The 144,179-nt window shown below is 39.1% G+C and overlaps 1 protein-coding gene across 3 annotated transcripts; it reads left to right on the forward strand.

Annotated features, from left to right (window-relative positions):
- Positions 1 to 32,137: 32,137 nt before the first annotated feature.
- On the forward strand, positions 32,138 to 86,757 carry LOC306883717 (protocadherin-19-like; the record flags this gene model as incomplete). Of its 3 annotated transcripts, XM_079439131.1 has the most annotated exons (6): positions 32,138 to 34,284; positions 36,194 to 36,229; positions 37,517 to 37,844; positions 59,442 to 59,500; positions 62,063 to 62,235; positions 86,198 to 86,757. In XM_079439131.1, 6 exons carry the CDS (start codon positions 32,138 to 32,140, stop codon positions 86,755 to 86,757), a joined length of 3,303 nt encoding a protein of 1,100 aa, XP_079295257.1. The 3 variants fall into 3 exon arrangements, with proteins under 3 accessions (XP_079295257.1, XP_079295258.1, XP_079295259.1); XM_079439132.1 differs by lacking the exon at positions 36,194 to 36,229 and having other exon boundaries at positions 37,499 to 37,844; XM_079439133.1 differs by lacking the exon at positions 36,194 to 36,229.
- Positions 86,758 to 144,179: the final 57,422 nt, after the last annotated feature.

Below are 144,179 nucleotides of genomic sequence, written 5' to 3' on the forward strand. Positions count from 1 at the left end.
TATTTGTTGCTCTGTCCTGCTGCTCAAATGCTGTTGACAGCAAGCAAGCTTTAATCCAAGAGAGTAAATCCCCTTCTATTCCCCATTCATGCTCCTTCACACATGGGTGACTGGCAGCTGCTTTTGTAAATAATTATAAAGTTCCTGGCAGAAAGCGATCATGTGTTGGAGGCATATCTGTTTGTCCATGCCCATGTATTATACCCTCCCCTTTACCCAGCAGACCCTTCATCAACAGGTCTCTAAGAGCACTGCGGCTTTCAATGTGTAATAAATGCTTGTGAAACAGCTTTTGAATAATGACAAAAAAGGCTCACTGTACAACTGCCCTGGATAAAGGGAAATAGTGAAAAAAAAACCATGAATATGCATGATGTTCACTGTGAGGTTCGCCTCAATGTCTCTAGCTGAAAACTAAATTATTTACAACAGCGATCTCTTGACATAGCACTAAACGACATGCATGGAAAAAAATGTCGACATGAGCACAGACAAAATGTCCTAAAAGCAACAGCTGATATGTCATAATATGTGCATCAGTGGGGTAAATGGATTTAATAAATGATTAAATAAAGAATTAATGTAGCTGCATGACCTGCTCTGCATAAGTTAATATTTGCGAGATGCCATTAATGTCACTTTTTTGTTTTAAAAACATGGAGAGTAGAATCAGACATTATACACTACAAGAAGAAAAAAACATTTCTTGCATGGAGTCACAGATTAATGCTGTCACACCTGTTACGGTTGTGGTATGCTAGTCACAACAACTGTCACTCTCCCGTGAGACATCCATGAGTGTCACGATATCATGACAAGTACTTGTCAACAAAATCCAAAATCTCTCTTTCCATCTCCCTCACTCTCCATCCAGCAAAACAATATATATTTAACGGCATAGCTCACCAAAAATTGAATACCGTGTTGCTATTTACTCAGCCTCATGTTCCAAACCTGAGCGAGTTTCACAAGTATAACACAAAAAGAGATGTTTAACAGAACATTCATGCTGTTCTTTTCAATACAATATGGAAGTTAATGGTGACCCAGAGCCGTCGAGTTCAAAACATAACAAAATGCAGAATAAAAGCAGTCAATATCACAAAAATCAACCCATGCAAAAGTACTATGTGAGAAAATGCCCAAAAATAAGTTATATACCGTCTGACTGCTCTAGCACAGCTATCAAATCTCATTCAAGTTAAATTCAAATATGACATTCATTTTTCTAATGCCATGTTTGACGTCAATGATGAAAACATCATTGGTCCTCATGTGTCTTGTAACCGATGTGATGTGCCAAATTTAAATATGCACATATTCAAATCACACAAACGAGATTTGAGAGCTATAGCAATGGGGGAGAGTGAATAATGACTTTGCGTCAGTCTGTTTGTCACGCAAAGCTTAGTATTCTTTGGAGCTTAACAGGTCCCCTGGTCACCGTTAGCTTTCATTGTATGGCTTTTCTCAATTCCTTTTGTGTTCAGCAGAAGAAAGAAGTTTGTACGAGTTAAGTAAATAATGACAAAATGTAAATTTCTGGGTGAAGAATCTCTTGAAATCTCACTCTTTAAATGCATTTTTAAATGTAGGCTGCATATTTCTGTTTAAACATTTCACACCTCACCTTCTCTGCAAAGAACAAACTCTGCCAGCTTCCAGCAGCTACACAGGAACCACATTCAGATTCCAGCGAGACAAAGCACATGCTTCCTCTCATCGGAACCGCAGCACACACCTGTGCGTCTTGTTGTGCACAACCACGAGAGAGAGAGAGAAAGCAGCTATCTTCAGGCAGTCTCAGTTCACCTGACGCCTCGCCGGAATTAAATTACCGCTTGGCCAAGGAGTCGGAGCCGAACAGTAATGAACTGTACTCGAGCCATATGTACCAGTTATGAAGTCAAGATTAGCCGGACGAAAACAGGGGCCGCAGTGATTCGCGGCAGAATTAATAAGCAGAGCCCTAATAGCCCAGCAGTAACAACATCTGAGCCGTGACTGGCTCTGACAGGCCTCCCCGTGTCGCTTCATAGATGTGTACCCCTGTTTCGCTGCAGAGCAGATCTCATTTAGAACGCATTTGAAGAAGCCAGCTTTAAAAAGACGTGACATGTGAATTGCATTTCAATTCACATCTGTGGACGACGCTATCTGGTATCTGGGTTTATTTCATTCTCACCCTTGAAAAATAAAGGAGCTATCTCTGCAAATACAAGCAGAAGTATTTTTCACATGGGAAATTGGGAGTACATTACTGCAGAAATGTGTCAAATCCAAATATGGTTAAATTGGAACATTTACATGTTCTCATCCAGGACACAAGCAGATGGTCAATAATTTGTGTGGGTAAAAATATACTGACCTTTAGGAATGCATCGTACGCCTTTCTGACCAACGCTGAATCTAATGATGTCTCAGTTAAAATGCTGTCTTGAGGTTTAGTGCTGATCTTGAAGTATTTTAATATTTTTGGACTATTTGATTATGGTTTTATTTATGCACATAAGCACTGGAGGAGACATTATAATAACTGGGACGCTGTAACTTTTCTGCACAACACATACATCATATCTGTTATGAGTCATGATGTGTTATTAAACTTTGCAAAGAGTAACTTTTAGCACAAACACAGAACTTGACAACTTGAACGTTTGACACCGTAGCATCCTACCGTCTACTCCATTGTGCCAAATCAACAGCATGCTGAGAGATTTCTGCTACACTCAGTGCGCTGTTCCTGTGTTACTTTAATAAATCTTTCAGAAATCTGCAGGGTCTATAGCTTTATTTAACAGAAGCTGATCAAAAAAAAAGAAAGCATTCCATTGACTTAAACTCTGTCTACAAACTTCTTAAAAGTGTTTCCCTATACACAAACTTAATTTTAAGTGCTTGTTACGTATCTGGGTTGTAAGTCTCCTTCAAAGTCTTTCAAGCTTCATATGTAACATTTGTCTCATTCTGCTCCCTACTTTCATATGTTGTGAATCAGCCTAATGCGAAGTTGATTTTTAATATACCTGTATACACATACACTATCACTTAAGATGTTAAGGTTAGTAAGAAGTTTTTTATTACTTTTATTCAGTTGATTTGCATTTCATATTTGCATTTCTGTTTTAATCTCCTTCTAAGAATGTTAATATATATAAATTTTCAGCTTTTCATGCACATTAGGGATCAAAGAAACTAAATCTCATTTAAAGACCAAAAATAAGAATGTCTTCATATATTTACACGTTCATCCTCTGATGATTAGAGAGACTTAAGAAAACAACAACATTTAATATAAGTCGATATAATGAGCTGCCTATGCTCACTGATTGCATTTGTTAGGAGTCACACAGAAACCCAACATCTAACCTAGCAACAAATGTGAATATACACTCTAAAAAAATACTGGGTTCATCCTGTTGGGTCATTATATTGGGTTGTTTTTAATATCTTTACACAGGTGCTGGGAAGTTTTTCAGGTTCAGTTTTTTGTTGGGTTATTTTAAATATTTTTTACCCAGGTGCTGACAATTTTGCCTCTAATTTGTTCTTCTTGCTGTGCTAAACTTTTCTCTATTGGGTGGACATTTCAGCCACCTGAGCAAAAACATTCTTTATACCATACCTGTACAGTGCGCATGCAAAAAATTGTGTGACTTTTAACTTTAATGTGCTATTTATATTTGATTTGACCCTTGACTAAATGATGTACATTTTAGGTTACCTGAGAAATTTTTTTTTCTTTACAGTATAATACACTGCCATTCAAAAGTTTGGGATCAGTGAAGTTTCTTATGCTCATCAAGGCTGTATCTTTTTGATAAAAAATACTGAATATTATTTCACAAAATAATATTGTGAAATTATGACGGTGTTTTAGTGCCTCTTTAAAAAAAAAAAGATCTAAGATTACGAGAATGGCTCAGTGGTAGAGCATTGCGTTAGCAGCACAAAAGGTCATGGTTCAATTCCCAGGGAACATACATACTAATAATAAAAAAAAAAAAAAGTATAACCTGAATGCACTTGTAATATTTCGACTTTATTCTCGTAGTATTTCGACTTTATTCTCGTAGTATTTCGACTTTATTCTCGTAGTATTTCGACTTTATTCTCGTAGTATTTCGACTTTATTCTCGTAATATTTCAACTTTATTCTCATAGTATTTCGACTTTATTCTCATAGTATTTCGACTTTATTCTCGTAGTATTTCGACTTTATTCTCGTAATATTTCAACTTTATTCTCATAGTATTTCGACTTTATTCTCATAGTATTTCGACTTTATTCTCATAGTATTTCAACTTTATTCTCGTAGTATTTCGACTTTATTCTCGTAGTATTTCGACTTTATTCTCGTAATATTTCAACTTTATTCTCATAGTATTTCGACTTTATTCTCGTAGTATTTCGACTTTATTCTCGTAATATTTCAACTTTATTCTCATAGTATTTCGACTTTATTCTCGTAGTATTTCGACTTTATTCTCGTAATATTTCAACTTTATTCTCATAGTATTTCGACTTTATTCTCATAATATTTCAACTTTATTCTCATAGTATTTCAACTTTATTCTCGTAGTATTTCGACTTTATTCTCGTAGTATTTCGACTTTATTCTCGTAATATTTCAACTTTATTCTCATAGTATTTCGACTTTATTCTCGTAGTATTTCGACTTTATTCTCGTAATATTTCAACTTTATTCTCGTAGTATTTCGACTTTATTCTCGTAATATTTCGACTTTATTCTCGTAGTATTTCGACTTTATTCTCGTAATATTTCGACTTTATTCTCGTAATATTTCAACTTTATTCTCGTAATATTTCAACTTTATTCTCATAGTATTTCGACTTTATTCTTGTAGTATTTCCACTTTATTCTCGTAATATTTCAACTTTATTCTCGTAGTATTTCGACTTTATTCTCGTAATATTTCAACTTTATTCTTATAGTATTTCGACGCTATTCTTGTAGTATTTCGACTTTATTCTCGTAATATTTCTACTTTATTCTCATAGTATTTCGACTTTATTCTCGTAATATTCACGAAAACAAAAAACTACGGCACGACACTCCTGATTTTGCAATCCTAGACCAAACTATTGTTAGCAAACAGCCGGCTACATTTCACCTGAAAATTGTTAGTAAACTGTTGCTGTAGACTCATAAAGCAGCTGCTCTCTCTAAACCATAACATATGGGTGGCTGTTAATGGACCTCAGGAAACTGACAGTGGAAACAGACAGACTAGTATCCAAATTCAGCATTAAAACTGACTCCATCTCTGATTAGCTAAATAACTGGATTGAGGATTCAATGGAGGCGTGACAACCATAATTATTTGTATGTGGCCTTAGAGGCCACCATGACCTTCTCATCCTTTGGTAGACGAACAAGATGGGTTGCCTTCTCTTTCCAATCTATTCTTTCCCTGTGACTATTAGGTAGACATTGTGACTCCAAATGGACCCAGTGAATTAGGAAGACCAGAATTAACTGCATATATCTACATCAATATGTTCTTCTGATAGTGCAGCAGAGACAGTTATGAGTTGTACTGTCTGTCATGCCATAGGTCTATTAAATAAACTATTTATAGCTTAGTGGGCTCTGGGGACAAGACATTAGGAAAAACTGCTTTATAAACTGTCTCTGTAAACTGACTTATTTTATAATAGACAAAAATATGTTGCCATGCCATTTAATAGACCAACACATGAACAGTGTGCATGACATTTCCAGTAAGAGGCTACCCCAGCTGTCATAGTACCTACACTTGTGTTTACCTTTTGTTGTACTGTTTTTATTACACCGCATTTATTATTTGATAAGTGTAAATTAGCTTGCTATGAGCACAAGAGACTTAGCAAACAAATGTTCAACCAAATGATATTCAAATTCAGTCTTTAAACATTTCAAATAACTCTCAAGCCGGCATTAAAAAAAAATCATAATTGATTGTCATGTTTGTATTCAACAAATTCATCAACTAGAACTTACAATTTTATTGTCTGAAAACAAGTAAACATTTGTCTAAACACATGTTCTGGATGATACTAATGGATTGCAAGAGCATTTGAGTCTATTTCCCCAGCATTAATATTGAGTGTCTTTGTTTGCAAAGTCGCATGACACAGTGCATCATTTAGCACTGCTCAAGTGCAAGTAATTTCTGTCAAATATATCAAATTATATGTTAATAACATTGCATAACATCCATGCTCAAAAGACTAGCATTGCTCTTTTGGATGCTGGTGCTCTGGATCTGGACAAGACTTAGCTTCATTTTAAGGACTGTTGGTTGAAGCTTTGCTAGCAATAACTATATGCACTCATAACAACTTTATAATAATTCATAGAACATAAATCATGATTAGGTTTAGGGTTTGGGTAAGAAATTAACATTACTTTTACATTTTTAAAATAAGTCTCTCATGCTCATCAAGGCTGCATTTATTTGATCAAAAAGTAAAGACAGTAATATTGTGAAATATCTGTTTTCAATGTAGTTTATTCCTGTGATGGCAAAGCTAAATTTTTAGCAGTCATTACTCCATTTTTCACTGTCACATGATCCTTAATATGCTGATTTGGTGCTCAAGAAGCATTTCTCACTACTTTCAATGTAGAAAATGACTGTTCAGCTTAATATTTTTGTGGAAACTATGATTTTTTGTTCTTTAATAGACCAGCTTTAGCATGGAAATCCATGGCCTTTTCAGGAGGTACACTAAACATATATCCGTCCAATTATAACACTTGGGTTAGGCAGCACACATATATATATATATATATATATATATATATATATATATAGATAGGTGTAACAGATGGTGGAATACGTTAATTATAAAATGGGGAAAGCTGATGTGCTTTACAAAAAAAAAGAAAAAAAAAGAAATTGTCTTTAAAAAGGTCTGTGCCCTCCTTTTGAATGGTAATCAGATGTGCAAGTGTGATAGAAATGTTCAAGCCCCATGTAAAATCAGGGCAGGCTTAAATTATTCCACTTGAGCATATTTAAGAATAAAAGCTTGTATTAGCTTAGATGTGAGCTGGAAAGACATGTTTGGAAACCAGCACACCACCTGATACCTATAACAGGACTCCAAGCCAACACAGCGCATCCCCTCAGCATGAGGAATATAAAGACATCATTACAGAGCGAGAGAGATAGAGAGACAGATGCAGCCTTCATCCATTCCCTTTCGAATCAAAGCCAATTTCTATTCCTCCTTCACAGTGGCTTGTTACAGAGTGGGCCGTTACTCCAGGAAAAGATGTGCAACACCTCCATATATCGCACTGTCACTCTCTTCTGGCATAAAAACAGTCCTAGGCCTGACAACTGCCTCTCTACTAAGTTACAGCGGCGTGTTTATACACTGTTTCGGGTTGCAGTTGTCACTTGAAATGCAATATTCAATTTGATCCAACCTATCTGAGTACCTGACAACTGTCTGCCTTCACTTTAACTTAAAGCTCTATTTAGCTATTGATTTATCATCCTTTTAATGGGCCCCAGTTGGGCCCTTAGCATTGATTAATGCTGCAAACGCCGCAGGTGAAAATGTAAACTTTGTGCAGTGTGAAATAGGATATTTGATGTACGCTTTGGGACAAATTAACTCGAACAAACGAACAAAAATGTTATCTGCTGAAATATTTTAAGGTTACAATTTATTGCAAGATTTACTCCAAAGCGCCACTAAAGATGAAGGAGCGCACCGTGAGTTTGACTGATGACCGTCTATGATTCAGTGGAGTGGGAAAAAGTGACAGCGAGGCTTCACAGTAACTGGGCAAGAAGTAACAGACCTTACCTGATGATAATCCATTATCAGAGACATCACAGCACTGACTGGCAGAGGAAAGTCTCTCTCTCGCTCTCTTTCTAGGAGAAGGTTCTGGAGGGGAAGGATGCAGTGATACAGCATTACTAAGTGAGCTCTCTGAGGCAGGCAATGATTGGATCTTTAAGTGACTCTGTGGTTGAGAGTGTGCTCACAGTCAAAATTACCCGCTATCCTATTTGAAATGCCACGGAGGATATTGCAAGAGGGTGCAGGCCTGCCAAAATTTGAGAGAGGAACGTGATGACGCTTAATTATCGTTTTGTTCCCATGCAACGACAATGACTAAAATACACACATTTGCACATGCATTCACAGGCTTTTCAGCTAAACTGTGACAGTAATGCAATGCAACGCTTTCATGCTGGCAAATATTCTTAAGTATTTCATGACTAATCATCACGGTAAATGAAATCGTACTCCTCTTTGATCATCTCCGAGCAAAATACAACTTCCTACGTGCATTACTTTCGAGCCGCGAGAATGAATCACAAGAAGGCTATATTTTGAGCGAACCTCCCCTTTTTTTTTTTTTGTAGGAGTCAGTCGGCTTTGGGCTGACATTCACAGTTTTGGATTTTGATGCAAGTGAGTGTGCTTTCAAACACAGTCAGGGAGAGGAAAGGAATACTCCATTACAAATGGGTTGATTAAGTGCCCTCTGCAGAGCGGCGTAAGTGGCCTTGTGCTAATACAGATCCTAAAGCTCCATCTCTCTCTCCCTCCGCCACCCATTCTGTGAATGCTCCCAAAGACATTTGTCTCTACTCTCATTTTCTGAGGAGAAATGATTTCTTTCTCTCACTCTCTCTGTCCTTTATTCGTATCTCGGGCCGTTAAGTAGTGAAGCTGCTGGAATTTAGAAGCCATTTTGTATTCACTCTGACTGGCTCATGTTCAGCTGAATGCAGATCTCTGCCTTCACTTCTCAAAGTCGGATACATTCATATTCTTAATAGAAATGATTACGGATTCAGCATGAATTGGGGTTGTTTGAATAGACCGAGCTGTAGGCCGATTTTGCCGTCTAAGAGAACAGAGGAGATCAGGCTTTATTGTCAAGACTGACAAGATTAAGCCATCTCAAAAAGCTGATGAAGCCCAGGCTGGCTCAGCGGGCTGCAGGCCGCATGGAGAATCGAAAGCATAAACAAGAAACTGACATTGATGAGGACAGACTGTTTAGGGGGGGAAAGGTGGGTTACATCAAATGCATCAAAATAATCATTATTGCATTCATAGGGATGGGCTATTCCAGTCTAGTCTTTACATTTACTCACCACCAAAAAAGGCAAAAAATAATAACTTATACCGTTTTAGTGGCCAATATTGCATGCATGGCTACAAAACTACAAAAACAAGGGATACATATTATTGGAATAGTTTTTTGCAAATTCCTAAACTGGCAGCAAAAGTATAAAACAGCTGAAATTATTGAAAATAGTAATTATTTTCAAAACAATTAAAAAATTGCACTGACAAATGCGCACCATTGTTAACTGTATTATTTATTTATCAGTTTTCTTTGAAATTGCGAATTAACAACAGCAAAACAAACAATACATAACACCATTCAAAGGTTTGGGGCTTATAATAATAAAAAAAATTTTTTTGCTCATCAAGGCTGCATTTATTTGATCACAAATACAGTGAATAGTGAAATATTTTTACAATTTATAATTGAAAACGTATTCATTCTGATTCGATTCTCAAGTAACATTTACAACTTTTTCAGTATCCTTTAAATGAATAGAAAATTTAAAATTCGAATTTAATTAGTAAAAACATCACAGTCTGACTTTGATGTCATCAGGAGACATCAGTCTGACTTTGATGTCAACAGTCTGACTTTGATGTCATCAGGTAAATGTATACTGTTCTTAGCATTAAACATACACATATGTAAATAAATTATTATTTAGTCAGTAATTATTAAAATTACCTGGTCAACTATAGAAACATAATCAAAGTTCTGTTGATTATAATCGGAGAGATCTAGTTCTGTAGCACCACACCAGGCTCTCGATTGTCATCACAATCAGTGGGCCTCTTGATTCCTGCCTGCTGTATACAATATGTTTGTTTCTAATTGTATTAATTTATGAGAAATTATTCACAGTCCAGATAGAACCAATCAGGGGGACTGGATCTAGACTGCATTAAGCTCACTGGTGACCTTTCACTTTTAATGCTGAGATGACTAAATGGCCCAATTTACCTGAATTCTCGTTATTGTCATTAACATGTGCTTATTAAACAGGCCCTTTTTTCATCACGAAATATGAGCTGAACAAAAAAACAAACAAACAAACAAAAAAAAACACTCTAAATGTAAATTGTCAGAAAGAGGTCCATTATATTTTGACCATTTTGAAATACAGATCAATCTATTCATTTCCAAAATGAGCTGTCAATCGAGACCCGTCTCACCCTGGACATGACCAGTTTGTGCTTCTCCCCTCAGGCAGACGCTACAGATCTCTGTGCACTAGAACATCTAGGCATAAAAACTGTTTTTTCCCCCATGCCATCTCCAGCCTAAACAACAAACACAGTAATTATTACCTGTGTCCTGTAAGTCATGCCTATAATTCATTCCCCATCTGTAATTATTGACTCTCTCCCTAGTACTTTGTAAATATACGTATATGCATATTTTTTCTAAACAGCTGTATATATAATAGAGTAAATGAGGCACAAATCTGTACATAAATCTTCTGTTCCAGATTCTTACACATTATTATTATTGTTAAGTCTTATTTAAATGTTTCTGTTCTCATGTCAGATATGTATGTATGTATGTATGCATGTATGTACCAGAGCTTCTTAAAAACCACATCAAATTCCTTGTGTGTTTGCGCACACTTGGCGAATAAAGCTGATTCTGATTCAGATTCAGAGTTGAAGTCCATGCTTACATTGTTATGACTGAAATAGTCCATATTCTTTGCCGACAGTTCACTTGTAAACACAAAGATTTTTGTGAGTATATTATATCAAGAGAGCAGATATTTACAAGCTGCAGTTGTTTTAGATCCAGTGAGCACCCTCACTTAATTTCAGCACTGCACTGTGAGATTTCCACCAAAAAGAAAAACTCTCATTTCGGTCCTAGAGCTTAGTTGCTCTGTTAATAGCTGTCACTTTTAAATTAATGTGGATATTAGTGCAACAGCTGTGAGGCTGCAGCAGAATGGAAGTCGGAATTACAACAGAGCTAGACAATGACCTAATAAACAGCTTCACCAAAAAGTCCCCCAATAAAATCCCCTCCAATCCCAAAGTGTTTATATCAGGCTTCAACGGCCCCCTTCCCCCTTGTGTTTGTGCGTTCTTTTGATGAAAGCCAAGACACAGACTATGACATTAGTCGAGAATCTCTTGTGCAGTCACATATATTACGTTTTAACGATCCAGCCATGAATCTTGTTCAACATATTCATCTCCAATGCAAATACAGCTCAGTGATCGTTCATCAGGCGAGCGTCTCCAAATGCTTACTGCTCCCGTCCGCAAGCATTAATATTTCATCTCGTGAACAAGTCTCGCTTATGAGGCAACACATTTTCATTCTGCTAGTTATCTCACACTGTGCTGGAATCAGGACAAACGCTCCCTCCATCAAATACACAGCTCTTTAAACTATAGACCTGAATTGCGTTCTTTATTCATTTGGCAAGTCAAAGCTATTTTGCAATAAACCACACTTCACTTTTTAACGGTTGCGTTATATTAAGGAGGATTGGGCAGAAATACGTGGTTAGATTTCTTCACACTGCAGGTCTTCATATTCCTGCAGGCATTTGCATTTAAAATGGTTCAAAACTTTTTTGAAACTGATAGATAGAAAGTGTAAAACTCAAACTAACTGTTTACTGTAGGTGTATCGTGTTTACAGCGGAGTCCAAAAATATGATACCGCTATGAAAATCTGGGATTCAAAGATTAAATATTTCGGTAACACTTTAGAATAGGGAACACTTATTCACTATTAACTATGACTTTTCCCTAAATAAATTCCAAATTTGCTACCTAGTTAGTAAGGTAGTTGTTAAGTTTAGGTATTGGGTATGATTAGGGATGTAGAATAAGGTCATGTAGAATAAGGCATTAATGTGTGCTTAATTACTATTAATAAGTGAAGTGAAGTGAAGTGACATACTGCCAAGTATAGTAACCCATACTCGGAATTCGTGCTCTGCATTTAACCCATCCATAGTGCACACACACAGCAGTGAACACACACACAGCAGTGAACACACACACACCCGGAGCAGTGGGCAGCCATTTATGCTGCGGCGTCCGAGGAGCAGTTGGGGGTTCGGTGCCTTGCTCACGACTTCCCCTAATAGTCTAATAAATGGCTATATATTCTAGTAATATGCATGCTAATAAGCAACTAGTTAAGAGACCCTAAAATAAAGTGTTACCCAAATTTCTCACTTCTCTTTATCACAAAATGAACCCCTCCAGTGTAAAAAAATGGAAATACAGTGGAAATAAACACATGGAAATTTTGATTTGAGTTCAAATATCTCATATTAACCTGCAACTAAGGTTGTGGGTTCGAGTCTTGCGCTGGCAGGGATTGTAGGTGGGGGGAGTGAATTTACAGTGCTCTCTCCACCCTCAATACCATGACTGATGTGCCGAAGTGAGGTGCTTGAGCAAGGCACCGAACCCCCAGCATAAAATGGCTGCCCACTGCTCCGGGTGTGTGTTCACGGTGTGTGTGTGTGTTAACTGCTGTGTGTGTGCACTTTGGATGGGTTAATTGCAGAGCACAAATTCCGAGTACGGGTCACCATACTTGGCCACGTCACTTCACTTTCTTTCACTTTCACATGAAGTATATACAGCTTTGCTATGGATGATGACAAATATTAGGTAACATCTGACCGCTGAATGCCACATTTGACCAATCAGAATCAAGCATTCCAGAGAGCATATTTGACTAATAATGCCATAATCTTGCTTAATGTTATCATATAAAAGCCATATCAAAATCATGTGAACTCATCTACAAGATAAAAAAAAGATATATTTTTTTTTAAATGAAGGTCATGTCATCTTGAATACTTTAAATACCAAATCTTAAGAAATTCATATTTGTTTTTCAGTTCAAAAAGAGTAATCACATTTTCATGTTCGAAATACTTTATACTCATCAGCATGATTTAAAAAGCCAAAATAATACCTGTAAGAACAAACACCAAAAGACATACTATTGCACATTTGCATTGTGCTGTCTCAGACAAGTACCTCAGTATAATGAATGAAAGGTAATTAAATTCCTGCTCTTAATCTTGAAGTGCCAAACACTCTCTGGAGGGTTTACCATTGCTTGTAAAGAACCGTGGAGTAATTGAATGCACCTGCTTTTATTGACAGGCTACACCATTACCATCTGATCATCTTAAAGCGACGGAGCTTCAGCTACAATAACGCTTGCAACCTCTCGCAGAATTTACATGAGTCCTGACCCGAGAGACATCTTCTGTTATTTAGCGTGTTACACCCAGACATGGTTTCGGCGGGCTGTCATCACACTGATCGGCGTGGTATTACTGGCCCTGCGTTAACACAGTGTAGAAACTGCCAATGGCGCACTTTGTCGACCCCCCCCTTAGGGCCCCATAACTCACTTAGCAAGTTGGCTGACAATTCGCTAAGAAGCCAAGCACAGTGGAGACAGGATAGCCTATGAATGAAAGTGAATTAAAACATCAAAAGGACATCTGATCAATGGAAATGACAGGGTATTTTGTATTGAATTCATGTAGGCTGGATTTTCACAGCACTTGAGTGCATACGATTTAGTATGACTGCTTCTTCTTCTATTTTTTTCCCCTCCAGCCAAAAGCCAACAGTAGAAGTAGAAGCCTTACAATACATTCCTGTATACAGAGTAAAGAGAATCTGAAAATGAATGGTACTGCCTAACTCTCTTTCTAGGGAACCCAGAGTCAATGAGCTCCCTTCAGAATGCAGACACCTGGCCCAGTAATGAACCGCAGCCCAGAAGGGATGAGCTTAACTGGAGCAGAGACTTACAGTGGAGCCTAGCGAGGAACTGTGTCATCCATTGTGTTACTATAGTGAAGAAGCACTATTATATCTGTATCTATGTCTGTATTTCAAGTGCTACTCACTGGGAAGCCTTTTTCTCCTCTCTTGATAATTCTCTGAGTGAATAATCACTAATCAGCCAGTAAAAACGGTCAGAGTGGTATTGCATTTCAGCAATGCATGAAGTTTGACGGTCAACTAAATATTCAAATGACATGTCTTTTAATTCACCACATCTAATCTGATAATGGAACTCCAATTGTGATTTCACAGCACCGCTGCATTATATCTATTCGCCAGAATCTATTAACGAAGCAGAATAAGCCACGTTATTTCATACATATCATGCATACGAATCCACACAGATTTAAACTCATTACAATTCACCGGCACTTATGTATTATCTCACATACATATTCGGGACCGTCCAACGGTGGGTTGTTTAATGTACCAGAACCTAACGTTACACTCCCGCTAATTATGAAACAGTCCAAGGTGACACGGGGGATTTGGTTGGAAAGGATGGGGGTGTCAATTCCTCATTTGAGCTGCAATTAATTAGGATGTCACATACTACAAGTGTCCTCAGTCTCATTCCTCTTAATTGATGATTGATAAGGAATTTTGAGAGGAAGCAGATCCTCTTTAATGAAGACTGGCAGCTGTTATTTCAGGGATATAAGTGATCCCTGCGGCCTTCCCGAAGGTCACGCTGCTCTCATATGTGGTAATTAGGGGAGGTGACATAAGGTCAACGCCTCAAGCCAGGATCTTTAACTTCTAAAGAACGCCCCACAGGGGTAAAGCGACTATCACCTTTATGTAATTTCTCAAGTCTCTGGCTTTATAGCCGCTACTATAATGACGCCTATGTCAAGCAACAGGCTTTGAACTGTGGGTTAAGCTAATCAGTGCTGCAGTGGCTTGTTTGAGTGCGCCTGATCTCCAGTCTTGGTATCAAAAGGCTAAGGTGAAGACAAAGATTAAGTGTTCTATGCAGTGCCAATGAGAGTTTGGAACAATCGTTATCGAGCACACACATGCGCAAATCCGCATAAATACAAAACACACACATGTTCGCTCCACTGTAAATATTCCAGCAGCCAGACGTAAAACCCTACTAAACTCCTAATGACAGTCTCCAAGCAGATTAAAGCTCACACACCCAAACTCAGCGAGGTGCTGTCAGCAGACAGAGGGTGTTAATCAAGGCCAGGCCGAGGATTGCTCTCATCAATTTTTATTCTAGAGAGGGTGGTCAAGTCGGCATCGGCCTAAACCAAGAGCGGGATCAACGGAGGAGACAAAGAATAATAATTTTCTTGCGCTGGATTGGCTAGCTTGCAAGGGTTAAACATGAGTGGATTAGACAGCCAGCACACATCCATTTCCATACTGTAATCCTCTTAGTGCCCACTCCTAATGTGTTTTTATATCATTCCTATCTCTCACAGAGGTGAAATATCAGATTAGTTGCCCAGCTTTGAGTATATCACATTACATTCTTATCTAACAGCGAATGAACCTGAGGGAGACGAGCGAAAAGAAAAAGCAAGAGGAGATCATGCCACCTTTAAGAAATACCTGCAAACGAGCCCCTCCCACTCATCGCCCTCTTTTTTTCAGATGGTTATGGGAGTTAATCTCTAAAATAAGTGATTTACTTATGATCCTCAGATTTACTGGCGGATTAGGCTCCCCTGCTCCTTTGTTTACCAGCGCTGGCAAAGATCACCCCTGAATTCAGAGAAGTGGCAGCATGCAAAACTCTGGGATTGTTTGTGTATCTATCTGTACATGTGCATGTGCAGACATTTCTCTGATGTTCTCCATAGGAAAAGCTGTGAGAGGCAATTCGGCCCTCCTCTCTTGTCCTGGGAGCCCACCCCGAGGGCAGAGAAAATCAGACAGCCTGGAATATGCGCATGCAGCACGATTACTGCAGCTCAAAGCCAGATTTAAAATGCTACGGTATCTCTTTTTCAGTCACATCTATCACAAGCGCCACCGTTTCAGTAAACAATGGTGAACGATGTTGGCCTTTCGCACCCACAATTTATCTCTTCTGATGGGGAGCAACTACCGTTCTGGCCTTTTTGATCAAAAACTGAAATCTCTTTGGTCTCAGTGAGGAAGTATGACTGAATAGAAACAGCCGCAGTTGATGTTAAAACAAAGACTCTGGCACATGTTACTCAGAACGCTAACACTTAAAATGATGTGTCCCTGAGCGCGCTTGTGTGATTTTAGCTGTGAAAAGGAACAAGTACTGTATATAGCGTGCGTGAATGCATACGACATTTGGTCGCCTTGAACTTCAAGGTTTCTGGAAACCGAATTCATCTTCTCTGCATATTTGTGCACACGCCCACACATATTTTCATACAAGAGTACAGGTCACCTGTTCAACTGCCTCTCCCCTTCCAACTCAAACTAAGGTTTGAGAGGTGATCCTGTTGACTCATAAACTTCCTAATAGGTAAATGCACAAACATGCAAATAAAACTACTATTCACATCTAAGATGCATGCCATAAATTATTATTTACAAGTGGACAAACATCAGCCATAGCTAACAACACACCTTCTCATCATTTCAAGTTTATTTTCACAATACTGTTTCAAAGCAGGGGCCTCATTTATAAAGCGTGCGTACGCACAGATTTGATCTTAGAGTGTGCGTATGCTTAAATCCATGCCAGCGCTCATATTTATAAAGATGGTCTTTGACGTGGAAAAGTGCATAGCGTCACATCAGGTTCTGAGCAGACGTACACACTTTTTATTGTCAGAGTATTGCAGGTTTTTTCGAAAGTAAGCTGTTCTTGCAGCTCGCTGTTCTAAAATATGATGATTAATGATATTTTATATGTTAATGACATTAATTAGGAGTCGTTTACAAGCAGAGAGCTGAAACCATTCAATTGCGTGCAAATTCAAGATAATTTTCGATTCATACGTGTCTCTTTCAGATGTGAAATCTAAGTGCGTTTTCTGTTCGTACGTTCATTCATTCTATGAATCAAACGTACGCATATTCGAGATATGATCGTAAGATCAAATTTAGCATGGTTTCTGCGCAACATTTTATAAATGAGGCCCCAGCCGTGCAGAAAAAGCCAACCTGGTCTCATGGCATAAACGTACCTGGGTGCATTTTTTAGCGAGACCGTTTTTACGTACCTTACTGCACGTTTCGCCGCAGTTTCAAAGAGAAATGTCCACTGAGTGGCGCTAAAACACGGGTTCAATACGTAAACCCTGGCACGCTTTTATTACGTTGATATAGGTACATATTGCTGTGTTTTTATTACATTGCTTCAGGTATTGCAACGGTTCAGAATTCAAATATCCGGGGACCGTCACTAAAAATGAATGCTCTATTGTGTTGGAAATATGCTTTACACCAAACCCAAACTTAAACCTACCCGATAGTGCTGACTAATGCAAAACTAATATAAAAACGCATTTGTTGATGCTACCATGCTACTTTAACTTCCTTATATGCAGATTTGAACTGTTTTGTGGAACCGTAGTTACACGGGATTTGAACCAGAGCTCCTCACCTCTCAAGTGCGTCTCTGTGCTCAGTGAGCTACCGAACAAACCTATGAAAACCCATAGATATGAAGCTAGATATGTGTGATCATGCTAACGTTCAAAAGTATCAGTTTTACAATCTCCCAACATATTAATATTGTTATGAAGTCATAACATTATATTCTTCAAGTAATTGTGCGAAAATTACGCCTTATTAATCAAAACTCTGTAAATTTGTGTGAAAAGGACTAAAAGGCATCAGAGTTTTACAGTCTCTAGTGTTCATTTCTTTTGGAAACTGCAGTGATGTGTACTTATTGGTACGTATTTCGCGTCTCGCTAAAAAGTGCACTCAGGTACGTTTATGCCATGAGACCAGGTAGGAAAAAGCTTGTGTCAGTGTTTATCCAAAGTTGGCATCATCTGGAGTCTTCGCAAGTACTGGTGTCATCTGAAATTATCACAAAGGCTGGATACAAGCTGGAGCTGGTAGAAACAGGAAAGCAAAAGGTGAATCACACCTGTTGTTCAAAAGAACAGCCCTTTTAACTTCTATTACAGTTTTTTTTACAATCATTTTTGCACTAATAACAGAACCTTCATGTCATTTTTCAAAACACTAGACACAAAACAATCATTATTTGTAACACTATCCAGTGTTCAAAACTTTGCATATTGCATTCATATCTTTAAAGAAGCCTTGCATTTGCAGAAGCATTGGTTCCAAATACTAATTTATTATGAAGTATCATAGGAACATTACTTTAGATCACCCACACAGAAGATACCCATAGTTTCACTGTTTAGTTATTAGTACAATCATTAAATATAGTTGTTCAAAACACATGATGCAGCTTTCATTGTGGTTCTACACATTCATACATCATTGAAATATACTAGAGAGAAAAGTACAGACACTGGAATCATTAAACGAACTTTGAAAATTACTGTATTGATGAAATAATCACAACAGGTTGTTCAATAAACTTTAAATAAGAAAAAATAGATAAGAAAACGATAAGAAAAAACTACATTAGGCCTAGAGTAAAATGTCAGCTGGAGTGTTCCTCACTGCTCTTCTATGCTTTTATCAACCCTGTCTTGTGGATTTGGCCACAGGTTCTCATCCACATCATAATGGATGTTTTCATTAGTTAAACATCTTGGAAAAAAAATCTTCTGGCATGGCAAATACAGGCCTGACATTGGTCATTGCAGGCATCATCTATGGCCTGGAGAAGCGTGACTTGTTTGTGAGAGTGTCTATTGTGAACCCTCCACCTCCATGTGGAGAAAAATTCTTCAGTCCGGTTACAATAAGGAAAGGGTAGTACGGGGGTAAATACAAGGTGATAAACTGTGGATGGATGTGAAACCATGATTGCACCCAAGAATTCTGGGCCCTTTGCACTGATTTTGCTATGGGCCCCTCAAAATCACATTCAGTGGGGGGTAGTCAGGCCCCCCAGAGAACATCGTTCTAGGCCGCTCTCAAAAAGTTTTGAAAAATTTGTATTTTGATCATCGGTTGGTAATTATGTGTCTAGAGTTTTGAAAAATGACATGAAGCTTCTGTTATTAGTGCAAAAATTATTGTAAAAAACTGTAATAATCGTTATTGATGTCAGAGAACAGGGAGGCAGAGCTTAGCTTGTTTTTAGCATCACATTATTTAAGAAAACATTCTACATGAGTACTCTGTGGTACTGTTTTATAAAGAAAATGCTTAAAAGGAGTTATCCGTGTGTCTGTGAGTTCTTAGAAAGTATTATGTAGCAAAATATCATAGCGACACAGACATCAACCTTACAAAATGTCACTACAATAATTATATCAAATCAAGGATTCCCGGGGTGTTCTGTCTCTTGAAGGATATAAAAACAGCAGGGGAATGTCTTTGTAACCTCCAGTGATGCCAAGTTTAACAAAATATCTCATATATTTGGAGTATATTCTAGGATGAAACCGTTGACAAAAAAGACACATAAAAGATTTTGAACTGTCTTTCTTACTGCATCCGTTCACAATGGGCTATAAATAACTTTTTTCGTCGGGTAATATGTTCTGAACTATTCTGTTGCTGTCAAAAAAAATTACACTGTTTGGAAAGACAGCCGAAATGTCTCTCCTTTTTATATTTTCTTTGTGTATGTGTGCGTGTGTATTCCATTAGACTCTAGGTTTGGGAAAATTACATATGAACAAAACAAATGTTGACACTGAGGGAATTGTATTTGTCTGTACAGCCCACACGTTGGGACCCGAGGGTCTCGAAACCCTGTGATCCTCCCTTGTCCCTGAGGGATGAGTAAACATTGGCTGCCACTGATAGTGAAGGAATTCCCATAACCCGAGGCCATCCCATCCTCCCGTGCGTGCTAATGCCTGTTACCTGCAAAGCCAGATAATGAAGCCAGCAGCCATCTCCGCCACAATTACCTCGCGAGAGCCAATGTTTACGAATGCACTTCGCCCCGAGGATATGCCTGGGTGGGGTGGACCACCTCAGATAAAAAGCAGGGAATAAAAATAGACAGATCAATCTAGTAAAGCCAACCCACGACCACACTTTGATCCATTCTTAGTGCACATATGCACAATGGGACTTCCTACCCTCTTAAGGAGCAAATATATTCATGCATACTGTATCTGCTTGCATTATCAAGTCAAGCCATAAGCTAGTCTTGCTTGCATACCTTCTACTGATCAAAGCTTAACAAAAATCTCATACAGAGAGTTTGCAGACTAGAGGAAAAGAACGAAAAAGAGAGGGTAGAGAGAAAATGGAAAATACGTACAAAAACCACAATCTGTTCAGAACAGACTTTTCAATACTGGATGTGCAATTAGCGCACACTAAACAGCATGCCATGCTTCTCAAACGCTATTTCCTTAATCCGTACAGCGGGGAGGAGAATGATCCTCCCAAGAAATGAAATCTCTATATCCCTCCGTTTGCAGTACAGCAGCTATCTGCACTGGAAACTGCCACCTTCTCATTGGCCCTTAAAGCACCTTAAAAGCTTGAGGCATTATACGGTCTAATTTCCATATTAATTTCTTTGTTCTCCGCCTTCCCCTTTAATTCTCGCCCTGGCGTGAGCTTCGTCCAATGGCAGAAGGGCAAATTGCATTGCGGAGTACATGTGTGAAATCTAAAAAGTCAGCCGAGACACCTTTGAGAACAACGCTCACGTAAACAACACAGAAGCCATTTATAACTCTCTTTTGGGTAGAGGGAATTGGATTGACAGTAGTCCCGGCGGACAGCTACCTTTATTGATATCACAATCCAGATAGAAAAAAACTGCAATTCTTTGTCACATCGTCTGGACGGGGGAGTCTTGCGGGGCCTGGTTGGCAAAACCTCCCCGGTTACAGCACACTACACAGAGCTCCTTTCTGGCAATGTTTGTCTGAGCTCTCTCATGGGTTTGTTGTAAGCTGTTGTAGACAGAAAACATTATGAGATGTGGAGGAAAAATATGAAAAAAGGGAAAATTGATATATGTGGTGGAGTGTGTAATACACCTATATCACCTTTCCAATATTCTGCAACATCAATATTTGCTGCTATGACAGGGGCCGGCCCGATTGTTGCATTTAATACATTTTTAATGGCCTCTTTCCAGAAATGTATTTTTTTTTTTTACATTGTAAGTATGTGATTGGGGAGAGAGGGTGGGGGAAAATCACTAAAATTGCCAAAGTTTTCTAGGTTGGTAGCAATAAATCTTTGAAATACGAGTTTTGTTTCAAGCAATAAGTAACAAATAAACTAGATACTACTTTGTTTATTTCTGTGAAGTAGTTTAGTGGCTGGCAGACCAACACTGCTGTGTAGTTATCGGAATGATTTTTTTATTGCAGTCTATTATTGTGGTATTTAATATTTAAGATTGCTCTTAACCTTTTTAACGGAACAGTTTACTGAAACTTTACACACAAACAGCAGATTTACATAGGGCATATAAATATCAGTTGTCACTTCTAATAATGTTGAAAAAAATATTATATTTAAAGGCTTAGTTTTATCAAAGCTCTGTAGTTTTAATTGTGGGGGACAAAATATATAATGCAATAAATACAATGACTGAGCGATGTGCTAATAACCGTTAAGCATAGGACTGTTGTACCATATTTGATTTCACGAGGTCACACTTACGTATAATAAACTGAGTAAAGGTTATGCATATTTGGCGTGCTTTCCGGGGAGAGGGCTCCGAGCTCGGTAAAGACTCATTAAATGCCTTAGGAACTCATGTATCAAATATGACACAGTAGGCTTTATAGTGTAAAAACACGACTTTACAAGACGTAATGCTTCGAATCGTGACAATGCAAATGTGATGTGACTCTACAAAACATGCTCAATCAGAACAGTTTCTGTCTATTTGTGCGCTCACCTTCTCATTTCATGACTTCTGCGATGCTACAAGGCTTACTCCACCCCAAAATGAAAATTTTGCGTCACACGGATATGGTGTTTTCGTTCAACTCAAAGTGTAAACGACATAAACAGCGTATCTGTGTGACGCAGCTAACACAGTAAAGTTGTGGTTGAACCCCTGATGTCACATGGATTATTTTACCAATCTCCTTGCTACGTTTCTGGACGTTGATCGTGTTGATTACTTTGCTGTCTATGAGAGGGTCAGAGAGCTGTCAGAATGCATCAAAAATATCTTAATTTGTGTTCCGAAGACGAACAAAGCTTTTATGGGTTTGGAACGACATGGAGATAAGTGATTAATGACAAAATTTTCATTTTGGGGTGGAGTAACCCTTTCACCAGACAGCACGCTTATGTTTTTTTTTTTTTCTTCTGTGACTATATGGATCTGTCATATAATATCCAATTAAACTTGCACAATCAGCCTCATCCATCCATGTTTGCTAATTAATATACATGAGGAGTGGTAGGTCCAATGAGCTTTTGATGTGGGCGTGGCTACGCAGAATTTGGAAAAAAAAAAGTGTCATCAAGCTTGTGTAGCCGCTCTGGAGAAGCTGCACAGAAAGAGCCAGCCAATTGCTCTCAAATCGCTCTAGCAGTACATTTATGGCATACATCACAGTGACATGCCGTTGGTGGCGTCTCAAGTTGGATGAAATTTCTAACCAGAATGCACTGCTTCAAGTCAGATTGCAATTGGATTGTCGCATGAAGTAGAAACACACCTGATATGCAGCATTGCATGGTTAGGGCAAGTACACTGTAACATTGCTCGGATGGCTTGTTATTTTATCACTGCATATCTTGTTAGAACATGACATAAACTGCTTGCGGAAACAATACAGAATGTGTTTTCCAAAAATTTCATATGATCTTGTTTAAGTGGGTGGTTTTTGGCAACAATAAATTGAAAAGTAGACAAGGCTTTATGATGATCGTAAGACTAGGTTTATATAACAGGTGCTGTTTGACCCTGGTGTTCAAAACATGGCAGCATGCATTCAAAAAGAACTTTGTGTGATTAAATAGGCTGATTATATAAAGCACTCAAATCTAACACCATCCCTGAGCATAGCGTTTTAATTTATCAAACAATTTCTCCTGACCTGTAAGAGCACATAAACACGCTTCCATTCAGAGCGATGACTAGCACTCTACCCAATGCATGTTTTTTTTTTTTTTCTGTGGATTTAGCTAACAATTGACTGAAGAGACTGAAGAAGATTTGCAGTAATATGAGGGATAAAGCTGGCCCAGCTACTCAAAAATATATATTTAGATATTAGATTAGACAGCCAGATTTAGAGAAGGAAAATAAACAGTAGCAATATGTCATTCGCTGGTAAGCCCTTGTGAATAAATACACTTGATGTCACATATGTTCTCTACACATACTGTCAAGCTGTGCCAAAGACCAATTCAAGTCTGTGCCCTGTTTTCGATTATACTTTCCCCACCCACTGGCTTTCATTTACCTGAAATGATCTAAACAGAACACAAAGACACACAAATCTCCTTTACGAACACACAGAAAATGTCTGAAGTGCCCTAATGGCTTACACTTCGCTAATTTGTCTTGACTAGAGAACAGCTGTAAACACACACCCAGAGGGATGAGGGCTGATAAGCTCTCCATCCTGCTGATGCTATCAGATAAAGGGCTGCCCCACCCAGTGCTGCACATTTGCAGGTGTTTTAGCCTACATGTTCTGACATCAATCAGACCCTGGGCTAAAAAAGGATGAAAAATGATCATTGTAAGGTAATATGTAATTTAAAGGGAAACAGTTTAATTTAGCTCAAAGGGAATCATTTATGATTTTATAGGGAATTTGAACAGACTCACTGTTTCACGGCTGATCACTGAGTCGGCAGCGATTCACTGAACGAGCCGTATACCATCAACTCTGCACTGGATATTAAAATCCAAAATATAGTGAAAACGCTATTTAATAGCACAATAACAAGATCGGCAGATTAAGACATTAACTAAGCACAAAACACAAAATACTTCTCTTTTCAATATAAATAAGGCTTTATTTGATAAATCTTAGACATGTAAACTAATCTAACACATGAACACACACATTCACACATTGCAGAAAGAGAGAGGAAAGGATGAGTTGAAGAGAATGAAAATGTGATATCCCAAGTTTACAGCAATATGTGCTATTGCATAGACCTGAACAACCATCAATCACTTAATTAAGTTTCTCAATGAGGCTAAAATGTTTATTAAATGCACCAGCTCAGCAAAAATCTGGAAGTTACTTGCTTGCGTTGCCTTTGTGTTAAGGGATTCCCTTTTGTCATCATTGATGCAGAAAGGGGGTTTCCCGAGGTTACTGATTGGCTGACAGTTCAGTGGTCATTTGTAGTAGTGTCTTTGGAAGTCAATGGGCGTTGGCTGAAGATGGTTTCGGAGTCCGTTGATAGTTGAAGTTTGGTGCAGTCGGAGCTGGACTTTGCGGCAAACTTAACTTTTGAACACGAAACTCAGCGGAAAGAAAAGGAACTAAAGTAAAAGAATAAAATGAGGTAACAAGACTAGGTGGTTTTTCTTCTCATCGTGGTATTAAGTAGCAGCTGGCATGTAGGCCAGAGCACGCTCAAAGAGTGATAAAAATCAGCGTCAAAACGCAGTGGCAAAAGCAAACAGAGAAGAGAGAGAATTGATGGTGTCCTGAGTTTTTAAACTCGGCTTTTGGACCCCTCCCAACTGGTGTGTTGACCAATTAGACCTTATCTTAGCTAGGGGTGTTGCTCTGTTTCTCCCAATAAATCATGTATCAGTCACATGGTCCGAATTTTACCCACTCTTGCAAAGTATATTTTTGGATGTGATTTCTATAACCAGAATATGATACATTTGACAAAGAATTAATTGGAAGAAACGTTTTAAGCAAGAAGATTCAAACATACACATTTTAAACATGAATATGAACTCTTAGGCCATTCAATTAAAAAGACATACACAATGTGTGATAAAAACATGATAGTCTAATGTGTGGGTTACATACATCAAATGGAGTTATGCATAGAAATCATTAGTTGCTCATAAGTCCTTTTAAGATTATTTTAGGTGCATATTGAAAAGACAGTCTCTGTGAAGTTCTGTGTAAACATAGGGACATGTTCTGTGAACAAAGGAATTTCAGTCTGGTCTGTGTTTTCTATGTGGGGGAAAAGTCAATCTAAGGGAGCTTGTGATTTCTGTTGTGGAACACATGTGATGGCCATCTCTTTGACCATCAGTCTTGGTAACTTGCCCCAAATTTGACAGTCTCCTTCCTGCATTGGACTTGTGAATAAGTATTCTTTTGTCTTAATGTTGCAAGCTGTTCTGCGAAAGAGGCTTGCTTTTTAGGCTTTCTTCAGACGGGCTGAAGCTAGGGATCCGATTTATGATGTCCTGTTGCCCTGGGGCCTCTCTGGAAGTTCGGCTCCTCATGTTTCGATGTTCGGATCGAATCTTAAATTTGTCTGACTCGTTCTGATATCCTACATCATCGAATCATACTAACTGACCATAAAACAGGTGATTTCAAAGGCAATGAGAATGAACTGTGCCATGCGACAGTACATTTGAGTGGTTATGATTGTGTGAGGTGGTCTTTGCACTTGTGCTGACTGCTAAACAAAGGCCACTGATTTCTACATATAGGACTAATCAGGGTTGGAATTTCAGCCTCTCATGGTGTATTGAACACATGATTATGCTCATTGTCTGGGTGGTGTGAGGTGAGAAAAGAATGCTAAACAGAACACAAATGAAAAATTAGGAACTGTAGAAACTGGGCCTTTCAGAGTCCTTATCATTTGATCTTGGAAGCCAGTGAACTTCCAAAAACTGTGTCTGTTCTGGAAGTGACTAATGTTTGAAATCAAAATGTGATTTTCGTGGCTTCTATGCTGCAAGTAAGATGTTGGATATTCCAAACTGTTTTTGCTAACTATTGTTTGGAATGCTCAGACGATGGTGTATAAGGAAATAAAATGGCACGGCAATGCTTGTTTTGCAGGTGTTTGATTGTTTCATTCTCAGTACTCAAAGCAACCTAATTGTGTAGAATACAGTGCTATGCATGGCTTACGTTTGCTTTACAGATGTACAATTAGGACTCATTTACAATGATCTCTGCAAACAGATTTAGAAGTATACAGTGCACGAACTTTGACTTTTGCAATTTATTAGCTTAAAACATAAAGGTTTATCCATTGTACATAATTATAACCTAGTAATGTTGTAGCCTAAATTATTTGATTGGATCTTAAAGTACAGGTTTCCCCAAATTAAACATTCTGTTTTGTACAAAAAAAAAAACAACTTCTTTTGTGTTCCACAGAAGAATGAAATGCATACAGGTTTGATGATGATATCATCCAAGGAACTGTTCCTTTAAGAACATTTTGGCAGAATTCAAAGTCTCCATTGTTATTAAATTATTTCAGCTGTCAAAACTCATAACATCAAGAGATAGGTATTAAAAGCCATTACAGCAATTAGAGAGACATGAGTCTTACAGGGATTAAATTTACCATAAAGATGGCAGAACTACATGTATTAATTGCTATCTAAATGCTGAAATATTCAAATTAATCTTGCATAAACAGAGCACAGTGCTCTTAAACACGTCACACTAAAAGCAAATGGGATGTTGGGTTACTAATTATTAGTCTCAATTGCAGCAGTCATAAATTCCACAATGAAGTGTGAATACAGCTCAATCTTGTTTGGGCCTAGAGTGGAGTGAAATCTAATTGGTTGCAGCTGTGCCGAGTGCCAGTTACAGTGATGAATCCTACGACGTGAGTGACACCACTGTGTACATTTCATCCCTTGAGTATTCCCTCTCCAACGCGTGCTGATAGCAAGTCTTTGATATTACGGGGCCAAGATGGCCATATTATTTAAATAATTTAAAATGACTAATTGCTAATTTAGCGTTAATCTAATAGCAGAGTACAAGTTGCCTCTGCAAACACATTTATGATTTATTTTTCAAAAGCCCTTCAATTTTACACATGCAATTCACAATAAAAAATTAGATATCTTCAAAGTACAACATCTGTAAAAACATGACACAATATATGCTGTCGGAAAATGATGACTAAAGCAAATGGTTTTCTGGTATTGTGCCAGTCTTTACTCAGGCTGTGTAAACAGTTGCCAACAACAGTTAACAGCAGTTTAATTTCACACTATAAACATTTTTTTCTTCCTAATGAAATCTTAAATACAGCCATCGCTAAAACCCCTCAACGCCTTATAATAGCTTTCAGGGGTTCCAGTGGAAACAGTTGTTGTATTTAATGCAACATATTGATATCATGTATCAAATATTCCTTCATCCACTTGCACAACCTGGCTGTGGCAAAATGGAAAAAGAAGGCTAAGCCTGAGAATTATTCCTGTGTACTTTTACTGTCAATAAAACATTTAAGGATGCGCTTCAAGGTCCTTATCAGCAATGCAGGGTAGTTTGGCTCAATAGACCAAATCTTTTATCAGCTTAGCAGTTTGTACCAGACACAGCGAGGGGCAGGAAATGCTAATAGTGCTCAGTGAGTCTCTGGAAACAAAACTCAATCTCCTAATAAATATACGCATACAAAACAAAAGTAAAGGATTTAGATACAAACGCAAACAATGTGCTAAAAATGAATCGTCTGTAATTCAAATATCTTCCCAGAGTAAATAAAACGACTGCCCTTTGCCACTCAATTCTACCAAGAGACAAACAACGAGCATTTCAATATCGAGAGCTCCATCACTGATGCAACAGTGCCCTCCCAGCTTAGCAGGGGGGCTCAGATGGAGAGAGAATGCTTTAACACAATGTATCAAGACACAGATACCAGGGCAAGGCAACACTGACGATGGGCCTGTCAGTCATCTTGCTGCCTGCTTCCAGCCATGATCATTAGAGGAAATCAAACGCGCCGAAATACACTAAGATGAAGACCATAATGGAGTTGTCCTCTTTGTAGCCACATCCAACCAAAGAAAGAGCCGCCTCCTTGTCTGAATTTGAATAAATCACACACTCTCTCTCTCTTCCAATGGATACCTGTAGGTCTGAGTCTCACTGAGCGCCCTGCTATTCACTGCAGCACACTAAGGGTAATAAGGCAGCAACATATTCCTTTCAAAGTGAGCAGAAGGGACTAGCTATAGAAGTGTGCCATGCTTTAGCAGCAAAATATAGCATCAAATCAGTTATTCTCTATGTACTGTGGAAAGTGTTGGCTCAAGGCTTGGAGCAAAAAAGTGTCTTAAAGAAGTTCAAAACGACTGAGTGGCTCCCACTGCACAAAGTAGCTTGGGCTGCAGCCTGTGAGCACCTTTGAGCTGCTTTACTTAGCAATTCACACAAAGAGTCCTAACAGTTAGAGGGGTATTTGGCTGAGAACAATACAGCAACAGTGCTAAGAAAGTATTGTTCATATGAAAAGATATCTGGACAGCCAGATAGCAAGAAAGACAGATTCCCTTCCTCCTCTTGTTTTTTTTTCTCCACCTTATATTTTACTTCATTTCCAAGAACTTCAAAGCATTGGTTTGCTATGCAATGTTATTATTTATTTGAGAGCTACCGCAGCTTTTTTGATGCAGGGTCCATTTTACACTGGGCTGAATCCACTTTGATGGTCATTTCTGTTCCATTACAACGAATGAAACACAGCAAGATTAAAACCACTATCCATATGCATCATTTACTATTCCAGAATCAAAACCGCCAAATGCCGTCGTCATGTCACAAAGGATTCTAACAACGAAGGAAATCAGAAAGAAAAGGCTTTTAAGTGCTAGAAGAATGTTGCACAAAAATAATCAACAAATTCTTAATTTGAGCGTATTTGTAACAGCAGTGCATGCAAGAAAACTCAATTTGAAGCGTAATGCATTCTGGTGTGTGTTGACATTGCCAAAACAGCTAAATCTATTAACCTTGATGTCAGAATGAAGGTGTGTGTCAAAACCTGTGAGCTCACATGATGAAAAACAACTTGTCAAGCAGGAGTCCATTGCACACATACAACCGAATTTTATTGATGAAACATGCCAGAGCTAAGGCTAGTGGAAAAACAACAATTATCCTCTTTCTACACCATTAAGAATTTATTAGGAGGATAAAACTAGCTGTGAAAATACACCTTCAGTATCTTGATTTGCCTTGGAAGCTTGGCAAGTTTCAACAGTCAACAGAGCAATAAGTTGACAGCTGTCCCTAAAGCATTGCAAGCTGGAAACAAACATGAACGGGAATATTTAAAGATGATGATATCTGTGCTTGCTCATGAATATGACTGCTTGAGAACTTGCACGGCTATATGGCAAACAAAGAAGCAATGTCTCTGTGGTTAGTCAACCTCATATGACGTATTCAGGCATTTCAAGTGAAATGACACAAGAAAGAAGTAAAATCTTATGGATGCCACTCCTCAAGAATATACAGCACTGATTACTTGTATTAGTATTTTTTTTCTTTCTCACTAACAACTAACTTACTAACTAACTAAGATATAGGACCATGCTAATATGCAATCTTGTTGTTAAAACATTTGTTACATAAACTTATATATAATATTTAGGAAGCAATATATGTTTGCACATTTATATTTTTAATTTTCCAATATTTATGTCTAAGCAAAAACAAATAAATAAACATTATGTCTAAGCAAAAACAAATAAATAAACAAAAAACTGATAACCTACTGTCTTCGTACATGAGGTGAATGTGGTGTCAGCCGCTAGGTGTCAGCCTTGTGACTTTAAACACGATTTACCCTCAGCATGCTGTCATGTGTGACTCCTGACTCTTTGTGCATGTTCATAAACCAGATACTGAGGAATTTAAAAGGATAAACACTAGCAGTATAACCTATGCTATAGACTGTAACAAAATTATTCAGTAACAAAAAAAGCAAAATAAACAACTAAAAACAAAGTTAACTAATAATACTAATAATATTTTCATTGTTATTTATAATATTATTATTACCTAAAGCTCAGCATTTCATATCATGTTACGTCCGAGCGCGCCTTTATGTCTCTGTGTGATTGTGTGTCAAAGGAGAGAGAGAGAGAGAGAGAGAGAGAGAGAGAGAGAGAGAGAGAGAGAGAGATGCTGTGGTCGTCATCTGTGAGGTAAAGGAAAGGCAGCTCCCTGAAAGATTCGCAATTAGCGCATGATCCAAACGCAAACAGTAGTGTTTATATAGTGCTCCCATTCTTAGGCATGTAATTAATATTTCTTAACACGGCTACTACCATATTTAATCACTACAACTAGCGCAACACGTGAACAACCTTTAATATCTTATTAAACAAGCCAATAAATACGTACTTGCCGTAAGTAAACGTGTTAGGCGTATTATGACGTGGATAATAGGCTACTCAGATGTGACGGATCTAAAATTAGGCAGCAACATTAATATTTTTACTATCAAAGGATAGGTTACAATTGATAGGCTACTCTGTGTGCGGAAGGGTCATTTCTGTCAGCCAATTAAATAGGCTAGCTGCACCCAGCCGTCAAGAAAATATCAACTTAATTCGTTTTGAATATATTGATTATAAATCATTAAACCCATCATTATCATTACCATATTCTAAATTAGGGTCAATTTAAATCTAAACCAAATTAGGTTATGTCAAGAACAAAAAAGTTTATGGAGGAAACCATGGCAACAGCAAACCACTGGACAGCCTATTGTCGGACGAAACATTAAACAGAACAAACTAAAAAAAAATTAATAGCCTATATCAAATAAGATTTTTTATTATTTTTTTTTAGATCGGGAAAATTATATAGCCTAACAAGAACTTGTAGTTTTATTTAAAAAGGCAATATCTGTGCTGTGTGAACCTCAACTAATTGCGCCCCCAGCATTTTTCTTTACGGAAATTCCTATTAAAATGTTACCCTCCCAAAAGTCAGTATATGTATTGACAAACTGTATGTCCAGACATCACTAGAACGGATAACACACACTGTGCGTTGAGCTAGCTGGCCGAGTTCATAGCTGTAGTTTGCCCCACCCACCAGCAAATCCAGCTCTCCAGTGTAACCTCTGATTGGCTGTGTGGGGATTGCGGGTCCTGAGACTGAGCGCGAGACACTGAGCTGTGCATTCGACAGTATGCGCTGAAGATGCGCGCCGTGCGTGTACCTCAGTGAACCGCATTTAAAAACTATACCAAGAACTATTTCTTTTCATCCAGAGGCTGGACATTTCAGATCGGACGCTTTTATTACGGCGAGAAGAGCCCAGCTTCACTTGCAAATGTTTGATTTTTCTACACTGATCTTTTCTCAGTGTTTTATACGGATTTAGTTTCTTTCTTTCTGGACTAAGGCCAGCTGAAATACCTTCATACAAGAAATGTACGCTTGTTGAGAGAAATCTTCAGTGGACAAGGCACCCACCTCTTGCTCGACTGGGAATATCAGTGAATTGTGGACTGGACTGATATTTAATTAATATTGGTTTGCCATATTGTTCCAGTTTCAGAGTCTGGACTGTTCTCTTTTTTTCTGAAATAGGAATCTCTGTTGTTTCAGTTGGATATGTGCATGGACATAAATGCGGATCAAGGAGGAGACATCCTAACTTCACATTGTTATATGGATTGATTTGGCATGAGCGATGTTTTAAACTCAATTTCAGTCTAAGTGGTCGTCACGAATCATGATACCAAGAGAAAATATTTTTGAATTGGATCCTTCCCTTCATTCATTCGCAAGATGAGGACCTTCCAGCGGACATTTAGCCAACATTTTTACTGAATTTTTTTTTTTTTCTTCACTGGCTCAAAATGGTCGGTTTACATCTCGCTTACCCTGAATTACGCAAATGTTCATGTTGAAGCCATGTTTTTCATTCACAATGTTTTCACATTCTCTATATGAAGAATTATTCACCAGTTTTCTTCGTATTTTTTTCCCCCAAAACATAATACAAGACATGGGCGGCCTGATAAGATTTCGATAAAGTAAATGGAAGTTATCAACTGCGTAATCAGTAAGTCAGATGAATTTCATCGCAAATATAAACATTTTCGTTCATTTTAAAGGATGTCGACGAGACTGTGATTTTATTCCTTTGACTTATTGGGAGTTTTCTGTACGTCTGACTGAACGTGCATAAGTTTAAATGTTAATAAAAAATCATGCAAATGAGCGTGCGAAGGCAGACATCAACAGGTATAATGCATTCCAAGGACATGGATTTCGTCCAAATGTTTTTCTGCTTTCTCTTGTGCTGGACTGGAGTCGATGCCGTTTACAATTTGAAATACACCGTGGAAGAAGAGCTGCGTGCAGGCACAAAGATAGCCAACGTGACGGCGGACGCAAAAAATGCGGGTTTTGCACTGGGAAACCGACAGCCTTATTTGCGGGTTATCTCCAATTCCGAGCCGCGATGGGTTAATTTGAGCCCCGCCGGACTGCTCATCACAAAGCAAAAAATTGATCGGGACTCTGTTTGCCGACAGACACAGAAGTGTTTTATTTCGTTGGAGGTGATGTCGAACTCGATGGAGATCTGCGTGATTAAAATTGAGATTATCGACATAAACGACAATGCGCCCCGCTTCCCCACCAACCACATTGACATAGAAATCTCGGAAAACGCCGCTCCCGGTACCAGATTTCCCCTAGAGGGGGCAAGCGATCCGGACTCCGGGAGCAACGGCATTCAGACGTACACAATTACCCCTAATGATATTTTCGGTCTTGAGATTAAGACGAGGGGGGACGGGTCCAAAATCGCAGAACTTGTGGTGGAAAAGACTTTAGACAGAGAGACGCAGTCTCGTTACGCGTTTGAACTCACCGCGGAGGATGGTGGAGACCCCCCAAAGTCTGGGACCGTGCAACTTAACATCAGAGTCATTGACTCGAACGACAACAACCCCGTTTTCGATGAGCCAGTATACACTGTAAACGTGCTGGAGAATTTTCCCATTAACACCTTAGTCATAGACTTGAACGCCACGGACCCAGACGAAGGAACCAATGGCGAGGTGGTCTACTCATTCATAAACTTCGTGTCCAACCTGACCAAACAGATGTTTAAAATCGACCCCAAAACAGGCGTGATAACAGTGAATGGCGTTTTGGACCACGAGGAATTGCCCGTCCACGAAATTGACGTACAAGCCAAAGACCTGGGTCCAAATTCAATCCCTGCCCACTGCAAAGTGATTGTTAACGTAATCGACATCAACGACAACGCGCCAGAAATCAAACTGTTGTCAGAAAACAGCGAGATGGTAGAGGTGAGCGAAAACGCTCCTCTCGGATATGTAATAGCCCTGGTGAGAGTCTCAGACAATGATTCGGGAGCGAATGGAAAAGTGCAGTGCAGACTGCAGGGCAATGTGCCTTTTAGACTCAACGAGTTTGAGAGCTTCTCCACCTTACTTGTTGATGGCCGTCTGGATAGGGAGCAAAGAGACACGTACAATTTGACCATTCTAGCCGAGGACAGCGGGTACCCCCCGCTCAGAAGCTCGAAATCTTTTGCAGTGAAAGTAACGGATGAAAACGACAATCCCCCGTACTTCATCAAGCCACACTATCAAGCCATGGTCCTCGAAAATAACGTCCCAGGTGCGTTTCTGCTGGCGGTGTCCGCCAGGGACCCTGACCTGGGCATGAACGGCACCGTGTCCTACGAGATCATCAAATCGGAGGTGCGGGGCATGTCTGTGGAATCTTACGTTACCGTGAACTCAAACGGCGAAATATACGGCGTTAGGGCTTTTAATCACGAAGATACGCGGACCTTTGAGTTTAAAGTCTCCGCGAAGGATGGGGGAGATCCACCTTTGACCAGCAACGCCACCGTGCGCATTGTTGTACTGGATGTAAATGACAACACACCTGTGATGACAACCCCGCCCCTGGTGAACGGCACCGCGGAGGTGTCCATTCCTAAAAATGCTGGAGTTGGTTATTTGGTTACACAAATAAAAGCTGATGATTACGATGAGGGGGAAAACGGAAGGTTAGCGTATTCAATTTCAGAAGGAGACATGGCATACTTTGAAATAGACCAGATAAACGGCGAGGTGCGAACCACAAAGACATTTGGGGAGAATGCGAAACCATCCTATCAAATAACCGTGGTGGCGCACGACCACGGCCAAACCTCTCTCTCTGCCTCTGCATATATTGTCATATACCTCTCTCCTGATCTCAATGCACAGGAGCAAATCGGACCCGTCAACCTGTCTCTCATTTTCATCATTGCCCTGGGCTCTATTGCAGTCATCCTGTTTGTCACAATGATATTTGTGGCAGTCAAGTGCAAAAGGGATAACAAGGAAATCCGAACATACAACTGCAGGTACCCAAAGCATCTGTTTAAAGTGAAACACAGCTAGTTCAGTGTGCGAATTATTCAGACGGTTAACCACAAAAACGAACTAGAATCAACAAAAGGCCTAACCATAAAAGTCGTATTGCGCTAAAAACTTGCTCTCGAGCAGAAATTGCGTTCTCCTGAGGTGGTAACCATAGCAACAGTACGTTACATACATAAGTAGGCCTACTGTTTGTTGTATCACATTTAACATTAATAACTTTAACATATATATGATTAATAACATATTATTTACATATAATAAAACAACAACAAAGTTGTTTATTTCAGTTATTTTGAGTAACTGACAGTTGGCTAGTTAAGGGCACCAAAGAACAATTTTTGTTGTGAGACAGACTAACCTCCAATAATTGTGGCTCAAACCCCCAACAGTTACAGACAGAAATTCTCCAACATTGTTTGAGAAAATATAAAAATGTGGCTAAATGTAAAAATGCATAGGCCTAAACATATTTACTTGTGGACATTCAGGCATTACTTATTGGGTCAGACCTCACCAACCCTTCCATAATTCGCACCCTGGTCTAGTTATCAAGCATATGATTATATTTCTACCGGAAATGAATCAATTGTCAGCATATGATTATTAAGATATAAAGAGAGTGCATGTTTGATGTGTATCTTGGCTGTGCACGCGCTGTGTCTTCAACTGTGCATGTGCTTCTGGCCTTGCTCTGCTGGTGCCATTGCTGATAACAGAAGGAAGCATTACAGGAGATCATTATACTTGTTCATTGTGATTATTATGTATACACTATTGTAAATATTACCAAAAAATTACATATTCATCATTTATGATGATATATATGAGGCTTAAAATAAATATATGATACTAATTAATAAAAATCAGATATACTGTAATAGCAAAACAAAACAAATATTTTACACCACAAAAAATGTCACAATAATTTGACATTTTTATTTGATTTAGAGCTCTCAAAGTTTCAGTTTAGCTGTCTTTATCATAAACCAAATGAAAGTGGCAGAGGAAAAATACATTTAGCTTAAATTTAATTGATTTTGATTTATTTATTATTATTATTATTATTTATTTTTACTGCAATATTGCCATTACGATATTTTTGAAAAATTACACAAGAAAAAAAATAAAGCTAAATGATAGAGTAATCTAAAATAAGTTAAATTAACCATTGCTTGATGACTGAAGGGTAAGCATAGGCCTTTCCTCATACACACTATCTGCGTCGAGACTGGTGTTTGCATAAATTATTGGTGTAATTTTATGACCTTTAGGTCCTCTCTCAAAATTTGTGCTAATCAAAATATTGACTTGTTGCTCAAATTTGGAGATTTCATTTATGATTTGGCAACATTTTATGGTTGTGATCGTAGAGGTCACTAAATCAAAATACAATAGCAAGGCCATGGCAATCAAATGTTACTGTCAACGATCACACTGTCATAAAAATAATTACACTCGTAAAGGGTAAGTTATGCAAATGTATAGCACAGTAATAGTCTTTGACACATGGTGTGTAGGGGAGAATATTATTTTGTTAATCTACTGTAGTATGAATACTTATCAATCTGTAACATTGGCCACTGTGTTGAATTCCCTCTGCTACATTACCACTCAACATTTCCATATAAATTGCTTTTGCAAATTTAACCTGAAACCATTACCATATTTTTACCTCAAATTGTTGTTGACGTTTCTGTCTTGTAATGCAACAGCATACAGTAAATGATCCATCTTAACAGAGACGTATGCAAGTAAACGTTTTCAAGAAGGTTACTTCGTGATCATGATGGTTAGGCACGCAGAGTATCTACCTTGCCGTGATCGGAAGATGGTTAGAGATGGCCGGTGTTTAGATTGCTATCGTTAACATTTATTTTCCTCTCCAGATAGAAACTTGATGGAGGCTTTCAGCTCTCCCAACAGGGGGTTAGTGAGAGTGCTTGATACGGTTTTCTTCAGCTGTGCTCACTGACTCTCCTTTCTGGCTCATCTCAGATTCTTTGGATTGTCTTCACTGTGACGAGAGCCAAACACATATGACCAAACAGACCATAGAGACGTGTTTATTAACACAGTTAAATAAAAGACTCTGGTGCTGTTGCAGTTTACAGAAGAAAAACAAATGGTTTTAATAAAACAAGACAGACAACAACATCCAATACTATTCATTATGATAATTAACATCATACTGTATATATATATAGAGCCTTATTAAGTCTCTTCTCACATATTTGCAATCTGCTTTGTCACTAATTATTTAATGAAAGAAACAAGCTCACTATTCCTTCAGTGTCATAATAGTACATTTTTTCAACCAGCTATTAAGCATGTCTTGCCTAACTTTTTAGAGAAAAAAAAGCTTTTAGATGCCTCCTGAAAAGATAAGGTCCTGCACCGTTATAATTTTTCTGAGTCAGAAAAAAGTAAGGAGCAGAGAGACAGCCTGAATCCAAATGAAAAGCACAGAAAGAGGAGCTTTGTGTTGTGCAGGTAGAGCGAGCGTACCATTAAGCCCAAGCCGTACGTTAGGGCAAATGTGTGCCCTTCAGAGGACATAAAAAGAAATAAGTGTAAGATTGTTTCAGGCTATAAGATCTAAAGATCCTCATAGGAAAAAGCGAGAGGGGTCAGTGGGGAATAGCTAAGACAAAGATTGTTTACAACACCGACTCTCCTTATGAGTGCTCAAGTTTAAGTTTAAATTGCAACCCAAGCATCCTTTGGGGCAAGATCTCAAAGTTTCTCATTTACTGTGATTAGAATCAAAACCCTCAAATCAAGTTAGCTGTAGCCACAGAGCGTAGCTCAGAGAATTGAGATTCACAACCCACCTGCCAGCGGGCTTGTTTGTAACACAAGAGAAAAAAAGCAGAAAAATGCAGGCCTAATTTTGAATATTATTACTTACACTCACAATGACACTTGGTATCATTTGTCGCTGTGTGTGCTTCTGTGGTTTGGCATGTTTGCATTGTGTATGTGTGTTTGTGACAAGTCGAGCCGCCGAGCATGGAAATACAAACAAATGAGGGATGTCGGCTCCATTAGCGGCCAGAGGTCGCTCGAATGTGGCCGCTCTCTCTTGCGCCGCCATTGAATATGGGTCTGGCACCTCAGCCGGAGCCAGGCCAGGACCTGGCTCCAGCTGTGCATGCAGTGAGGAACGCAGAGCACTGCTTTATTGAGTCTGTTCAGTTTCTTGTACCTGCGCAGGGTGGCGGAGTATTCCTACGGCAACCAGAAGAAGTCCAGCAAGAAGAAGAAGCTGAGCAAGAACGACATCCGGCTGGTGCCGCGGGACGTGGAGGAGACGGACAAGATGAATGTGGTGAGTTGCTCGTCTCTCACCTCTTCGCTCAACTACTTCGACTACCACCAGCAGACTCTGCCGCTGGGCTGCAGGCGCTCCGAGAGCACCTTCCTCAACGTGGAGAACCAGAACTCCAGGAATGCTGCACCCAACCATGGCTACCACCATACCTTCACAGGGCAGGGCCCTCAGCAGCCTGACCTCATCATCAACGGCATGCCGCTGCCTGAGGTGAGATTTGCTCCAGTCTGCTCCATCCTTCAGCCTGCCACGGCTACCAGCGGCAAGGGAGGGTGGGGTCGAGGGAAATTCGTCGCAGGGCCGCTAACCCAACCTGATAGTTAGCTATTACTCTTACTGGAATTTGGGTGATTTGTGGTTGCTGTCTTTTTAACTGCAAGATAGGAAAGCGGAAATACTGTATGGTTTCTTTTAACTAAGCCTTCAAAGGTGCTTACATATCCATGCTTACATGCATTATTTGCCAATGTTGGACACCTAGGAATAGGTGTATTAAAAAAGTGAGAAGTTGGCAACCTCTGTTTCTGCTCTCTCTTTTTCATGCTTTTTCAAAAGAGTTGTAGCCTGAACATCTGCCTAATGACCTGGCTAATCGGTAACGCTGCATGTAATTTTAGGTGCAACCATTAAGAACAATCATTGCCGAAACAATGATTTGCACCTAAGTTCTCAAACTCCATAGGTTGCATGCAGCGGCTTGTGATGGATTTCTGAAATGTAAGTGTAAAGTTACATCTGTTTACAATAGAGTTACACACAGGCTTTATCGCGATGTCAGGGTAATCAGCAGTGACATAATCAACCAATCAGGTTGCTTTAAGACTGCAGTGGCAATGCAATGACATAGTAGGCATTATGTAAATTTTTTATAATGCATCTTATTTTTTAATGATAAACATTTTTCAGATTCTGCAAGAGAATGATTTATCATTTAGAAAAATAAGATGGATCATGGAAATTTTGTATTTTGTTTATTTATTTAGCACTGCCCTGATTAAGCTCTCAAAATACAGATATTATTTGCTCATATTTCAAAGTTTAAGACAGTTTATGAATAAATAAAACCAAATTTACACAATGCATTCTTAGTTCTTATGACAGTGCAGCTTCCTCAATGAGGTGGAAATGACTGTTGAAAATTATGATTGGTTTCACTTTTGGAAAATAAAATAAATGTGTACTTTGAATGCAGTGCAAGTCACTTTGAATAAAAGCACCTGCCAAATGTATAAATGTAAATGTGTAAACATCTTACACAAATTATGAAGGGCAATACTAAATAATTAAGACCTTATGTTTATATATATTGCAAGGAGTATGCAAACTTATGCTATCAACTGTAGTGAGTGGTATGGCTGCTTGAATTGACAGGTGGTACACAAACAGACTGAGCACACATAAGGAGTTTCACTGTTGGCAAAATGAGATGTTAAATTTGCACCGATCCATTGATTGGCTGATCCAGCACTCGGTTGTTTGCAAAGCCTGTGGAAATCAATGAAACACAGTTAATATAGCACTAATATATTGCAGTCACCAGATGCTCAAAGTTGTATAGGAGATATTTAAAATCCAACTAGGTAATGGAGGAATATTCAGACAGAAATCCTCAACTAGTAGGTCAGACTATACAGAGGTTAACACAAGACTTAAAGCTGCACGCTGACTGGACAAAGGAATTACGGTGTGTAACAGCAAATGTAGTAGCTTGGCATGGTAGCGTAATCCTTTAATAAAACTACCTAAGCAGCAGGATTAAAGAACATCTATTTTTCTCAATTGATGAAAAGACAAAGAATTAACGGAGGGGGATGGCGTGGGCTGAATAAGCCTGCAGATTGAGTGTGATAGTACAATGAACTCTAATGCAAAGCTTTGTTGTTTCACTGCAGCAAGAGGGAGAGAGAGAGAGAGCGAGACGGTGTATACATGCATCTTAATGTCTGATGTCTGGGCACAGCACATTTTCCAATTTCATATAGGCCAGTGATTGGCCTGATAAAGGTGTGGGTTTATTTGTATGCTGGCTTCATCATGCGTGGCGCTCCACCTGACATTGACAAACATCTCTTTGACCACATTTCTGCATATTTCTCCACCAGAGGCCAAAGACGGGCTGACTACAGTCGGCCATATCCTTTTCCCCTTTGGTGTGACATTTACAAAATTCAGTGGCTTCCCATTCAACATGCTGTATATGAAAAATGTTGTCAGTATAATTACGCATCCATTTATGTGGGGCACAATCAAATATTGCAGCTGTTAAATGACCGATAATAGCTTTGTCATGCATTACGAGTCTGGACTTGGAAGCGTTTGACTCTACAAGCCAGAGCTTCCCAGCGGTCTGCCGAGGACACACTGGTTGGTACACAGTTGTGATTAACCGTGCATCTCCTTGCCCTGAAATATCAAGGTCTGAGGGCTGTTTTCCAGCGTTTTTGTGATTCAGACATGATTTTGAAATGTGCTTGTTTGTTTACTTTATAGTCCCAGTTGGAGCTTATACTCGGAAAATGTATGTTTGGAAGAGTGCTGTGCCAATTTTTCCGGCAGGAGAAGAAATATTGCATAGTTTTAATTACAATTACACACTGCCGTCTTATTAATAATGAAACTAATCTGATAATCTAGATAGCAAAGACACAGCTTTTCATCCTACTGATGCTTTTGAAAAGCACCTAGTGTACTTTTTCATGAACAGCACAACTGCAGTGGAAGATACACCTTTTATCTACAGCCACCAGTGAACCAGACACATAATAAGGCTGATAACTATTGTCCGAGATTAATATTTATTAATTTAGCAGACATTGATTTACAAATAATACAGATTCCTATCATATGAGAAATTATGCAGTACATAGAATTCCTACAAAAATAAACAGGGTAAAAGATAAAAGATGAGTAGTTTAGGTGAAAGTATACTTTTTTAAAATTAATTTATTATTGTAGATGTGCTACAAAATAGTTTAGGTCAGAAATAACATGTTCAGCATAAAATATGCAACATTTACAATTCATTGACTCATCCTCCAATACTCGACTAATGGATTTAAAATGTTTCAGAGACACCAGATTATGTAGTTTATTAATGCTAATGTAAAGTCATTTATTAATGCTAATGTGCTACAAAACATGCAAGATAGAGGATGAAAGATGTTTAAACAATAACTAATAAAAATATATAAAGTTATAACAGTAATTTGTATTTCAAGGCTCCAGGTAAACTCTGTGTTTATGAAACTGACTGTCTAGAGATGGTTCTGTGGTGCCAGTCTCTAAGGAGTCAGACACATTTTTTTCAGAAAGCCATGTGGTTAACCTGCCTTTGGTTGTCTCCAAAATAAGGTCCAGGCCGTAATAGAGATGTGGCTCCCTAGCCGATTATACAAGATCAGTAGTGATTTTTGCAGCATAAGCATAGGCCTACATGGCAGCCTGCTTAAACTAAAATGAGCTTCGCTCCACCTGTGACTTTGATAATAAGCTAAAATTTCACCAACTATCGATCTGCTTGGAGAAAGCGTCCTGCTACTTTATGCACTGAATGTGTTAAGGAGAATGTGAAAAAGAAAACCTAGTTATTTTACTATTTGTATTTTCTGTCAGAGAAAACCCCTCTCCAGTTTTGGAACAATAATTTAAGCACTGCTCATCCAGATGCTAGCATTCTGTTACCGAAGAATAAATCCCACTGCTAGCATATGGTACTCAGATACAGTTTAATATTTGAGATCAGCCTGTCAATAAGGATCTGTATATTTGTTTAGATGAATCTCTTATGTACCACAGTGATACAGACATATATACATGAGAATTGTATTTTCATTATATTGAAGCATTGATGTTATGTTAGCCCTGTTCTCCAGGGTGTCAAACTAATCTGTAGCATATCCATCATGCACTTACAGATTCACAATAAGGCTTCTCTGCACGAGACACATTTTCATGTCACTTTGTGTGTACAAAGCAAAGTCATGCCACATAAACATAATACACATTCGTTTCATATGCTGCCAATCATTTCAGCCACTTAGGACTATGTCTAATGTTTAGACTCCATTTCTAAAAAGTGACTGTTGAATACATTAGCCCGCATTAATGTAATTAAACCTTTGTTGAAGAACTTCTTGTTTACCAAACCCTCAGATTTACCAGAGCTACATTATCTGTTGTTTGCATACCACTAATTGCAATTACCATTTTTTCCCCCATGTTTGCATGTTTACAATAGCCCCGCGGTCCTAAAACGTCACACAGGAATTTATCATTTCTTCTCCATCATTCTTTGTTTTGTAGCACAAAATGGCTTTTTAAAAAGCATTTGTTTCCCGTTTCAGGTCAGGGTTTTGAAAATGTTTTGACTTAACTGAACCGCTGGGGTTTTGTGTTTCTCTGACTTTCGTCAGACTAAGCCAATTAATCATACTAAATCCCATACACGATAAGGTAAAGGCCACAGCATGCTGCCTCCCTGAAGGGCTTTCAGAAAGCCTCACTGAACTGGGCTTGCTCTGATGAAGAATTTGGATTTAGCCACTTTCAATTAGGTGGGGAATTAATAAACAGAAAGAAAGAAAAGAAAAAGAAGTGCAGAAAAACAACACAGACTGCCAACTACACCTAAACCTGAAATAATTTTTTATCAACTTGAGCTTTCCCGTTCTTTTTTTTATGTTATGTGCCAAAGAGCAAAATAGACAGTACGAGAGATAGAGCAGGAAGAAAAAGGATAAGGAAGTGAGAGATACGCCTTATCTCAAGTACCTTGAGATGCGTTCTGATTGGATTCTGGCAGATGAAGATGGGAGTTTTCAAAGAAGGTTATATTTGTAAGCCACAGACTCTGCTGGCATTCTGCCTTCAAGAGTCGCCTACTAACAGGAACATTTCTGGATCTAATAAAAGGGCCACAGTTCCATTATAGTACGAATGTTCAATCGTTTGCTGAACTCTGACGTTCAAGTGAGACATTTTTAGAGCAATATAGTCGAGCAAACTCATTCTCTTTAAACTGTTTTACTGTTTTCCTGGAATGAGAAAAACCCCTAATGCTATCTTTGTGGCTCCAGTCATGACCTGACATAAGCACGTCAAAATGGCCAGCTTTCATTTAACGTCTGCTCTCAATCATTTAGGACAAAAACTGACAACGTATTTACCCCAGCTGGGGAGAGAGGAAGGAGAACAGAAAAAAATAGAGCCGTAATAAGAAAGCATTTCTTCTTTTTTCTCTTTTTTATTAAATAATGTTACGCGTTTTTGTATATACTGGTTCAGTAAAACCTTCTAAACCAAATTTTAGGTTTGGGCATCTCTATTAAATATTTGTTTTTTATTGTACCTGAAAATATTATGTTATAATAAGTTATTTCTTCAAGTTTAGATTAGTTAAAATCCTTAAAAAAACATATATGAATGAATGAAAGTGAGCGAGCGAGAGAGTACATTCAAAAAAAAAAAAAAAAGAAGTATATGGACATCATGCATGTAACATAAGCTACACATCTTCACTTGGATTGATTATCTGGAATGGTTATAAAAGCATCTTTTATTGTTTTTTTTTTCAGTGTTCCTCGAACAATTCTATTCAGTCTTTGTGCATGACTGAATGGTTATTATATATATTAAGATCTGCACACATTCATGTTTGGACTTTTGAAATTATCTTTGCAGGTTTACTTTGGAAAAAAAAAACAGTTGGAGAAGAACAGATTTTTTTCACACTCTTGCAAAGTAACACATAATGTGTGATATCGCTTGGATCAGGGCGACAAGATGGAACCTGTGAAAAAGGACTTCTGATGGAAAAGTAGCTGGCCAGATACAGATACAGTTGAGACCCACAAGAGAGGAAAATAACTTTATAAATGATTTTCTCTCTCTTAGCCTCATCTCTCATTAACACAGATTTAGCTGCCAGCAATGAAAATGCCTGTGGTTAAATTAATAGGATGGAAAGGTCGGCCTACATTCTCTAACACAAGGCATTGCCACAGGGAATGATGAACAGACAACTTTCTACATGGTTTATCAGAAGTGTATTTGTTAAATTTTATAGAGATGATAATGGACAAGGCTCACCATTGTTTGCTTATTTTAACCACCAGACTAATGTGCAATATTCACAGTTACATGTGTAGTACAATGAACTGTGATAAACCATGTAGAAAGTTGTATGTATGAGGACTGTCATAAGCAAATAAAGAAAAGAAAATACGAAAACATCCTAGTGGGTGAAATTCAAACTGGTGGGTTGTAAGTGTATGTGCAAAACTATCAGTTTTGTGTGAGCAGATGTCCTTCCAAATATTTGTATACCTACTTGCCAATTAAACTATCAGGGGATCTGCACATGGATAGACCTTTTAGGGAAATTGAATATCTTTTTAACTCTGTTTTTTCACGTTCAGTAATTTGCATTACAGTGTAAACTATGATGTCTGAATCATTTTAAAGTGGGAGGCTATAAATATGCCCAAGTACAGAGGTGGTGCTTTTATAGAACATGTTCCTTAGTTAAACACAACATGTAGTGTATTCATTTGTAGTTCACCATCAGTTGATGGCCAGTTACTCTGGATGTTAACGGGATGTTCCCTAACCCCAGTGGTAAAGCATTCAGAAGGTATAGGAAGTTCATGTGCCATTATGACAACAAAAGAAAAGAACAGCCATTATAAATACTGTTTTCCAAGATAAAATCTCAGAAGAAGACAGAGTGACCGTTTGAAGTGGCCAGACTGAATTAGTTTTTCTGCTTTTCTTTTCACATTAAATCGTTCTTTTAGTGCCAGGGACTGCATGCATTATCATAAATTGGATATATGAAAGATACAAGTTATAAATGAAAGTTTACCATAACAGCGCCTAGCTCTTTTATCTCCAAAGTTATACATTACAAAAGCCTGGTGCAGTTTGTTAGAATGTGTGATATTGCTTTTTCGGTTGGTTTTCACTCCTTTATTTTCACAGATTAATATCAGAACATGTAATTGTTTATGTATTGATCTGCGCTTGCCTCACTTTTCAGCGTCTAATACAAACTTCTGATGTATCGAGTCAATTACATATCAAGAACTCCTCCTGATTACTTGCCTCTGCTTTTCTTCTATTTATGAAAGGAAAAAAGTCTTTCTTGAGAGAAAGCGAACGAGAAATTGCATCATATATCTGCTGAGATTAATTTCTGCATTCACTGGGTTTACAAGAGCAAGAATAACCAGCCCCTTTGTGAGTCTATTGGCAACTGGGTTATTTGTCTAGGTAGGCAGGGTGTGCTGAGTGTGTGGTGAGGTGGCTTAATGAACAGCGAGATTGTTGGCAGGCAGGCCGCTGTATAGCTGTAGCGCTGAGAAAACAGCAGGCCAACATAATTGTGCATTGTTCAGCCATAGAACAGGAGGCAGAGCATGTAATGAGCTGTAGCACCCGCTCACGTCTTTCCTAATGGGCTATGACCAGGATCATACTTCCAGGGGCCTTAGCCACTCCAATCATTGCTATCGTCCATTCCCCCTCGACTTTCTTTCAAAGACCCCAATATCCCCCTCTTCCTCCCTCTCACTTCTGGCAGTTCTTTGTTTGTCTTAAAGGCACAGTTCATCTGAAAAGGAAAATTCGGTCATCGCTGCATGACCTCTTTTCTTCAAAGAAAGAAACTTATTCAGGTTTGGAACGACATGAGAGCGAGTAAATAAAAGCATTGACACAGGCCAACAAGAATCTTGGAAACAAAGTTCAAGTTTAGTAAGAAATATGTTGATGTTATTTGCAAGATGCTGTGAGAATTTTCCTCTGGCTTGTTTTTTTTCATAGGGGTTGGGCAGGTTTGATCCTGTTTTGCATTTTGATTGCTCAAGCCTCCTGCAAAAATGGGATTCCAGTAGGCCTACTTCACCGATTTGTTGTTTCTTGATGTTTTTTTTTTTTTTTTTCGTTTTACCTGAAAGCCGGAGACACGCAGAGCCAAAAGCGCTTGAAAACCCAACAGACCAAAATAAACATCAGCTAGTGAAAAGCCCCTGAAATTGAATGTCTATAATGCAACACAAAATGCAAAAAGATTTTAAGCCACCCTTTTTTCGGAGACCACTCCGCAAGACACAATGGAAGTTTGCTTTGACTCTCTCGTCACGTCCAGCGTTTGATGTCCTGCAGCCAGAGAGCCAAAGTTAATGAATGAGATCGGTGTGTTCTGATTTGCTGCTCTGTTTCTGGGCACTGTGTTCTCAGCAGGGTCCGCAGCCTCTCTAACCACATTCTGACAAGACAGCTGCTCTGAAAGAGAGAACGATGAAGAATATGAGCAAACGAGAGACTGGAATCGTACAGTCTTGCTCCACGACTGTAATGATATGGATTTAATTTGTTCTTGGGTGTGCAGGTCACTCCAAAGACGTGCGTTTGGCGGCCCAAACTTTTGAGACATCGTTAGCCTAAAGCAAACCGACAGAGCCCGTTATAGCAAGAAAAACCCACAAAAAACACACCCCTGAATGCACGAGTTGATCTGTCACAAATATCGCCGTAGGGGGTGGTGTGCGGAGGGGTGTTATTCTCTGTTGGTCTCTTGTTTATTATGTCTTGGGTGTTTCATATAATAAATGGAGAGAGACAGTTTTCTCTCAGGGGTTCTTAGCTTCTCCCCACAGAGCGTGATTAATTGTTATTGTGGTCTATTTTTATGTCGCGTCCTGAAATACGATGGTGCAAGAGAGGTAGCTTGACAATGTAGCTTGGGGCTCTCGCTGACAGTGTTTGCTTTATGGTATTTTCATATTTTATGGCCCTTGCTGATTTAGTTACTTCAAAACATCGCTTGCCATTAGATAGAACACAGGTACTGGCGAGCCCTTCCTGCCATCGATAGCCCTGTGGTCCTGCGCATGTTTTATAGACGCGCTAATGCACCGCCGAAAAGCAAGGGGGTTCGGGGACACCCCGAATGATTAGGGGACATCGGAGAGACTCTCAGGACCGTGTCTTAATAATGATTACTCTACAGACTTAAGACCAGATTTAACCTTGTTGTGCCTGAGACAACTCACCCTGGTTCACAAGGTTTAGCTGCTAGAACAACCAGGCTGCCAGGATGGAGAATTTGAGACCGTGGGCAGGCAACCGCTCACAGATAGTAGAGCGATGTTACCTGGGTGCTGTTTACTGGGCTGGATAGGGAAAGAAAGAGAGACAGGGAGTGTTTCTAATTATAACGATCCAGTCACAGTGCTGTGGTGGGCTGTAGCTTGCATGAGCAACCGCAGAAAGATGACTTTTGGTTTAATTTGGAAGACTAGCAATAATCCAGACTAAATCTCTTAAAGCTGCAGCTTCCCCTCTGTCGGATTAAGGGGCAGTCTTAAAAGGATAAGAGCTGTTTATCACTGCTTCCCTCAACACATCCTAGTGACTTCCAAAAAAGTGTATATATGAAACTGGTTCCAGTCAGATAATGTGGCCATTTATTAGCGATTATGTGTCACCTAGAATACGCAGATATGCAAGCAGAAACTACTGAGATCATGTAATGTTGGAGTGAATGAGTAAAACAAGCAGTAGCAAGCTATTAATTCCTAAGGAGGGAAAGCACAGTATGTTAGGGAGCTTAAAGCTGTTTTCGCTTTAACAACGTTCTCTAAATTTCCTCTAAACATAAATCCGTTTTCATTGGTCACTTATAATCTAGCCTCTTGCAAATCAGTAGGACATGTTTTATCTCTGTGTTACTATTTAGACATTAACATTTGACTATTTCTAATTCTTAAAGGGATAACCTTTTTTAGTTTACTTTCACGTTGTTCCTTCTTCTCTCTTTCTTCTCTGAAACAAAAACATCTGTCACACTTTTGGCACATTTAAAAACAAAAACTGTTGACCAAAATTCTGTACAATTATTCAAATAATACTTCACTAGTATAGTTTCAAAAGCTGCATCTACAACAACTAAGTTTTAAGAAGTCATTTAAAAACCTCTAAAAAATAATAAAAAAATGTTGTCCCTGCAAACAAAGTCAGTGGACCCATTGACGTCTATTTTATGGACCAAAAACATTTTTTCAAAATATCTTCTTTTACGTGCCAAAATAAAGTCAAACGGGTCCCTTTAACTAACTCTTAAGAATAAAAGAAAAGGGGAAAAAAAAGTCTGTTTATTTTACTATAGGCATACTTTAATCTCAATTTTCATTAAACCCACATTTAATTTCTAAATACTAAGGCACCACAATAAAACCCTGAAAGGTGTGTTTTGGAATACAGAAGTTTTGTGAAATCATGCTTTTCATAATCCCAGACACAGCTGTTTTATTTATTATTTATTTATTTATTATTTATTTTATTCCAGGGAACGGACTGACAAGTGAATTGACAGGAATGCATATGTACACCAGCTCAGTTTTCACTTTGAAAACAATTCTCATTTGGAATGATGACAAGATGGCTGGAAGTTTTATTTACTTGCTTGATGTAACACCGCAAAACAAACATTTGTAAAATGGATAACTCTTAGATCTGGAAGGAAGTTGGTGAACAAAGGCTGCGGTTGTCATTACTTGAATTATTTATCATCTTTTCTTTTTCTTTTTATATTTCACAGCAGTGTGGCACAGAGCAAAATGAATGCATCCAAATTGAGCCTGTTTGTTTAAAGCGGCGTTAATGAAGTGTTCCTTTTTTCTGTTTTGTTTTTGCCTGTCTTACTGTCAGGGCTGCTAGGGGAACAAGCACTAATCCAGCACGTCATGATACGTGTTGTTTGAAATTGCATGAAAGCGAGAGGCTGCCATGTGTCTCACGGGGGTAAAGAGCGAGAAAAATAGGACTCCGCAGGGGCAGAGGCAGAGAGAGCACAACCTTTTTGGTCTAGAAAGCGAGTATCCAGTGGGGAGAGAATCATTCAGGGAGCAATGCAAAAATAGAGGTGCGCGTGTGTAGATTCTTGTTTACAAGGTGACACCTTTTTAACCTCCTATTAACTGCATGCTCCTGAGAGCATCTGTTCTCTACTGGGAGAGGGACGTCACTTGATTCTTTCCCTCTAAATTCACCTTAAAGTTACTTTCTGGGTGTTAATGAACGAAGAATCCAGCCATGCTAACCAATCTGTACAGGTTTTCATGAGAAAACCTAACAATGTTCAAGAAATCCATATGGTCAGAAATCACTACGTATTGGTTTTTGCACGAACAAAAGGAGAGATAAATGTTCTCTCTCTCTCTTTTTAGACCCGATAGTCTCGCTGTATTGTTTAGGCTGACCTCGGCTCTAACTAATAATCTCTATAAAAGCGGGCCTGTTAATCAGGACAGTAATTATGTCGCATTTATCTGAGGGGCTGTTTGCCAGTCTTGGCAGGTTTGTCAAGCCACACTCTCAGTATGGGAACTATAAATGTAGACAGTTGATTGCGATAATTATAATGAGACCAATAGAGAGAATAACAAGGATTATACTCATTAAAAAGCAAAAATCAGCTTCACTTAGCATATTATTACAGTATGTTGGCATATATGGACAAAACTGAAAGGGAAATGTGGAGTGTCTTCAATTAAGAAAAGGAATTTGAAGACAAATACAGTCAAAGAAAGAAACAGCATATTTTGTGTCGATAATTACCTGAGCGTAAACTACTAAAATCTCCATCAAATTCCCCATATAGATGTTACAACCCCATTTTAAAGACTCATTTTCCCAAAAAATGTCTTAAATTGCTTATTAACCTACAGCCTGGGACCCCAGGTGTCAGATCTCCTCTGTTTCTGCTAATCAGGGGAAGTGCTATTTTTCAGAGCTCGAACTGAACAAAATTGGAGCTGTTGGAGAACTCTTAGGTTGGCATTATTCTCGTGTAATGAGTGTAAGAGAGCCCAATTATTCCACTTGCCATCAAAACAGAGGAAGATTAACTCTTCTCCACTTTGACACTCTCCAGCAGTACTATCTTTTTATAGATGTTCGCACTCTTGATCTGTCTATGCTGTGCTGATATTATTATTATTTTTTTCTCGATGCAACCGCTGCATGTGTGCATGTGTGTGGCTTTCCTATGCTTTTTTAGTGCATGATAGCTTCATCAACATGCCTGCCACCTGAATAAAAGCACAAAGAGAACCCTGCAGCTCCTCATGCAGAATGGCTATGACTTGTCATCCTTCTCTGGAGAGTGGAATCAAAACGCTAAATTAGAGATACAGCAGCGCTGCGCATATAGGGGGAACCATTTTCGCCCAAGCTTAGCTTGAATCCCAGTTAAGTGTTGGGTTTTGAAGCTTAAATTGTCACACTGTAGAGGGATTTCACCACTTTGCTTTTGAAAAACATCTTGTAGATTAAATGGAAAGGCCACAGTTGGAGCCCTCTGAATAAATAAAAAGAGTCCAGCTTTATTGGATATCGCATTTTTTATCAGCCTGCAAGAAATGGAATTGGTTGCTAATCAGGAGGAGCCGAATAACAAGAGATGAATAAAAATGATTCACCACAAACACAAACTCACACAATCTGAATCTGAACAGACACACAGTCAAGATATGTTGGGTTTCGAAAAACACATAGCACACCCACGTACACCTAGACGGCTTTGATAAGAGACAATTACCACGCATTGTTTACAGTGGAAGCCAAATTATTTCAGCTCTTTATTTCAAAAAAGTCATGGTGATGATAGTTTAACTACCAAATGCTCAATGCCCAAATACAAAAGTGATCTTTATCTCTTTATCAGCAGGAATGCAGATGTTTAAAGCACATAGGGGGCCGTGCACTGGGCCGTATGCTGTTGTTTTTTTGTCCACGACCCCTTTGCCATCCTCCCCCTAAACCTGTTTGGGTCTAAAGACGGACTAATACAAATTAAATTAAAGAAAGTCTGCACAGATTATCCTGGTGTGTTTCAGCTGCTGTGGCGGCGTGGGGTCAAGCCCACAGCATCTGGCCCTCCTCGCCACAGCAAGCCCACAAGCTGCTCCGCTCTCTCTGGGAGCCGGAGCAGAGCAGCACCCCAAGTGGCCCACTTAGGAGTGTGTGTGTGCACATGTGGTCGGGCCCAGGATGTGGGAATGTAAAACAAGGGTGTGAGCCTGTCAACTCGCATGTAAATTGTCTTGCTGCATATTTGGGTTTATTTGTTTGTACAGTGTTAAAGGAGTGTAGGAAAGGGTGTTAAATAAGTGTTGCGATGCTGTGGGGAGGTTTTGAAGCAAATTGCTAATTGAAAATCTGAGGAAATACATGCTTGAATTAGCCCCATATCTGTCGGCAGTCCCTCGTGTAACATATGGTGCAACGGTGTAAGGGGACGTCATTGTTCGGTAGTGATAGCAGACTGTCAGCACCCTGATTAACATCTGCTCATCGGTCTACAGATGAGCCACTGATGTGTGGCGAGGTAAAGCGTCACTCTAGATCCGATGCTGACAGCTGCTGAAAAAGGCCATTTCAAATATTAGAAGCAGATGTGTCCAGCATGGCTAAATCTGAGCGCTAACTACTATTACAGTATTGCATCATGAATTGTGCTGATTGGGTCAAGCTTGTTAGGATTACAGTGGAGTTTTTATCCGCCCATCTGTCCTTTAGGGCATCACGGGACCGTTCAGCCACTACTACGTCTGTCGTCCAGCGGCATGTAGTAAGGTGGACAATTGCAAAAGGGCATAAACGGCAACAGGAGGCATTTAGAGAAAGCAGGAGTTGGTTTTTGCATCTTCTGCGTGTTTTTTTTTTGCTATAAAAACAGAGAAAAACGTTGTGATAAATGTAGACTTAATAATGTTAGTAAAGATAAAAAGAAAAATACTATTACATTTAGATGAATATAAATAAGCCAAGTATTAGCCAATATTTTTTTTTTTTTTTTTTTATAAAAAAAAGTAGTAGTATAAATATAGTCATATGTTCAACGTTCTTTTTCAGGTTTCAAATTTTGTTAAATAATGAAAGTCATTCTTCATAAAAAGTGAATGAACGTATTGTCAGTAGGCTTACAAAAATATAAAAAAATATTAAATATACAAAATACGTATTTAAAAGGTTAAAACATTTAATCAGCCTTATATGCATTATTTTATCTGTGGAACACAAAGGAAGATGGATGAGGACTAATAAAAAACAAAGCTACACAAACTTTATTGGTTCATTGAACGATTTATGAAAAATCATTATGAAACGCAGTTAGATTGTTAGATCCTGGAAAGATAGAGAAGCCTTAGAGAGTCTTTCAAAGCGTCTAGACCATGTGCTAACTGCTACACCATACCTCTAGAGCCTGGGATCCGAAGCCAAGAATGCGGTAAACATTGTTTGTTTGAATAAGTGGGGAAGGTTGGAAGGATTACTAAAAGATTATGAAGTTCCGCCTGCACCCTGCCGCACCGCTTCCTGTTTGCACATTGCATCACATTGCATCTCCACGCACACCTTCTCATCTGTAAAGGATGTCAATAAGGAGATGTCAATAAGGAGGCTCGCTCAATCCATCTTAGAGAGGGGGAAGAGAGAGATGAAAAGACAAAGTAAGAAAGAGAAAGTTCACTTGAGGCAGAGACAGACAGGGAGTATATCCGGGGAGACTGAGAGTCTGTAATGAGTTGCTGCAAATTTCCATCCACAGGAGAAAAAAAAAAGCCTGGAAAGATGCCTTTGTGCCTTGTCATTGTGAAGAGAGGTGCCATGCTTTCAGTGGGGGAGGCGAATGGGCTGAAAGTGTGGGGGGGGAGGGTGGGACGGTCTGTTAGACATCTCAGTACGCTGACAGATATTTGGGAGAACATACCCCGAGATACTATGTCATTATTTTGGATCAAAGTGTCAGGCGGGTATATGATTTACACTCATAACAAAAGCAGCATCCAGAATGGATGAGTCGGCACTCCCTGCTGGAGCCCAGTGCTGGATATTACACTGATGTAAAGGTGTTCACATCGCTCATCTCCACTCGCGCCCGCCGAATGAGTCTCTGTGTGTATTAGTGAGTGTGTCTGTGTGGGAGAGAGAAACAGAAAGATGCATGACTATGGTGTAAAATGGCTCAATGTTGCTCCTGAGCTGTGAAAATAACAGGCCAAGCACTCACTCTCTTCATGTTCAACAGTGCAGCTACAGTCCTTTGGCATCTATCTATCTATCTATCTATCTATCTATCTATCTATCTATCTATCTATCTATCTATCTATCTATCTATCTATCTATCTATCTATCTATCTATCTATCTATCTATCTATCTATCTATCTATCTATCTATCTATCTATCTATCTATCTATCTATCTATCTATCTATCATCTCTATATATGATGAGCAAACCACTAATTTTAAGAATAAGCTAATTTAGCATTAATTACAAATTCTAGATGTTACAAACAATGCTGTTTAATGATTTAAACTAAAAGCAAAAGCTAGATTAATTATTTAAAAATTACTTTATATTATGAATTTATGCTATATTTAAATTGATGAATTATTTACACAACCATTCAAATGTTTGGGGTCAGAAATCAATGCTTATCCTTGCGCATTCAGCAGGGATAAATCACATAAAATGTGACAGTGAAGACTTTCTATTCATCAAAGACTTAAAAAAAAAAATAAAGCTGCTGTTTTGCTGTAAGAAAACAAAGACTCTACCTGAATAACCTGTGCGTGTCATCCATTTATCTGAAAGCTAGCAAACCAGCACAGGTTTGTACATACTGCTATTATCTTATGTCAAGATGACTCTCCTTTTCAATCCCAGGTGAGGCCAGGTGGATATGAGGAGCCGTTTGAATGAAAGGAGTGAAAGTCTTTTAGCCGAGGCATTTGAATTAGAATAACATCCCACAGGACTGACTTCTGCTAGCTGTGGCCATTTGAGTTTCATTAGTTTCTATGGCTAAATTGTCCTTTGAAAATGCAATGTGATAGTCAAGGCCCCCCACCTACGCACTACCACAGTCACACATACGAATACACCTTCTATTATGACCAGTCTGCTTCCTGTAAAACATCCAAGTAGATTGTGAATCTATGAAACGCACACACAGCCACACACTGCGGGTTGAGAAGGATATCGTAACGTCGAAAGAGCTATTTATAGTGGACAGAGTATCTGATCAATTCCCAAACACCACAGGCCAACAACAAACAACCCAAGTCTTCTTGTAAAAGAGAAATATCAAAGTACACACACACACACACACACACACACAATACAGTAGATCATAAAGGAGTGTCACAGTAGGAATGCGGCCTTGCATTAGCAAACAACACTAGAGTACGACCCTCCTTGCAGGCATGCAGATATGCATGAAAGGACAGGTTATTTAAATCTTTTAATCATGCTAAAAGGCAGCGAGTTCTGTCATATGATGACCGTATGAATTATTAACAGAGTTGCTATTAATGTACGCATAATTAATCACATTCACAAGTGAATGAAGCTTATAGTCCTTAGTATATGTAGATTGAGTCTTTTACAGGATCAAACAGAAGGGCATTTTCTTTCCTGGTTAACGGTGCAGCTGTTGATCTGGGAAATACCCGTTCCTGCTTTCGTTGTTTATGAGAGCTTTGTGATTGTTTTCTTAAAGGAAATATATCTGCTGCAGTTCGCAGGAAAAGCAACACTGAATGAATGAGGTAGGGAAGCGTATTGTGTTTACTCATTTATAACACACTGTTTCGTCCCCACGGAATATTGCTTTAGTTAGTGGAATAATGCGCAGCCGGGTATACAGATGTAACCGCAGGATGTCGACTTAAAAGTGATTCCTTTACCTATTTTTTCTGCAATTGTTTTTTTGAAAAAAAAAACCAAATCACTTTGGATCAACTAAGTAAAAAATAAATAAAAAATACAGCCAGTTTTTAAAGCTCCAAAAGCGTTTACCCTTGGTAATGGTTCCCTTTCATAATAAGATGGATTTAAAACAGGCCAAATTGAGTTGAGTGTGAATTGACAGGTGATGAAGTGGAATGATCTCGAGGATATGGCAGCTTATTTGTCACATGGGCTCCTGTAGCGATTGATTCGTTATAATTTGTGTTTGTAGGTAGCCGGCCGCTATTAAACATCAACAAGTCCTCATATTCATCACGGCTCCTGCCGAAGAGGCAGAAATAGAACACGTAATCTCATCCCGATGCCAGGGCGAGCCTGAGGCGCTTCTTCACCTCCCTTTATACCATCGAGCCTCCCCGAGGGCTCACATGGTCTGGAAGAGAAGGTGGGGGGGGGGATCTATAATATAGCAGATGGCAGAGGATCTATGGGAAATTCTATAATCAGGGGTTGGCAACCTAACACCGGGGCTGAGGAGCACCATGTTTCTCTGAGCTGGGGAAGAAAGGATAGATCCACTAATAAATAAATCTACCAGGTGCGGAGATGAAGCCGCGGTGGTCCGTTCCTGTCGTCATGGGTGCCATGCGGCTTAGAGATGCTGTAGATCCACCAAAGAGATGGTATGGTGAAAAGAGAAGGCTTTGAGAAAGTAGGAGGCAGGAAAACAATTAAAATAAAAGTAAAGGAAGGCCTGCATGTCGCAGAAAGAAGAAAGGGAAAAGTGCGTGATGTCTGCGAAGAGCGACTCCATGTTGAGATTGGCTTTCAGTGTGCTGGCGGGTGTGAGACTCCCCTGCTCCATTCACGCAGTCAAAAGGCACACACATAATTTCTCTGCAGCCTCACTGTAGCCACATTTGTAGACATAGACATCTCCTAAGCCTCTGTGGAAAATGCCACCCTTGCTACAGGCTCATTTCTGCTCCTATCACTAAGCCACGCTCAACAAAGCCTGTCTCCATTTTTTTTTAACGAGAAAATAGCTACCTGCCTTTGCCTCATGATAACCTCTCCTCAGTAAGCTCCTTGTGGATGGAGGTAAATAAACAACAGGACTCATTATGAGTACCGATTTCCTCCCAGCACTCTGGGGACTGTGTAAATAAGCCTTAAGATGACTGAAGATTCAGCTTCCAAATAACACCGAGCACTGAACTGCTATTAAAATGAGTAAATGGAACGGTTTTATTCTAATTGAGGTCCTTCATATTGCTTTTCTTTTAGTTCATGTAATGCATATTGCTTTTTAAAAATAATTTGTATTTAGCCACAGCATTTGTATTCAGTGTTAGCGCAGTGAGAATATGCTTTTCCGCCTCTGACTGTGACATATTAGGAGCATTTGTACTTTAGTGGAGTTAGAAGAAAAAGGACACTCGCTTGATCTTCAAAACACGTTTTTTTGTCCCCAACCACTCCCTAAAATGAAAAAAGAAAATGCTTCAAGTTAATTTAACTAGTTTTGTTGTGCTGAAATCAGATTTAATAGGCATTATTATCTACAGTTGTGAAAACAAGGGTACAGTCTGATAATTATTATTTGCTGTTATAGCGTGCAGTTTGAATTACTGCATAATTTGAATGTGTAAATTCAAGTACGGGCTGATGTATAAGCTCAGAAGAAATAATACATCAATTTCAGCAGAGGTGTGACAATTGTTTTTTTTTTTCATTCCTTTGCCACCAGAAGAACTTCTGCTCCACTCACTCTGTGCATCTGGCCCCCCGTACAATAAATGTTCTCACATCCGGACTACGGAACCAATTGTCACGCTGAGAAGAAGGCAAATCAAATCTCACAGCGGCAAATAAGAGAGGAGATTGCTTTTCCTCTCCGCTGGCTGAAGTTGGAGGAGTTAGATGGGGAGGGTTGTTGGGGTTAGAGGCTGCGGGTTAGAGAGCAAGAGAGAGAGAGAAAAATTATGTTAGGGTCTCGTTTACCGCCCCCTTTCCATTACTTTCCTCTCCGGCCCTTCCGCCTTCGTTCACAGAGCTCTTACGGTGTGATTTGGCCCACCGGACCCTCAAGTATGTGGAAAGAAATACAACAATAATTAAGGGGATAGGGTGACACCGGCCGCCAAACTGGGGCCGCTCGGATCATAACAACACATTGTAGAACCTGATTAAGTAGCCATTTGTGGCAGCTCGTCTGTAGTTTAAGTAGCCCTCATCTCCGAGCCTGAAATCCGACCTCTGTGCAAGAAATATTGATAGCCCTTATGGTTTGATGGCGGTCAGCGGTGTAGGCATACAGTACATTACTTTACAGGAAGATTGCCGCTAATGCATGGAAGCTCTCTGGCATAAAGACCTCTAAGGGCCAAGGGCGCCTCTTAAATGCCCTCTGGCCATCAACCTGAATTAATGAAAAACACAAAGCAGCGTGGCGCAATACAATTGATATCCCTTTTTGGGTGAAGCTTACTAATTATGACGATCCATTAGCGAATCATCACCACACATCAATAGATGCTTTTGTTGTGGAATAATGGCACTTATCTATCACGTTCTTCAAAGAACATGTTGATATCTGCTGGAATACAGTACTGAAGCGTGTTTCGTAATCTCTAGCAGTAAGATGTCTCTGTAGAACAGCAGCCGCATTTACATAACTGAAGCTATTACTCCAATTAGCCCACTCTGATATAAGCAGAGAGATCAAAATGTCAACAGAAGAAAATCTGCTGAGATGACTGAGCCTGCATCATCGATAGCAACTCTTCTCATAAAAGGGTCAGCGATCCGTACAGCATAACTGCATTTCAACAGGGCTCTCATTTGTTTTAAGTGTCGCGGCCGAGGAGAGCGAGAGCAAAGCTTCGTATGTGCAGACGCACAAGAAGGACAGCCTGGAATCTCGCTCTCCCAGCAGAGCTCTGAATAGCTCCGCTCAGAACCAATTATGGGCCGGCCACACAAAGGCAGATCATTTGGAAATTTGTATACTGTCTTTTTTTAATGAAGCTTTCCCCTTGTTACTCAGTCCATTGCTGTTAATTAGTCTTTTTGTGGATGACCGTGGAGATGGAAAGGCTCTGTAATGAGTTCTCACAGGGACTAAAGTAGAGCACAGGTGGCATAAAAAACATATAAAAAACATATGCTAATATAATGTTAATTAATAAATGGCTTTTTACAAATTATCTCTTTGATTACAATGACTTAAGGTTTAATTAGAACCATAGCAAAACACCCATGCAGGCAAGAACATACACACGCCCCACACGCACACATACACACAAAAGAGAGCGTTAACCTCCAGTGGGTCCAGATTTCACCAGCCCAAAAATATCAATTAGATGCCTGGTCAGCCGTCACTTGTAATTAAAATATTATCATGCGTGACGGTAATTACAGAGTGTGGAGGTGAGACGGTACCCAGCAGCTCATTGACTGGTGATGGAAGAAGGTCTAAGGTGGGCAGTGATGAGCATTACTACACTGTAAACCAAGAAAGAATTTGTTAAAACTGTAAAAGTAGGATTCAATAAATCCTTTTTGAAATGAATTCCACTAACATGTCACTTTTAAGCGTTTACAGTTGTTGACGCACACATCTTGCTTTGTAGGGATCTCCTAGCCACTGTTGATATACGCAGATGGGGGAAAAGCGCATGTGTTTGAGATCACAGATCTTTATGCAGAGTTATTCCATCTGTGATTATGATAGCTTGTATCTGTCTCCCAGCAGCTAGTCTGAATGTCCCTGGCTGACGGCATAATCATTGGTCGTGTTGCACTGTCTGCATTAACCTTCTTATCGCCTGGGGGACTGGTGTTGTCAGGGGGGCTGATGGCTAGACATACCCCTGGAAGGAAGCCATTGACTTCTTTTTCTATCTTGGTTTAGAATCGAGGAGGCAGGTTTATCCCCATGGAAAATACCTGAATTTTGAATCTAACCAGCCAGTTAGATTACAAATTACAATTACAAAAAATAATGAACGTAGGGAATAATATTTAATCATCATTACATGCACCAATAGAGCAATAGTTATTGACAGCAATAATTATTTACATATATTTGTTCACCAAATAACACTAAATATGATAAATGACATTTGGAGACCTTTTGACCATGCAGAAGAATCACTGAGTTATAGAGTTCTAATTCAATTGAACATTTGAACTGGCTGATGGAAATGAATAGAACTTACCGAGGTTTAGACCTTTGACTTAAGAACATGTCTTAAGTCTTAACGCTTATGTCAAAAGACATTTCACAAAAGAGGATTGTGAAATTAGTCATGCTGTTTGCAAAATTGAATGGCCAAATATAAAGAGCATTAAAGTCTCTGCATAATTCATTATTTTGCTTAATTTGACAACACTAGTAATACAACCACAAATATACTATGAATACTTGATATATCTCACCCAGTTCTACTATGTACTTCTAGTCATTTATTCGAGAAGCGCTGCTTTCCAGAAGACTCTGAAGTCTCTTTTTTCAATGTGGGTCAAAGAGTCATCGTATGCAGATCATTGAGGCCTTTTCATCTGCATTTGTGAAGTTAAAAAATCCCCTGGCATGCTCTTAATTTCCTTCCTCCGTTTATTTATTTCTTCGATATGGTTATATTAGCATCCTCAAAAGTGGTGTGAGGAAAAGCAGCACTGGAAGAGAGGAAACTTTTTTCTCTAACCCCCAACCCCTCCTCTATTCCCCTATCTGGCTTAATGACATTTTGAAGAGCGTGGTCTGACTAAGGATGGTTTTGTGCGTGGGGGGAGGCTGGAGGAGTGACGACAGGAGCAGACTCACTGCAGCAGAACAGGCCACGTGTGCTTAGAAAGAGAATGGGAGAGTTTGCCTTTGAAAGCACAGGCAGCTAACTAGAGTCTTTGTGTAAAATAACATTTCTATCGAAAGGCAATTACTGGTGACATTATTTTGGTTGCTGCATAATTAAATTCATTTTTGTTCTCTCTCTCTTTCTTTTTCTTTCTCTCTCTCTTTAATTCTGTCTCTTTCCCCCAGACGGAGAATTATTCCATTGACTCCAGTTATGTAAACAGCAGAGCACACCTAATTAAAAGGTATGTCTTAATAAAGCAATCAGATTAGCTTATCTCACTCATTTTGATGCATTCTTAAAGCGGTCAGATCATACCTTTTTATAACTTTTACATTTTTTCCGTTTGATGCTACTCACCATTTAATAAACAGCCTATTTGCATGAGTTATGAGCAATACAATTTATGTACTAAGTATTCCGCTTTCTCTTGGACAGTCAAGTTTTTGATGTTTCAGGTATCTGATTTTAGATATTTCAGAATGAGACATTTTTGCATATTAGTGTCAATGGATAGACATACAGATATAGTACAGTGCATTAGTACAACAATCCCTTTAACTTTAAAAAACATGCCACTTTTTAGGACGGCATTTGTTATAAAAAACAACAACAACAACAAAAAAATGTTTTTGGCTCATAAACCATTTTAGGGTTTGGCCACATACTGTAGGCAAGATATTAATACTCAACATGTTTATAAGTGGCCTGTTTTAAGCTTTAATAATTCAGTATCATAAGTGATTAAACACATCCTCATTGAGTAGTTCTCCTTTCTTCCCCAATATGAATAATTCCATCAAATCCTTACAAAAACATGTATACATATTACATGTTAGAGAATATTAAAGCTGTAGCCCAGAGCAGAGGCTTGGGCGGTTAATCTACATCCATGTGGATGTTAATCAGATAGCTAAATCTACAAGAATTTAAATCCCGGAATTCCAGAGAATTCTTCCTCAGTACACACAAGGAGGGCTTTTGTAAGGCCACAGAGATAAGGAAAAGGTAACCTTATTTTGCATTGTGGAAGAAAAAAGCAAGGACAATAGATCCTTTGTACTGGCAGGACTTGGCCAGCATTCTTCAGTCCACCTAAAAGGAGGCTATTGACTGACATGGAGCATTGGCATGCAGACATCCCTAATGAAGGTCCTCATCCGCCTGGGGGCCCGGCTGCTACAGATGGACCACAATGTCTCTCTTACCTGGATCAAAAAAAAAACATTCCAGTTTACCTCAGTACTGCATTTTTCAAACCAATTACAGCAATTTTATCTTCTGAAAAAAGCATTGCCTATGTTTATATAAACAAAGAGTATTCAAGTGTTGGCTGTTTGGCTCTGCGACACTACAAAGAAATCCCCTCCGGAGCCTGTGGGCGAACAGACTGGGACAGGTGCAATTAGACTGATAAAATCAGAGGCTGCACTACCACCATTGCAGTGACATTGCTAGAATCCTTCTCTCTCCCTCCCTCCTCTCTTTCTCCTTAGATGAGGCTACAGAGATGCTTTTGTCTATGTATGTCAGTGTGTGTGTATGTGTGATCCTGATCCTCGCTGTTGCTTCAGAGGCAGAATGTGTTCCACTGGGCTAACTATCAAATTAAGGGAAATCAGGCTTGTGCACTGCAGCTGTCAATTGGCAGCTTTTTCCCTCCTCGCGCTCTTTTATGTCAGTGAATGAGAGTTAATAGGGAAAGCACAGTTTGCTCAAATTGTTACACCTCTACTTAAAAACTTCCAGAAATGTATGTGACCAACATAAGTTCTCCTTAATAAGACAAAGTGACCAGATTTTTTTTAACACCGAAAACCCCATGAAATCAAATGTTTGTAGCTTTTTGTCAAAGCGTAAAAGTCTTTATTATCCAGGAAAATGAACTATAAATATTGATAGCTCATCTTGTATGCAGTGGTGTAAAACAAGATGTCTCTGTTTTTTTCTTTTCTTTTTTAAGATGTCACATTTGACATGGCAAAATTTGTGGGTGAACAAAAAAGTATCTCTTTAAAAAATATTTCCATCATTTACTCATCCTCATGTCATTCCAGAAGGTGAATTTTTGAATATATTAAAAGTTATACAGGTGTCAGATGAGTCATTTACTGTAAGTATTCTGAAGCCATTAGATGTCACAGAGTAAGGGGAAAAAAAATATTCACCTCTGCTGTTGCTCTCACATAAAATATGTCAGCACTGTTATTAATTACTTACATTATCATCACATGACTTAAATTTTGGTCTATTCTTCACACAAAGCCACAAAGTCTAATGGACCACTTTTAAAATCCTTTTTATTTTTGATAATTTTCTACCTTAACAGACTTAGTCAATTAATTTTTGTTATAGAGCAGCCAGGATATTTTTCAATAGTCACATTTTGTGTTACATAAACAAGACAATGTTATTAAATAGTCTTGAATTTCTGAGAGCAAAATGAGAGTGCTTAAATTATGATAGAGTTTTCATTTTTGGGTGAACTATCCCTTTAATGCTTGTACAACTTACAGATATGCAAGACGGTTTGCTGACATAGACTATATAGGAACTTTGACCACAGCAACACATAAGAGCTCTGCACAGCCATAGACCAGTCACCCCTGATCCTTTACCTCACCATATCAGGGAGAGAAATGGTGTGAGAAAAGCGGCATCTTTTCAGCTTTACCATCTGTGCAGCTAAGAGCTAAATAAAGGTAGCACTGGGTGAAGAGACTAAAAGAATGATGAAACCAAAGTTGACAGTTAAATAACACTTCCCTTCTTTCTCTCTCGTTTTTTCTACTTCACTTGGCAATAGCACGTCAACATTCAAGGACATGGAAGGAAACAGTCTGAAGGACAGTGGCCACGAGGAGAGCGACCAAACCGACAGCGAACATGATGTTCAGAGAGGGCACTACGCCGACACAGCTGTCAACGACGTACTGAACATGACTGTACCCCCCAACAACTCGCAGCTACCTGACCAAGGTAAGACAGAAAGGTCTCGACTAGCTGAAAGCATCCAGAAAAAAAAAGTATCAAGCAGGCAGAGTCGGCCTTGAGGCGCCTTGCTAATGCACAGGCAGCACTTCTCTTCCTGGCATGTCTTTGATACGAGCCCTGGAACATTATTGACGGATGTGAGCCATGTCTACAGTCGACTGTAACGCTTCAGATCCAGACCTAAATGGCAGCAATTAGGCTGACAAAGGTTGAAGGTGGAAATCTACATATCACGCAGTCTCCTCATGCATAATTCACGCGGATCATTTAGCAGGGAATTAATGTTGATGTTTCTTTTTTTTCGACTGCCGTTAAAGACATCCGGTATGTTGGCAGGAGTTAGTAGGAGGTCATGCTCACTCTCAGCTACTGCCACTCAACGCTACAAAGTTATAGAGCGACGAGTGGCAGCGCTACAGAGAATCAAAGCACGGAGAAGACCAAAAGAGGGCTCCGAATGGTTTTATTGCACCGATTGTTTTGTGTTGTCATGCTCAATCAGCCTTTGATCTGTGTAATTTAGAACAATGGAACACCTCCAGCGGCCGCTAATAGTCAATAGCGAGAACTCTATTCTTGTCGGATGGAAACTAGTCAACTGATTTTCTGAATTTCAATGAGAGCTTGACATTTGTTGAATAGAAAGAGAGCAGAATAAAGAGCATCTGAGGGAGACGAGGTCATTAAAATCGGCAGGACTGTCTCTCAGATTGGAGTTTAAAGAAAGTGAGGCATTGTGGCTTGCCTGCGATGTGCAAAATCAAGCCTGGCTGCGTCTGTCTCATAGCAATGCTTACAGATCTCAGTGTCTTGCTTGGGGAAGAAGAACCTAATAAGAAAGCTAAGGAAGAGAAAAGACTGAGTTAACTGCTATAAAATAATTTAGCTTGTTCCTCCTCATTGTGTTTTTTTCCCCTCTGTAAAGCAGGAGCCTGAATTATGTAGAATTGGCAGGTGAACCAATTAAGATCTCATTTGGTCCAGATCGTGTACTCTATGGCTAATTCCAGTAGGCTAATTAGTCGGTTTGTTCTCCAGATGAATCGCAAGATGTATGGCTTCCTGGCAACCGGAGAGGAGGAAACTTCCTCCCATTTACATTTTATATGTAAATGCGTCAGATGCATCAGCAGATTTGTTTGAGCGTCGTTAGGCTTGCCGCGGCGTCCGCGTACTGTCTGAGCTATGGAAACTGCTGAGAGGAATTACAAGCCTCTGGGTTTCCATGATGGAGATCGCTCTGCATTTTTTCCACTGCCAACTTCCTGTCAACGTATAATGAACAATGATTAGCGAGTCTCATGACTACAGTTTAAGCTGTTGTAGACGTCTCTCTGTAAGAGAAATGCATATATAGGACTCATAAAATGCACTCTGACAAACCCTCCAGCTCTGCACTCACATAATTGGACACAATTAGAAAAATGTACACAGAGAATGTTACAAGTAGATGAAGCCTTTCCAGGTCAGCCATTTTATCATTAGCAAAGCTCTTATCTGCTCATGAGCAAGCAAACACTGAAAATAAAGTATAGCAGATAAGCAAAATGAGCAAGCACTTCAACGTCGCTGTCATCAGTTTTAACCAAAGCCATTAGACGGTGACAAGTATCAGATACTAATGTCATTTTGAGGCATGTCTTCTATCATATTATTCTGCAGCAGCTACAGGCCCTTTGTCCCCAATGAAATGCAGTGCAGTGAACGTACGGCTCTCATTTTAATGCTTTAAATGTCTTTAGCCACATGTGCCAAAGCCTATTGAAAATATGAAATGAATTGACCATTGTCCTTACATATCCAGAAATATTATGGAATTCATCCTTCATTTCAATCTTTGTGGTCTTATATAGTGTGACTGTCCCCAAAAAAAGTCCCAGACATTTTCTCTGCAAGGTAATTGATTTTTAACAATAACTTCTAAACCTTCAAAGACAGACCTATCGGTAGCTATGAGGTTGTTAATCAATGGTATATGCTTTTGTCAAAATCACCAGCCTACATTATTTTATTATCTCCTACATTATTTCAAAGTTTACAGTGTTGTGATTCATCTTGTAGCTGCTCGGTTTGGTTCGTGGCTTATAATGCCGCTGAAAAAGTAGGTGGGCGCTGTTGCACTTTAATAAGTTGCTTGCTGACTCGCTGACTGAATTGGCCCAAAACACAATACCCAGGATGAGAATTTCAAAATTTCAATCCCAGGACAAGACTGAGAAACCTCAGGTAGACCTATTGCTGAACATTCTGATAGAACCTCCAGTGTTTGGCAATGCTTCTACCATATTTTGGGGGGTAAAAAGTGCTACACTAGGGTCTGGTGTTAGTGTAACAAATTTAGACAATCACAGAATCACTGAAAACCAATATAAAGCAGAATTTCCAGCTAGGAAATAGACACATTCATTCACCAGGACTCTGAGGCATATACGGTTGTAGTGGGAATACCTCTGATCTACCGTTTTACTGTTCTAGTACAGTGAAAAAAGTTTAAACTACAATTGCCAAAGGACATAAACAGAGACTCTGGATATAAAGATTCTTCTTTGTTGCCCCGTTTTGCTTTTGTTTTCATGTTTTTTTTTTTTTTTTTCACCCTCATTCTTCCTGGAAACAAACAGAGGCAGGAAGTTTAGGGATGGCAAGCTCCCTCCCGTCTTGTTCCCCAGGCTCCTGAGCAGTGTAAATGTTTATGATTCACGCAGCTCTTTGAAAAGGTAACGTTTGCACCAGGGACACAGTGTTGCCTCCGATTTAAAATGGCTCCTCCCCGAGTTCTCTTTCCATTGTGAGATGGAGTGTGAGAACGGGGGAATAAGCCCTCTTAGGACTGTAGTCTCTTAATACACAATACACAAACACTTCCTTAGGGGTGCTTCTTTCATAGCCTTTTATTCTATTACCAGGATCTATGTCTCTTTCCTGCAGTTTGTGCTCCTTTTCTTTCAAAAATATGGAAAATTATGGTGGCTTCTATGGCACGAAACATTGCACTTATCGGGAGATCGTGTGTTCTTGACAGGAAATCGTGGGAGATGGTGCTAATGCTACTGTAGCAGGCCCATGGTGGTCAAGAGCCAAGACTAATGATTGCATTAGGGCAGAATTACCTACAGTGCTCAGTGAAACACTGATGAATGTGTTACGGTGTGGACGTCACTGACTCAATCCTTCCCTCTGTGTTTAAAGCCTCCCTGCGTTGAATTATACATCAGTTTACTAGCAAAAGACTCCTGAGAATCATGGTACCTGATATAAATAGCATATAAACAGGAAAAAATACTTGTGCGTTTACTTTCCGCATTCCTTAGAGTGCATTTACAGGCCCAAACGAATCTCTGAATCTCAAGGACCGACTGCTGATTTTGTTTGTTTTAGACCAGAGGTCTGGTTGAAGGCTATTTGTAGAGTTCCCAGTCCCACCAGACAAAATGACAAGTCACCATTAAGCTCTTCTTCTCCTCTCTCTTTTTTCCCACCCCCCGAGGAGATTGAGAAGCTTTGGCAGCTCAATTTGCAGCTGCTGAGTTCCAGCATGTTTTACTCAGAGTATCCCGACCCCGGGAGTCTTTTATTCATCAATTCCTCTGTTCCCATGGGCTTGTATCTCCTCCCATGCCCCGAGATTTCACACTCCCTCCACCACCCAGTGCCCCATCAGCAGACTCTGGCTTCTAATTGATTTTGATGAAATTGATAAAAGAGTTTCCCTTTTTGTCTCCATCACCCCCCATGGACAGCCCCACCCTTTCCAAACCCCTCCCCCTCAGTCACCCTCTCAATTTCTGGAATCCGCTATTGGCAAGATCTGTATACGTGCCTGTACTGCTCAACTTCCCAGCCAGTTTTCCTCATATTAAAGGAATTGACAAGTAAAAAAAACAGTTTTTGGTCTGCAGTTTCACTCTAAACTTTTAGGTGAAATTTTTTTTTTTTGCTTTTGCGAGGGGGCCTCTGATCGCCTAATGCAAATGCTGACAGATGTCAAAATGAAGACAGGAACAGAGAAAGACAGAGAGAGGACTCAGAGTCAGGTAAGCAGAGTGCAGAGAGCAGGTGAAATTATGTCTTTGACAGTTTGGTGCGGTTTTCTCTCGACTCTGAACTGAACGGCAGCCACAAGGGTGCACCTTGACAGCTGACTTCCCCTAAAAAACTAATATTAACTTTTGACTGAATCAGACATTAAAGGCTCACTGAATTCCTGTCTTTTATGAGACATGTACATATATTTAAAGGAGTCATTGGATGCAAAATTCACTTTACAAGTTGTTTGAACATAAATGTGTATTGGAAGTGTGTGTACACATCCATCCTATAATGATAAAAATCCACCCAGTGTTTTTTTTCAAATCCCTATTTTAAAATCAGAATGACGTAGTTCTGCACAGGCCCCTCCCACGATAGTTGATTGACAGTAGCGTCTTACCTTAGACCCGCTCTGAGTGAGCTGAGAGCTGTCTGCCATTGTGTCAGCTCAGGAAGACAAGATGTCTCAGATTAAGCCATTGAAGTGTTTAGTTGTTAGATGTAATAATGAATATAGCAGTCGTCATTTCCTCCCGACATCTGAGCCGCTGAAGAGGCAGACTCAGAGGATTAACGTTACTTTTGTTTTGAAGGGAATGCACCGATCTCCATAAATGCATCTATGTTCGCCTGAATCATTCATTATCCAGCTTTATCTACAGAAGAAGTGAGTTTAAGGGTTTTTATGAATCTTTGCAAATCGCCTTTCCTAATAATGTGCTAGTTAGCCAGTTTCGCGGCTGAAGTTTAGTATTCTCCATAGATATATATACCTAGATGCCTCATTATCGACTGTTTCTATGGGCCGCGAAACGTAAGCCATCCGCCATTTTTGGAATATTTCTGCGAATCTTGGAGCGCATTGACTGTGTGCATCTACAACAGCAACTTATACGCTTGTATATCTTTGAATATTAATTGATTATTATGGTGAATGCGAGATGGCTGACTCATCAACTTATCTACACATATCTATGGTCTGCTTGTCACTCCACTGAAGAGAGGGGCGGAGTCAGCAGAGCTCACTAGGATTTAAAGCAACATTGACTATAACAGCGTGCTGAAAACAGAGCTGATTTTTATAGGGTAAAGAAGGTGTTTTTTACACTACCATTGAGAAATTTTAACCTAAGTATGTTATAGACTTTTCATTAAGACCCTAAATAATCATATCAACTTTTTAATAGTCTTAACTATTATTGAGACTGTGGCTATTGGTGGAATTAAGAATGTTTGAGAAGAAAGGTTTTTTTTAGGGATGAGATGAAAAATGTGAATCACGATAATTAAACAATTTCAATGAAAACATACTGTTGACAAAAACATTCCAAAAAAATAACACTGTATTAACAATTCACTGGCAAAGCATTTGAATAAGAAAAAATCTATAAGGAATATTATTGTTTCAAATAATCCAATTTTACATTTAAATGTAAATAAACATGAAATGTTTGAATATTTGGTTTATTTTTCCATTTGTTATTTTCAGTTACTACAATTAAAGGACCAAGACAAAAAAAAGAAAGAAAGAAAAAAAAATTATAAAAAAGAACAGTGGCTGTATGTGATGTATTCTTGTGTTAAAAAAACAAAACAAGCTAGGCAGAGCACAGTGGATTTGAACAGAACGTGTATATTGGCCAGGTCCATATGAATAAAATAGCACAGACAGAGTGCGTGTGTGAATGTCCCCTTAAACGTGTTGTTTATTTTCCTGCATTCAAGCATTTTTCTCTCTATAAGGTGTCAGAGTATTATTGCAAGGTGTTCGCAATAATATTACTATAGTATTACTGCAGTGGTTACCATCACAACAGTGTGTAAAAATTAGGAAATGAATCGTGTTTTTATTCAGAGCTTTCACGCCGTACTGTGGCAGGTAGGCCTTGAGGTCGTTCTCTTTGAAGGTGTGCCTTCCTCTCAAAAACATAAAAACATCTCATACAATCACATAACTCTGAATAGCACTGCTCTGCCTTGAACCTCCAGTCTCCAAAACCCTTCTTCTGAATACTCGGAATGGGGTTTAATCAGCTCAAGAGGGGGCTTCTTATCTTTCTGCACTTGTTATGGGTAGCTTATTGAACATATCAGAGGGGAAAAAAGGAGCGGTTCATTATTTCTAGGGTTGGTAATGAGGCGGATGTATCTCATTGCGAACACTCGGTTGACAGCTCATTTTCTAGACAATCCTGGCTTTGATTCACAGAAAGTGAGAAAGAGAGTAGGACGGTGAGGAAAAGAGGGCTCAGGATTCCATTGCTTATTCAGGACCAACACTTGTGGCTGTGTGTTAATAATCTCCTCAGAAAACAGGCTGAATCCCAATTGTTTGTTGAACACGTATGTAACTGGGTGCAATTCTGTGCAGATAGGAATGCTGGGAGATTGGCCTCATGCTCAACATAGAGGAGAAGATTAAGGCAAGGTAATGTGCTGTTTGATAGTCATGGTGAGAAAGTACCGCTGCTCTTCAATCTCAAGTCAATTTGGGAAACAGAAGGGAAGGAGAAATGAAAAAGCGTGCGTCTAAGGGTTAATGAGAGAGCGATTGTAAAAAAGGAAAAGCATTGAGTGAGGTTTTTAGCCGGAGAGACGGATAGGTCAGCTGAAACGCGGCGCCACGGCGTCTGCAGTGTGCCAAATTGCGCTATCCTGATTGATCTGTGTTTTTGGAGAGTTGTCTTTAAATACCCTGGATTTCTTGCCCACCCAACTTTTATCTTCAAGTTCATCTGCTCCATACCCTCCTGGCCCTTTCTGACTCATGGCCCTCATCCAAACCCACATTTCTTTCTCTCTCTCTCTCGCACTCATGAAAATCCACAGGTAACAAAGCCCAGGGGCAAAGCATCCTCTAGGGTGCAGAAGGTAAAATGAAGCTAACCACACTGCATCCCCTGCTGTGCGCTAACCAGAACGCAACTAATAGTGAGGTGAGACAAAGTCCATCCCAGTGGAAGGCTCTTGCACCCTCTCCATGCGTAATGGGCTCATTGTAACTCAAACTCAAAACTCAAAGTCTTCTACCAAGGTGGAGCAGAGCATTGCTCAACAATTAGGATGGATCGCTGATCAGTGTGAGAGATTTCTGGGCCAGTTGACAGAATTGTCACTTGCCCTTTCAGACAAGTGCTGCCCTGCCACTGAGAAGTTTACATTCGCTGATCATTTACATCTATCGTTATGCCTTGGAAATTTAAACATTTGATTTTCATTGATTTATTCTGTACTGTTGTTGGAAATTATGCTATGGAAGCCCTTTTCCACAACATAAGAAAAAAAAAGTTTTGGGAAGTCGAAATTATAATTTTGAACTTGAAATTCTGACATACTAAAAATTATGACACACTTTGTCGATTATGAGATAGTCAAAATTATGAGATACAAAGTCAATAATGACAAATCATTATTATGACAATTCAGAAATATGAGTCAAAAATTAGATAAGACAAAATTGTCAAAAAGTTATAATTATGACAAAAAAAATTGTCAGAATTATGAATTTATTTGTCATAATTTACACTTATAATTTTGTCTTTTCATCGCATAATTGACATGATATTTAGTTATGATTTATCAAACCATGATTTTATTTTATTGCCTTTTTGGTCCCACTTTATATTAGGTGGTCTTAACTACAATGTACTTACATTTAAATGAACCAATTGATACAATGCAATTATTGTGTACATACATATTTTTACATTGCACATATTTTTTTTTTAAATACCTGCATGTAAGTACATCTGTTATTAATTTCTGTAACTACATACATAATTACATTGTTCACCCATCCCTTACACTTTAACCCACCCTTAAACGTACCTATACCACCAAACCTGTCCCTAATCTTACCCATATCCCACCTAAGTAGCAGCAAAAGTGTTGCAATACAATATGAACACAGTAAGTACATGGTACTTATTTTTTGATGTAAGTACATAATAGTTAAGGCCCCCTAATATAAAGTGGGACCATATTTATTTATTTAAGTGGTGGAAATGGGCTTCAAAATTCTGCTATATCGTCAAGATAATGTTATCTATAGATTGTAGAGGTGTAACGGTACACAAATATGACTGTTCGGTACGTACCTCGGTTTTAACGTCACGGTTCAGTATGATTTCGGTACGGCAGGGGGAAAAACACAACTTTTGTTTTTTTTTTAAATAGTGGTTTACTGAAGAAGTTGCTCTTTAAATACATTCAGTTATAGTTTAAATTTTCTTAGTGATAAAAATATACCTCAGCTTATTCTTAAAACTATAGGGAGCCATTTACATTATAAGGTTACAATTAGTCCTAACAACTTAAACCAAACTTAAATTTAATTATTTATTTTTAAATAGATGATTAATTCTCAACTTAAAAAAAAAAAATTGTATGCAAACATGTAAATAGCACATAATGCAGTTTTTAAATTAACTTATAAATAATAAAATTTCTATGCTATTTGTTAAAATATATTCAATTACACACTGGCTGTCATAGCATGTTTCATAACAGATTAATTTAAATAATTAAGAATAACAGGTTTAGTAAAATATAGTGAGTATATGGTGTAATATGTCACGAAATGCTCCTCTCTAGACTTTATTTCTCTAGTGAACTAACGAGCTGTGAACACTGATGACTTGCTGAGGTAAATGAAATGCTATGTGACATTTTATTTCCACGCTGTTTTGTTGATGTCTTTCTGCGGTTGAAACACTGATTGAGCAATTACATGAGGCATGAGATTTTCAGTCATGTTTATTTGCGTTAAAACTAGTAGTGCAGAGGAAGGAATGATCGCGTTCACTCACGCGCCACTCTGCACAAGTCTGTGGCGCGTCACGGCTCAGACACGGGAACCGGAGCTGATTGCGGCCGCTCTAGTCAATGTGTGTGTTGTGTTTATACCAGCATGTTTCTGAACCGTCCCAGAAGCGGCTCTCCAAGGTGTTTATACAGCGATCTGTCATGCCACATCAAAGACTGTCAAAATGCCATTTATTATTTGAATGTATTCGTATTCGTATATATACTGTATTCGTTCAGTGCACATGCGTACCGTTGTTGCAAATAAATAAAAATCATTATTTTGTTTTGGGGTCAGTGGAAGTAAAAAATAAATATATATATATATATATATATATATATATATATATATATATATATATATATATATATTGAGCCCTGTAGGAGTCACGTAAATTGCAGATCACACATAGAGAACTAGGAAATTTATCCAATCAGCGAAATCTCATCAGTGCCGATGACATGACAGCCTCGTCCTCACTGCCGCTCTCTGTTTAACAGGGATTGGATTGGACTGTGTGGCGAGTGCTGCCAAAAAAGTGAGCCGCGATCGGTGGGCAGGCGGTTTAATAGATGGTAGGATGAGAGATCCCTGCTGGCATGAAGCCCACAGCACCCACAGCAAGCCCCACTCAACTCCATTAACTCCCATTAAAATAGCTCAGCTCGCTTCACTAAAACTCGACATTCCTGATCCACGCTTATGAACAAAACTACATGCGTGTCCACCAAAATGCACGCTGATTAAAAGTGCCAACTGCACTCACAAAACACACCCATGCTCATATGAAGTGAAGTTACATACGGCCAAGTATGGTGACCCATACTCGGAATTCGTGCTCTGCATTTAACCCATCCAACGTGCACACACACAGCAGTGAACACACACACACACCGTGAACACACACCCGGAGCAGTGGGCAGCCATTCATATAAACACGATAATCTACCGCACACCTTATTTACTTTAGCAGATGTCAATTGTGTATTGCATTTTGTTTCTTGGATCGCCAGGGTTTACTCACTCAAAGACAGATTACGAATAAACTCTGCAGTGGTGAAGGAAAAAAAAATCAGCTGTCTTCTGACAAGTACATTGTACCCGGCAGTTTTCTGTCCAGAATACAAAGAGACATTTATCACTGCAGCTGGGTAGAAAAGCGAGAGGAGGGTGTGAGTGAACGAGAGAGAGAAAAAAAGAGAGGAGAGGCAGTGCGAGAATTTTTCTTTTAACCCCCTTTATAATAACGCAGCATGCATCTGAGTGCAGAGAAGCTCTACACTATTCCTTTTCCCAGCTATATTTCCGGTTTTGTCTTCATACAGCCCATTATGGCATTCCATTTCTCCCGTATTACAACTCTTCCTGAATCTTAACAGTAAAATGACGCCTCCTGCTCGTCTGAAGTAAATACAGCCATTACGAAAAGGTTAAAACCCTGGGCAACTGGCCTTTCTGTATCCTGCCACTCTGATGTATATTTATTTGCACTGGTGTAAACATGAAATGATGGGCTAAAATGCATACGCACATGTACCATTAAACAGCCAACGACCGACCGAGTTCACAGGCATGCCTTCATCTCCTCACCCCTTCATCCTTCTGTCCTCACTGCATCCTCCCTCAGTCCATTGCAGATGATCTCAGTGGGTTAAAATTCAGTTTAGTTTCCTCCTGCATAGAAATGACTTCAGCTGGGCAGATCATCAGCTATTGATGAAAGATTAAAGACAGGAACTGGTGAGTCAGATCAGTTACGGCCACAAACCCTGGGAGCTTCCCCACCTTGCCTAAAGGCTTCATCTCTGTATAAAGTCAGCTTCACAACGCGGAAAACCTCAGCAAACCTTTTACGTGCAAATACCCTCCTTTTTTCCCTTCAAAGCGGTCAGCTCTCCCCAGAGCTTAAGCAGCCATTTTCCTCAGAGGAAAAAAATATGGTGTGCATTCTGAGTGTGCCACTGCAACAGACTTTGTTTTCCTCCATGCCGCCACTATGGTCTGATTTTAAGGCTTCCAAAAAGTGGAGATTGAACTCAATCACTCTATTCTCTGGGTAGCCAATTAACCTTCATGGTTTTAAGGCTCTTGCCCCCAACCCCTTAAAAAGGAGGATAAAAACTAATGGGGGAGGTTGGCTGTTAAGTTTAATGGGAGACGAGGAGGCCTCAAAATGGGTTTTTTAATGATGCTCCCCTGCTTTCGTGCACTATCCATTAAAGAGTAGGCTGGAATGGGCTGCTGCACTGCAAGACTGGAGATCAACACAATCAAATGGGCTAAACATCGCAGCAGGGGCTCAGACCCTTTTTGTCTTCCCATGTTAAAGGATATTATGCAATCTTACCCATTATTTCTGTCACATTAACATCACAAAGTTCTAATATATCTCCATCCTAATCTGAGCTGTCACTTACATGATCCTCATTGGTAATAGATGTCTCATTTAATCTCAGGATCATTAGCTCCCATGTCGAGCTCCTCTCATAGGCTTCGCTCCTGATCCTGAAGAATGCTACCCTGTTGTGAAATACAGAAAACCAGAATTAACAAAAAATGCAATAACGGGAACTAACTTCATTCTCTAAGTTTGGGGTGGGTAAGATGATGGTTTTGAAACAAATATGCTATGCTCACCAATGCTGCATTTATTTGATCATTATCACAGTAATAGTGAGAAATATTATTACAGTTAAGTTTTCTATTTTTGTGATGGCAAAGCTGAATTTTCAGCAGCCATTATTCCAGTGTTTAGTGTCACATGGTTCTTAAAGGGGTGGTTGACTTTTTTTTTTTTCTAGGCTTGATTGTGTTTATGGGGTGCAGTCTAACATGTGTTAATGCTTAGTTTGTTAAAAACGCATAATGTTTTACATAATTTACCTTTATTCCACACCGCTCTGTCCCTTCTCTGATAAACGCGCTGATCATTTCCTGCTTTTATGAAGCACCTCCCTCAGAAATACGCAATGGGCTCAGATTGGTTAGTGATTGGCTAAACCGTCTCTAGAGCGCATCTAAACGTCCCACCCCTCAGCTCAGCGGCATGTATTGTAAACAATGGCGTCATCTATTATTGCTTAACAGTTTTAGCCCAATTCAGACCCAGAGGTTATTAGTGAAGAGGATCGTGCAGAACCTGTGCAAGCACGGCTTTTAATGGTAGGTCTAAGTTTTTTGTTTGTTTTTGTGTCATACAATACGCTGTTATTTGTAAATGCTACTGCTTCTGTTAGCTTTTAATATACAGTTTTATTCTGATTAAAGCTGTAATACAGTACAGCAACCGCACACACATCCATGTATAACGCTTCTCATTGCTATGTGAAAATAAGTGTATTCACTGGGCTGATGATCTGATTGAGAGAGAGAGAGAGAGAGATGCAGAGCAGGGAGACGCGAGCAACAGTATTAAGAACCACTGTTTTAGAACATTGATTTTGAAACTTGTGAATCCGTCAGAATCGTTAGAAGACAGAATCGTGATTCATATATGAATAGATTTTTTTGTGCATCCCTAGTTTTCTCTTCCTCTTTTCTACAGCAGCACAGCATGGCCTCGCCCCCTTTGCTGCGTGTTCCCGGGGCCGGGGGATTATCTGGGTTCTTGATGTAACGGACCCGGGAAGTAACTCGTTGTAGTCCCTTACCAGTAGTTTTTGTAGGCATTAAACTGCCAGAATTTTAAAAGACGATATCTTCATTTGTGTTGAACTTTCAGCTTTGTAACTTTGCAGATATTGTTTATGCTCAAACAGCAACATTACACACTAACTAATGTTAAAAAAATGAAATTGCAATCAACCACTTCCTTTAAGAAATCATTCTAATATGCTTATTTAATACTCATGAAACATGTATTATTAATATAAAGTCTTGTATCAATATTTTTGTGGAAACCTTGATAAATTGTTACAGAATTCTTTAATAAATACAAAGTTCTCAAAACCCCAATCTCACTGACCGCAAACTTTTTGAGAAAAACCGAAACAGTGGTTCAGAAAAGTAGTTCTGCTAGCATCATTTGTTTGCAGATAAATATTCTAATATTCTTGAACAAAATTCATATCTTTTTAAGTGTGCTTCAAGTGCCCTAATACTTTCTGCAGCCACTTTTTATAGAATAAATCCAAGCTGCTCACCCCAGCAGTCCAGCACTGCCACAGTTGAGCTGGAATTGTGAAAGAGCACGAGAGGTGACTGGGGACCATCAGTAGGTCTTCTTAAGACGAGTGCTTTCTCTGTACTCTGTCTTATTCTTCTGTCATGGATAAGGGCATTTAATGTCACGGCCCTGCATGTGGCCAGGAGTGGGCACCAGGGAAATCCAATTAACTTCAGCCACAGCAACACTGCCCACATTGTGCCTTTCGCAATCCCACCCACCCCTCTGGCACAACCGGGTGCCTTCCATTGCCAATGACCCACTAACTTCCTTTGACTCAACTCAAGTCTGACATTCGTCTATGCTGTTTTTCTTCTTGTTTGTGATCTCAGGGTTTTCACTGAGGAATACACCCCACTGCTGAGTCTCTGCTCACTGCATGACTCATGCTTTCTTTAAGGTAAGCTTTCACAGCATATAGATGAGCAATCACATATGTCCCCTCCCCACCACCTGGATGCGATTCAAGGCAAGGTCTGCTGCCATTTCAGCTGCAGTGCCGCTCCACCTATCAATTTTGCTTAGTACTATACCATGTTTTGCGATGGCTGGCGAGAGCCGCTGTTTTTGGGCATGTGGAGACTATTGAAATCCTAATAAAAAGGGAGACTGTAAGTGTCCATAGGGATGTGAAAACAAATCGGGGTGTGGCGTCCCTGGTGAGAGGCCAGACGGTTCCCGACTTGCATGGCTATAGTGCACCTTTAAGCATCAGGTGAGCCAGCAGGGCTCCTCCTATTGGCTGCCAGCTCCTGTCATGCCGGACAATGATGATGGGAGGTAGTTCTTCCGTTAAAGGTAGCACTTTTCCAACCATCGTTATATGCAAAGGTAAATCAACTCTGAAAAATAAAGATGAATGGGACGCTAACAAGCAGTCAGACTAGCTCCCTGAAAAGATAGAATGTGAAAGAAGGAGAGAGGCAGAAGGGGCACGTGGGAAATAATGAGGGAGTCAGTTAAAAGAAAGTTGGAGAAAGACACAGACATGGGCATGAGGAAGAGAGTGAGAGACAGAAGAGAAAGACAAAAGAATGAAAGCGAATGAGATAGGCCAGCTTGAAAAACAAGATTAATCGGAATATAAAACGCATAGCCAAGACTGACACAGTGAACATGTGTGAATGAGAAGGCACACTGCATTAATTATGTAACAGAGTCTATGTAAGCAGGCCACTTGCATGCGTCTCACAGGGAATGACAGTCTGGAGATATTAGTATTCGGCTGATGCATTTGGGCCCAGCTGTTGAAGAGAAGACACATTGATTTTAAGCACTCAGGTTCCATTGTGTCCAGGTGCGTTTGTGTCAGTCTTAGCTTGACAGGAACAGGGCATCAGCTTTATTCCCACTGAATAAAACAAGATGCTTAAAAACAATCTAAAATCATTTCAATAGCACAATGGGAGGAAGATGAAGCAATAGCAGTCTGTGGGAAGTTAACTCTTCTTTTGGGCTTTAAATAGCCAATTTTGCTTTGGTCAGTCTGTGAATCGTTTAACTTTTGATGATGTATATATGTTATATACATAACACGTCTAATTATATTCACTACCGTTCAAAAGTTTGGGGTTAGACAAAAATGTAACACTTTTATTCAGCAAGGATGCATTAAACTGATCAAAAGTGACAGTGGAGACATTTACGTTACTTTTGTTTTTTGTTTTTTTTTACAAATTTAAAATATATTAAAATAGATATCAGTTATTTTAAATTGTATTTTTTTTTTACATTTGTCTGAATGAAAATGGACAATTATAATGAATTTTTATTTGATCGTTTTCTAAACTCAAATTGTATGCAAGCATTAATTGAATAAAATAACTTAAAAGAAGGAAGGTCAAGAGACACAAGAAAACAGAAGAAAAACTGTACATTCAGCCACCCACAAATCTATTTTTGCCATCCCTGCCCTGAAGCCAGTTACATTCTCTAGGCTGGATGCTTTATGAATAGCAAATAAAGCCCTAATAGAAGAATATCTCATAGGCTTGCTTCAAGTAAAGAGACCGGCCTGCAGATTTCAGAGGGGTTCACTGACTTCGGCAATGTGCTTCTCGCAGATGATTTAATTCACTGCAGCCAGTGTGTTTGTGTCCTCCGTTCCACTCCCTCCTCCCCACCCATCCAAACCCTCAACCCCCAAAGCCCAACCCGTCCCCTTACAGATGTAATTTACTGTCTGCTTTGTCCCTCTCGCTCTTCTCAGACTCAAGGGTTTCTGAGTAAATTAGCTACATTGCTCGGTCAATCTTAAACACAGAATGCAGAATTTGTAAGAGTATTTAAAGATGTCCTCTACAAACCAATCCTTTTGGAAAAGAAGAGCTTGCTATTGTGACTGGCTGCCTTGGTGTGCGTGCTTCAGTGGGTGCCAGATCTATGAGTCGGGCTAATAATTTGGGGTCGCCATTATCGAGAACTCGGTGGCTGAGTACCACTACAATGGCCTTCTCTGTGCTTGTCCAGAACTAATGAGCTAATCTGTAATTTCCAAACCCACAGACATAAAATCCTGTTTTCTGTCAAATATTTCCCCATGTTTTATATCAGTGGCCTCTAAGAGGTCGCTTGACCCTATGTTCGCATGCTATCTACTTCTCAGGCCATGACACTGTTCGGTGGAGAGCTGTTAGGGTGCAGTGGCACGGCAACAGGGAGATGACGTCGGTCTCTGGCCTTCCTCAAGGGATTCTAACCCTTTAGCTCAGTTCAGCTACACATAGTGGCTCTGAAGCTTTGGCTTTCTATATAATAAAGAGCAGAACGAATGTGGAAGTTACCATGGAAAGCATTCATCTTTCATAATCAACCTTTTAATTTAAATGGTTAAATTAAATCACTGCAGACAGTCATGACTAAACTGTGCTTAAGATGGCTCCATGTCATCACATGGAGCCATCTTTAAAATTATTATTATTATTTTTTTTTAATTTTCTCATGCAATTCGGTTGCTGGAAAAAAAGGAAAAAAAAAGAATAATACTTATTAGCATAAACAAATAAACAGTCATGTAATTCAGTAGCTGTTAAAGTGTTGATAGAAAGCCTACTAAGCCTAGAAAGGTCCTGAAGAATATATATTTGTTATAAAAATATATAATAATAAGTATTATTATTATTAAATTAATTAATAAATAAAGTACATAATTTAACAGTATTAGGGTTTCTGCTTTTAAATCGAACATATCTGAAACCATGAATTAATTAAAACAAATATTATGTCAATGAATTATTCTTCTAAAAATATATAGCTACCTTTATTAGATTAGATTATATTTTATTATAAGGAATTTAATAATATATTTAAAGTAATATTTCATATTATTAAAATTTTAGGAAGGGGGTCTCTTGAAAGCAGATCATAATATTTGGCGGTCTATGGTATCAAAATGCTTGAAATCCCCTGACCAGTTCATTGTAAATGTTGGCAAGCAATGGATCACAACAAATATTGTAGCTGTATATAAAATGCATTTGTAACAATTACGCCGTAATGCTGTTGTAAACAAATAATGCTACTAAAGCGTCTCTCACCATACAATAAAGAAATAGATTCTACCTGTGTGAAGCACATGCTCAGCTCATTACCACAACATCAAGCAGTCCATTTGCTAGCTTCCACCCTCGTCTTCCCCAACATAAGCAGCTCATTTTTGCTTCAAAGTGATTCATAATACAGCATCACGATGTCTGTTTCCCCTCATGCAGTTGCACAGCTGTTAAGCAGATACCGTTTGTACCAATCTACGGCTACCGCTTTGTTTGTCAGCACCAGTTTAGAAATTCATTCTTTAACTAGGACCAGCCACAGAGGGTCTGATGGGGCGGGAGGAGAGGCGGGGAGACATATTTTGGAGCTGTGGCACTAATTCACACAAAGCGGTCGAAAAAGAAGGGTGTGGTGGTAAACCACAGATATAAGTTGAGCTGTCAGTGTGCGTTTGAGACTAAAGGACTGCAGATGGCTTCACTGAGGAGACTGGCTGTCAGACACACTTACCAGAGCAGTACAGACCAGACCCTGATTTACTTCCTGATAAATTGACTGGTACTAATGTTAAGACACAGAAGGCGGCACAGGGAACACTTGATTTGCCATCCGTGTGACAGTGCTTAACAAGGCTAAGCAGCGAGTATAATATCCTCAATAATTAATATCCGAGCCAAAGGAAGATGGAGGACGTCAAGGTCACTTTCCTGAAATTGTCACAGAATTGAGGGGAGAAGACAGAGAGAAGCAGATGTAGGGGTAAGACAGAAACAGACCAATTTTCCAAATGGTGTGAAAGAGGGAGGGAGAAAAAAAAAAGAGGAAGACAGGGAGCGAGCAGATGGAGTGAGAATGCTGGAGAGCTGCTCTAGATGGCAAGGTCTTTGCACCGAGTGCCGTCTTCGTGGCTCAGAGACGCATCCTCCTCCACTGTTTGTAAAAACAAGACCATCACACTCCATCTTGTGGTCCCGCTGGGCTGAGGGCTCGTGGCTGATTTATGGTGCACAGACTGAATTGCCTGGCTGGGATGACAGCAGCACTTGGACTCTCCCATGTGGGAAGCCCCCAGCGTCTGCCTGGCTTGTCAGAGCCTGTGCATGGCAGCTTGCGATAATGTTAGAGTGGAGACAAGGTTCCCAACATGACCCCCATCCTGGACCGATGCGCCACAAAGCCACCCAGGACCTCCCGGCCACCTCCTCTGCCTGCAAAACATTTATTCAAATCTTATATATCCAAATAAACCTGGCATACGGTTTAATGGTTCATCTATTACAAAGAATAGGTGAGCAGCAAGGTCCAGAGATAATGAATAGATAGATAGATAGATAGATAGATAGATAGATAGATAGATAGATAGATAGATAGATAGATAGATAGATAGATAGATAGATAGATAGATAGATAGATAGATAGATAGATAGTCAACAACAACAATAATAATAATAATAATAATTCTTCAATTCTTTTTTGAAGTGTGTTTGGAGATCATTTTTAGAATTAATATAATTAAATTATATATTTATTACTATTATTAATAACAATAAATAGTCACAATTCAAATAAATAAATAAAGTATAGAATTGAACTTTGTCTCAGTTTTATTATGCTTTCTAACGACTGACAGGACATTTATTATTAATATAATATAATAAACAATAATCATAGGATTAATAAATAAATAAATGAACATGAATATATATATAAGACTGGTTGGAAATCATATTTATTATTATTATTATTACATCTATATTCTCTCATGCCATACCAGTGTTTGCCCCACCTGCAGTGAGAAGAAATAAATAAAGTGAGCTTATTATTTCTCACAGGAGCTGGCTGCAGCTGTATTGTTTCATCAGTCTGCACAGAACAACAATACAGAGAGACAAACAAGAAGAAAATTATGCTTTTTGAGGCAGAATGAGTCTAAATATGATTTATACAATCTTTACGCTCAAAACCGCATCAAAACACATTCACGTTTAATATAGATAATCTTTAAACCGATGCATCATTGTGTAGCTCAGAACGGTTTGATTTATTAGGAACGTCTTGCTTGTTTCTTCGGCTGTTTCACCTTGTTCCTCAAAGAAATTATGTTCTTTCCCTGAGCCCGTAAATCCAAAGTGACTGAATAGTGTCACTGTGAAAACTGCAGGGCCCCGTGGTTGCAATTCCATCCCCAGTCGCAGAGTGTGTTTGAGAGGATGTGAGTATGCCCACTCTCCCTCATATACTCTCTGAGCCCGCGCCTATTTAAACAGGTACATTAGCGGCATTTTCTCTGGCCCTCTCCCGCATTACATCAACACTGCAGAACTCCAGCACTCGTGTCCGTATTTTTGGAGAGAAAAGAAAGTGTGTTTTCCAAGGAGGAGCATAATAGCTTCCAAACAAGATAAAAGTCTGGCAGTGACAAAAGATGTTCAGAATTTTTTTTCCAAATTAAAAGCCATTCCTTTTGTTTGGGGTATGCAACACTCAGCCCACCCACAAATTGAGCTCATTTAGCTATATTTCTGATAACAGACATTTTTAATTAATTAAAACCCCACTTTATGGAGCAGTGTTGTATGAAATTTAGAGTTCAGGAAGCTGGATTAGAATTGGAGTGACAGAAAGAGAAACATACTGAGTTTCTGCTTTTCAAAGAAACAAAGGCAATAAATTCTTGGAAATCGAAGTGTTCCAAAAAAAATTCTAGTTATATTTTTTAATGAATTTCAGTTTTCATTTAAATTCCATTAAGATGACAATGCTGTATCCTGTTTGCTACATCAGTTGAAATTCAGGAAGTGAATTGGAATTCTCAATTAATGTAGCACAACCCTGTTATGGCTAGAGAGCAAAGTGCAATCTTTTACCTGCCATATCTACCTTCAAATTCGCTGTGACCTCTGACCTGCGGACACCGGAGCTAAATAAACAAGCTAAGGTTCATTCTCTGCCTTATTAGGGGGCAGATCTGATTGGGCTCCTCTCTCATGAAGTAAACTGATGCAGTTCTGCAGCAATCTGTCATCAGTGGTGGGTTTTACGAAGAGAGCCTTTGCATCACAAGTGGCACTATTCATTATTCTTCTGCCTTGCAGAATGCAGATTGCAAACACCTTGTGCATTCTTTCATCCTCTTGGTGCAAAAATAAAACCCCAATATTTCCGATATGTCAGCACTGCTGTGGGACTTTCATCCCTGTGACATTTTTTCCTAAACTCTGCGCTTTACTTACAAATGTGGAAGAGTGAGAAAACATTGAAGCTTCCGCCTCCAGCCAAAGCCAAGACCATAATTAGTAGGCTTTAAATCCTAGACAACAAACGTTCCCTCTGACATAGTGCTCTGGACTGTATTTTAAGTCTTTTCCCGGAACTGATTGGCAAGCGTATTTTCCTGATGACTTTCAATAGACATTCTCCGTAGGAGGGCCATCTGCCTTTCACTGCTCTCTTCTGCACAACTCAAAGATCAGCTGCATTGAAGCTTTAATTGCTTCATTTGTTGGCATTATATTTCTATCTCTCGTAGGGCAAAAAAGATAGGAAGAGATTCTTGTTATGTCAGGGGTCGACAAGCTGTCATGTCTTACTGCAATTTGTTATGTGGTTAGCACAGACCTTTGAGAGAAACATCTGTGAGTTTTGTGGATAAACCACTGACAGGATGCGAGAGAGCTGTTAATGGAGTTCTGCTTTCACTCCAATGTAATTTACAAGAGAATCGCTCCATGGGAGACCCCCTAAAGGACCGAGACTGAAAAAACGACAACATTCAATGTATGTATGAGTCCCTCTCGTCGTAAGGAACGGGAATTGGAAAATACACTTTTTTTTTGGAGCGTTGCCCATTCATGAGGTGAACACGATTTAAATCTTGTTAAAGTGCCTCCTATTGATCCGCAGGATGCAGATAAATCCATGCTTCTGTAGAAAAGTGGATTCTTATGAAATGAAAGGAGGAATTGTGGGTAGGCAGACTGCGCTTTGGCAGGTGTGGTGTCCTCGGCAGTCGCTCGCTGTATATGTGGATAATGGTGAGACTCACCCTTGTTGCTATGGTGATAACATTGACTTTTGGTGATGAAAAGCTCTTTCAAGATGTGGACTTGTGTGTGTGTTCACAGGGCTTGGTAATTATGGGCTAAATTTGAGCCACTTGAGATACCGTAGTCGATCCAGAGCTTTACTTTCCAATTTATTTTTTACTTTTTCAATTTAATTTCTCCATTCTCCCTACTGCTCGCCTGAGTTTTAGTATGAGGAAGCATGCGCGTATGTGGGTGTGAATGTTGCCGTCTATATATGTGGGTCAAACCTCTCTCGTAATGCCACGGATGCACAAACACACAGGAGCTCTCATCTTCTCACTTGTGCCGCAGGAGATCTGAAGTGTCCCCAGACTTCAGTCAGTAATCTGTCAATCTCATCAGATCACATTTTAAAAGAGTGACAGATTTGGCAGCAGAGATCTTGGAAAGCAATGCTCCAATCTTTAAATATTGATTCAGGGCCCAAAGCTGTGTTGTCCCTCGGAGTCCTGAAAGAGCAGGAAAAGCAGATAATTAGTGATTTTAATTGGATGATCCGTCAAGCTCGGAGTGCCAGATGTAAATGTGTGAATCCTTCCCAAAATCTCTTGCTGTCACTGAGGGCTACGAGTGTGTAGCAAGGTCTCAACCCTTGAGCTGATTTACCAATAGGGGAGCTGACAAAATGTGTCAACAAACATCTGTCTGGTAGATTCTCTGACTATTTTTATTGACGGGGTGAGAACCTGTCATGCAGCGAATAATTTGGCAACAATTAATCAACAATAACAGGTGTCCACTGGCTTTACAGATACTGCAAGGTCTATATCAACATTCATCAATGTGTCTTTGGAATGTCATGCTTAAGGAATACACATATATAGTACCATAACAATTATTGGCTATCACACAATATTGCATATAATCAGGGTTTGAAATTAACACCCGCCAACCTGCCAAATGCGGGTAAAATTCAGCTGTGGCAGGTAAGGCTGTCAAATCACTAGCCAATTTGGCGTGTTACTTTTCATAATTATGTTCACTCATTAATTTCTTGGGGAAGTTCATGCAAGCCAAATCTGCGTAGGTTTAGCGCAAATACTGAACTCACGAGACATCATGACATTATCGAGTATATTGCAAAAACCAAACAAAACACATCAAAACACACTATTCCAAACAGCCACAGCACTGTTTTGTGTCTCTGAGCAACATGAAGGTGATTTGTTCCTGAATGAATCAACAGTTTAAATGATTAGGTTCACAGTGACTTGATGCCACCTACTGGCGGTTTTAATTTCACATTTACAGTATTTTTTCATTTTTTAAATAATTTCAAATTTCAGTATTCAACATTTCATGTTTAAAATATCAAAACATTATTTATGCATTTCTAACTGAAAGTTAAAGCATTCCATGTCCCTCTAAGCTGCATTAACTTGTGTAAATATATCTAAATGCCACTTCAGATGCAACTTCTGCAAAGATTAATTTTATTGATACTGATTTCATTTGTTTAGTAACAGCCTAAATATATTATTATTATAATTGACTGATTAAATCTAAGAATTTGTCTCAAAAGATGATGCACACTTTTAGAAAAAGAATGGCTTTATAAAAGTAAAAAATGCCCATAAAAGGTAAAAATCTATGTAACCTTATTGGAAAAGATTAATTTCTATCACTGCTGTGAACTGATCACACAGAATATGAAGAATATTTTTGAGCCAGTTGTCCACGGCAGTCCTTAAGATACCAGCACAATAACACACTCAGCAAAATATCTTCTAATTATCTTTATCGATAAAATCCCAGAAAATGTTGAGATTAGTTTTTTGTCAATATTGCACACCCTTAGTACTGACACAAAATGATTTGCAACGGTCGCTTTGTCACTTCTAGTGTAGCCAGCCTCAAGCTGTTGGTTTATGTTTTTTTTTTTTTGGCTAGTAGAGGTTATGAATTGCCGGTAATTTAAAATTTAGTAGCTAATTTGGCTGGTGATTGAAAAAATTAATTTCAATCCCTGTATATTATGTATATGAGAAACATTGTATTATTTTTACAATGTCGAAAACTGTTTTTTGCTTATTGTTTTTAAAAGTTTGGGGTAAGTAATGTTTAAAAAAAAGAAAATAAATTAACATCTATTCAGCAAACAGATCAAAACAGATCAACAGATCAAAAGATGACAATAATGACATTAACAATTTTAGAAAATGATTCATATTTCAAATAAACAGTGTTCTCTTGAACTTTCTGTTAATCAGAGAAATCCTAAAAAAAATAAAAGTCTTCACGGTTTCCATATAAATACTAAGCAAAAAAAAAAAGAGAAAGTTTTTAACATTTAAGATTTTTTTTTATATATATGATGTCTTGCCTACATTCAAATAACAATTCAGATGCCTAAATAAACTACACATATCAGTATTTTGTTGTTTATCAGCAATAACATTAAAAATAATTAGAATTATCACTCTTGATCTGAATTTGAATAACAGTGAATCCATAATTATTCTTATAATTGCTCTTATTTTTTATATGTGAGTGGTGCATGTGGAAACAGCAATCTGAAGAAGTGATTTTGTTATGCAAATGCCATTTGTGTATATTAGCAAACATTTAAGCAGAGAGAATGCCCTTGTCGTGCTTGTCTATCCAGATGGCCAATAATGAAATATGTATGGAGTCAAAAGGACTCACACAGAAAGCTGTTTTGGGCTGACTGCTAATAAAAAGAGAGCTGCCTTGATTATTACAGATGCATCTCTTTTAAATAAAAGGGAAGAAAAAGAGGCAGACAGCTCCTCAACTTGAGCTTTTTTGTTGTTATAATGATACAAAAAGCAGCTTGAAAGCCTTTCCCTCCAACACAACAAAGGACAGATCTGTATTAATACTGGCTCAGACAAATCTTTCTCTTTTTTTTTACTCCACAACAGCTTTAAAACATCATTACATATTTAGAACTGCCAACTAGATGAAAGAGACGTAGCATAATGTTCAACATTTAACAATGAGGCTACTTTGCCAGTGTCCCTTACTGTGAAATCTCTGATTGCACTTCTAAACCCTCCTTTCATCAAGCCTGGCAACAGAGTGAAACAATTACTCACAAGATGGGGATCCACTTTTGATTTAGCAATGCACCCTTTAAATGCATTATTAAAAGGTCCTCGAAAGTTCTAGCATTAAAACTTGTTGAAGCAGTAGAGCCAGCTTATGTAAAAATGGAGCGGAGCTCTTCACCATGCCACAGTTTTTTTCCCCCCATTTCCAGCTCTGCCATGTACTGAAAAGATGAAAGCTCCAAAACAAACTGTGCCTGAAATTCACGAAGGAAAGCACAAATAAGCAAAAGCTGTGCAAACGGCACAGTTTAGACAACACAACTAACTCTTAGTTTCTCTCTCTCTCTCTGTGCAGATCAGTCAGAGGGTTTCCACTGCCAAGATGAATGTCGTATCCTGGGCCACTCGGACCGCTGCTGGATGCCCCGGGTGCCGATGCCAGCGAGAGCGAAGTCTCCCGAACACGGCCGCAACGTCATCGCTCTGTCCATCGAGGCCACCACCGTGGACGTACCTCACTACGAGGACTGTGGCACCATCAAAAGGACTTTTGCCACCTTTGGCAAAGACGGGGCGGATGAGGAGCGGGCCGAACAGAGGGGCAGGCGGCAAACGGCAGAGCCGGCTGTCTGCAGCCCCAAGACCAATGGCACCGTGCGCGAGGCTGGAAACGGCCGGGAGGCCGTCAGCCCCATCACCTCCCCAGTGCACCTGAAGAGCCCCCAGTCCAAACCACCCTCCACCTACAACACGCTGAAATGCCGGGACGCAGAGCGCATAGCCAACCACAGCCTGCTGCGGCAGCCGGAGGGGAAGGACAGTGAGCCGGCCATGCGGGAGATCAACACGCTCCTGCAGGACGGCCGTGAAAAGGAGTCCCCCGGCAGCAAGCGGCTGAAGGACATCGTGCTTTAACCGGCTCCCGCGTGTACACAGAGCGCATACACTACTACGAGTGTGTGTGTCGACGTGTGCGTGTATGTGTATTTGTGTGCTTTTGCAAGCGTCGAGCCGAGCCGACCTGGGGAAGCTCAACGTATTCTCCAGAGACCAAACAAACGAAGCTGAAAATGTGTCTGCGAGCTCAGACTGTCATCTTGGCTTTGTAGTAACAGCAACGCTTGTACGTTCGTCACAATCGTCTGTCCGCTGTGGATAGGATGGTTACTGTGTGCTGCGCAACGCGCGCCACCCTGCCCTCACGTCTTACCCTTAGAGGAGAAAGACCTTCCAGTGCACCACTGGTGACTCCCAAGTACAGTCATGCCTTGTTAACTCTAAAGAGACTTCTAACTTTCTTCTAATGCCTTCTTTGGTATGCAGTTTTTGCTTCAGCTGCCAAACTGCTCACTGTTCCTGAAGAGGACGTGGGTCTCTCTGACGCTGCGGATGGCGAGACTATTTCCATCTAACACAAGCAGTCCGACCGATCGTGCACAGGAACACTCCTGCAGATCTCATTTCATTTCAGTGGCTTCTCACTGGTCTGAAAAGACAACCCTTCTCTGTTTCCCTCAAGACAGGGACAATGTCAGCAAACCATGAGGTCGTTACAGTGCTTATTTTTTATCACAGATGGAGCTAAATGAAGTTGCGCTATCAGCTCAAGCTCACCAAAAAACTGGAATAGGGAGAGGCCGATCCCCCAGACTCACAGCCAGATATCCATATATATATATATATATATATATATATATATATATATATATGTATGTATATATATATATATATATATGTATATATATATATATATATATATATATATATATGTATATATATATATGTATATATATATATATATATATATATATATATATATATATATATATATGTATATATATATATATATATATATATATATATGTGTATATATATATATATATATATATATATATATACATATATATATGGATAAAAATAAGGGAAAAAAACATCAGACTTGTTGCTTTTGAAATCTCCTGTGCCCTTTCCTGATTGTAGCCAGTGGAGCGCAGTTTACTAGAACTTCGTGCTCTGGTCTTGTACTTTTTTGGATTTTGACTATGGGGCTAGGATAGAAGGGGTCGTCACTTACGTCTTGCTATGTGGAACTCTGTTTAGGGTTTACTACTATAATTTTTAATAATCTGTTGTTATGTGACAATCCCTTTAATGTTTTGTTGCGAAAGTAAAAACTTAAAAAAATAAACATTGGTGTTCAACTAAAGCTACAGTAGCGTTTGTACACAAACACAAAAAGGAAAAAAAAAAACATATATGCCAAAATATATTTTATAAATAATTTAAAATGTATAATGAGAATATTTAATGCTGTGTAGTTATTTTATCAGTAAGTTAAACTTGAAAATAACTGGCTTTTTTATTTATTTGTCCCCTTTTTATTGACTCTGTTATTCCTTTTTTTTTTTCAATTGATCTTGAATTTATGTTCACTGTGTTACCCCTGGCAACTGTTTATTGCAGTCTTCCTTGTTGTAAAAGAGTTTCTTATTGGTCAGTTCTTGTGCCATCAAGTTTCTGTGTGGGCAAAAAAGAGAAAAAGACAAAAAAAATTACAAAAAAAGAAAAGAAAAAATCAACACCAACAGTAGTGTGTCATTACAGTGAGCTTAGAGTGAGATAGCAAAAGAAACCAAAAAAACTGCGACAAACATTAAACGTTCAAGATAACAGGTTGTTGTTTAATCTTAATACTCAAATAAGGGTAAGAGTAACACTACCATTTCAAGTCACTCAAGGCAGTTCCACTCATTTCTGAAGTGTTTGAGAGGCGCTAAATGGATATAAGTTACATGTAAAGCAAACCCAGATGCTCTGAGACAAACTTCCTTTGCTATCTATCATTAAGTACAGCCCTCCATTTTTCCAGATCATTTAAGAATGTTGTGCCAAGCCAAACAAGTTAGTTTTTTTTTCTGTAAAAGAAAAAAAAAAAAAACAGATTTGGTGGAATTGCCATAGCAGGGGACAGAGAGAAATTGCAAAATCAGTTTCTTTGCAATATTTGTTTTATAATGTGGGAAGTACAAACAGCAGCAACGTGTGAAAAAGATATAGATCTAGTAGCTGAATGTTTTTGCTGGTCTCACCAAACAGCTTCTGGCAACATGAAAAACGGAATTATCACTGAATGTATACTGCAGCTTATTATTAAACTATTAAATGTTCTCCACTTTGTCTCCTTGTCTAAATTCATCAGTTCTGCATGTTTCCATCACACTCTTTTTAATTTGCCATCAAATGGCTCATAATGGAATAGATCCGCCTCAACTGGAGAGGAAGGGAGCGAGACGGTATTGTTGAAAAGTAATGAGCGCAACCCGAGTTCAGCATACAGCAATTATCCTTTCTTAAGCGATCTTTTGTCTTGCCATAATTCATTAAAATCTATAATGTGATATGAATATCTACTGTTAATTTTCCTTGAAAGTAATATGCTAATGTGCGTGGCAATGGCAGCTGCAGCGATGAGAATCAAATGAAAATTAGTTTTCGTTGCAATCCAATCTGAAGAAGGCCTCGGTACGGAATCATACTGCAACATCGTTTTTAGATATCCTGATTCTGGCTAATTGCAAAAATTTAAAAAGACTGCAGAAAATACACCTAGTGCTGCCAAATAAAGCAGCCGTTTGGGAATCATCCAACTGAGGAGTGTCAATTTCAAATGGCTGATCGTTCTAATTTGCTGAAGTGGATGATGCACGCAACTGGCCAAGTACATCATTGCTTGGATTCATACCCAGTGCAATTTAATGCTACTTATCTGTCAAAACAACAACTGACAAAAGATCCCAAATAACACTGAGAGGGGTACCCCATTACAAACATATCCCTTCACAAAACTCAAATGCAACTGACTGCCTATAGTGAATGCAGTACACTATATTATGTTTTAATGGTGCTCAGAATCAGGGTCACTCATAGGACATTACACTTAACCCGAGGCTTAAAAGTCAAGCATCTAATTCAAAAAGGCTTGTAGGCCTCATCATTAGTTCTGCAAACAAACCCAGCGTAATGACCAACAAATGCGTTCTTCCTCTGATTGCTAAATCTGTTCCAATGGCAGTGCACATTGCTCTGAGCTACAAATGAATTATAAGGAATGCCCAAATGAGCCTCGTCACCTCATGTTTAATTACTCTGGTTTCCTGTTGGTCAGGGTGAATTCTTCCCATTATACAGAGATTTATCTCAAAGGTTACCATCCTATTAACATCCTATTAATGTTTCAATTATCATTTTGCCAAATGGTGGAAGGGGGAATCAGAGAACAATTTAAATGATTTATTCCTGACACCGACATGCAAAGAAATAAGAGAGGGAGGCGGAGAGGGAAAAAGGAGGGAAGGGCGCTACTCTTTTCCACCGATACAAAACAGTTTATACCTTATTCCTTTGAGAAGGCCCCTCAATCAGTTCCAGCCATCTCCATTCCTGAATTGACCTCATTCTATGAAAAGGACCGCAGCTGCTCCAGCAGTGGGGAAAGGGCTCATTGTGACCCACTGTTCATTCAGGCCAACCTCTGGGACCAGTTCTGTATCCCATACCCACCAAGCAATGGCTGGAGGGCAAACTGAAATTTCTGGAGAAGAAAAAAAAAAGGACTTAAAAAAAACATTTATCTTTAAGATTCAAATGTAAAAGATTAAAAGCTTATTATAATTATTACTAATTAAAAAACTATTTCAAAACCAACTGCTGTGCTTAATAATATAGACATACACTTTACTGCAGCCAAAAAGCACTTGGACTGTCAGTTCTGGGTTATAACCCAGTCACCCTGCTGTGCCCTTTGTGGGAGTGCATTTTGGGACAGGACAATAAATCTCTGGGCCAATGTTCTTTCTTTATACTCTTAATTTGGATGCTAATTGTGGAACACATCATGGCATAGAGTTGCAAATAAGGACTGGGCCACAGCGGGTGCACTAGAGGCACAGTAAAGGATATCTTAAAGAGACATTAGCTAAAAGTGAAAATTCTGACATAATTTACTCACCCTCATGTCGTTCCAAAACTGCTGAACAAGAAAAGAAATTAAGAAACAATGTTAATCTTTTGCATGCGCTGGAGATAAATACATTTTTGCATCACTGAATCAATCTAAATAAATTAGGTTACACCAGAACTACCTGCTTAAGGTTACAATTGCAGATTATCACTTACACAATGTTCAATAAAAATGAATTAAGACGAAGGCTGTCAAGCACCAAAATGTATAAAAAGCACCATTAAACGACGCAAATGGAATAATCACGGTTGCAAGTAATACGATAGCTTTGTGCTAGGAATAAACTGAGGTTTAATTAATTAGTACATCAAACTATTAACCGAGAGGTACAATTTTATACTTTTATGGTCAATTTCCTTATATTTATCCACTGTATTACTTCAGAATACTTAAGAGCACAGCAAACAAGTTATATGAAGAACTTTTATAGTTTTTTTCTGTTATCTTTGAAACTCAACCCCCATAGTCCCAAATTAGTTTTAACAGGCTTGTGTTTTCCACCTAAGAAAAAAATCAAAAGGGTTTAGAATAACATGAGAGCGACAAAACTTTTATTTTGGGGTGAACTAGCCCTTTAAGACTGGAAAGAGGAGGACACACTATATTAAACTCAATGGCTGGCTCTGTCTCTGCAACACTCTATCCTCAATAAAAAACAATGTCACATTATTTACCATCAGCAGTGTAGGATATTGTCATTTTAAGTGCATGTGATATACTGAGGTGCTGCTGCGACCGGCTACTTTTCTGGCCTAGACACTTTGGCCTTGTGCAGAAGACCAAGGAGGACTTGTCAGGCAGATAATGGCCTCTCCTAAAGATCCACACCTTCAGGCAAGGCCATTATCCTCACCACAGGAGAGTAATCGGATCGACCTGAAGCCAGCACAGAGCCTACCTACATGCAGCCATACAGCCCATCTGCATGAGGTACAGGGGTGCCTGGGGTGCCTGGGGTGCACAGTAGCCTAGAGGAGGAGTGCCTCTGTGCTGGAAGGTCAGACTCATTTGAATGTGAAGAACACTGGGAATTGTGGTATTAACAAAGGACTGAGATGCTCATGTGTGATGTGAATGAGGATACAAATCAAAGGACTAAAGAAACAGAGGTGACTCTTTGCTTGATCTATTGTCTGACTCACACAGCTATGTATTGGCCTGGCCTTGCAAAGCGTCTTGACAAGGAAAGACCCTGCACAAAACTAAAACTTAGCCACAAATTGAGATCGGATTTCTCTGTGCTGAAGACTATTCGTGTTAAGTGCCTCCCATGCTCTTCTCTGTACTCATCTTATAACTCTGAGATTCTTCAGGGGAAGATCCGGGAGTGTGAATTGCAGGAAGTCAGAGTTCATTACAATAGAGAATAGGGTTATAGATTTACAAGTTGCAAAACAATGGGTCCAAAGAGTATGGAAGGAAGGTAAAGATTGTCTGCCAGGAAATGTACCCATATAATGTGGCTAATACTAATTCAATCAGTTGCTAAACTGTAGCCAGGCTTAAAATCCAGTGCCAAAAAAGAACTGCACACTGTAATGAGATAACTTGTCTCGCAGGCAACTTTACATATGCCAGAATCTTGCGAACTGATGTTTGTGAACCCTTAGAGGTTCATCTCAAATGGCTCAGGGAAAACTCCTGAATTGTGAGTAAATAAAAGTATATACATACAATATATCAATAATAAAATAACTAAATAAATGAACACAGCAAGAGAATTTAGAGCCAAATCGGCATTTTCAAAAGATGCCAAATTCAGAACTAAAAACTTGGCTTGTTTTCATTTTATGACATTTGATTAGAATCTGAATTGAATTGGCCACACCTAACTGAAAGGACAGGAGGAGAAATTCAACACAGGGAATGCATCAAGTCATCAAACTTTACAATGTCAGGCTTTTTTGCCCTCCAAAATTTTCGAACAAGGCTTTCTCAAGATTCAGCATTTGTCTTAAAACCTTGTTTTTTGTCTACTTTTCTAGTTCAAAATAGTTGAACGCACTTCTTTGAATTTCAGTTCATTTTAATTTTACTCTATAACATTAAAAATCAAATTACAATTCTGCGTCCTGTTTTCTACCTCAATTCCTTGTACCTCAATTTCATTGTGAATGGTGCACAATGCTGAAAATATTCAGATATATAGAAAAAACCCCACAAAACTGCAAACTTGAGAGTGTGGGAAGATCAACTGGAGTCTGCACTAATCCCATTTCCATAGTAACAGCAACTTTTCTGATTGGATGATTCCTCTTTAGGATGATGTGTAGGTGTAGTATTTCACTAGGAATCTGACAATTAAAATGGATTTATTGTAGGGCCCACAAACAGCAAATTTGAGGGTTTTTTTTTAAAGCTGTCTCACAAATCTTAAATAAAACCAACCAAACATGACTCTACAGGGCCAGATTCATCTACTACAATGAAGACATTCTTGAATGTAACAGACAAACCAGTTACACAGATATGTACTTATTTGTAGCAATGTAAAGAAGTGAGAAGTTATTCTAACGAGGCTAAATGCTCAGGCACACCATTAAGAGAAGCATCACAGGGGAATTTGCACTTTGTTTACACACCAACAGGACTAGAGGTCGATCATTACCGTCAGTCACAAGGTTGATTAGCCCTTCCATTTCTCACCCACCATTTCAAATCTGACAAACGCTGCCTCATCTGTATGTAGTCCCCACAATATAACCCTAATCATCCCTGCAAATGAGAAATGACACACTGTTTTGTGTTTACCGTCGGCTGCCCAGATTCATTGTGGCTCCGGGAGGAAGCCACCACACAGTAACTGGGCTAAAGGCAGACAGATGATATCATAACCACGCCTGATTCCCTGATAGCTGTGACTTCCTCAGGCTCGACTGTCTGAGGAAAGTGGCCTTTAGAGAGGCCAGTCTTGAGCTGGCGTATTCACTGCCTGACCCAGGCCTCTCCTCTCAGTCCAGGGCATGTAGGACATGGGCCAAAGCTCCTAGAAAACAGCTGCCAATGCCCTCTCTCGAGAGGACAAAAGAGCCGATAGAAGAGCTGGAAATTAAAGACTGGCCTTTCACAGCCTGCATTATCCTCCACGCCAATTGCGGGGAAGCATCTCTCCTGCTAGTCCGGTGAGCGTACAGTACGGAGGGGTTGATTAGTTGACCTAAACTTTCTGCATGTCAGTGGAATACTCCGGCAACATATGTCACACGCTTGGTATAATCTGAAAGGAAGAGAGAAGAAAAAGAGGTGACTACATTCTCCCAGCAGCAAAAGAATAGATGGTAGATATGCCAGTCCGCCTTGTACAGAGAAGAAGAAGCACACACTAAAAGAACAAGAGCACCTGAGGCTTTTGTATTGACAGGGATCGAATGATCCTGTGAGATCTTCCGTCTTCTCCATTTGAATCACAGCTTTTATGTTCATTTCTACCTCGACCAACAGCCTTTTATACAAAACCAAAAGTGACAATGGAGAGGGCTGAAAAATTATTGGGACTATTCTTTCAACATTACAGTAATTCGACAAGATGGATTGCACTCTCAAGCAAGATCAGAAATGTGCAAAGGTTGGCTAAAATCACAGCGGCTTCTCATTTAACCATCTCTCCACATATGCAGCTGCTGTATGCATACAGAGAGGATATAGATTCAATAAGAATATCATTTCATTTGATTTCATATATTTATTTTGAATTATTGCCAGAATATCATGTTTTCCCCCAGGTAGTCTCAACAAAGAGTTTGAAAGGCGCTAAATGGATATAAGTCACATGTAAAAAAAATTATATTCATTATGAGTTGTCATTAGTAGGACTGTTCACCTCCAAAAAAACAAAACAAAACAAAAAAAATTCAGAAAAGGATCATAAATCCTAACTAAATAATGCAATAAGGGCACACTTGCCTGGACCAAGTTCATTTTCAGCTTCTAATTCTGTGTTAATGCGTTCAGATAACCATTTTTTCCTCCTCCTTTGTGCAAATGAGTCATTACAGCCATGATGACTTGTATTAATAGCTTTTTTCTCTATGTTCGAGCAAGAGGTCTTATTTTAGACAAGGTTTATTACACATCTGTGTGCCATAGTACTGGTAACAAAGCCAACATAATTCACACTGCTTGGTTATACTTCTCATTAATTACCCTGTTTATTACAAGGGGACTGGGGTCTTGAGTTGGCCCAAGGTTAGGACGAGCCCAGGGTGCACGTGATACAATACGAAGGTGAACAGCACTGGGTTGGGGAGATTTGGATGGCACGCATTGTTTTTTTGGCAGGGTGTTGGAGCATGTGTTAATCGCTGAACACCAGGGATAGCTTATGTAAGGAATGATTAGTATTCACTCATCCTGAGACTAGATCAAATGATTACCTGCACATAAAAAAATTCTACACTTATTTTGGATTGTAACATTGCATTATCTCTTTGTTTGAATGAACAATATGCATAACAAATTATTCATACAAAATTGGACCGTAATTTTTAGGAATTTCAGGAATGTGGCTATGATGCCTTGAAATGCAGACTATGTAGGCAGCTCACTAGATTTTAGAACAGAGACATGCATTTGATTGTAGTTGTTTATTAAAACAGACAATGCTGTGAATGTGCTCTCCACACTACAATGACTTTTAAAAACCTCATGATGATAGAGCTCAAAGCACTCATCTGGTCATTTTGATAAAGATTACAATGGTTATGCATGATATAATAAAATAATGATTTTCTCCCAGGGCATTCATTTTGTGGAGGGCAAAGTGAAAACACACAGCATACTGAGCAAATATTTCAGCATTTTGTTATAAACTTCCAGCGGAAGGAAATATCTCCCTATGGCGACCCCGTTGCCCTGAGAAGAGTAAACTCACTGTGTTCTTCCTCAACATCTTGAAGTCTCGCACCAGTGGGAAAAGCATTCTGCTCTCTGCAGCCAAAGTTTCTATCACAATGTTGAACTGCTGCCGATAAACCAGGAAGCTCAAAGAGAGAAATCCATCTGTAGGAGAGCAGAATGAAGCAACAGGGATACAGAATATTTTGACAATGCCAAACAAACAGCTTCTCTGATTTAAACAGTAAACAGATGAAACACTGGCTTGCCCACTAAGATTCATATGTTCTGTCCAGTTTGTTTTCTAATTAATTTTCTGGTTCCAGCCTCAAATGCAGCATTTTTTTGCCTTTAGCTGTCTTTTAGCTTTGTTTCACATCCAAAGAAAATGTTCAGTATCAATAGGAAGCAGTTTGCTTTAATGCTCAGCTCACGTTGGTTTTGGACGAACTAAAAAAAATGCAGATTATGTTGTTAAGTAATGTGATGCAACATAGCCTGCACTGTACCTGCACTGAAAAACGCTAGTAAATCTACACAGTGGTAAGCTTTTGGCCAATTTGTAAAGACAAGAAACATTTCATTATTTGGGAAGATGCCGTTTGACGTCTAATCTTTACCTACAAGACAGATCACCAAACTTATTCATGTTACTGAGCAAAACCACTGAAAACTAGAAAGAAAGAAAATCTGCCATCTCATTTTAGATGCATGTTTTTCCCCCTCCTTCACAATTGCAATGCCTCACTATCATAGAATTGCCTGAACAATATCATACATGAGTGCAAATCTATAGCAACTGACTCCTACAGATCACGCATTTCAATGAAATGGTCCCTAAATCGCAAGCTTTTCATCACAAACTGAAACTTTTCACACTTTGTGGCAAATAAACGCCATTCATGGGGATATGGAGATCTCATTCACTAATCAGCTCCCAATCAGACACTAGCAATGCACGTTTCAGAATTGTGGATGCCAGAGTGCACAAGACAATAACATGCACCTGTTAACAGGCACTTAATAGTTCCCATTGTGGTTTTTGGTTTTCTAACCATTTGTAACACTTAATGTTACAAATACTTATAAATCTATTCCAACACATTTAAAAAATATATTAATACATTTATAAATAAATATTAACCAGCACTGTTTATTCATTATACCGGATGCATTAAATAATGTTAACAATTAAAACATTGTAAAATCTTATCCCTTATTTAATATCAACCAGCACGGCATGAGTGAGACTAAAGAAACATAATCTAAACGGTGCGTGTATATAATACACTTGTTTGTGCATATTTTGAATTACATTTATAACATAATAAATTACACTACTAAAGTAATATGTTATGCCTTTTGCTAGCACAAAATCTGAGATGCCTTTTAAAATGAAATGCATTTAAAGCAACTGTAAACACAAAATCACTGACAATTAACAAAAGGAATATATTTTCATGATAACCCACATGAATAAATGAACAATATAACATAGTACATTAGTGTACTTTGCAAGCGAGTGTGCCAGAATGGAATTAATTCCATTTGAGAGCAATATTGTGGTCGATGGAAGTCTCTGCTGAACTGTGTGACATCGCACTATTTAGTGGTGCATGTTACCTTTGTTTTCTCAGTTGTTAATTAAAGGTGGAAACAAAGCTGAAAATGAGCCCAGAGCTCAGAGGACAGGTGTACAGAGTACAGCGGGAGGACTAAATTGGATTTTGTGTCTCTTGAGCCTGACTTGGGAAGATCATCAGAGGTAGAGCTGTATTAAAAAGAGAGAAGATAGTTGCAAATTATACAGTAGATTACATTTATAGCTGTATTGTTGTCAACTAGTACATAGAAAATGTAGTCTCCCATTAGACTGATGTTTATTTGTGCTCCATCTAATGTTTCAGCAGTGGCTCTCTGGCAGAAGAACCACAAAGGTCTATAATCCATAAACAACTTTACCACAGGGACATTTCCATAACCTTTTAGGGTATGGAGTTCACCATGACTGAGAGCCCACTCTGCCATTTTTATTTAATCACGGTGGCCAAGTCATCTGCTAAATTCAAAACATCTCAACCGCCAACGCAAAGGTTGCAGGTTCAATCTACAGTTTGTGGGAAGCGGGAACTGTAGAGCTACTGAAATCACAACAATGCTCTGCTGCTATCGCGCCTTTATTTACATCACTTAAATTGGAGTTATATAAGGTCCCTACATTTGCTTTCATGACGATGGTAAATTACTGCAGTGGAGAGGCTTGAGAAGCATACACCTGCTCAATCTCCTTCCAAACCTTATCCAACTTGTTTCAAATGAACAGGAAGACATACCTATATTCAGATGACGCAACCAGTGAGTGAGTGAGTGTTAGTGGAACGCTGCAGTGCCATTACAGTGGACCCTGAGGGGATTATGTGATCTACGGCCACTGGGTTTTAGTTTGTGCAGACAAGGGAGCATCAGGAAAATACATTTCACTGGGCTACTACAGCAACCGATTGAGAGGAGCAATTTCCTTGCTTGGCTGAAAGAGAAAAGATAAGTGGAGGGAAAGGAAAAGCAAAAAGGCATGAAGTCACAGGGATCTAAATGCAAAAGCATTGGATTCAGCTCAGCCAAATGCAACAGTTTATTTCATCTTCCTGCACTCTGAAATCTAGATTTAAGATGCTGTCGTGTCGAAGAAAACGGAACACTGGCCTGAGAAGCAAAAGCTTCATGTTAGTCAACACGCACGCTAACATAATTACAATTTAACAGACAGAAGGTGAGCTAAATCAAACTTCATGTTGTAAAATCACCACCAAATGTCTTGCACAATAAACAAACCAAACACAATCATAATGTGGTCACATCAACAAGAAAAGACATAATAAGCAAAGACAGCCAAATGCAGCCATTCTTTTTGAAAATGGCTAACTTGATTTCTCTGAAATGCTTTCTTGCAACAAGGTCAAATGTTTTAAATTATGCCATTCCTAGTTATATTTAACCTGTTAACCTTCGCCCCCATTCTGGGCCTCACAGGTGAAAATAACCTACCTAAATTAAAATGGTAACAGTTCGTGACAAAGTGTACACACACAAATGTGGTATCTTTGGAATGAAGACACTCTCGGCTTTACTATCCATCATCCAGAGTTGATAATGCTCAAAAAGATAAAAAGTTATAGACACTGACGTGCCTTGAAAAATATTTTTCCACACTGAATGTTTTTTTATTTCATATACAAATACATGAAATAAGTCCTGGAGCAATCCAGAAAAGTAATGGATTGAAAGCCACATGTCTCATGAGTTCATATTTAAAATTTGAAGAAGATACCATGAAAAATGAGATTCCTGCAATATTTTTTCTGAAACTATTTATAGTCCCCCCCACCCCCGTTTGAGGAAAAATAACCACCAAATGGATTGCAGAATTATACAAGCTATTTTAGTCATTATACATGTTCCTGCATAGTTTTTCAATTATAAAATAATAGACAGATTTATTTGAGCACTAAAAAGTACAAAAATAATTATTTGAGTAATAAAAAAGGAAAAAAAATGCTTTGTATATAGTATGTATACTGAAGTATTCTGATTGCCAGACATGAAGTGATATTGGCAGACATGGTCATACAGTCAGTAATCATACGCTGATGTGCTTCCATTCAGATGATAATCATACGGGCCATATAATCAATAATAGCTGATCAATGAATCACAATGATAGCCGTCATAGAGTCGGTAATAAACACGCTGATGTCCGTCCATACATATTATAATCATGCAGATACGGCCACATTCCCCACACAATACACACATAAAAAATGTAGAAGAAAAAAAAAAACAGTTTTTTATGGATAAAGCATGATTGCTAAGTTACGCCCCGCTCAGATGACAGCATAGCGTGCGTCACGGCTGACTGGAGGGAGCGCCAAATTCATATAATCTATATTCCGCTTTTCTGAGACTTTTTTTCCGTGGACGGTCTCATTCTGTTTGTAAAACTGTATGCTACAGCACCGTGTTGTTTTTTACCACCAAGACGCTGTTTTTGAGCGTAATTTATTCCCTAACGGACGCGAACAATAACTCTCCCGAAGAAATGAAACGTAAACAAAGGAATATTCATCCTTATTACAACGTTATTGTTTCGCTGGACTAAAAGTGCTCGCTGGGATGTTGTTGTGTGGACCCTTACCTCTCTAGCTAAACTGGGATTTCAGCAGTGGACGCGTTTGTGGCTCGTTATTACAATGAATCTGGTACGTACGGCTTTTTTATTCTGCCTGTTTTGATGTGTACTGCTTACACAAATGTAGCAAATACATTCCTTATAAGCTTTCCATCGGAAAACAGCGATCTGTCGTCTATGCTTGAGGCTTAGACCTTCAGAATGATATATAGTTTGTCAAGATTAACGATATTCTTTCACGTTAAATTCATTCATAAACATTAAACTAGTGGGGAAAAAATGCTTCAGTGCGCTGTCGCTCTGGTAAACGTTAACAGGTTTAAACTGCTGTTCAAAAGAGTCAGTAATAAATTAATACTTCTATTCCGCAAGGACACATTAAACAGATCAAAATTGACAGTAAAGACTCTTACATGGTTACAAAAACTTCTAATTCAAATTAATGCTATTCTTTTGAATTTTCTATTGAAAGTATGTACAAAAGTTTTAAACATTGATAATACTGTACAGTATATTAAAAAAAAAATGTTTCTTGAGCTCCAAATCATCATATTACAATGGAAAGTGCTAAATGACCATAAAGAACTGGGAGAAAACCGGATGCATGTCAGATCCACGTCACGTGCATCAGGTTTTAAAGAGAGAGCGCTGCTTTTAAAGTGAAACCTGCTGCAGTTTGTCATTGATGTGAATCAAAGAACAAAAGAAAAAGACAAATTACTCACTTTTCTGCTTGCTGATTGTAGATTAATCTTAAAGGGTTACTCCACCCCAAAATGAAAATTTTGTCGTTAAGCACTTACCCCCATGTCGTTCCAAACCTGTAAAAGCTTTGTTTGTCTTTGGAACACAATTTAAGATATTTTGGATGAAAGCCGGGAGGCTTGTGACTGTCCCATTGACTGCCACGTAAATAACACTGTCAAGGCCCGGAAAAGTATGAAAGGCATTGTCAAAATAGTCCATCTGCCATCAGTGGTTCAATCTGAACTTTATTATGCGACGAGAAAATTTTTTGTACGCAAAGAAAATAAAAACAATGACTTTATTCAACAATTCGTCTCCTCTGCGTCAACGTCTGCATCATCTGTGTGGTGCGGCTGACACAGAACAGCGTACGCAGCTTGTGTCCATGGATATTCTCCAAAATGTCACTACGGTGACGTGGATGAGACAAAAAAGATGCCATTAAACACATATTTAAAATATACCATCTACATGTTGCGTCTACATTAATTTGGAGATTCCATGTGGAATTATGGCAATGTAAATATGGTAATATGCGATTAATTAGTTATTTTTTAATCGATCAACAGCACTAATATATACAAACCATTCTTACAAAAACCCAATAGAGAGGTGATGAAAAATCACTAGCACAAAACCTGAGTCTAGTAAGGCATTAAAAAAGTGCATACAGTAAATATGGCAAGAATACTAATTGTACCTGGGCCACAATTAATTATTTGCACCTCTTTGGATTAAGGACAAAGGCCTAGCACGGGCATAGAGACTTCACCAATCCGAGCGTATGCTCTCTGAAGCCAAACCCATTCCATCTGTTTTTATGTGCCACCAACCACAGGCCAGCAACAGGGAATGAGGTGTCCTGCTGACGTTGCCATGGCAATCCAATCTTTCCACCATTCTCAGACCAGAGTTAGAACATACTGTACTTGGGCACTGGCTCCAGCGTTATAATCTCCGCTGACACACATTCAGGTATAATGTGTTAGGCTACGGCATTTCAGAACAAGTCTGAATGCCTCCGCTGCCGTGTTTTCAGCAGCGTTGGCATTCAAACATAATTGCTTTTGCCCCAAAAGAAGCAGAGCAAAATTTGTCATGAGGATAATACCTACAATAATAATGATTATTATGGAGACATCAATCTACAAAATTATACCACAGTCTTTCCTTGGAGCAGCACACTTTGTTTTGGAAACAAAGGGTTCTGTGCGAGGCTGATGAAGGCCTTCATTATAATTGGTATTTGGAATGATTAATGTATACCTCAATTAAGAAAGTGTATGGGTCCCACTATAGAAAGCCGTACACGCAGGCTTCTGGAAGGAATGGGTGGTCTCGGCTCTCTCTACAAAACTCATTCTGTCACATCCCATTGTGCTGTGAGAGAACGGCTTGCCGCCTGCTCCCCCTGATTAGTTATTTATTTTGTTTGTGTGAGGCTGCATTTATTTATTTATTTTACTCAGATCATTATTTCCCCATTCTGCAACCATTTCATCAAAAAGATAATTTATCTCTGCCCGCTTTAATGAAGTGATAATTTGGCGATAATTAACATAATCTTGCACCAAAGCAAATTTGCCTAATGACTGTTGTTTTGATAGTCAGAGTCAGAGAAGGAGGGTCCGAAGGAGTGAGGCAGCGTGCCAAATTTTGGGGAAAAGTGCCAGGAGAATCAAAGTGAGACAAAGACGGGAGCTTCAGGGACATGTAACTTTGTGACCTTAACTCTCTGGAGTGGCTAGGAGACATCAGGCAATTGATTGGACTTGTGTGAGCGATGAAGGATTTATAGGTCACCCCAATGCCCATATCCCCTACACAGAGTTTTAGATAGTTGCAGTAAAAACTTGGAAGTGCATGAGGATAAGAGAAAGTGGGAAAAAAAGGTGAGTGATGGTTTGTTTGATCATCAGGTGAGGACGTCTGAATGAAGTACTGTCAGTGACATTTCATTTGTGAGAGATATAATCTCGGTCTTTCTATCGGGTGATATTTAGCTGTTTCATTTCCCTTTCAGTTCTATCAGGTCAGATTAATTTTCTTCAACTCTGCATCTAAAGCTCTCTTATTACCTCTGTGCCCATCATAGAACTTATATCATCCACTGCAGGAGCTTTATTGACCTGAACAAGGTTGACGGGGCACGTAAACGTATGCTCCTTTTTCTGATTGCCTTCAAATTTACAAGCAAGGCTGAACCCCCACCAATTGCAATGTCCATTTTCGACAAAGTGGACATGGTGAGGGACATTAATGATGCCATTCAGAGCTGTGGTTTCATCAGAAAGGCATGGATCAGAGGCCAGAGCAGATCACAGCCTCAAATAACTGCAGCATTATCTAGCCAATCAAAACCTACAGTATGCAAGCAGCTTTTCAGTTTTTCGGTCTTTGTGCTAAACTGCCATGCAATAAATTGATGCTCTCAGCATTTATGGTGGAGATAAGTCTGTTGCCTTGGACTTTTACTGACGCAAGTGCCATGGATGCAGAATAAAACAGTTTATTCATATTTGTTAAAAGTACAAATGCATTTTTATGATTGCCTGTGGTTTGAAGCGGCAACATTAGAATTTGAAAAGAGCACGTCAGTCAGCAGCGGGGCTTTACTCGCTGCTCCAGATGGAGATCGCCGAACAGCTTGGATTTGGGTCTGTTCCTCGCAGTCCTATGGATTCGGAAGATTTGTATTACAGTGCACTAATAAAATTGGTTAATTTCGTAATTGTTACGTTTTTGGTGTATTTTATAGTTATATTGTCAGTCACGGTATGTCGGAGAAAACGCCTTTTGAGGCCTATGCAAACAAAGTAAACATTGCAGAAATGTTATTTATTTGAAGGGCTTAAAGTGAAGTATCGTTTAACATTATGAAGGCCTATTCTTGGAAAGGAGCTGGCAGCAGAAAGACCGGAACAAAATGTTATAATTTCATATTAAGTAAAAGAGTAAACAATTTAATTATGCAATTGAAAATGAGGTCATTGATATGACAACTAAAAACAATAATAATACAAATTAATGCCGCGATTTCAATATTCATAAGGATTCACTTTTAGGTGTTGTCAATACATCAGTTTTGTACGTTTAAATGCTGAAAATACGTAAGTATTTGTACGTTTATGCTGAAAATATGTCAGTATTATACTACATTTTAGTGCCTGTAAAAACGTAAGTAAATGTAAGTTTTATAGAACCACAATTTACGTAAAATACATGCAAATTATGAGATCACGTTGTGAGATCACAATTTGTGAGATTTGAAGTCACAGCGTGAAATAGGCTATATAGTAAAGATCGGAGACATAAAGTTGCAACCTCTTTATTCTGAAGTGGAAATGGTCTAATTTTCTTTAAAATTTAATTTCTCCATTTTTTTTTTCTCTAAAAAACAAACAAACATTGAGTACACTTTTAGCATCCTGAACCTTGTTAAAACCTTGTTAAACCCACACCATTCATTCTTCATTTCAGTCATGCCAATTTGGTCAGTGCGGTTAAACAGCACTTTGAAGCAATGGCAAAATGTTGAGCTTATCTGACCTCCCTATGGAACATTTGTCAAAGATGATTTTTCAAACATTTTGCCTGTGTCTCTTTCCCACAAACCTCACCACCCGCCCCATCTCCTCTGACTCCCTCCATCCTCATTTTCCCTCATTTCTTTTCACAATGCAGGTGCATACAGCTGGCTGAGCAGGATAATGTGTCTACTGTCCTTGCAATGCTATCCAGTCACATTTCATTATCAACAGCCCTTCCATCATCTACTCATATTGACCCTCCTAGTGAGACAAATACATTCTGTATGGGAGCAATATACTTCTCAAGGAGAAACTGGACAGCACCAACTACAATGAAACAAAGTAAGCAATAACTGAGAAGAAAGAAGACAGGACAGTGAGCTTTATAGAAAGTAAAAGAAGAGGGTTTAGACTAAGGGTTAGGGAAAAGAAAAAAAAAACTTGAGAGAAAGAAAGAGGGTGGTGGCCCTATGGGGGAAGGACACAAAGCGCCAAAAAAATAAACAGCAACAACAAAAAAAGAGTGAATGGGAAAACCTGGATCCAAAGGCAATAAAACAGACAAAGCTAATAAAACCTTATGTTTGAGAGCACTGTTGACCAAGGGGCTTTAAACGCATTATGGCCTGTTTCCTTGAACCATCTTTAGATGGGCGCAATCCAGCATGTTGCTGTTTGTCCTAGAGACAATGTTTTAAAACATGGTGGTCCACATTAAAGACCACCAATTTGTAAAGAGAACAATGGCATTCCAGCCCATCTCACCAGTGCCAGGCAGCCATAGTGCTTTCAAAAAGTCTAAGTATCAATTAAGAAGCTTGCAAAGTTTCCACTGTAAAACAGACTGCATATTTAAACAGCTGGGGATCAGCTCCCATTAAACAGGCTGCCATCACCGCAGTCCCATTGTGCTGGTGTTTAGAAGATTTCCAAACAGTTGGATGAGCAGAGAGGAGGGGATTTAGTGCTCTAAAAGAGCACACTTACAGTAAACTGGTGGAGAATTGCACTGCATCTCATTCAGGTCAATCCTAAAAAACACCAAAATATAAAACAATTAACAGTCCAAATGAAAAAGATGACTCGATCAAACATCAAACAGGCAGTAGAATGGAAGCCTTGGCTTTGTTATTAAAGTATATTGTAAAATAATATGCTTTATTAACAAGGAGAAAGAATCTCAGAGGATTTCAAACTACCTTGAAAACTAAAAGGAAATGGGATGAGGCACAACTTGAAACCTTACAGTTAATTGAAGCTTTATGAACTTTGTTCAAAGATAGTAGGGGAATGTTTTTCCCCAGGGAATATAAAGGTCCCTTACAATATTATGAATTCTCTGTCTTTAAATAGTCTATGAGGAAACCATTTTAATTTGACCTCCAATTTCCGCTATGAATCAGCTCCTGTGAGAGTAGTAAGTGTTTTTAAATAACTGATGATGAATTGATAGGAGGTCTGAGGTAATCTTGAGTCAGATTGACACTTGTCCACAAATGTGGCATTTGCATGTCTAAATAATAATACATAACACTAAATGTATCAGTTGTTAGAATAATAGAGTAAAAAAACAAACAAAAAATTATTAATTTGAATGAACATTTTTTGTTCATTTTATGAATTCTTCAGGTAATAGCACACACACACACACACACACACTTGATGTGCAGTAGGCAAAGACAAAGCCAAGCCACCCTTTGATCAATTTGATTTTCCTATTTTACAATAACATAATCATACATTTTCCCTGTAATAACACTGTAATAAAACATTGATTATCATTTCATCCTGCCCCCTGTAACCCCTACAGCAAGACAAACAGCTCATTCATATTTAAAGGCTTTTCAAAAGCAATTACTTAGCCAAGGGGATTTCCAAGTTTAACTGGTTAGATAATGGGATCCGAGACTCATCTATATTCACACAGTACAGCTCTAACACCAGCACTCTGTTGCCAGATTCACAAAGGCAAAGCGTCAAAGTGTTTCCACAGATCTGCGCCTCTTCAATGGATCAGTTAATAAACAAGTTGCTTCTTCAGAATCACCATCTCGATCATATAATGGCAATCAGGTTCATCTCAGGTCTGCATTGATGCCAACAGACTCTGTAAAGCACTAGTGGGAGATGAGGATATTGTTTGGGGAATGGGGTAAGCAGTGCCACACTGTAAAAAAATAAAAATCTGTAAAATTTACAGTAAACAACCAGCAGGTGTGGTTGCCAGAATTTTACCTTAAAAATAAGGTAGCAACGTTTTAGGTTTTATGGTTTTAACTTGTTAATGTTAATATACCAACCCAATGAAGTACTGAAATCTGTAGCTTTGTAATACACTGATAACCACCAAAAGAAGGTGGTGATGAGAAAGTCACATGATGAACCAAAGCCTATCACAAGCAGCTTTTAAATATTTACATAAATAGAAGGTGCACAGTGTCATTCACACAAACACTAAACACCATCATGGTAACACACATAAAACTGAAATAATGCAATAAACTCTAATTTAACAACATTAGGTGCAACATACAACCCTAATGTGCAAAACTGATAATAAAAAAAAAGTTATTTCAATAAAAAACATCAAATTTGAAATGTAATGCAGGGAATTCTGGGAATGTCAATTTATGGTTATTCATTGTAAATCATACATTCTTTTTCACCTCCAAAACGGTATTACATGCAATGTCCAATACAGTTTTTCACCGTATATAGTAGGGGAACTTACCATTAACCATTTAGCAGTTTTTTTACTGTAGCATTTTTACAGTCTTTTACCATTCATTCAGTCATTTTTTACAGAGCAGAATTTTTCTGTGTAATCATGTACAGTACTTAAAAAGCATACATCATATACAAATGCCTGTGGTCGAGAGATGAACACGAAAACAGTGATGCACATTTGTAATTCAGAACATCTGTAATGAATCAAAACTGAAAAAAAAAAAAAAAACAATTATATGAATTTTTAAGATTTTTATGTTCCTAAATATTCAGCATGAAACATTTTCCTGGCTAGTTTTATGGATACCTTTAATAAAAAATGTGAATGCAGTGTTGCAAAATGAGACAATGGAATGGGGTGCATTATTCTTCTTTTTTTTTCTCTCTATAAAAACACATTCATACGTGTATTTGAATTTCAACGTAACATTTAACTCTTGACATAGTTTACCACTAACAATGTGGTTCATTACCGCTTTCAGCATTTTTCTTGGCTCCCCCCTCTGTTAGGACAGAATACATTCCCTGTGACATTAATATTATTTTATTTTAACAAAACAGGCAACAAGCATGCAGTGCCCTATGTGAGCTATATTTAGCATCAATGAAGACTAAGTCAAACAGTCAAACACTGGGGAAGAAGTTGGCTGTTTTCTTCTCATGGGCTCCATATTAATGAGACGACGGCACACCAATGCCAATTACAATGAGGCTCAGACAGATGCTTTTCACCCCAATAGGACTCCACACATCAGTGATTGTCATTGCCATGGAAGTGGCTCTGCATAAAGCAAAAAAATAAAAATAAATAAATAAAAAAACAATACATATATTACAAAGCCCCTCAAATGCCATGCAAAAAAATATATACAGGGAAAATTACATTCATGTGAATTAAGAATTAAATCCTTTATGTTGGTAAATCTTGCATGCTGTACTAATTTGTCCCCTCGTTTTGATTTAATTAAAATGAGGGCAAAAATTAGTACAATGTGGCCATGATGTGCTATGACAAGGGGAAAAAAATTAATGGTGAGAAAACATTGTGAGAAAAAATTCTTAATTTGTGGCCACAATTCAACTAAAAAAGGAAAAATAAAAATCATAGAATGTGGCTGTGGTTTAACAAAAATGAGGGATTCTTAATTTGTGTCTTAATTTATAAAAAAAATAATACAAATTAACACCTTAGAACCTTCCAATGCATTAAACAACCAAAAGGGTAATTAAATACATGCATAACGTTACAAAATGCTGTTCTTTTGAACTTCCTATTCAGCAAAAAAAATTTAAAAAATAAATATAAAGCAGCACAACTGTTTTCCACATCGATAATAATAAGAAATGTATATTGAGCATCAAAACAGCATATTAGAATGATTTCTGAAGGATCATGTGACTATGAAGACTGGAGTAATGACTGCAACAACATACGACAACAGCATACGAATACATACTGTAGAAAATAGATAAATTATTCAAATTGCAATAACATTTCACAACTTCATTTTTTTAATATTTTATATGAAATAAATGCAGTCCTAGTGCACACATACAGTACAGCAAATTAAGAAAACAGCCTTGTGGCAAGAACGTTTCTTACTCATCCTAACACTGATAAAAATTTTACATAACCCTTTCATATGAGCTCTTTTGATTTGTAACAATAGAAACTCATTTATTGTGTTGGACCGAGCTGAAAAGCTAGCAGTGCATAGCAAGCAGGGGTCACAACTGCTTTTAAAGGGAACTGTGAGTGTGTCCTGTTCTAAACACGGCATGATGAAGTCAAAGCGAGAGCACTAATGCATCAGCAATCAGAGGGGCTTGGCACATCATGACTAAAGGTTACAAAACACGCCCGGTCTGTGCTATAAACCCTATAACCTTTCAAAATAACACAACAGAGAGCGACGACAGGCGAGCGGCTTCAAATCAGCTCTAATTCACAAATTTGTATTGCATTATAATACACTCTACTCTCAACTCTCGCTCGCCAACAAATGATGGTCTTCGGGGTGAATGGGCTCCGGTACATTAACAGTTAGAATGAAAGCAATCATGCCGCTCTGGACAAACTATTCAGTTGCCATCTCAAGCTATATGTATATTTGAAAAGAATTTATCAGCCACCAATATGGACTCTTTGTAGAGCTCAAAAATGTAGGGCTTCGGGTAGACTGGCATGCAAACTGATGGAAAATTACAGTGTTTATGAAGGACTGAGGGGTATTGCTAAGCCACTCTATAAATGACCTTGCATATTATGCAACATATATGGAGCTTGTAGTCCAAAATCTTTTCCTATCTTGCCAAAGCATCAAGTAATCTATTGTCGAAATGCGTAAAAACACCAACAACACCACACAGCTACAACTTGAATGGCTTGATGTAGCCTTGAAAATCCTTCAAATAATCAGCCATTTTCATCTTTCATCTCACAGCGTCTCAAGCCGCATACATCTCAATATGGAGACGTGCAGGCCTTTTAATCCTAAAATCAGACATGTATTCAAAATGCCTGGCCACCGTGTGATGTCTCATTAGTTGTCCATTAGGCCTACCTACCTTACATCAAAGTTGCCACTTTATTGGAGGAGCTGAAATCAAGGCCCTGAATAAGCCGAGCGTCCCTTAGTGCATCAGCTATATCCAGTTTATTCTGAGCAGACCAGCTTTGTTGTCCCGTAGTGACCTAAATAGATAATGAGGTTCACAGACTAAGGCCCACGAGCTCTGCAAAGGATGTGGACCTAATTTGTAATCTGCAAGCCGCTCACAGAAGCACAAACCTCCCCTTTTTCATGCAAACACATACAAACACACATGTCGACGTCTTCTTACACCCTATCCCCATGAGGGGCAAATAGAAACTAACAGCTTTACAGACGGCTTACCAAAGATTGACTTGTGAATAAAAAGCTTTTTTTCCCAGGGAAGAGACACACCGGGTAAATTAAAAGCGAAGTTGAAAGGTCCCTGGTCTGACAGCTGAGATTGGGTTCAGACCAAGGACTTGCCCAGTTTGGGAGTGGTGTCAGGCAGGCGCCAATAGGAGCCAGGGGAACGGAGAATCATTTCTTCCTGGCTGGTATTCAGGCTGCATCAGCGCTGGGTACTCTGCTGCATGGACCAATAAGATGAAACTGTGACCTGAATTAATTGGCCCTAAGAGCCGATTGCCAAGGTTACTGCAGGAAATCAAATAGAGGAATGCCACAGGAAGTGCTTTGTTCAGAACACATTCCCTCAGGTCACTCTTGATGCCATAGTGATATTAATGACGGTGTTCTGAAGCAGCATGTGAAATATTTATCTATCTTTCACATCAAAAAGCACAGTCAATGCCATTATGGGGGCAATTATTCAAAAATCTGCTCTAGGTGGTCTCAACAGTATCCACCACTACTGAATAATGTATTTCAAATAGTTAATCTTGTCTTTCTGCTTTGATCTTTGCATTACTTTTTTATATTGACAGTGCTGAATGATAATAACAAAGGCTTAAAGGAATGGTTCACCCAAAAGTTGGTCATAATTTACTCACCCCCGAGTGGGTTTTTCCCCTTTCTTCTGTGAAACACAAAAGGTATGACTTTTGAGTTTTACTGCCTCAAAATGTAGGATAAAGTCACAAGAATAATTTCATAATAGCCATTTTACAAGAATAAAACCACAATGTTTTGACGATAAAACTGTAACATTAAAATGGTGATTTAAAGTAGTAATATTCAAGTAATATAAAGAATAAAGTAAAAAACAACAACAACAGCAATTAAGTAAACATTTCAAGACTAAATTTATAACATTAATAAATTGAAATAATAATGTGGAGGATGACTTCAAAATTATGAGCATCAAGTTGTAACTGTCAGTCATCTGTCATGTGTGTCATGTGTTCCCGCCTCTTATGTCCATAATTGGGTTGTTTCCTGTCCTTGTTTAATGTGATCATTAGTTAATTCTTGTCCAGCTGTGTTTGTCTCGTTATCTATGATTATCATGTGTATTTATAGTCCTGTCTGTGTCTGCCTTGCCTTGTCTTGCCCTGCCTTGATGTCTTCAGTAAAGACTGTTATTTTGCGTTACATCCACGTCTGCGTGTTCCTTGTTCCTCCCTGCTGTATGCACCGTGACAGTAACATTAAGTTGTTTTAATGTTTTGAGGCTAATCTCATTATACGTCTTGTGAGAATAAAGTCAATGATTTCACAATATAATTATAACATTACATGATTAAAGTAGTAATATTTTAAATAAATAAAAAATAATGAAGTCATAAGATTGAGAATAAAGTAAAAGTGATTACTTTGTGTAATATATAAATGTCAAAAGGTGTAATATTACAAGAATATGTGAATGTGAAAGTGACGTGACATGCGGCCAAGTATGGTGACCCATACTCGGAATTTGTGCTCTGCATTTATCCCATCCAACGTGCACACACACACAGCAGTGAACACACACACACCGTGAACCCACACCCGGAGCAGTGGGCAGCCATTTATGCCGTGGCGCCCGGGGAGCAGTTGGGGGTTCGGAGCCTTCAATACCACGGCATTATGAGATTAAAGCCCCCCACCTACAATTCCTGCCGGACCTGAGACTCGAACCCGTGACCTTTGGGTTACGAGTCCAGCTCTCTAACCATTAGGCCACAACTGCCCCCAATATGCCTTTCATGAAAATAAAGTCAATATGATGTCCTAGCATTATGAGATTAAAGCCATCACATCATATCAACAGCAGTTATTTCTTACTGTTTTCAATGTGGGACAATATGATTGAAATGCAAAAGTGTTGTCTTTCAATTTGTATTACAATGTCATTGTTTTGAAAATAGCCATGTTTCTCATATAAAGCATCTTAAAAGAATGCCCCTTTGTTGTTACTTGCTTACAACACTATAATACCTCATAATACCGCAACACATGATACCTTAATGTTATAACTTTATTCATGTAAAAGGCTTATTATGAGCAATAAAATAACTTTAGCAATATGACTTTATTCTTGAAATCTTTTTTATTGTACATGACACTAATTTTCTCTCGGATCTCAAGAACAATGTCAGAGGTCCTGTTCTCCCTACAACAATGGATAGAATGGTTATTTATACCCCTAAATTGAAATAAAGACAAAGAAAAAACTTAATAAATCATAAAATAATCTCTAAAACTCAAACTCATTCCAAGTCTTCAGAATTCATATGACAGCTTTGTGTGAGAAACAAAGCTCTCAAATCTCATATGTGGTATTTTGTGGGCAAACCATTCCTTTAAAACAAAGCAGTCAATTTCAGACCACTTATATTGTATCAAGTTTGTAGATGGATGAGAAACCTATTGACTGTCTAGAATAGTTTAGCACAAACTGAATGCATATAATATGCATACACTATGTTTTTCATCCAACCAAAGCTTTCCGTCAGGTTGAAAACACTGTGATCTGCAAAAGGGATGGTGGAAAAACTGATGGCTTCTTTAAAGCAAAAAGCATCCAAAATTGAACGATCAGCTCTTATTTTTTGCCATTCAGTGACATGTAACACATGGCAGTTGCTAGCTCTGTGGATGGCATATTCATATATGTTAAAATATGATGCACAACCTATCTTTACAATGTTTTTGCCAGCCTCGTTTTACTATTTTGACAATAATGAGATGGATATGGATGATTCATCACTGAATACCTCTACACACAACTGCACATCTACCATCTGCATCTCGTCCTGTGGTTGAGTGTCATCAGATATAGAGCTGCAACTTCAAACGTTCGATTTCAACTGCTGAAGGCACACTTCTTCTGCCTTTTAGAAGACTAACGTCTTGCAGTTTTGCAAGCAAAAACACAAGCAACGCCGGCAGGTTAATGAGACATGTGGAGTATCTGAACATGGGATCACAGAGTTTTTTAGCTGACAACGGCAGCAGACACCGAGACACTCCTATCAACAGAGGTAGCTCTGTAATTAAACCGGTGCTATCTTCAAAATGAAAGCCGCATGCCACACGCCATAATTATACATTAAGCACTGCCACCTGGGAGTTCCTCGATAAGCAACCACTTTTCCCCTCATTTTATTCCATATTTAGGGCACATTCAGTTTGTTTGATGAGAAATAAATGGTGTGTGAGGTTGTGAGTGTGATTGGGATGTTATGTGGCCCCGGCTCTGATCTACCTATATATTAGTCCCACACTTTGCTTTTGCACCATGTGAAAGGATGGCTAGTGGAGCAAGAGCTGGATTAGCTAACGGCTGGGGTAAGACTTTGCACTTCACAGATGTGTGTGATATAATTTAAGCTCAACGGCAGAGATGGCACCAATCCTCAGCCTTTTGAAAGACGATATAAAGTGGAAAAAAGACATTTAGCATGGTCAAACAGGATATCTAGCGCTCCAACGTCAGGCTGAGAAAACAGCCTCAATGACACTTACACTTTAGCCTGTTAGCAGCTTAATATGTAATGTAATAAAGAAGGGCATAATGAAATGACAAGGCATTTACACTACCATTCAAGTTTGAGGTCAGTAAGATTGATACTTTTACACACCAAGGATGCATTAAATAGATCAAAAGTGACAGTAAAGACTTTTACATTGTTAAAAAAAACTATTTTTAAATAAATTAATTATTAATCTATTTAAAAAAATGGATCAGGGTTTCCACAATAACAGTCATGTTTCTTAAGCACCAAATCATCATATAAGAAAGATGAAAATCCAGCTTTGCTTTCACAGGAAGAAATTACATTTATTTACAATACATTTATTTTAAATTGCCATATTATTTCACAATATTACAGTTTACTGTACGTTACATCAAATAAATGCATCCTTGGTGAAACACTTCTTTCAAAAATTTTTACAGACAATATATTTTTACATATTTTATAACATTACCAATCATATACTAAACCTGTGGAGGTAAGCGTAAATGGTTATTTGTTATCTCCATCTCATTTAGCTGGTGTAGTAATGGGAAAACATCCAGCCAAGAAATTGCAGAAAAGACATGAAAAAAAAAAATCATATTACATAAGGACATCAACATCAACTGTTCTTTAATTGCAAGAGACAGGCAAGTTATGAATTATTTGGAAAGCTCATTGAGTGTATTAGACATGTAGCATTTTAATCACTTTCTGTTAGTGCAGATTTGAAAGCTTATTTGAGAAAACTTCGCTAATTGTACTTATTTAACAGCTACAATAAAAATAAATAAATAAATAAAAAAACTACGGTCTGGATTCATGTCGCTGGCTGAGTGAAGACTTCTTAAATGAAATAGCACACATTTATAGCTGTTCCTCAGTGTGGTGTCATAGGTCAAACTCTGCTGTCTCTGACTGTCTGCTGGTGGATGTGATTTGCTCAAAAGCCTCAATTTTGCCACAAGGCTTGACGCCTGAGTCCTGGGCACTCTAACCTCTGGCTGTATCCTTCAAGGCACTGTGACACTCCAGAGCCGGCCAGGTCAAGCACGTTTCAAGAATAGAGCACATCAGCTGACAAGATGTTGTCACCCTTGTGTCCCACTAGGTCCCTAAAAGGTAGGTTTTCAAACTATACCAATTACTGCAAAGTATTCTGTTTTTGTAAGAACTCCAGTTCAACTGGCTACTAGCTGCCAGTCTAAAACCCAGCCAAGTCTTGGTAAACATCTACTGAGAAAATAAACTAATTTATATTATTTCCTTTTGACTTGTTTCTCAAAAAGTCTTAAAATGAGAGATTTTCTTCTTTTTGTATTTCTATTGTTTACTAGTACCTGATTCCAAATTTAACTAAATTAAAGTAAAAAATGTAACAAGCTTGTAACTCAGATGCTATTTTTTATAAGAAAAAAATATTATGTCTTCAAGGTGCTCAACACTACAGCACAGTGTTAACTTCAAGTGTGATATTGTAGTTTAAGAGTAATACGGTCATTACCATAGTAACAATGCTGCAACTTCAATGGAAGTTAAGTATATTTAAACAATAATAAAATAAAATGTCCAGCAAGTGAAAATAAACCCTTATAATAATAAGACTAATAAGACAGATATCAACATTTAGTGCTTTATATAGAATGAAGAACATTTTTGTCATCACAAAGTTCATTGTGACTGACTGGTTAACAGCATCAAACACAAGAGAAATACATTCAAAACCAAGACAGATGTATGCTAGAATGAGTAATTATTATCTATTGTTTATTCACCCTCTTTAGGGTTTTGCTCAAACGCTTGCACACGTAGTCTGACTACCATCATGGTACATTAGGTACATTTGATTTGTATTTGAGTCTTTGTCATTTAACTCATTCATCTGTTTGCGGTTTCCTTTTTATTTTTTAAGAAATCATTTTGCCTCTGAACTACCTGCTGACTATTTGTTGAGATGTTCACACTGCTGTTGTTTGTATAGTCATGGTCCAGCTGCTCCTTGCAATCCCTCTTTGCAGACATTACATCCTTGTTCAATTTAGTTTCCTTGTCCTCCATTCTGCTTCCCGATTTGTAGACCACTTCCTTGCTTTTCTGAGCCCCGTCAAATCCCCGTTAAATCGAGAGAGGACTTATTATTGTTGATGACTGCTTTCTTAGGCAGACAGATTTCCTCACAAAATGAGGCAGACGAAGTGACAGTATCACATCCATCCATACTGCAGCATATATCTTGCTAACAGTTTCCCAGTTAGTAAGTGAAGGAAGTCCAGCATACCTTGTATTGCCTCCAACTGTCTCCAATGCCAGGCTTCAATTCTAGTAGACTTGAATAGCTTCAGCCTCTTCCTTCAGGTTGTGATCAGCACAATCTCAATTACCTGTATAGCCCCTAGAATGGTCCTTTAATGAGGGTCTAACAGTGCTTGAACAAGTTCCCCTCTCTGGATGAGCCATGGATTTGATGTCCGTACTTGGGTAGATCAATCTTCATGCTGTCATGGTTGTAGTCATCATTAAGGAGAAAAGTCTGACATTGCAAAGTTTCCATTTGATTAAAAGGGAACTGCAGTTTCTATGGAACTAAACAGAACTGCAAAAATACTGAAACAAAGCAATATCTGAAAGCACCACAGCGACTTTTTTATTTTACTTGGAAATCAACCAATGAATGGCTTATTTTTAGTTGCCCATCAATATTAACATGGGATAGGAGTATTTTAACATAAAAACACACCAGCCGTAAGAGGAGATATATGTACTTCAGTATAAACAAAAGAGTGAAACATGCAGGCGAATGAAATAAAAGGGCCTGCAGTAGATAATTACACATTCTAGGTCTGAGGTGACTGAAATCATTGGCTATATCTCTGCACCAGCTGTTCTTCATATAAAAACACATGCTGACTTTTGTTTTCTCCCTGAACACTGGGTTGTGATTCACATTAAATAAAGCAAAAACCCTGCTGGCCAGGCTGTCCTGTACAAAATACACAGTTTTTAGCCATGATACGGTGAAATAAAATGCATTTATGTGCTTAACCTGGACTATTAATTTCTATTATTAGCCATAGTAATAGTAATGGTTATGTCACGAATCTGGCCTATGAACTTCCGTTCACTCACCAGAGGTCACTCGCTCACCACATTGACTCTTGCACTACACTAACTGTTGCACATCACCGCTGGACTACAATTCCCATCATCCATTGCACTGACAACACACACACAACTGATTGCACTGATCACATAGCTGATTCCCATCACACGCCTTACTTAAGCCATGGACTTCCTCAGTCAAATCGCCGAGTATTGTATAGCGTACATCACTCTCAAAGCGATAGCTACTCTACAGAGCCCACTTAGTTGTCATAGTCTTGCCTTGTCTGGTTTTTCGTGTTTTGATTCTTGCCCGTGTTTCCTGGTTTAACCCTTTGCCTTGCCGTTCGGACTCTGTTTGTATCTCATTTGGATTATTGCTCATGGTATTGGACTACCCCTCTTCTCAAGCCCTCTGGATATTGTTTGCCGCTCAAAGACCCACACTTGCCCTAGGATTACTCTTTGTCATGCCTGTGTTATACCTGTTTGCTTATGTTTTGACCCTGCTTGTGTTTTGTCCATGTCTTGGAATAAAGCTTGCAAATGGATCAACACGTCTCATGTCTCATTCGCCCCGTAACAGGTTATAGTATGTAGATATGGCACAGAAGTACAATATCATGTATCAATATAAAAAAAGCTGACACTGGTAAGCAGATAATTATTATATGGTATGGCTGATAAATAAATAATATCTATATATCTATATACACATATACATGCATACAACCTAAATTCCAGAAATGTTGGGACGTATTTTACATTTGAATAAAATGAAAACTAAAAGACTTTCAAATCACATGAGCCAATATTTTATTCACAATAGAACATAGAGAACATAACAAATGTTTAAATTAATACATTTTAAAGTTTTATCCACTAAATGAGCTAATTTCCAATTTGATGCCTGCTACAGGTCTCAAAAAAGTTGGCACAGGGGGCAACAATGGGCTGAAAAAACAGGACATTTTGAGAAGATTCAGCTGGGAGAAAATCTAGCAACTAATCAAGTTAATTGCCATAAGGTCTGTACCATGATTAGCTATAAAAGGGACGTCTTAGAGTGGCAGAGTCTTTCAGATGTAAAGATGGGTAGAGGCTCTCCAATCTGTGAAAGAGTGCGTAAAAAGATTGTGGAATACTTTAAAAACAACGTTACTCAATGTCAAATTGCAAAGGCTTTGCAAATCTCATCATCTACAGTACATAACATCATCAAAAGATTCAGAGAAACTGGAGAAATGTCTGTGCGTAAGGGACAAGGCTGAAGACCTTCCAGCATGTTATCAGTGTTCAATTCAAAAGCCAGCATCTCTGACGGTATGAGGGTGCATAAGTGCTTACGGTATGGGCAGCTTGCATGTTTTGGAAGGCACTATGAATGCTGAAAGGTATATAAAGGCTTTAGAGCAACATATATCATATGTCAAAGACGACCACAAACTCTTCAGCAGTTGAAACCTACCGTATTGACCCGAATATAAGACAACCTTGATTATAAGACGACCCCCCTTTTTCCAGATGTACCTTTTGGAAAAAGGCTTTATGAAAACCAAATCTTGTTTTGTTTTGGGGTTTTTTCTCTATAAAACACATTTTTTTTCTTAAATTATTTTCATATTGCATATTTTTCCTATTTAAATTTTTGTTTTGTAAGTATGGTAAATACTGGTACAATGCACCAACAATGGCATTTAAAAAATATACGCTTTCCACCTCATAGTAGCCTACCAAAATTGTATTAGAAGTATAAGTGAAATCTTATTGTAGTCTTCAAATCTGGGTAATGTCTTATGTTTTTAAATCACTTACAGAGGAAGTTTGGTCCCATAAGACTAACATGACAGTCACGACAAGCTTTTCTTTTTCTTTTATTTTCACTCGCGATCTTTACAACACACATTACATATTTCATAGCACACAAGTTTTCTGCATTTTTTGGCGCTACACCTATTGTTGTGGGTGTATTATTGACATGTCAAAGTCTAGACCCTGAGTATAAGACGATGGCGTTTTTTTTAGATGTATTTCCAAGAAAAAAACATTGTCTTATATTCGGGTCAATACGGTATATCAGGCAAGAATGGGACTGAATTCCAACAACAAAACTCCAGAAACTCATAACCTTGATGCCCAGACGTCTTCAAACTGTTTTGAAAAGAAGAGGAGATGCTACGCCATGGTAAACATGCCACCGTCCTAACTTTTCTGAGACCTGTAGCAGGCATACAATTTGAAATGAGCTCATTTTGTGCATAAAATTGATGTGCATAACATTTATGTTATATATGCTCTATTGTGAATAAAACAGTGGCTCATGTGATTTGAAAGTCTTTTAGTTTTCATTTTATTCAAATTTTAAAAAAATGTCCCACACTGTAAAAAATCCAATTAACAAAATGTTGGAAGGGCAAAAATACGGAAGTTCTAAGCGGCCATGCATTATTATAATTTTTCTGTCTTGTTTTCTTGTTATTACAACTTAATTTTCTCGTGATCACGACATAACGAGTTGTTTTGTCGTTATCACGACTTAATTTTCTCGTGATCTCGACATAACGAAAGTTGTTTTGTCGATTTCAGATTTCAAACCCAGTCAGTTCTTCCAAGGCACCAAACACTGGCTTGTGACCAGACCGCTCCACTGCAACTACATACTGTGTGTGCACTTTCAAGACTAGGAGTTTATTGTTTTCATTCCAGGTAATGTGTGTAAATGTTTAACTTAAATAGTTTTTACTACAATTATAATGTGCTTTACTGTTCTCAGTGGCAACTACGCTAATATTAGTCTGTTTCATTCTTATTCTGAGGTGAATGTAGCCACCCAGATCCAGTCCGTATCCAGATCAGATGGTGGATCAGTACCTAGAGATGACCTCGAGATGCACCTAGAGATGACCTGAATGTCAGCGGAGACCATGTTAGCTAGATGAGCTCCAGAGACAGATGCCCTCCAAAGACCTTGTTGGCCATTGGGACAAGACCACGAGAACCAGTCAAATCCTCTGCTCAATCTGACCTGTGTAGCAGCCTAGAATTAAACCACGCCATGCTGGTTTCGTCTTGCCAGAGGAGAACTGCCCCCACCTCCCTGATTGTGCCTGGTTACTCCCAAGGTTTTCTACTCAATTTCTGTCACCAAGGGAGTTTTGGGTCCTTGCCGCTGTCGTCTTTGGCTTGCTTATTTGGGACCGCTTGGCTGATTGCACAGACATTATTGGAAGAGAGCTGAACTGGATGTCAACACTGAATCATCAATGAACTGACTTTAACTGGAAAAATTACTTGTTAATGTCCTCTTGCATTACCAGAGGTGGAAAGTAACGAATTACATTTACTCACATTACTGTAATTGAGTAGCTTTTTTGTGTACTTCCACTTTTTAAAGTAATTTAAATCTTTAATTTTACTTTTACTTAAATACATTTTAAAACACATTAATTACTGAGTAAAAAAAATATAAAAATCTCTCCCTGGAAACTACTTCAGTAAATAATGGGCAGGAGAACAAACTCTAAAATCACAAGAAAGACGCAGACGGACAGACAGGCGTTATGGTGCAGACCCAGCTGAAAACAAAACCCTGTCGTATTCGGCTGAAGTTGAACTCGAAGGAAATGAAGTGAACCCCTATTTATGCTCTATTATGCAGTGTAAGTGTTTGCCTAGGGAGACCAAACTAGCATCTTATAGAATCTCGACATCAACCCTTCGCAAGCATGTAGAGGTAAATACTTGCATCATTGCATTGGTGGTTAAAATGAAGCTTTGACAGTTTAGCAAGAGGTTCTGCACAAATTAGCCAAAAAGACAGTGGTGCAGGGTGTGTGATTATATATAGTCTGCGATAATATCGCAATTGTTGTTTTAACTATGTGCGATTTGACAGAACAGTATTTTGCCAAAAACACTCCTACAGAGTGCAGTGAAGTCTAGATTAGACTAGTGTGCGTGTGCTTGAGTGCATTCTTTCACTGCGTGATTCAGTCTGTTAAAATGCATTTAGAATGATCACACAATTGAAGATATAGAGACAGAAAATTTATATATTTATGTCATTTTATATAGTAAATCAATATCACACAAAGAATGCTGTTTTTTCTCCAAAAATCAGCATGATTACATATATATATATATATTTTTTTTTACAACAGTTCAAAAAACAATAAGTTAATTAAGAGACTTGAGTTTTAGACACCATATTGCCTGTTTTTGCTCTATTTCGTCAACAAAAATAATTCCAAATACAGCCACAGCACTGTTTTGTGTCTCTGAGCAACATGAAGGTGTTTCGTTCCTGAATGAATCAACTGTTAAAATGATTCGGTTCAATCGCAACATCTCACTTATTCAGTGACTTTCTGGCACCTACTGGCGGTTTTAATTTCACATTTAATTTCAAAATTTTATGTCTTATATATCAAAACATTATTTGTCACTGCAGGTTAAATGCATTCATGTCCTGCATTACACAGTGTAAATACATCTAAATGCCACTTCAGATGATGCTTCTGTGTTTCTTTTGCATTACAAAGATGAATTTTGTTGATACTGATTTAATTTGCCTGGAAACAGCCCAAATGTCTTATTATTTTAAATAACTGATTCCTTTAATTAAAAACTACTAGTTTGAGATTTATAGGCCTATCCAATGGGTGTCAAACTCAGTTCCTGGAGGGCCGCAGCCCTGCCGAGTTTAGTTCCAACCCTGCTCCAACACACATACCATGTAGTTTTAAAATAAGCCTAAATGATTAGATTAGCTGAATCAGATGTGTTTAATTAGGGTTATATCTAAACTGTGCGGGGCTATGGCCCTCTAGGAACTGAGTTTGACACCCTTGGCCCATCCCAGTTTTGCCTCCCTCCCACTGTTAAAAAGTAACTAAGTAATTTTTACTCTGAGTACATTTTAAATTAGCTACTTTTTACTTTTACTTGAGTAGATTTTTAGACTGCTACTTTTACTTGTACTTAAGTAAAATTTCATTAATGTAATGGTACTTTTACTTGAGTAGAATATTTTTGTGCTCTTTCCACCTCTGTGCATTACTGACAAACAATTTTCCTGTTTGACTCTGTAAAGCTGCTTTAACACAATCAGTAAATAAAGGTGACTTGATTTGATTTTATATACTGTAACACCTGATTCGTTTTTGTTTTGTTTTTGACTTCTGCCTTATTTTAAAGCTGTAATTGTGAAAAATTAATATGTATAAATGTTTGTTTGCTAACATTTTGTTTTTCTTAGTTAATTGAACAAAGTTTAAACTGAATTTTGCAGTTGGATTACAGATGTAATGTTTGTCAACTCGAGCTTTAAATGGAGAGTTCACCCAAAAATAAAAAATGTGCTGTTAATTTACTGACCCTCTGGCCATCCAAGATGTAGGTGACTTTTTTTCTTCATTCCTGTATGTTTAGTTTGTATGAAAAATATGTGTTGTAAAGCGTGTTTTTAGTGATTGATAAACACCAGTTAATAATTTTTAAATAATTTTGTTAAACTAGAAAAATGATTATGTAGTTCCCCGGGAATTTGTTATGATGCCCAAATAATAAATTTTAGTTGAGGTAACATATAAAACGCATAGAGTAAACGGTTAAATTTTAATTGGCATAACTAGCTGTAGTCTTCTAAATGTTTGACCAGTTAAAACATTTTAGTTGAATGGACTATAAAATTAGTTCACTGAAGGTTGAGCCAATTAAAAAAATAACAATTCAGATAACACTTTGAAGTCAGAAATTGACTGAACGTAAAATTTCTGTGGAACTAGATACTAAATAATAATTAGTTGAAACCCCTTCAAATTTTTTACAGCAATATTTCCGGAAATGGGGTCAGACACACACAGACACACAGACAGACAGACACAGACAGACACACACACACAGACACACAGACAGACAGACACACACACACACACACACACACACATACACACACAAGCCCCAACTGCTCCCCGGGCGCCACAGCATTGGCTGCCCACTGCTCTGGGTGTATGTTCACTACTGTGTGTACACTTAGATGTGTTAGATGCAGAGCACAAATTCTGAGTATGGGTCACCATACTTGGCCACACACCACTTCCCTTTCTATATATATATATATATATATATATATATATATATATATATATATATATATATATATATATATATATATATATATATATATATATATATATATATATACCAAAAGTATTGGAACAGTAAGGCCAATTCTTTTATTTTTGCTGTAGACTGAAAACATTTGGGTTTGACATTAAAAGATGAATATGAGATGAGAGATGAACATTTACAGGTATTTTCATCTGGATCTGATACACAATTTAGGATATTTTTGTTTGAACCCACCCATTTGTCATGTTAACGAAAGTATTGGAACAGATAGAATTAACAGATTAAAGTGAAAAAGACTTAATATTTAGTTGCAAATTCTTTGCTTTCAATAACTGCATCAAGCCTGTGACCCATTGACATCACCAAACTGTTGCATTCTTCTTTTGTGATGCTTTTCCAGGCTTTCACCGCTTTTCACCGTCTATTCTTTAGCAGGTAAAATGCATAGTCTACAGGGTTTAAGTGTGGCGATTGACTTGGCCAGTCTAAAACCTTCTACTTCTTGCCCCTGATGAACTCCTTTGTTGTTTTGGAACTATGTTTTGGGTCATTATCTTGCTGCATGATGAAGGATCTCCCAATCAGTTTGGTTGCATCTTTCTGTAAATTGTCAGACAAAATATTTCTGTAGACTTCTGAGTTAATTTTGCTGCTGCCATCATGTGTTACATCATTAATGAAGATTAATGAGCCTGTCCCAGAAGAAGCGATGAAAGCCCAAGTCATTACATTACTTGTGTAATGTGTACTATAATGTACACCTGTGTACACTGTGTTTCAGATGAGCTTGTATGTTTGGGATCATGAGCAGATCCTTTCTTTCTCCAAACTTTAGCCTTTCCATCACTTTGGTCCATTAAATCAGTCCATAAAACCTTGTCCCAGAATGTTTGAGGCTTATCTCCTATTCTTCTTGCTAATGAGTGGTTTGCATCTTCTGGTGTAGCCTCTGTACTTTTGTTCATGAAGTCTTCTGCGAACAGTAGATTGTGATACCTTCACTCCTGCCCTCGAAGGTTGTTGCTGATGTCACTAACAGTTGTTTTAGGATCTTTCTTTACAGCTGTCACAATGTTTCTGTCATCAACTGCAGATGTTTTCCTTGATCTACCGTTTGAGGTGTGTTACTTAGTACACCAGTGGTTTCTTTCTTCCCCAGGAGATTCCAAATGGTTGTACTTGCTATTGCCAGTGTTTGTGCAATGGTTTGATTGATTTTTCATCTTCTCTCAGCTTCACAATTGCTCGTTTTTCACCCATATACACCTCTCTGGTTTTCATGTTGGTTTCAGGTCTAACTAACTATAAATGCAGTCTGCACGGATCTGAAACTGAGCGCAGACATTCACTGCTATTTATTGTTTGAATAATCAATTAATAGGACACACCAGGGCAACAAAACACATATGTCAGTTACATGTTCCAATACATTTGGTAACATGAAAAATGGGTGGGCTCAAACAAAAGGTGCTATCTTCTAAGTTGTGTATCAGATCCAGATGAAAATACCTGTAAATAAAAACTGAAATGTTATTTTCTCATCTCATATACATCTTTTGATGTCAAACACAAATGTTTACAGTCTACTGCAAAAATAAAGGAATTGGTCTTACTGTTCCAATACTTTTGGAGGGCACTGTATATATATATATATATATATATACACACCGAAAAAAAAGTATAAATGCAACACTTTTGTTTTTGCCCCCATTTTCCATGAGCTGAACTTAAAGATCTAAGACTTTCTATGTACACAAAAGGCCTATTTCGCTCAAATATTGTTCACAAATCTGTCTAAATCTGTGTTAGTGAGCACTTCTCCTTTGCCGAGACAATCCATCCACCTCACAGGTGTGGCATATCAACATGCTGATTAGACAGCATGATTATTGCACAGGTGTGGCTTAGGCTGGCCACAGTAAAAGGCTACTCTAAAATGTGCAGTTTTACTGTATTGGAGGGGGTCCGGGGGGGGTCAGAAAACCAGTCAGTATCTGGTGTGACCACCATTTGCCTCACGCAGTGCAACACATCTCCTTCGCATAGAGTTGATCAGGTTGTCCACTCCTCTTCAATGGCTGTGCGAAGTTGCTGGATAATGGCAGGAACTGGAACGTTGTCGTATACGCCGATCCAGAGCATCCCAAACATGCTCAATGGGTGGCATGTCCGGTGAGTATGCTGGCCATGCAAGAACTGGAATGTTTTCATCTTCCAGGAATTGTGTACAGATCCTTGCAACATGGGGCCATGCATTATCATGCTGCAACATGAGGTGATGGACGTGGATGAATGGCACAACAATGGGCCTCAGGATCTCATCACGATATCTCTGTGCATTCAAAATGCCATCAATAAAATGCACCTGTGTTCGTTGTCCATAATGTATGCATGCCCATACCATAACCTCACCGCCACCATGGGCCACTCGATCCACAACGTTGACATCAGCAAACCGCTCACCCACACGACGCCATACACGCTGTCTCCCATCTGCCCTGTACAGTGAAAACCAGGATTCATCCGTAAACAAAACACCTCTCCAAAGTGCCAGACGCCATCGAATGTGAGCATTTGCCCACTCAAGTCGGTTACGACGACGAACTGCAGTCAGGTCGAGACCCCGATGAGGACAACGAGCATGCAGATGAGCTTCCCTGAGATGGTTTCTGACAGTTTGTGCAGAAATTCTTTGTTTATGCAAACCGATTGTTGCAGCAGCTGCCCGGGTGGCTGGTCTCAGACGGTCCTGGGCTGGTGTGGTTACACATGGTCTGCGGTTGTGAGGCCGGTTGGATGTACTGTCAAATTATATGAAACGCCGTTGGAGACGGCTTATGGTAGAGAAATGAACATTCAATTCACGGGCAACAGCTCTGGTGGACATTCCTGCTGTCAGCATGCCACTTGCATGCTCCCTCAAAACTTGCGACATCTGTGGCATTGTGCTGTGTGATAAAACTGCACATTTTAGAGTGGCCTTTTATTGTGGCCAGCCTAAGGCACACCTGTGCAATAATCATGCTGTCTAATCAGCATCTTGATATGCCACACCTGTCAGGTGGATGGATTATCTCGGCAAAGGAGAAGTGCTCACTAACACAGATTTAGACAGATTTGTGAACAATATTTGAGAGAAATAGGCCTTTTGTGTACATAGAAAATGTCTTAGATCTTTGGGTTCAGCTCATAAAAAATGGAGGCAAAAATAAAAGTGTTGCGTTTATAATTTTGTTCAGTGTATACTGTATATACAGTATATGTGTGTGTGTATGCATGTACTGTATGTATATCTTGGTAACTCTTTGAAATAAGATTTCATCATTAGTTCAACTTGAACTAACAATGAATAAATACTATAACAAATGTATTACTAGTTTTTAGTTAAAAATATAACTATTCTAAAGTGTTGCCAAAAACTCTGTTATATCAGCTGATAACGATAATGATAATGAAAACGAAAAATGGCGAAGGTGCGTGTACACAGTTGGTGGGGCTCTGTGTTTGCTGCGCTTGCTGCACTTTTTATTGGATTAATAAATTTTTCCAAGCATCACAAATATCGGTTGATCAAGCTTTCAACACTGAGGCAATCATTGCTGCTGTTTGACAAAAAACAAAGCATTTGTGCGCGTTTTGAACAGAAACAACTTCAACGCCAGAGACTGCATACAAACAAACAATGCCACCTAAGTCTCTACTTACTGTTCATTTACGCTACATCAGTATTTTTTGCCTCTACAGTTGGATCCTTGACACCCAGAACCCGACCAAAGTCTGTAAGAAATGCTCAAACATTAAGTTCTGTTTCCAACGAACTTCAACTTCATTACCGCTCAATCTTAATCCTCGGTTCAAGGCACACATTACGCACGACAACATGTCACTCTAACCGCATCAAAGTAAACAAATTTTTTGCAGTATCATACCTTTTCCTCCTGGTCTGGCTTGCGGGAGATATACAACTTAATCCAGGCCAAGGCCTTGTGGATACATCTGTCGACAACGCGATGGGCCTCCTTCCTCACCAACGAGTAGAGTTTCCTGTCCTGGATACCATCGGTCCGTTCAACTCTACGTCACCCGGAGTGCCTGCAGGTTTCTGGACTCTATCAACCACTGAGGATGGGGCCTGGCACGGGGATATGAACATACAGATTCACAACGTCGTGAGGATGACAGAGCAGGCAGAGAAGCCAGCCTGCATGGTTGAAAGGTTGACGGAGGCCGGGACAGCGATGGACAACAAACCAGGCCTAACCAGTACTCTGGATCGCTCAGCTGACAGTGTTGGCTGGCGAAGAACTGCTGTCATCACCAAAGTACGACCATTCCAAACACAAGCACTGACCAAACAGAGACAGACTCTATTCTTTCAAACTGTTAATCATGCCAAAGTGGTTTGGGATCCTACGGTAAAACCTAAAGGTATTTTAGGAGGTAATTTAAAGATTCAAAGCTTATTTCTTAAGCGTGATGAGATCAGGATATTGTTGTCTGAATCCAATATTGATTTTCTCTGTATTAGTGAAACTTGGCTACATAAGAAAATTCCAACTAGCATAATTGATGTTCTGTGATATACATGTTTTAGAAGGGACCGAACTGTGGGCAGGGGTGGGGGTGTATTGATATACATTAAGGACTCTTTTAATGCAAAGGAAATTTTTCCAACTGCTGATATATCCACTGAATGTCTATATATTAATGTAATATTGTTGCAAAACATGCAATTTTATATTGTAGTGGTATATAATCCTCCCTCGGCGTGCAATGCAACGCTATATGAAAACTTGGATGCGCTGTTTAAGTGTAACAGAACTGTTTGTTTAGTTTCCTTTTTGTCCTTATTTGGTTCTTCCTGTTTTAGTTTGTGTCCTAGTTTTGTTAATTAATGATCGTCATCACCTGTGTTTAATTAATTACCTTGTTTCCTCGTTTGTTCCAGCCCCTTTATAAGTCCTCAGTTCTGCCTTTGTGTTTGTCTGATCTTAAGTTAACATATTGTCGTAAGTGAGTTGAAGCAGTTTATTAAAAGATTCCTTTTGTTTATACTTTCGTTGAGCGCCTTTTTGCCACAATCACCAGACCGTTACAGAAGATCAGACCGCCACAGAGGGAGATGGAGTTTATCAACCGCTTCATCTCATTAATTCAGCAGAACCCCTCTTTCTATGGGTATGTTGAGGAGTTCTGCAAGCTCGCAGCGGCAGTGGACCTGCACGATGAAGCCATCCTCCACCTGTTCCGGCTCGGGGCCAGTTACTTCTATCCCATGGACCTCCCAGACACTACAGGATTATGTTGGAGAATGGGGATTTTCCAGTGTCTGGGAACTGTCCGGGCCCGAGTCGGAACTAATCCGCCGTCCGCTGTGAGGATGATCCCGCCGCCCATGGCGAAGAATGTTCCGCCCGCGGCGATGAACGTTGCGCCATTGACGGCGATGATGGTCCCACCGCCCAGGACGGCGATGATGGTCCCGTCCAGCCCACCTGAGTTCCCGCTGGTCCCGTCCAGCCCACCTGAGTTCCCGCGGGTCCCGTCCAGCCCCGCGCCTCCCGTGCGCCCTCTAAAGTCCGCGCTGCAAGAGCGCCCTCTAATGTCCGCGCTGCAAGAGCGCCCTCTAATGTCCGCGCTGCAAGCGCGCCCTCTAATGTCCGCGCTGCAAGCGCGCCCTCTAATGTCCGCGCTGCAAGCGCGCCCTCTAATGTCCGCGCTGCAAGAGCGCCCTCTAATGTCCACGCTACAAGAGCGCCCCTTTGAATCCGCGCTGCAAGAGCGCGCCCAAGTGTCCGCGCTGCAAGAGCGCCCTCCTGCGTCTCCGCTGGTCCCGTCCAGCTCTCCTTCGTCTCCGCTGGTCCCGTCCAGCTCTCCTTCGTCTCCGCTGGTTCTATCCAGCTTCGCGCCTCCCGTGCGCCCTCAAGTGTCTGTGCCTCCAGAGCGCCCCCAAGTGCCCGCTCCTCCAGAGCGCCCCCAAGTGCCCGCTCCTCCAGAGCGCCCCCAAGTGCCCGCTCCTCCAGAGCGCCCCCAAGTGCCCGCTCCTCCAGAGCGCCCTCAAGTGCCCGCTACTCCAGAGCGCCCTCAAGTGCCAGCTCCTCCCGAGCGCCCTCCAGCGCCCGCTCCTCCAGAGCGCCCCAAGAACCCGCTCCTCCTATGTGGCCCCCAGAGGGGAACTTTCCCAAAGAAATTTTTTGGGGGGGCCATATAGCTGCAGTTTGTGTGGCCAGGCCAAAGGCCAAGGCCACAAAGGACCCAGATCCACCATGGCCTCCCGAGGACCCCGATCCACCATGGCCGTCCGAGGATCCCGATCCGCCAAGGCCGCCCGAGGACCCCGACCCGCCATGGCCGCCTGAGGACCCTGATCCGCCATGGTCGTCCAAGGCCCCAAATCCGCCATGGTCTCCCGAATCTCCAGTCCTGCCATGGCCTCCTAAGGCTCCAGATCCACCATGGATTCCCAAGTCTCCAGTTCCGCCATGGCCTCCCGAATCTCCAGTCCTGACATGGTCTCCCAAGGCTCCTGATCCGTCCTGGAGGCTTCACTGTCCTAGCCTGGTTCTGCTCCAGCCTCCAGGACGCCCGCCCCCCCTCCCCGATGTTACTGTTACGGTGCGGGACGCACCTTCCGGGAGGGGGGCGATATCTGTAACAGAACTGTTTGTTTAGTTTCCTTTTTGTCCTTATTTGGTTCTTCCTGTTTTAGTTTGTGTCCTAGTTTTGTTAATTAATGATCGTCATCACCTGTGTTTAATTAATTACCTTGTTTCCTCGTTTGTTCCAGCCCCTTTATAAGTCCTCAGTTCTGCCTTTGTGTTTGTCTGATCTTAAGTTAACATATTGTCGTAAGTGTGTTGAAGCAGTTTATTAAAAGATTCCTTTTGTTTATACTTTCGTCGAGCGCCTTTTTGCCACAACCACCGGACCGTTACATTAAGAACTTTAAGCACAACAGCGAGGTATTTCTTTTCGGAGATTTTAATACAAATTGGCTAGACAAACACTGTAGGAAAAAATTGAAAAATCTCACATCCAAACATGACTTTAGTCAAATGATTGAAGCACCTACATGTATCACCAGGAATACTCAAACACTGATAGATTTAATTTTCACGAACAAATCTGACAGAATCATAAAAACATAATTTAGTCACTTGTCTATCTGACCATAACATGATTTTAATTGCAAGAAATTTGACAACGAAAAGACTGACTAGGTTTATAAATCGAAATCAGTATTAATTTCAACTTGAAATTCCTCGTAAAAAACTGACTGAATTTGAGAACGAGTTAAAGGGTGTTAACTGGGATGAGCTTCAACAATATGACCAAGTAAACGACTGCTGTAATAAGCTTATGTCCACCATTGGGAGCATTGTTGATAGATATATTAAAAAGCAAAAAAAATCCCAGAGAAAATTTCAGATACCATGGATGAATGATAATATTAGAACATTTATGAAAAGGAGGGACCATGCCCTGAAAAAATTGATCAAGACTCGGAGGGACATTGATTTGAAACTATTTAAAGGTTTGCGTAAACAAGTTGTTAAAGAACTCAGAATATCCAAATCAAATTATTGCATTCAAGCTCTATCAGAGGCCAAAGGGAATGGCAAAATAATTTGGAAGCAACTAAACAACCTACTAAATCCAAAGGTTAATGCCACCCAAAATAAATATGAACTTAAAATGGGTGAAAACATCATTACAGCTAGTGCACAAGTTGCAGACAAATTCAATAACTTCTTTATACAATCTGTTAACAACCTCACATCAAGCTTTCCAAGCAGGAACGATACAGGCCTAACAACAATAGACCTGCTTGAAGATCAAGATAACTGATTTCAGCTTAGGGAGGTTGGTCAGACAGCTGTTCTGAAAGCTATACAGGATCTAAACACCCACCTTCTCAAAAGATATTTATAATTTAGACACAGCTTTCCTTAAAAAAATATAGTAGCATTCTGGCCCAGCCCCTCACCAATCTTATTAATATTTCCAGTAAATCCGGGCAATTCCCAGATAGGTGGAAAAATGCTGTGGTAATGCCTTTTTTTTTTAAAAATCTGGAGACGATAAAATGTATTGTAATTACAGACCTATTAGTCTCTTCAAGTTTTGTCTAAAGTTCTGGAGAAGACTGTCTCAGAACAATTGATATATTATCTTGAGACAAATAATTATCTGAGTCCTCTGCAATTTGGATTCAGGCATAACCATTCTACAGAATCCGCTACTTGTTTATTAACCGAAAATATCAAACAATTACTTGACGAGGGAAATTTAGTTGGTGCAGTATTTCTAGATCTAGAAAAGGCATTTGATACAGTAAATCACAACACATTAATTTAAAAATTAGCTAAGTTCAATTTATCTAAACTGTCATTGTCCTGGTTTGAATCATATTTAAAAGGCTGTGAACATTGTGTTATAATTAATAATGTGAAATCCACCTTTCTCCTTCAGGGCACTGTCTTGGGACCCATACTCTTCAGCCTCTACATGAATGATTTGCCAGACGTATGTCCAGATATAGGTCTACAGATGTATGCAGATGACACAGTGGTGTATTTATCTGGTAATACCTGTACTTCTGTGGCTGACAAACTAAATGTTAACTTTGACAAAATATCATCTTGGCTGTCTTCATCTTGTTTAACTTTAAATACTAAAAAAACAAACTCCGTCTGATTTTCCATTAAAAAACTGCCTCTAACACAACTTCTGAATGTGCAAATTAATGGGGAGCTTATTGAACAAGTACCTGAAGTGAAGTATCTAGAAATAATTATAGACGATCAGTTGAATTTTAAAAGTCATATCGAGAAAATCTGTAAAACCATTAAGGCCAACTTGGGCTGTTTTAATATGATAAGAAACTGCTTGACTCTTGACTGTGCTTTTATTTTTATAAATTCTATGATTCTTTCACACATATCGTATGGCTTAACCACATGGTCCCAAGCTAACCAATCATCAGTTAAGACTATAGAGTGTCTTTATAACCGAGCCTGGAAAGTCCTGGACAAGAAGAGAATAAGGTACCATCACTGCCAAATTTTAAGCAAACATAAGATTTTAAGTCTTGCAAATTTTATCTCCCTGCATTTTGTTAGATTGGTCTTCAAATGCCTAAATAACGCTGCTCCCACACCCCTTTGCAAAATAATAACAAGACAGCAAAGTGGTACCAGAGCTGCCATCCGATCAGCGTTAAAGGCAATTGTAGTATCCCTTTCCGTAGAACATCATTTGCCCAAACTGCCTTTTCAATAAAAGGGGCAAAATTATGGAACTCTCTGCCAGACAATTTGAAATGTATTCCAACATTAGCCATTTTCATAAAAAACAAAACAAATTGTGGCTAATTCAGGAACAATATTGTTCTCATATTTAGTTTTTACACTGTGCTCTCTCTGTATACTTTTTTAAAATTATTTTTACTTTTTATTTTATTTCATCTCTATCTTATTTTTTAATAATGTTAATCTGTATTTTTATTTTTAATCAAAAGCCCTACTAGGGACAAGTGTTGTAAATTAGCTTCAGCTAAAAACACTATGATGCATATATCAGATGACTGTTTAAGTGTATCTATGTCTTTTGTATCCGTCCCTATTTAAATAAACTATATAAATAAATAAATAAATAAATAAATAACCAAACCAATATGGCACCAATAATGCAATTCTTTAACAGAAGAGAATTGTAGTTTTATTTAAATGCACCCTTGATGATTCTGCTTTAATGGCAATGATCAAAATTAAGCTTGAAATGCTTTGGTACCTTTGATCGCCCAATCAATCAAGGCCTGTCAGCAGAGAGAATCATCAAGCACTTTCAAACAAAAGTCATCTGTATATTAGTATTCTGAGAGATGCCTGTATAATACATTGATTTGGCATTGTCATTGCACTCAAACCTTTGCACACGGTCTTTGAAACCCTGAAAATATGCTGCATTGCCCCACATTAGATTATTTCACTCTTGGTTGCATTTACACTGGCCATTGTTGACCTTTTGAGAGGGACAAGGCCCTCTTTTTTCTCTGTTTCCTTTTTATGTTCCTATTTCACCTTTCTTGACTTCAGTCATACACCAACAATTTATCTGCTGACACTGATCCAATATAACCTCTATGGGGAAGAAAGACGAACTTTGGACAAAATGGTTTCATCGAAGCCAAAGGTTCGCCTCAAGTCACACTAACGCAATTGAAGCAAAGAGACTGTCCAGTACAGATGAAACATGATGTCATCTCCTGTCAGAGAATGCCCTGCCTGTAATTGAAGAATCATCATGATGAGCAATGCAGGGCCACCAGACCTTCAAGATCAAGCTCACTCGGGTCTGAAACCTCCTCAAATGTCATTAAAAGGTCACACTGGACAACTTCAAGTAAAAGTTTGACCTTCGAAGACAAAAATGCATGTTTTTTTTGTTTGTTTTGTTTTTTTCAGTTTAATAGAAATAATTTGTTGCCAGTTGTGAACTTTCTTTTCTATTTATTTCAATTAATAATACAAGCATTGAATCATTAATATGACCACATGCTGTCTAATTGTTTAGCTGCAAATTCACTACAGGAATTATGTGAGTTCTGTGATCGCAAAATCTGCACTGAAGAGAGAAACGGAAAGACCACGTGCAAAAGCAAAGCAAAGTAGTAGTAGTACAATCCCTCTTTTACTTTAGATGTCAGACCATTACCGCGACCCTGAAAAATATGTTCTCTTTCCCTGAGTCAATAAAGTACATATATACAGCACCAAAGGGTGAGTTAAAGACTTAAGGGCACTCATAAGCAAAGCAAAATGCGTTGAGTGGTCGGTACAGTTGACTAAAATCTCATTTGAGCTCCTACTGCCGTGGTGGCTCTGCCCTATTATGCTCCCGTCAACTCATTTTTAAGGGCAAATTTACTGCAAATAATTAATCTCCCAAAACATCCATCAGTCAGGCTCCAGCTCAAACAACTCAAACCTGTCTTTCACAAGAAAAAAAGACAAGGGGTAAGAAAAGAAGACTCATGATGACTATAGATTGCGTGATGCGGTCTTTGAAAGTGGCAATTTCTAAATAAATAACGAGTGGTGATTGCTCCAGAAGATAGAGCTCTAATGAAACCTTCTCCTTGCAGGGACAATCAAATCTTTACCAGAATTAATCTAAGAAACTGGCAAGACATCCTGGACAAATGCTAGTGTGTTTTTGCATGCACCATCTGTGCTCCAGTCATTCGTGATCTTTCTTATTTTTGCTAATTGTCCTTAGCATTTTGCAATTATTACCTCTTACATGTTTAGCGAGAATCTTCCAAGCATACAGTCTTCTAGCAAAGCGATGACTCTTTTGTCAGTTGTCAAGGCATGAGCTTAGAAACTAAATGAAAATGGCTTCACAGCAGATTTGGTCTAGTCATCAATGTGGTTCACCAAACAAGAACCGACATCCTTCTGTAATTGATGCGTTTTGTTTTTCAATTGCTCTTGCAGACTGTCTCAGTATCTATTTTTAATTGATCAGACCCATCCCAAGAGATTTGTCCATTAATCATTTGATGGATCCGACAACATGGCAGATATCCAGCTGGAATGGAAAGACAGCCTCAGAACATAGTTATTTTTACTAAAGTTGGTCAGCAGAACAAACGCACACTGCTCATCAAATCCATCTTCACAGTTTTCTACGTTTAATTCCAGTTCAGTATAAAAGGATGAAAGGCTGATGACACATTTACCTTTTCCCAACCACTGTACCACAGAGTATAAATACTTTTTAAACAAGACTTTTACTAAACTTAGACTTTTTACTTAACTAAATTTAAGCCAAACATGTTCATTAATCATAACTGAAAGAAAATGTAATATGTGAAACAATTAATATATGCAAAGACATTAAGTCATTCTAGTAAACTGACTGGGATGCACTTCATAGGCAGCAAATGAATGACACACAAATAAAGCCAGGAGCACAGCAATCATTTCTGATGTGAGGACAGAATATGTATATTTCTGACTGCTGACAAAGTTGTCTGTGGTTTGTCTTAACTAATTGAATAGCATGCGCACAAAAATATAATCCACTTTCAAGAGCGACTGAAATCTATTGAAGAGCAATTGAATTTCAAAATTACAAATAAAACTTAAACCAACCTAAATCTACTTATCTATGTCCGACAAATCAGGAAAACAGCTGTTCAGCAACTATAACAATACTACCAATAAACTACATAACTGAACTAAAGAGACAAACTTCTCCAAAACTTTAAGAAATTGTAAACTGTAACTTTACTACAGCATTCTTAAATTTTATACCAGGCTTAAGATTTGGTAAAAAAAATTAAAAAATACTGAACAGTACCTCCGCCTGAGAGGTGAGCGCTCACCCCTAAAGTGTCCTTACTATTTATTTCTACTCATAGTTATAACACTAACTATGAGTAGAAATAAAGGATAAGCACTGCACACATGGGGGAAAAAAAACCCCAAAAAACCAACAGATGAATGTGTGATTGATAAGTCTTATGTGTTATTATAAGTCAATAGTATATTCGTGCTAGAACCTATCCTATGGATAAGAACGTGTGAAAACCTTAACATCATGAAACATTGCTAGTTACAGTATATTTGCATATGTGCTACATTAAAATGTGTAAATTACATTATTTTCATGAAAAAGACATTTAGGAAGTTGTAGCTTTGAGTTCAATGTTGTAAAACTAAAAGGTAAGCATAAAACACAAAGCAAAAAGATAGAAATTAAAGTTTTACTTTGACAAACAGATATTTGTCAACTTCCCCGCCATCTTGAACACTTTGGGACTGCATTATCCATGAAGGATGCTGTGCATATAATATTTCCATAGAATTTTTGAGCAAAAGAATCATACTGTACTACTGGAACTGCATTAACATGCTGTCAAGGAAGTTGGCTCAATAGCTTTCATAAACTTTAACTTAAAAAAAAAAATGATTATGAGTTAAAAATAGATTCAAAGAGTTATTTTTGTTACAAGTATTAGTAACAAAATACGAAAATATGGTAGCATCATTGTTTAGAACGTTTGCAGACAACTTGCAAAACAATATGAGCTATCTGACAATGCTGACTACATTGTTGAATGATTCTAGGTCACTCAAGGTCATCTATTATTTCCAGAATACCATCAGTTCATTCCAAAGGATGATTCTGGCCTCTTAAGGGATGCCACAAGATTTAATAAAAGAATATGCTGATGAGTGGGTGGCTGGGGTTTGTTCACAAGCTTTGGTGACTGGTCGGTGAGGTAACTTGGGTCAGCAGAGGGAGTTGCGGGTGTGTTTGTGAGGTCAGAGCAGAGGGCAGAAGGTCAGACTAGTTCCATAGAGGATTAAAATGGATAAACAGAAAGCATTAGCACTGCTTTGTGCTGTAGTCTCCCAAGAGCCTCCCGCCTTTGAGAATATGTGCACATTGTTCCTAGGCTTGCGGGATGTCAGGGCTAAAGAAGACAGGGGCAGCGGGGTCAAGGGAAAGGTCAGGCAACTTTCTAAAGCCTGGCTTCTCGTAAAGCCCCCGCCCCATTCCGAGGTGGGGGAAAGGCAACTGTTGCTATGCTGCGACGACTCTGAATATTAAAGCTACTTATCTTGACGCCCCACGAACACGATGACAGCTTGGAGGGCTTCTGATGCATGCTTGATACGCTAATCACACCCTCTCCCCAGGACCACCTCTTCCTCTCACCCAGCCTCGCGTCTCCTCTGCCTCTTCTGCACACACACGGAGTTTACTTTTGAGTAGCATGCTTTGTGTCTGTGTGTGACAATGTTTATTTTATTACATGGCTGTGAGGGACAGCTCTGCGTCTGAGGCCGTGCTCCCATCACACACCTCCCCGTGCGTGTCCATCTGTGGCCCGCTCTGTGCCAAAGAGTGTGTGTGGAGCAAGAGGGCATGTAGCTGAGCTTAATGACATCCGTGAGGAGACAGATAATGCCAGAGACCTTGATTTAAGGGTATTCAGAAGCCTAATGAATATTTAATAGCACGAGAGACAATGCGTACCTCAAGAACTTTTCAGTTGTATATAAATGAATACAATACAATTTCCATGATCAGTTATTTCGAATTCCTGTTAGACCAAAATAAACCCACTGAACAGTGCTGATAAATTGTTGAGGATTTCTTCCACAGTACATCGTCACTTAGAGAATCATGCAAGCTTAAATAAAGCATAACTCTTGAAACTCTTGAGTCAATGCATTGATTCAGTTGAGAACACAAGGGAGTAATTCTCTCTTTAAAGTCTCGTCCGAATCTCTCATTCACCACATTGAACTCAACACAGTATTCAGGATAATATATATGCCCTCTGTAATAGTCAGACATTCTACATGTTTTGCAAATTAACCTTCAACACTTTGGTTATGTCCTTAATGGAAAAAAAAATGTGAGAGCAGAGAAAACAGCCTGTTCATTTGAGAAGAAAATTGCAACACATCCAATAGGGTCTGGCTGCAGACTTGCACTTGCACTCTCAGTACTTGCACTCTCAGACTTGCACTCTCAGACACTTGCACTTCCGCGAGTTACTTGCAGTCACTTGCAGTCTTTATTTTTTATTTTGTTCTATTTAATGATTATTTATTAGTTTGAATCTCTCAGCATTTTAAAACAGTAGCCAGGTGGGGAAGGCAAGAAAAATGAAACAAAATTACAATGTCACCTGCAATCACCGCTTGCACTTTCTGCTACCTGCGACGTCACTTGCATTTGACACGAATCGTGTGCGTTGCCAATGGAGACAAGACGCTGTGGTGGTTAAACAATTAAATCTAATTTAGTACAATAATGAACAGGGTCCTGCAAGTCATCTGTAGGAGAAAAAGACAAGACCTGCAAATCTGTGGCTACAGAACAGCAGAATATGAACGCAATGCGCAAAGTTTCTCGTGAAGCACTTTCCTCCCGTAGAAAACCATAAACACTTAATATGGCTTAATGTGTTAAGATAGTGCTATTAAAATATCAAATTCAGTATACAGCATATTAATATAATGAATATGTGTATAGTGTTTTCCTCTCGTACCGCAAAACGTGGGATAATGTGACATAATGCACTGGGATGATAAAGAGTAAACTCAATATGCTCCTCATCATTGTTAAAATATACATAACTAATGTACAGGCAGGTGAGCCCAGAATAAACGCAACATGCAAAGTTTCACGTTAAGCGTTTTTCCAAATAGAATAAATAGTCTACAGCTCTTTTATATCATTGTCTTTGTCCATTAAGCTATATTACGTGTTTTATTTAAAATGATTGTCTATGGGAGGAAAACGTTTAACGTGCAATTTAATGCATTGCATCCTTTTAATATCACTTAATGCATTTCATAATGCACGTTCATATCTGCTGGTCTGTATCTTTGTGTCAACAAGACTTATAGGCTAATGAATTGTCTTTATCATCTTAGTCAAAGACTACAGAATACCCTTAAGTCCCTTATTATTATTATTATTATTATTATTATTATATTAACTTTAGTCCATTATGCCACGTTAAGCGTTTTGCTGTATGGGAGGACAAGTGAAAGTTTGCGTATTGTGTTCATTGCCATCTACTTGCCTTATAGTACATTTATTAATAGCTATACATCGAATTTTATCTTTTAATTGCACTTAATGTATCTGACCTCTGAGGTGGACGTAAAGGATGTCGATAAGCATTATTTGCACAAGCATATTATGAATGAGGATATCATTATGGCAGCGTTCCTGCTTAGATACGGAGTTCGCACTGTCAGCTCTAAAATGGAGCTGATTGTGGTTCTCCCCGTCTTATGATCTTGCGGTTCTGGTCCCACCGCTGCTGAGGCACGGTGGTGAGTGAGATCGCGGGGATCGCACTTAGATCTGGCGGACGGGTTGGAGACGGGTTCGCTCTATCTCCACCTGCATTCCCCAGATCTAGCGCTCTCGCTCGGGGTGGAAGCCCGCGGTGCGGTTCTTCCCCCTTTGAGTGAGAGCTAGCTGGTGCAGCACGCGTTGCCGAGGCTTCAGCTAAAACATCCTGCTGCAGCTGCCGGCCGGCCCCTCAGTGCCCTCAGGAGATCGGTCTGCCAACCCTGCCACGTACGGTGTTCCAGGGCGCAGCAATCTCCAGCGAGCACACATTTCAGTTTCTTCCGCCCGGAAATGTAGCGGAGCGGAGATGCTCGCCACCCCTTCGGGGGTCTCTAGAACAGCTAGTTTGGCCGTCTCCTGCCGGTGTGCCATTCCAGGACACCGAGCTAGCCGCTCTGGTTACACCAGAGACCAGTCTCCAGAGACTGATTCTCTTAGTAGGCACCTGGCGGTGTGGGAGCCCCTGCCAAGCGTGTCTCATTGGGTCCTGCCTTGCAGACTCTGGTTCTACCAGTCTAGTCTTCCTAGAAGACGATGCGGGTCTGACGACAGTCACTTCAATAGGAGACTTCGGCTGAGGCAGTCCTGGTGCTCATGGCCCAGGACTTATGAGGCCAGGCCCCTCTGGGGAAGAGCGGCTTAAACCGCAGTGCACGGTGCCCTTTCCTCCTCAGTGCCCTCAGGAGATCGGTCTGCCAACACTGCCAGTGATCCAGGGTGCAGCGATCTCCAGCAAGCGCATCTCTCAGTTTCTTCCGCCCGGAAACGTAACGCAACTGAGAGGGTCGCCGCCCCTTCGGGGTCCTTAGAGCAGCTAGAGCAGCCATTCTCTGCCAGTCTTCCGCTTTCAGGGCACCGAGATAGCAGCTCTAAGCACACCAGAGGCCAGTTTCGGGAGACTGGTTCCTTTAGCAGGGGGTTCATGAGGTTTGCTTTGGGGGCAAAGCATACCAATATCGGTTCTTCCCCTCGAAATGGTCACTGCAAGCGCTGTAGGCCTCCTCTCCTTGCTAGAGCTCCGCTGGGACAGTCTGTGAGTGGTAGGCCCCAGGTGAGCCTCCTTACAAAATCCCAGTGTGTGGAGCATAGGAGGCCTCCTCTCAGTTCTAGAGAGTCGTTATGCTGAGGCCTCTGCTCCTAGACCCTGACCGTTTCGGCGAGTGTCACAGGCCTCCTCTCGCTGCAGAGAGTTTTTGAGGCCTCCACTCGCCAGAGCTCCGCTGGCGCAGTTTTGCGAGGGGTAGCTGCACCTCCTCACAGGATACCTAGTGTACGGAGCGTAGCAGGCCTCCTCTCGATCCAGAGAGTCGTCATGCAGAGGCCTCTGCTCCAAAAGCTTGAACTTTTGGCGAGTGTCGTCAGGCCTCCTCTCGCTCTGAGAGTTTTAGAGGCCCCTGCTCCAAGAGCTCGGCTGTTTTGGCGAGTGTTGTCAGGCCTCCTTTCGCTCAGAGAGTTTTTAGAGGCCTCCGCTAGCCAGAGCTCCGCCCGGACAGCACCTGTGAGTAGTAGGCTCTAAGTGAGTCTCCTTATAAGACGTCCAGTGTGTGGAGTGTAGAGGCCTCCTCTCAATTCGAGAGTCGTCATGCTGAGGCCTCCGTTCCAAGAGCTCGGCCGTTCGGCGAGTGTCGTCAGGCCTCTTCTCGCTCTGAGAGTTTTAAATGCCTTCGCTTGCCAGAGCTCCGCAGGTGCAGTTATGTGAGTGGTGGACTCTAGGTGAGTCTCCTTGCAAAATCTCCAGCGTATGGAGTGTAGCAGGCCTCCTCTCAATCTAGAGAGTCGATCATGCAGAGGTCTCCGCTCCAAGTGCTCGACTGTTTCGGCGAGTGTCGTCAGGCCTCCTCTCGCTCAGAGAGTTCTAGAGGCCTCCGCTCACCGGAGCACGAGGAAACTTACGCCCTGAAGTGGAAGTCTCACTTCATGGTGCGGAGACTGCCAGCTCGACCCAGTCAACTGTCCGATTGGTACAGTTCTGGAGCTCCTGTAGGCCTGACTCTCCACAGGGTTGACCCACTCCACCTTGAAGGTTTACGTGGCGGCAACTCGGCCTACCACACCTCTCTTGGTGGGCAATCATCGGGTAGACACACCCTAGTTACACGTTTCCTCCACAGCATGAGGAAATTGTACGCCCTGAAGTGGAAGTGTCACTTCATGGTGCGGAGGTTGCCAGCTCGACCCAGTCAACTGCCCAATTGGTACAGTTCTGGAGTTCGTGCAGGCCTGTTCCTCCACAGATTAGGGGATGCAGAAAGCTTTGTAAATGATTTATAATGTTTATTGAGATAATAGTACAATGTTGACATTTCAATGATTTATAAGTGATTAATAATATATTAACTAGTAACTATTAACCATTAAGGATGTGTTTAATTATTTCATGATGCTATTTATGAAGATAACTTATGACAGATTTATAAATCGTTAGCATATTACTTAACCATTTGTGAATGTATAGTTATGTTTTGTAAATGATTAGTTCATCATTAGCTAATTACTTGTAAATTACTTTTAAATGAATTAACAAAACATACACAAATTGTTAGCAAATCACTTATTAATCGCTTATGAATGTTTTATAAATGATTAGTTAATCATTAACTAATCACTTATAAATGACTTATAACTGGACGTTATTATAAAGTGTTACCAATTATTTATCTGGCCATGAAAAATTAATTTCCTCACTAATACATCGCTCATAGAGCATGTAGCAAAACCGGAACGTTGAAGTGACCTCGTTCTGTGAGCAGTAGACACAGACAACCAAGCGTGAATACATATGGATGTTTATTAAACTACACTACAGGGGAACATGTAACATTGAACTAAACACAAACATACACACTTTAAACAAAGATGCTAATGGAAGGAAGGCATGGAGAGAGAGAGAGAGAGAGAGAGAGAGAGAGAGCGCGCTCGCGCACAAGAGAGAGCATAATGGCAGGATTTGCACATCAGCTAAACACAACCTGTTAGAACCATCAAAGAATTAAATCACCTAAATTAAAAGGGGTCGAAGCCTAGAAGTGCATCTAAATAGTTAACAAGCGGTTACTTGCACTGGTTTGATGATACTGAGTAAAGTGTCCTGCTGCATGTATAATGCTTTGATTCTTGATGAATTCCTTTAGGAGTGAAAGCTTCGTGATCCAGCCATGGGTTGATTGGTCCGAAGTTAAATCGTCAAAGTTACTGAACTCAAAACTGCCAGAAGCTCGGACTCCCCCAGAAAGGGGAGTCCCGAGGTTTCCACGGTGATGTGTGTCTCCAGGGCACTGAAGGTAAAGAGAAGACCTCGCCTTTTGGGTGTGGGAGAAGTTTTATCTGGTTTCCCTGTAACACCCATTTTGGTCAGTTTCACCAATAACAAGGCACAGTTTCAGCGGGAAAGTGTTTCTCTGTCTCACTTGACACCTCATTTGCATGTTTTATGACTGTTCTGCTCAATCGGTGTAATTCTTCCCACAGTACAGTAAAAATCGTATGATGTATTTCACGTTCACATAGTATACATAATTGTTTGAAAAATAAAAAACAGATCATTTTGATATCAAGAAAGATACATCTAACATATTAAACCAGAGATACATTCATACACCTGAATATGAGTGTTTAGAGCTTACTAATACAAATAACGAGTAGTCACTAGGCTAATATAATAAGGAAACATACAAACAACACATACCTTTGTAACTGATAAATTATGGTGTAAATAAAGGAAATGTCTCTATGCATGTGCGTTATGTGTGCTGTAGGCTACTCGTGGAGGTAGTCCACTGGTCAGCCAGGCCGCTGGTGTCTGGTATCGAGGGTCATTTAGTTCTCTGAAATGTGTTTGAAAGCCCATGGAGAGAACACATAGTATTCTGTCTAACGTCTTTTTGACAGTGGGGGCAACAATTGGCAATTTAGCACCCATATAAAGGTCGAATGTGGGGCCAGGTTTGTGAATTATATGCAAATGTCAAAAGGCTAAAAGGGGTCTCTTAAGACATAAAGTCCCAATGACCATCAAGGATCATAAGCAGATGTTACAGTATGCAGTATGCAGATTTAGTATAAGAGGCTTGTTCACTGCTATCATCACTTGCCATTTCATCCCTGTTTTAAAATGATTTACCTGAGTTACAAAGGTAAATATTGTAACCTTCACAGTTTAAAAGACATCAACAAAAGCAATATGATTGCTATGATTTGAAGATTTTTCCCCTAGACGTCTTCAGTATACTGATGCTTGACATTTGTCATCTCATGTACTTGTTATCAAACTGTAAAGAGTCCTATCAATAGCAGCACTTAACAGCTTCAACTGACCTTTAAGTGACTCTGTTTGGTGCAAACTTACACTGGCCTACGGGCTTCATCAAACACATTGTTTGCTGGTGTTCAGTAATTTCAGGCTACAAGAGGCCCAAGCACAAGCCATTTTGATGCTTATTGTGCAACCAATGATGGATTGATGGATCGATTTGGAGCTCATTCTCATTTAAACTGAGGAGGAAAGCAAGGCTCTTATGAATCAATATGCTTTAATGATTAATAGAGAAGGAGAGGAGCCGGCTGGTTATTAATGTGTGCCCCTTTTTCAGCCAGTGGCTGTTATATGCCATTACATCGCAGCCAGTTCCAATACTGTGGGTGATTACAGTGGCCGGCTTCTATTTTTCTCGAAAAATAAGCAGAAGATGGTTGAACTTTAAAACTCTCGAGTAGGATTCACATTTTCAACTTGTCTATAATGTCCAGTTTGTAACATTTTTAGAATGCTGAATTGTGTCATCACGAGCTGGCAAAGGTCCTGAAAGACAGCTGTATCCACCAAGTGCACATTTGATTCATCGCCCCGACATGCAAAATGCATCCTCCTGCATCATATTGCATACGCTTGTGTCTGTTCCCATTAAATAAACATGCAAGAGAGATAATACCTCCTGTCTGAGTGCTGCTAGACCCATGTCTCCACTGTATACCCCTCGATTACAATCTGCCTGTCTGTAGGCTCAATATTGCATTGTTCCAGAATGTCTGCCTTCACTGACATCAAAACGAATAACAGTCATTTGCAAGGCTGGCACTTAATCTTGCAGACAGATTGGAGGAAATGAAATTGTACTCCGTAACAAAAAAAGACCTTTGATCATAGAATTCGCTGCCTCTTTCTTATACAAAGTGCTTCTTTGTTTGATTGTAGCAAATTCATACATGTGCAGCTCCTCACCTCCCCTCTGCCATCCTCATTTGATATGTTATCTCTTGTTTTGAGATGAAGGCATTGTATTGAGTGTGTACATGCAAGGTGCTTGGTGAAACTTCCCCTCATGTAGGTCTAATGCATTCACAGAATCATTACTCATACAGTGTGCATGTATAAATGCATTTTTCCTCATCTGTATGATGTAGCAGGTATATTGCGGAACATCAGGATTTCAGGTTAACTGAAACCAGAGTTAATTTATCTCTCTATATAGTTAGTGTACAGTTGGTCTAATACATCAGTATTCATTGGGATTATTGTGAAATATATACAAAGGCAATTATAAATTCCTTTTAAATTGCAATTATATTTATATATTTTATTTAAAAATGGACACAAATTCATTTGGAACACTTGTGCCAACATGAAAGCTTGTATATTTTTGATGCTGCAAATATATGGAAGTTTTGTATGAATATCTATGAATAATGATATCAAGCATTGTACAAATTTATAAATCCTAAATTATGCAAAAA

This window comes from Barbus barbus (assembly GCF_936440315.1).
Source record: "Barbus barbus genome assembly, chromosome: 17".
Taxonomy (NCBI): domain Eukaryota; kingdom Metazoa; phylum Chordata; class Actinopteri; order Cypriniformes; family Cyprinidae; genus Barbus; species Barbus barbus.